Source organism: Cygnus atratus, chromosome 6, assembly GCF_013377495.2.
Source record: "Cygnus atratus isolate AKBS03 ecotype Queensland, Australia chromosome 6, CAtr_DNAZoo_HiC_assembly, whole genome shotgun sequence".
Lineage (NCBI taxonomy): Eukaryota > Metazoa > Chordata > Aves > Anseriformes > Anatidae > Cygnus > Cygnus atratus.
Window position 1 is genome coordinate 28,852,476 of NC_066367.1, and position 118,284 is coordinate 28,970,759.

Here is a 118,284-nt window from a genome sequence, read left to right on the forward strand (position 1 = left end):
ATATCCTTCGTGAAATTAAGAAACAAGCCTCAAAGAGAAGTAGAGGTACAAACAGCCCCAGTTTTGCCACCTGAAAAGTCTCCATAGGAAACTTTGTCTTTGGGGCATCCTAATCCTTATGAAAACCTCAGGGTTTGGTCATTTCTTTTTCTGGCTATTTTAATATGATCACATTTAATTGAGCAGACAATTGCATTTTCTTTCCCTTTGGATTTCTGTACTCTTGCTAGGCCCTGCAGGGTTTCCTCCTGCTGATGGAGGTAAAAATGGTGCAGGCCCAGAGGCCTTCTCCTGAGGAGTGCTCCTCTCGCAAGCCAAGGAAAGCTGCCCAGCACTCCTCCAGCTGCGTCACCTTATGTCAAAACAAGGTGATTCAACACAATCTTACATTTTCGTAGAATTTTACCAGCTTTGCTGAGAACTTTTGTAGTAAAAATGTTATGGTCTATAGTGCTTGGGGTTTTGACAGTACAAGTTTCACTTCCACAATAGCATCATGTAATTAAAATAAGGTAACAGACATTTATAATAAAATGGAAGAGATAAAACAGGAAAATAAAGAAAATAGGAGTTTTGTGTTTGGCAGAATGATATTTTGTATCAGTTCATTGAAACTGAATTTTAACTTTTCATCTCAGTTTGCGTTTAAGGCAAATTTGGAAGGATCAGGCTAGCCCACAAGTAGAAAACTGCTTTCTGTTGTCTCCAAACCATATCCACTCCTGCAACACCTCCATCACCCAGAATTCTTCCAATCCAGACAATAATGGCAGGGGAAGACCCCAGTTTTGGCTTTTCCCCAAACTTCTAGCATTAACAAACAATTCTTATGGATTGAGAAAGTTGCAGTTCCTGCAAAGGGACTTGGAAAATACACACACAGCTCTCTGAGTCTGCTCCTGAGGCCTCTTCACATAATTTACGTCCTTTGGCTTGCAACGAGCCCTTATGCAGATCCCATGCAAAACCCAAATAAGATGATGTTAGTGAAAAGCTTCAGCACCGATGTGGATACAATCAAGTAACAGCACAGGAATCACACCTGAAGGGAGGAAGCCAACAACTCGGTCTAGTTTCAGGCAGAGAAGACTTCACGGCTGTCCCACACAGGCATCAGGAAGCCATTTGTTTATGCATTATTATTATTTATGATAAATGAAGTGTGCTGTAAACCTAAGGCCAGAAGAGGCTGTGCAGATGGAGTAAGATGCTCCTCAGATGGCTGCTCTGGGGAGACTGAAATGTTTTTGCAGAGCTAATTGCCTCATAAATTGGTTTTATTCTCCTGGCTGAGTCTAATGTCTTCTTTTAAAGTTAATAAAAAGAACTCAATTTGCTGATTGTTCTGGACTCAGTACTAGCAAAAAGAGCACTCAGGGACTCTGGAAGGACCCAGACAATTCCTCAAAGCCATTGCAGCCTGGATGCTAAGTGGTGACAAGCAAGGTGTTCCCTGCTGCTCCTTAATCTGCTTTCCAGGGACACTGACACACTGGGCGCCATGGGTATCCCCACAAATGTCTGTAGGGGAGAGATCACAATTGACAGCTTCCTGCAACATACCCCAGGGCTTGGGGATTAAGAGAGCAGAGCACACACGTGTGCCAAAATACTATCAGCAGGCATGAGAGAAACTGGAGTGTCACAGCAGCACTAAAATCCCAGCCTAGCCTCACGCAGCTTGGTGCGCAGCATTGTGGCCTCTTCACACACTTCCATTTCAGTCAGATAACTGGCACCCCAGTGGGCAGCCTGCCCCTCAGATAACTAGCACACCAGTTAGAGATCGATGCCCAAGCAACTCTACAACGATTTGTCAAATGGGGCCCATAGAGTTACGCATACAACCAATGCTCACTGACAGAAACCCACAGGCCGAGGCCAGGAGAATGGAAACACCAGCATCCACTTTGTGGCCCTGGTTGGGGCAAGCTGCACCCAGTGTCTGGTCCATATCCCAACATCTAGAGCGTGAGCCCCTCACAACACAAACTCCCTGCCGTTATAGCCAGAAAGAAAATTAACTCCTTACCCAGTGCATGCCTGAATGCAATTCCCAGTGAGACGACATGATCCAGACTTTAAAATCTGTGAACCTTTCACTTGTTTACAGTATTTCTTCTTTTCTGGTGAACAAACCTATCTCAGCTGGGGGAAAAGAAGCGCCAAAACCCTCTGTCACAGCAATGCTCTGAGCAATAACACGAACTGGTTCAGAGTGGGGTCATCTTCTGAGGGGACACTGGGTCAATTGCCAGCACTGCCAGGGCTTTCCCTCTTGCTTTAGATGCCCAGATTTCACCCAAATGCAAGCGTTGATAGTAGGGAACAGTGACTAACTGTTAAGTTAACCTTAAATTAAATGATTTCGACAGTACATTAACAGCAGGAGGGGTTGGTTAGTGATGGCGCAGAAAAGTTTTCAACAGGCTTCTGTGAGGAGGAAGATTGCCCCCCCCCCAAACATTGGAAGGGTCAGTTCCTCTCCTAGTGCTGAATACAGAGAATTCAGCTCTGACGCTGAGCTTAATTAAATAGAAATATGAAGTAAGAAAGGCTAATTAGATAGAAATGCAGAGTTACAGGATGTGAATGCTGATTAACCTAATAATAGACAATAATGCTGTTAAAGGGAATTAAATGGTTTGTTCAATGGATGGAATGATCTATAATATATAATATATAAAGTACTTAACAGTAAACATTTAATTGCCAACTTCAGTTGCATTTTTCTGTACTGTGCAGAATAGTGTTTCATGTAAGATTACTGGATAGGAACAATTCACAGCCCTGCAAAAAGACAATGCCTGTATCACATGGGAAAGAGCAACAGCATCTGCTTTGCAGAAAGCCTGAGACACAGCTAGCAATACTGGAAGCTGCCAGATAAGGGAGGGAAAAACTAAATAAAATAGCTGTCCTGCTCTGGCACATCACTACCTCTGTGGGCAGGACATGCAGCCTTCCCCACGTGTCTGCCCATAGGAAGGAGGGCTTGGGAGGCAGATGAGCACTTCCACACTTCACAGGATGGCTCCAGGAGCAACTTGCTGAGGCTTTAGGAAGGTGACCACTTGTCACAGAGAGGCGAAGCCAGCCTCTGGTGTGGGTTGTGGGGAAAGCTCTTAGAGGGCTGAAGGCACCTCTGGTTAGTGTGATCCTTCATGTGACCAGTGAGAGAGAAGCTGTGGCCCAGTGGATAAAACACCCTGCCTGCTCCCATCATGGATGCTTTCAGCATGAGATTTTCTCAGATTTCTTAAGAGGGGACAGATATTTTGCATGCTTACAGTGTTCATCAGGTGTCCAGGACGTTTTGTATTGAGGTGGGGGACTCAGATTTAGTGAGCGCCTTTGTGCAGCAGGATTGCTGCATACCTAACCACAGCATCACCTTCAGTGGCAAACACACCATATTCTGCAAAATCAATAGTAAGGACGTTTCTGGCAGCCTCTAATAGAATTGAACAGTAGATGTAAGAGAGGGGGAGTCACACCAGCAGGCCAGCAAATAAACAGTCCTCTTTGATCTCAGAGGCTCACACAGAGCTCTGAACTGGAGATAGGAAAAAAAGACTAGCATAGGATGCAAGGCAACAGGCTTGCACTGCTCCTCTCACTGGCACACAGGCAGCACTGGTCCATCACATTCATTTCACACCTCAGACTGTGTCACATGGAGCATACGATGTGAGCGTGTGCAGTTTAATACCTTGCACTCCTGCTAGAGCTCTTCTTTCCGCCACCACACTGCATGCAGCTGGGAGGAGATCATCTGTACTTGGTGGAGCTCAGCCCCTGCCTGAAAGGGTCACCTGTAGAGGGGATTGATTCACCCCACTTGGATTTCCAAAACCAGTCTTGCTCACACACCCTTGTTACTGCATGGCTTTACCACCCCAGGTGCCTGGCACCTCCTTTTTTGTGTGAATTCATGAGGAAGAGCCCAGGCAAGCAGAGTGCACACAAAGAAACTGCTTAGCCTCGGGAAGCGTGTGTGCTCCCAAATGCAGGCAGGACATGGGATAAAGCCACTGCCAGGGAAAGAGAAGCTGGTACAAGACCATGCCCTGGCCAGAGAGTGATGCAGTAGCTTAGGCTTGGAAAAAAATCACCTCTGACTCCGATTTCTGTGCCCCTGTGGTTGTGACCTTCAGTTTTTCACTGTTTACCACGGCACCATGTTGTTTACCATCTGCTGGGGGCCTTCATGCTGACCACCCTCCTCTCCCCTGCTCAAACATCAGACCTCCAGCTTAAATGCACCTGTAGTCAAGCAACACAGATGGGGATTTCCAAAAACAAACAACGGAGAGAGTTGGGTACCTGGCTTCAATAACTAGCAACCCCCCAACAGATCTATCCCCCTGGATTTGGAGGAAAAAAAAAAAAAAAAAAAGAACTCACAAAATGCCCGTCAGCCACACAGTGAAACAGCTTGCAGATCCTCCCCACTGCTCCCGGCAGCTGGCTGCCTCCCAGCCCAGCGATGAGCGATGCCAACTCCATTACCTGCACCACGGGGCCAAGGGGAGCAGGCCGGCCATTAGCTGCCCGTGATGAGCTAATTAATCATGGGCACTTGCTGAATTCCTGCTCCTGCACCGTTATTAATGGCTCTGTGGATTGGGGCGGGCGGCAGAGTGTCCCCCACCTGCTGAAGCAGCAGTCCTGCTCTGCGAAGGGCACCGCTGCACCCAGCCAGCAAAGAGGAGACGTGGAGAGTGGCCCCAAACTCACATCTCCCCCTTGGGTCAGAGTGGGGCTCCCAGCTCCCCTCCGGAGCACCTGGGCCCAAACACCCTGCCACGGGGTCCTCCTGGGCAGTGTGGAGCATCACAAGGCTGAAGGACGGCCCTGGTGGCAACTGCTCCTCCCTTCACACAGGGACACCATGGAGCAGCTGCATGCTGCGGGTTTGGGCACTGGCACCCCGACCCTTTTCCACGCATTCCCACCCAGGCCTGGCAGCACCCAGGCACCCAGCCTCACCTCCTGCCTCCTCCACCTGTAGAGGCTCCTGGGGCGAAGCCCAGCTCTCCTGCAGGGGGATGAGGGCTCTCAGGGCTGACCGGGGCCTCAGAAGCCGGTTCCTGCCCCAGCACGCTGCCAGGGCTCACACAGCTGCAGCCTGCACGCGGCCACCAGCCGCAGCAGCAGTTTCAGGGGCACAGCCTGCCTCTTCCCTTGTGCCCGCTGCAGGGTTCAGTTCGGATCCATCGGAGTGCCGCAGAGGTGAGAGGCTAAAGGCACTAAAACCCTCCATGCTGTCTGGAAACGAAGGAACCACACAAACACAGTCTGGCCCGCTCCCCATGCTGGCTCCGAGGCTTGTGCTCCTGCATGCTAAAGCAGAGCCTGGCAGTCCATTCATCAAAGCGCTAATTGGCACCGGTGTGCATCAGATCATATTCCAACCTTTGGCCAGCGCTGGCTGTTTACATGCCGTGCCCTGCATGCTGCTGCACCGAGCCTGTCTGGAACAAGGTATCTGAGAGAACAGCCCCAAAACAGTCAGCTCTAAGAGTAAATCCCGCTAATCCCTTCCCTCAGAGGATCCCAAAGCACTCTGGTTGAAGGACGGAATCACCCCCTTTCTACACATGAAGAAACCACCCCAATAAAGAGCAGGCCCTAAAGCAAGCCTGGAAACTAAGAGCTACCCCAACAGTGCCAGCTGGCAGAAGGGAGCTGGGACATGCTTGGCCATATTGGGTAGGACACCCACTTGGTGTCACACTCCCATCAACAAACTTGCCTTAGAGGATGAAAATCACACCACACCAGGGTTAGTAGCTGTTAAAAAGCAAACATCTCCTATCCTTCCCTAAGTTGAACTCATTTGGTGCCTGATCCTTCCAACAGACAAACAGATTGCTGCTGGAGTAGTTTCTTCTGCTGTTGAACTCCTTCAGGGGAGGACCAGCAGCACCCTTTCCATCCCACATGTTTGTACAAACTCCCAGCATCAACAGCACCCGGACAAACCCAGCTCTTTGAGGTTACTCACCTCTTTCAGGAGAAAGAAGTCTTGAATTGTTCTGATTTTTTTCAGGTGGGGAAAATAGAGAGAGAGAAACCGACACAAGACTTAGGATGACACAAATTGTATTTCTGAACATTGCCAAGAAACAAAATGGGACAAATCCATCTAGTACTTGTCACTGGAACTGGGCATCACAGCTCTGAATACAATGGGAATTGTTCAGCGTTGTTTAAACAAAACAAGAATTAAAATAATTAAAAAAAAAAAAAAAAACAACACCCAAAATCCAAACATTTCTCACATCATGGTGGTTAAACCCAGACACTGAATTAACAGAAGGAAAAGAGATTGCCAGCACATTGCCAAAGTCGTTGCAATTTGATTCGGTTAAAGAGAAGCAATAAGCCCAGAACTGCATCTGGCAAGTTTCATGTACGGACCATCTAGGTGAAATGCAGACTAGAGACAGGAACAGCAGAATGCACTGTAAAAAACAAGTGAAGGAATTATAGCCAGAAGACACATCAAAATACAAACTCATACAGATCAGTCTTAACAGCTGTAGTTTCTCCACTTAGTTTCATACATACAGTTTCTGAAATGGCCTTCTAATTCTCAGCCTTCATGTGCCAGCACCTGTGCCAGCTTACAAAGGCTGGTGGCACAGCCCAGCACCCTTCTCTGTCAGGAGTCTGCTACTCAGAAATGTCTAAGAGCATGCAAGCAGAGAGGTGCCTGCACCAGCACCAGCTGTGATGGTACCTATGTGGCATGAAACAGCTTCCTTTGGCAGCCCAGAGAAGAAAAGCTTTTGCTTGTTTTCCTGCTATCAGCATTATCAAGCTGCACTATGCAGGATTTGCTGATGGACACAAGTTTGTGCATCTTCTAGCTTCAAGCTTCAGGCTGGTGGAGGGTGCCCTACATTAACGTCAACCTCAAAGAGCACGGAAGAGGTTGGGAAGCTGTCTGAAAGACACAGAGACTCCTGAAGTCAAGAGGACCTTAGGCACCCCACTATTTGTGGGATTTTTGCTCTCACCTATTTTGTAGTATCTCTGGCAACTGCACCTCAAGGTCAGACTCTGAGTGGGGCCAACAGCCACGCTAAGGGAGCAGAAGATAAATGCCTTGGGCCTTTTCTTTTCAAAAGGCTGATGCAAAACTAAACTGCGCTGACACCCTGATTCCAGGCAGAATGTGAAGCTCTTACAACCTGCTCCAGGCTGTAAAAGACCCCTCTGACTTGGTGCTGTTTGCCTTGGGTATGGTCTTTGGATAGCGCAACAGGACAGGGTCCTGCTACTGCGACCAGGGAACACGGAGCCAGTGGTTCCACGAAGTGTGGCAAACAGACCACAAAGCTGGACTAACTCTGAGCACCTGGAATGAAGCCTGCACGATCCCTTTTGCTCCATGACCTCCACAGCCAAGAAGTGCAGAGGTGGTAAAAGCAGACAGCTGAGGACTGCCCATGGAAAGCAAGGCAGAGCATGAGGGAGTCTGGAACTGCGCGTTCATCTTCACCCTGGGACCTCTTTCCCTGACTGCACCTAGTGAAGATATATTACTGACATTGCTAAGACAGAGATAAAAAGGGAGAAAGAACAATGCCTTATTTCTCTCATCACTTGGGCAAATGATAATTCCTGCTGCACAATGGGATTAGGCTCAAATAGGAGAAGTGTCATACCTACAGCCATAAATCCATGACCAAACTGAGATTGATAACGAATGTCTAAGTCAGGCTAAAAACCAGTCAATAGCAAGGGCTGAGAGATGCTTTTATTGTTCACCCAGTAAAACAATCCAGTAGAATATGGGGAAACAGCAGCTTTGCTGGTTTTAGATACCAGGTAATCCTTGAAATGCGTCCAGTGTACCTGTCAGTGGAGCAAAACCGGGCAACGTGCTTCTTTGGGTTCTCTTCAATGGATAATGGATTCACCAAAAAAATGCAGTTTGGGGTTAACTGAAACTATTCATCGGACTAAGAAAAAAAGGCAAAGCTAAAAAGACTATTAACGATAAAACATTTTCCTTCAGCATTTGCAGAACAGGTTTCACATTTGCGCTTCAAAGCAACTTTTTATAGCCCAAGTCATAATGGTTTTAAAAAAGTGAAAAAGCAACCCTAAAAATGAAATGCTTCAGTTTTGTTTGAAAGTATTGTTTTATGTTTTGATTTTTCCCTTTTTCATTTCACTGACAAAATGAAAAAAAAAATTGTCTCAAGGTCACCCTTACAACTTCAGGTTACCCTTACAACCTTTTTTTCCCCAGGTTTTTCAGTTCAGCCTGCAAACTGAAAAAACAGTGGGCACAGCCTACTTGGGAGTTTACTGCCCCTCTTTCTATTTGAATCAGTCCTAAGCCAAAGAAAATGGGAATTTTATTTCACCAGGTAATACCAACCAGAATCGAGGTATTTAGTAGATGAAAAAATACTGAAAATCAGAGGAGTTGTGCCTGTTATGGGCTGAACATAATCCAGGAGATAAGAGACGTCCTGGCTCCAAAGAACACTGCCATCTACAAGCTTGCTGCCATGCCATCCTACTCTCACATAAGGCAATTTACACAGTGCGGGCCCGATCCTGCGTTTTTAGAATCTGTGATGTGACGTGCACCAATTTGCGAGCCATGCAAAATCTAGGTAACCCAAGCTACCTGCTCTAAGCGAGGGCTCTTGGGGGCTGGGATTTTGGGGTTAGGGGGAAGCAAATGGAGAAAGATGCAACATCGACCCCACTAGCAATATTTGAGCATCAACCATGTGACCTGAAAACAACATCCCTTTTTTGCAGAGCGTTACCACTTCTGCAGGGATAATACAGTACTGGATAGTTGCTTTGCAAGCTCAGTTAAATGAAAAGGCCTTACAAGGATTTCTGTTGGGACAGTCATCTGGTTTAAACACAGCAGAAGACAACATCAACAACAGCAAAAAAAAAAACCAAAAACAATAAATTAGGTATCAGCACAGCTTTCTAAATGTTCTAGAACAATTACTTGCAAGACAAAAAAATCACAGCTCTAGTACTTAGAATCTTGTCTTTTTTTAAAAAACAATAATCCACAGGTTTTGCATAAAAATAAACATTTTAAGCTGACAGCATTATGTTAATTGGATTCAACCCGCTTTTTAATATATATATATTTCTATGTATATTTAAATGCATATTTTTCTATGAATATTCTTTAAAGGAGTAATGGGAGTCACAAACGCATAAAAATAGATATTTTGGAAAGAAAAAGTAATAATAAAGTCAACCCTGGTGAAAAAAAAAAAAAAAAAGCAATCTAACAGGGCAGTATTCTAAAGCAATGGCTCACCATACTATAATGTGCGGAGTCCAGTCCTTCTGTATTGTGAGCAATTACTCCTAAATACTATTGGGGTTTTTAACAGTGATGTACAATACAATTTCCTGCAAGTTTATTTAAAAAAAAAAAAAGTGTGGGGAGAAAGGGGTATACAGGACAGATTTTGACACTTGTTATATTGCTGTAAATAACTAACACAGGTCTTCCAAGATGAAAGCAGGAGGAACTCCAGCACTTCTTGCATTTACAAAAATATACTTTTTGATCAAAATCTGACCCTTCCCTCTGAACTAAAATTAAAAAATAAAAATATTAAAAAAAAAATCCACATTTGCCCTATGGTTTTTTTTTCTGTTGTCATACAAGTAATCAAAGCAGATCAGAAAAGGTGGGATTTCCAGTAGTGTGTGTCAGCATTCCGTGCTTCTTTGACAAAAGCCAGCTCCTAACAGATATAGGAAGATTATTTCCAAGAGTGATCCTGTCCCTTTACAGCAGGAGGTAACCTCACTGTTAAAAATCCCTTCAAGGCAAAAAAAAAGATCATGGGGTAAAGGGTGGGAAGCCATTAAAAAATAATAATAGCCTGACCTGCTTGCCAGCTGCATCAGTATTCAAGTAAAGTTTAAAGTACCTTTGCGGGACTTCACAGAGTCTTGGAGGGTCAGACCGGCTTATTTTAACAACTGTAATACGCACTTTGAAACAGCTTTGTCATCTGCTTGTTTAAACTTTAAAAAAACACAACAACAAAACAAACCAAAAAAAAAAAACAGGAGCAAAGGAAAGGTCTAGGAAAGGTCTCAGCATCAGTATTAGACTGCGCAGTGTCTTCTTGACACTGACACTCTGATATTCTTCCTTCCTCTTCTAATGTATTAAAACATCGAGAAGTCATGCAGCCATTTTAAATGAGTACTTTTAGAGTCCAGTTTTCTTAGAGGTTAACTTGATCACCAGCACAGCACTGGAGAAAGCTGATCTAACAATATCTCACTTACAGAAGTCTTCAAAGGAAAATAACAAATACTATTCCACCAAAAAAAAAAAAGCCAATTAAAAACACAGACAGCAAATTGTTTTTTTCTCAGTGTTTTTTCTTAGACATTCTGTCAGAAGAAAAGTTTTTTTCCCTTGTCTTTCCTTAAAAGCACATTTTCTAACCAGCCAGATTTGAGAGCTATCTTCCATCTACGTGAATCTAAGCTTTTCTGAAACTGCCTACAGGGTTTGGGAGGCAGGGGATTCCCTCTCCTAAATTTCCGAGCCATCTAAAATGGCGTCGGCTAATTTTGTCTTGTTTATTTAATTTGTTCATTCTCCTTAGCATTTTCCAGGCCAATACACTACTGTGAGAACATAGGTGCTTGCATTTGAAAGAACTTTGGACTGAGCACAGCTTCACACATTTCACCTCCATGCCCTTACTGTGTAGTTTCTTCTGTCTTTACTCGTATAAAATCAGTTTGCGTAACATTGTTTTAAAGGAATAAAATAAAATGCACACGCACACACACATACATTGTATTGGTGAACACTATACACTAAATATTTTTTTTCAACAGCATTAACAGAAAGTTTGGCCTACTGTAGGTTGAACACGTGGGGAAGGCTGAATTTTTATGGTTGCCATGCAAGCCACCTTCAAGACAAAACAGATGAACCCACCCAAGAGCAAATGCAGCTTCTACTCTCTTGTTAGACAAATGCTGCCTTTCCAGGGATCAGACTGACATCTCACCAATTCAGTCAATGCAGTATTTACAGAACCACACCGAGTTGCTTCTGTGTCAGTCCTCTGAATCCTAATGCTGTTAAACCAAAGGGGGAAGAAGGTAATTGATTTGCCTTAGTAGTAGTAGTATTCATATATATTGATAATGCTTTGAATTGCAATTTACTTCTGAAACCTTGCCCTTTGAAAAGCACACACTCTTTAAGTTGACAATTTTTTCAGGCTTCTGTTCCGTTAAAATTCTCTTCTTTTCATTTCGCTGCTCTTTTTCAATTCTCTACCAGAAAATTTGCTTTTTCTTCCAGCAGAAATGTGTCCGGTGGGCTTGGGCTTTCACTGCACCCGCTCTGTGAAATTCTCAGGGAAAACCCCTCGGCATTGGTCAAGTTCCTTATGCTGGATCCAGTCAGACTCCTTCACACCCATCAGCCATCCTTCATCCTAGAGGAAAAGACAGAGATCAGACGCTGAGGAATAAACATGAGTGGGGATTTTTCAAAGAGTGCAGGCCAAGGAGATGTCAAGGCACATCAAAGCCATGCTCATAGCTGGCTTGGAGACGATCCAGGTAGAGGATGGGGGAGAAGGAGAAGAATGATTTTGTTTTCTTTAAAAGAGAAAAGGCCGCTTCCCCACCAGAGTCAATACCAAAACTCATCTGACCCAGTGTCTGGAGGCAGTGAAATGTTGTAAACAATCAGAAAGTGCAATAGAAACATGTCATAATTTACACCCAGTAAAGTAGGAGAAGTTCTCTGGGGCAATGGGATGGGAATCACTTGCCCTACTTTTCACTACCTAAATAGAATCATAGAATAGTTTGAACAGGAATGGACCTTAATGATCACCTCATTCCACCCTCCTGCCATGGGCAGGGACACCTCCCACCAGACCGGGTTGCTCAAAGCCCCATCCGGCCTAGCTTTGAACACCTCCAGGGATGGGGCATCCACAGCTTCTCTGGGCAACCTGGTCCAGTGCCTCACCACTGCAGAGTAAAGAATTTCTTTCCAATATCTAATCTAAATCTACCCTCTTTTAGTTGAAAACCATCACCCCTTGTCCTATCCCTACATCCCCTGACAAAGAGTCCCTCCCCAGCTTTCCTCTAGGCCCCCTTTAGGTACTGGAAGGCCACTATAAGGTCTCCCAGGAGCCTTCGCTTCTCCAGGCTGAACAACCCCAGCTCCCTCAGTCTGTCTTCACAGGAGAGGTGCTCCAGCCCCTTGATCATCTTTGTGGCCCTCCTCTGGAATCGTTCTAATACTCCCATATCCTTCTTGTGCTGGGTGGTGGTGGTGGCATTCTCCATCATCAGAAAAGAGATGGGCACCTCCACAGGGCAATTCATCCCAACCATCTTGGACATGGGTCTTTGGAAAGGATGAACTGTTCCCTGGGAGTGCTAAAACCCTTGTTCTGGTGAGGGCACGTGGATATTTATCATTTTATTGAGCTTACACAGCCAAAATGAGTCTTGTATGCTATGCTGAAAGTCTAGTCTAAGAGAAATGGGAGCTGAGGAGCTCAACCCCTTTTCCCCAAACCCAGCAGGCTGTTGGGCTTGACGCACAAGGTGGACAGCAGAACTCTCCAGTCACAAGCGTGCTCCCTAGCCGCTAATCCCCCAGATCCATAAGCAGGGATCAATTTTCACTGAGGCAAAGGGAGCCCTGCCAGGTAGGACCTGCTCAGGAGGAGAGCCAGGACTTCCCACAACCTCCCTGCTCTCTGCAGTGTGCCCAGCACCAAGATTTCCGCTCAGTCTGAAGCACAGGAGGGAGACGAGGTATTCGAGGTAGGAAGGCTGCACTGTTTGCAGCTCAGGTGTGTGGCTGCCCTGTTGTCTGCATGCCTAGGAGCCTGCAGATTCCACAATGCCCCCCCCGCAGCTTGCAAGTGCCCACTCATGTCAGCCTTTTGCAGCAGGGCAGCCTGTGGGGCAGGACTGCAGCACGAGGCAACGGAGCTGCATGGGGGACCACTGCCTCCAAGCTTAACAGCTTGCTCTGCATCTGCTCCTCCGAGCAAAGTACACACCAGACTCATTTAGAGAGACATCAACACATTCAGCTACATAACTTGCCAGGGCAGAAACGCTCAGGCAACCAGACGCTCTAAGCCGTGGAGATACGGGGCATGCATGTGTGCAGCTCAAACAGTTGTTCTCACACTTCTCCTTTCGTGGAACTGGCAGGAGTTACCTGTGAATTTACCCAAGGACAAGCACTGCCTCCCTTGAAACATATTCTTTAAAAACATACCTGCACGGTGCAGGAGTGAAGCAGCCCTCACACCAGGGATGATCCATGGGGCATGTGCATGGCTTTCCACTGCCATTTTATAGCTTCTGCCCTCTTGTCCTGTTTTCTGTGCATTTCACGTGGCAGCAGCTCAGACCAGCCACTGTACTGAGCTCCCTGCTCCATGCAGGCTGCACTGGGTGCCTGAGGCTCAGTCAGCCCTTGCTGCTGCCTCAGAGTTGAGCATTCAGGGGATGGCATGGGAATGGCGTGAGACAGGAGCCCATCTGCAGCAGCCAGTTGCAGGGGCTGCAGAAGGACTGACATGCCATATTTCAGGAAGACAAACAACTAGGTGGCAGGTGCTGGGCGCAAGTGCCTGGAAGGCATCTTCCAGCTAACAGCACAGCAAGCACAAAAGCTCATCCGTTTGCATGTAGCATCTGTGCCATACAGCATGCATCACTCCCACGGCATCCTGCTACCAAGGGTCTCCTCAGCGGGAGGGATCAGGCACCAGGACCCAGACTGACCCCTGCCTATTTTGAACAACAGTCGCTTGAAGTGCCAGCTTAGAAGCACTGCTGCCTTTAACTCCTTCTATCAAGAAGAAATAAATCCAGGCCTGCCTGATGAACACCGACACCTAAGCCGCAAGACAGAGACCCAGATCACAGCCTATTATCCTAAGCTTCCTCCACTCACGTGCACAGTTCATGCACATGTTAACAGCCAACGCTGTCTGGCTGGGTATGGTCAGGGTTAGGGAAATGAGCTGTAGCACACAGTACACTGTAGGAGGGTTAGAGGGCTTCAGTGCAGCTACAGCATCATGTTAGCAACACTCAGAGCTCACCCTCTGCAGCTTGGAGAGTCTCGAGTTCATGGCTGTTGCACCCACATCCAGCTAGAGTGCAAACATAGGGCATTGAAAAACTCCGCTCCACAAATGCCATCTCCTACCGCTGAAGGGGAGCTGCCCCTCATTTCCTAGCCAGAAAGCTTTCTGAGAAGGAAATGCTCACGAATGCTTATGCAGGGCAGTCCCACCCAGTGAAGGAAGTCTCCAGAAGGAATCACTGCTTCTTCCCCATACAACCCTTCCCCCCAGAGCATCAGCTCTGCGGGAACTGGCGGCATATTACAGCTCCCATTTCACAAGCAGCAGCAAGATCTGTCCCCATAGTTCACAAAGGCAACAGCTCAGCCACAGCGGATCCACATGTCCTGTGGCCAGTGAACTACACCTTCCCTTCACACCCCTTGTGGAATCCAGATTTTGTCAGGACTTGGCCAAAACCAAAGAGCTGGTGACTTCTGAATCAATTTGGAGAATTCCCTCCTTTTCCAAACAAAAACCTGGAGACTTGAGAATGAATGTTACACAAACACCACCTCTCTCAGGCAAAATAGTAAAGCTGCAGCAGTCTCTATCAGCTGGAAGCCCTCAAACATAGCAAGTGAGGAGGATTTACTCAAGGCTTTCAGAAATAACTGAGATTAAAGAAAAACACTGCCAGTTAAATCCTCGTTGAAGATGGACAGGGGAAGCGTTCCGTGGAGCTGGGCATCCTGCTCACATCTTTGGCTCTGCTGCCATCTCCTGACCAAACACAATCTTTTAGAAATAGGCATTGCTATGCTGAAGTGTAGCACACCAACCCTAAGCAAGCTTCTTTCTCAGAGCTTCAGCATTTCTTAAAAGGGGAGAAAATCATCACAGGCTGTGGTTGGCTCCGGGCCAATACCACAGTCTGCACTGCAGTGGTCACAGAAAATGTTCATCAAGATTAGGAGCTAGGTATGGGCTCTGTAGGGTTCCTGGTCAAGAAAGCCATTGCCTTGACTCAAATGCCCTTCTAAGGGCAGAAAGCCACAGCTACTTCACATGCTATATGCGGAATAAGGTCTCCACTTTCGATTCACAAGCAGAGTCCTCCTCTGTTGCAGGAAGCAAGGACAAGGACAAGGACAACCGGCTCTCCAGCCAGCTCCCAGCCACAAACTGATGGCTCTGCACCCAGCCAGCAGGCTGTTAGTGGAGGAAGAAGCAGCTCCAGAAATCCCTTTGGCTTATCCCAGCCCAGGCACACGCCATCTTCTCTGCTCACCTGCTCCTCAGGGTTCTCAAATGGAATCACAAGCACCACGTCTCCAGCCTTCAGCTGCAGCTCATCACTGTCGGTGGCTGTGTAATCATGCATGGCCTGGACCTGCAGAGAAAGGAGAGGAGAGCCACGTGCTTGTTAACACAGCCCAGCATACAGTTTGCCACAAAGGCACCCTGGTGACTCACATTCAGCTAGTTAGTTACGCATCAACACTTCTGTGTCTTTTCCTTCGTAGGGTTGTGTTCCCATACCGTGGGCCCTGAAGCCTCACAGAACAGAAAGTCTGTATTCACTCAAATGGTGTCCTGTATTGTTTTTGCAGCTGGACTTCAAGAGTATTAGTGATTATAGCCTCCCAACTCTAAGCAGGGAGAGGAAACATAGGTAAGAGCATCAGTTCAAATCTTCAAGTGATTGTATCTTGTCATGTTTTTTTTTTTGTATTCATCTTATCTCCTATCAACATCTGTATTACAACCTTTCTACTTCAAGCCACAACCCTCCACTTCAACTGCTACAGTCTATAATGCTGCCTGTAACCTCGCTGAATCTGATGAGCCTCCTATTGTTCCGCAAAGTTTTGCGACCCTCCTGCTTTCAGCAGATTCCCCTGAAAAAGCAATACATGGACATAACTAAGCAGAAGAAACGAACTCCTATAGCAGGTTAGGCAAACAAAAAAGGAGAGTGCCATATCTCACGTTCAGGACATGATGCATCTGTGTTGTCTTGCTACCAAGGCCCTTCAATGTGACATAGCCCATGGTGATGCTGAGTGAAAGTACTTAACTTGTTACACGAAAAAAATGTCAGAAACTCAGTGTCCCACCACTCATGCACTCACCTTGAACAGAAATCCTGGGGGCATGTCAGCTCTTTCAGAGGAAGCACCTCCTTCCACGGTGCCATTGACAGTAGCAGGGAAAGTTTCCACAACAACAGCAGGCAGAGAGCTCTGAAAGGCAGCAGCCAGGGAAGGAAAAACATCATTGAGAAAGGAAAATCCCAAATGGCAGCTCCTAGACCCACCCTGGAGGATACACGTCAAAACCATAACCTATTTGGGACTCCCAACATTATCCAAGGATTCAGTGGGTTTTCCCAGCACACTAGGCAGTAACAAAAGCAACCCAAAGGACAGCAAAGGCAGCAGTGAGAAGGCAGGAGAGGTGACCACTGCCCTCCTGTGCTTAAGGCTGAAGAAGGGCAGGGAGGATTCAGAGCATTTTTCTGGGACCACGCTGCCTGCCATTTCCCATTTCCTGCAGTCCTTGTAAAGCCCATGTAGAACTGACAACTCACGCGTGACAGTCTATAGGAACCAAGCAACCACGAGATGGGACCTACTCCAGCCCCTAAGAACGCTGACAGTGTCAGAAGAAAAGAGGAAACCTGGCTAGTCAGGGGTTATAGGCAGAGCCCACAAAAGAAAAAGTAAATGGTGGGCAAGAAGGGGCCAGGCAGAAAACACAAGCTTAGCACAGCACAGGTCATGGGCTGGCTTCGTGGCATGGGTTAAGAGACAGGTTTTTTTTTGGAACTTCCAGCTGAGCTCCTCCCTAAGTATCACACAGGGAAAACACAACGGCTACGTCTGGCCTCTGAATAAGACCACTGTAGCTGCGGCAGTGGCAGGGATGTGTTTTCCCAAGCCATCACACACGTCTTTTGTCAGCTCAACTTCCCGCATGTCTGCTGTACAACAGAAGGACGTGATGGAGAAAAGGGACTGCTTTATCTTGAGGCTTACCGATCCTGAATCAGCTTCAGTTTTAGCTGCTTCAGCTCCAGCTGTGGCTTCAGATCCAGCTGCTTCAGCTCCTGCATGGGCTGCTTCTGCGGGCTGCAATACAAAAGCCATCCAGGTGGAGAGTTACACTCGTTACAGCTACGCGTGTGTGCAGAAAGTACAGCTCACTCTGCCCAAGTGCTCTACACGGTTGACTGCTGCCATCTGCTGACAAATGTGTGAGGACCTTCAGGTTCTCACCGTGTCTGTCTCCTCAGTTCTCTGCAGCCTAGTGCAACCGCAGCAAAGCCTGCATTCCCTCCCTTCAGCCACACAGCAGGCAATACTCCAGAAGAAATCAATGCAACCTGCAAAACCTGTATGCCTCCTCCTTTTCAGGACCTAACTCACAGACCTACTCGCACATGCACAGTACCTATACTACATCTAGGTTTCCACTTGTATGTGAATACATGGGTCTGCTTACATGCCAAGGGACAAGGTCTCTCCATACGCTATTTCCAAGGATCAACAATCAAGGAATATTTCAGCCTTCGCACACTCCCAGTAATAGAAGAGCGTGCTTCCATTTTTAACACGTGAATAAACAAGTTTTGGCATGCCTACACACCTCACACATTTGGTAAACACATGTGCCCCTAAACACAACCGCACAAGGCATTGTCCTGATTTCTTCATGTTGTAATTCTCATAGTCCCAGCCCTACAGAAGCATTTTGGTCTAGGTTCAACTGATCAGCGAAACCCTCAACTTCCACCTCTTTCCCTGGGAACCCAGATAACTTGGTTGAACCTGAGTTCTGCAGATGTTCCAAGCCATCCCACAGTGACCGAAGCCCAGACACGCAGTCTGTGGACTGATCCCGAACATCTCCTTCAACCACGTCTCTTCCCCTGATGAGAACACTGCCCAACAAGACGATGCGCAGATCTACCAGGTTTTAAGCCATGCTCTGCATGAGCACGTTCTTCCTTCATCACATCTTTCTTCCATCATATCTGGGCTGACAGCAAGCCAAGATATGGATCTGTTCCTACACCTGAGCAGACGCAAAGCACCAGTCAGGAACTCCAACACCTCCTGGGTTAACCTGGCCAGGCCAGAGGACACACACTGTGTAAAGCAGCAGCCACAGTAACCCTCAATTCCACACCCGTCTGGCTACTAGCCACACACTGACACAATACTCCAAGTGGTTTTCTAATAACAACAGAAATAAGCCAGAAATAAATACCTTGATTTAACAAAAGGCCATTACATGGCCTTCAGCTGTTCCAACAGTGCCATTTAACACATGCCTTCCTCTCCTGTCACCTCCTTCCTCATGTCCCCCCATCACTGCACCCACAGGCCTATACTGCCAGCAGGTATTATACATAGCAGAGCTGTTCCCATCCTGCAGGTGATTCCCAGAGCAGCTTTGGCAGTACTAAGGTAAACGTATGCATATGAAATGCTACCATGGCTTCTCCTGTTTAATTAGATTTGCTCCCAGGTTGCTTTCTATATGGATTCAGTGAAACTGGAACAGATGCCAGCCCAACTCTATCTGGTCAAGCATGGTTTTTATATGGGCAAGTGAAAAGGAGTTCACATTTAGCCATGGATTTCTTAAAGCAGCTAATTTGCAAAAACAGTATTTAATAACCAGAGAAATGGAACCTCAATTAATTCCCTGGATTTCAAAGGGCATTTCCATGTCAGCTACTTGTTTTTCTATTTTATGTACCCATAGGCATGCCAAAGTCTATAAAAGTATTTACAGTCATGGGGAGATACTACAGGGAGAAGAGGGGCAATTGCTCACTGCTGTTGCCAGGTTTGAAAGCTTTATTTATTCCAACAGCAGCATCATACACACCAGACGCAAGTTTACTGGTCTGCAGAACTAAGCAGGTTCTCCAAGTTTCTACACAGTTGTTAACCCCACAGCATACGGGGCTGTGTACCCAGGCAACAAAATCTCTCATCAACAGCTAGAAACAACATTAGAGCAAAAACACTTCAGAATGCTTGAGGAGCAAAAAGGAGGATTCCCCAGCTATGGGGAGCTCCGCCCTTTAACACTGTATGGGATGTCAAGGTGAGAACTGGAATGGTGAGAGTATCTTGCCTAGTACCATTCCCCAGTTACACTGTCCTTCAGGTTTCCAGAATGGGAGAAATGGCCCCAAACTGGACTGTAAGCACAGTTCAATCACACACAGTCATACCTCACGCACTGCCTGTCCACATGAAAGGCATGATGAGATCTTTCCTTGCTAAAACACAGACTTTTCTTTCTTTCTAAGACAGACTGACAACGCACATAAAATGAAGTGACGGATGTTAAACACTGATGGCTGATAAAGCACACAAGGGCAACATCTTTCAAGGACACGTTGCTTACATCTACACCATGGGTTACAGCCAGCTCAAGTCACAGGCTTGAGTGCCCAGACCAAGTGTTTTCTATCCACACTGCTAGTTGTTTGTGCAGAGAGGCTCAAAAGCAGCTGTGCTTGGTGTTATCTCCACATGGGCTAAACTGCAGCACTCTGAGACCTTCCCAGGCCTGATATATCTAGAGGGCACAAATGAGCGTCCAGCTTACGTTCAAGATGCAGAGCGTGTATAGAGTCTCCCTTGCCAGCAAGCTCCAAAGCTGGGGTTGTGGCAGGTGACAGGCAAGTCTTGGGCCTGCTCGTAACATTTTGCTTAGACACAGGCTGGGCTATTTCACATCAGTCTGACAGTGATGGTCAATGAACAGCGAGCACTGCAGAAAATCCCAAACATGTATGTATACCCAATGGTAGAGGTAGTAGGGACCAGGGGCACCCGAGACATTTATGCATCACATACAAGACCAACAGGACATACAGAGTTTAGGAAACACTGGGGGGATGGAGGGTGAGGATGATGCCACAGTGGGATTAAGTCTGGGGAGAAGGTCACAGCATCATGCCATGGGAAAGATAAGTGAGTTAGCAATGGGGTGGGGTTTGGTGGTGGAGGCATTAAGTTACAGTGCCAGACCTGATTTGCAAACATGGCTGCCCCCAGGGCTTCGCAGAAGGTGCAAAAGTGGGTTCAGCATTACACGGAGCAACTTTGGTTTGGGGGATGCATGGAAGAAAAGCAGTGAGGGAAATGAAACAGATATGCACAAAGAGATGGCACTGGCACATGCACAGTACATGATGAGAGATGAAAGCCATATGAAGTTCTTACCTCCCATAAATCCCAAGGTAAAGACTATGCATGTCAAAGAGCAACAAAAACAAAACATGTTTATACGTGATTATTTCAGTGAGTACAAACATTATAGACACTGATCAGTCTGAAGCAGGCATATGCATTCAACAGCACTTACCTCTGCACGTTTTAAAAATATTTTTTAATGCCTGAATTTATACACTCCTCCCCACAGCATATCTAAATTAAGTCCCCAGGCATTTGAGTGAGGGTTATTCCTACCTTTGGAATGAAAGGAAACAGACAAGCCACAATCAATTAGAAGTGGCAGACCACACAGCCAGAAAAAAATCACGAGTATGTGGTCTATTAGAGCTAAATATGCACCCTTATCTCCCCAGACAACACAGTCAAGAATGATTTCAGATCAAGACTTCAACTGGTGTCTTTGGATCAGCAGTGAAATATTTTAACCTCTCTGCCATACTGTCTGCCCTACAGGAAACAAATTTGACTCCTTTGAAAACTGGGTGGTTTGTGCTAGGTTTTAATACTGTGGCTACCATTACAATTATTAATTTCAGACTCTTTAATGACTTCTGAAGCTAACAATAAATATATTAGAACACCAAATAATCTATTGTTGAGCAGTTTTGAAAATCCTACTCAGTGTAATATTTGTTGCTTGCTGGAAGGGTAACAAATAATACCGTTCTTAAGTCAAATTTATACTAATACCTAATGTCAATATACCTGATTATCCAAGTTATAACTGGTGATTCAGATGAAAAAAAAAAAAATCCCAGTAAAGGAAAAATAAGCTTATTCTGGGGTATGTAGCTTGTTCAGTTAGGCATGCAGTCAGGAAATGCCAATCTGCCCAAAGTTCCAGAAAGTAGCAGTCTGGCACATTGAGGTGTATTAAATTATGATAATAACTAGCATTCTGTAATGTAGTATTTTAATTTAGAAGACTCAATTGCCTAACAGAGATCTTATTGCTACAAAAATTTGTCTCAAACAGCTCTATTTGACATTGTGATAATGGAGAAATATTGTAAACATCCTAATTATGTTATTACAAACTTTAATGGAAATCACGGGAAAAAAATACCCATTTCATACATATGAAGTGGAACGTCTGGGTGAAAGATAACAGCCAAATTCAGATGTCCTTCACAGCCTCCAGCCATTTAGAAAGAAAATGAAGCATGGTCCTCCTGGGACAGTAGCAGGTACAGGCCAGAGCAGAATGAGGCATCTTCCTTTTGAATACTTCGCTGTGTTAACAGTATGTTCAGGGAAGAAGCTAGCACTTTACTATGAACAGAGGCTGTTATACCCAGAAGAAAAAAAAAAAAAAAAAAAAAAAAGCAAGCACTTCATGTTACTTGAGTATCTGTCTACAGCTTTATTCATCTTAAGTAACTGCTATCAATCAAAGAGCCTGCTTATTAAAAACCCCTTTGAGAGCAATTTATAGCAGGCACACAGAGCATAGATTGAATGCCTATCCACAGGGTAATGGTTTAAGTCCATAGAGCACACGGTGGATGCCAATCTACGGATGGATGAGTTGAGTAAGTTGTCAATCAATAGATCCTTAGAGCAAAGCACAGGCACCTAGTGCCAGCCCGTGGCCTAGCTAACAGCCACCTGCCTCTCACTGGACTTACAGATCCAGCACAGAAGATCGAGGTGACCCTTGTCAAGAAGTCAGTTTTGCACTGAGAGGGAATGGTGATATGAACCAACCTGGGAGGCAGGTGTGGGGGTCTTCCCCACAGTGGCATCTGGTTTAATGGGATCAAAATCCAGATCCAACAGGCTGGCTCCCTCCTGGAAGGGCCCAGGGGCATCAAACTTGGCAGCAGTGAGGAAGAAAAGCAGGACGAGCATTAGACACACACATGTGCACAGTAGAGGGTACGCGATATCCAGGAGCTAAGGCTGCAAGCGCAGAGATGTTGTGGGGATGCAGACACCTGACGTGACTCCTGACTGCTTTGTGCCCGTAACCGCGGGCAGGAAGCATGCCTTTGCTATCAACCAAACCTGGGCTTTTTCCACGAGGCTCGCTCATCCTCTCACCCGACCAAACGAGCTCACATGGCGTAAGCACCTGACCTGCTACAGGCAAAAGGATCGCCACCACTGCCAACTCAGGTGGCCTTCTACGTATAGCTGTTCCTCACAGCTCATCCAGCTGCCTTTGTGCGGAAGGCCCAGGACAGACCCCCAGCCACACGCATAGGAGGTGCCATCCACACCACTTATCTCAGGAACAGGGATCTAGGCAGAACAATTAAACTTCTGGAAGACAAGTCTGAGGGACCTGATTGCTCCTAAATCCCTCCAGAAACAGAAATACAGAATATGGCAGCTCACCCTAGCTAAGGGATCTGAATCACTTCCCACTCCAAAATGCCGTTTCCAATGCCTTCCATTTCAGGACATCCCATCAACATGCACACACCAGATTTCTAAAACAGCACACATCTGAGAGGCTTAGCTACTCTCTTCAAAGTCAGCAGAATACCTTTCTTTGATTAATGCACTAGCTGAAGATGATGATGACACATTCACTGATTACCACTAATAAAACAGTCACGAAGGAGTCATTAGTACTCAAAACAACTACCATCACATCTGGTTGTCAGATTTAGCCTAACCACTACAGCCTTCCTATTCAGCTTCAGAGGAAGCTGCAGTCCAGGAGGATTTGACCCCACTTCCACTGATCTTCCAAGCTTGCTTGCCCTACCCCTTCAGCTACCTGTCCAACAACACACCAAGGCTGGCAGGTTGGTCTTCATTTACATCACAGCCCCAACATGGAAGAACTTGTGGAAAGAAGTGAGACACAATATAAGAGAAAGTCCTCTGCAACACGTACCACCATCATCTTCACCTCCTCTAATTTCCTCTTACACCAATGCTCTTTTAGATTTTTCCCTCCCTTATGAACATCCTCTCTCTTTTTAATATCCCCAGTTCCAGGAAGGCAAGGAACCAAGTTCACCCATCTCACAACAGTAAGTATGCCAAAACCAACTGGCGTTCTAGTACATTCCCCCAGCACACTGAGGCCATTGGAAAGGTTCAAACCCTAATCTGTAGCTTTTTTTTTGGTGGTTGGACACCAAAGGGTCCGGTCATGGAAGAATCTTACCTGCCATTCAAGACTTACATGCAAGGCCTAGCACCCTTTGCCTTTACCCAGATCTCCCACAAGAAAGCTCACTGGAGCCAAGCCATCTGACAGGAACAGCCCTGGGCAATGCACTGAACACCAGCGGCCGCTGGGTGCTTCAATGAAGATTGTTCTGGCAACCATAATCCTCCCTCGGAAATCCCATCCAATTGCACGTCACAGCAGATCCCATCCTGGGTCAGGGCACTGATCAGGTGGAGAAGAGTATGTCTGGCTAAAGGCAGGCATTCACATGGAAATATATGATACAAACCACAGGGCAGGTAAAGTTGTCCAGTATGATAAAGGAGAAAGCACAGAGAATGGAAGAGTTGCTCAGCTGCCTGTGGTCCTCTCCCCTTCCAATACTGCAGTCAAATCATCTCTCCGCTCTGCAAACTTAAATCTATTGCAATGCAAAATCTGACATTGACAACCTTCCCTCCCCACTCCACCTTGGCTCCTCACCAGCTGGGTGGAAGGTGGCAAACCAGAGGCAAAGGAGCAGCATGATACAAAGAAAAGTTAGCAAGGGAGTCACAGATGAACACTGATAGAGACATTACTTGTGCTTTACCAAGCATTTAGGAAAAATATACATATTATATACATGTATATATATAAAAAATATAGATGCATGCGTCTCATGATGCAGCCAGAAATCTGGTCAGGCTCCCCTATACATAAGGACCACCATTCTCCTAGATCCAACACAGAATTCCCCATTTAGGCATCCCCTCTTCCAGTGATGTTAATAAAAAGGAAAGTGAAGATGAAAAATACATTGTTTAAAAATGTTGTTCCATTTTTAGGGCTTCAAAAGGTGCCACACGACTGGAAACACGCATTCTGATGGGAACCGCTGGCTGGTGGAGAGTGACAGTGTGTCAGGAGTCCTGAATTCACAGCAGGCACGGTCCTGCCTGTCTGTACTGCATCCACCAATTCCTGTCGGCCTTTCCAGCACAGGTATGGGCTTTAAAAGTCACCACAAAGCCCATATCTAAAGGCACTGAGATGGTACAAAACTGCTTTCTCCCACCAATGGCACAGCTGCCAGTGTCATCCCGTAGGGATGTACAGGGGCAGAAAACACATGCTTCACCCACACCCAGGATCTATGGGCCTGGAAGGCACATATCATGGGATGCGAGGTGAGCCAAGCCATAATCCATGTGCACTGTTGCTGAACACAGTGATAACTTTCTGGTATCTTCACCAGTTGCATTTCTCATGTTTCTCTACGAATTAAAGCTCTCAAAGGGCAACGTGTTGGCCAAAGCTGCCTTCTAGCCACCCTGCCCTCTAAGAAGGCCTCCCATCTATCCCTTTGCCTCCTGAGGTCCCATGCTGAGCTTGTGTTCCTCCTTTGCCTGACCAGGTTTCATGGCTGGACACCTCCAGAGAGAATAAAGATCAGAAGGAAAAGTTCAGAGGCAGACAAGTATAATGCAGGGCATAGCAGCTAACCTGCGAGGGGGTTGTCACACTTATCTCAGGGACAAAATTGTCATCAAACAGACTGATGATGTTCTCTTGCTTGATCTCCTTGGAGGGGGTGACTTTTGGAGGCGGAGGCACCGGAGGCCCTTTCCTCAACTGCATGCAAGTGAGCACACGGCCACAGCACAGACGGCGACACCCAAAAAAACCAGAGACAGGAACCAGGTTAGCCACAAAAACTGAAGGTGGGGGAAATCACAACCACAGGCACAGAGAAAGGTTCTGTCAACTCCATCTGGAGAGAGGGAAGGAGAAGGGCAGAATGAAACGAAATAAAAAAACAACCACACGCCTCCAGAGAAGGTTTGGCATCATTAGTTACACTTCAGCCGTGGGCAAGTTTCCCTCTGCAGAGGAGAAGCGTAACACAATTAATATGCATCGGCAGGACATGCATACATAATTAGAGCATGTGCAACCTTCCAAAGAACCACTGGGAAGGGAGCAGATCAGTTACTGAAAACAGATTCAATAGACCAGGCCAGTTCTGCCACCGTTTGCCATACTTACCGTACCTAATGGAACGAGAACCCAGACTCGGTTTGTCTTATTATGGGATGCCCATGAGGCCAGATGCTGATCTGCCCAGCAATGGGTTATCGGTATACCATATGGAAAGTCAGAAGGAACCCTTCATGGCATCTTACCATATCTCAGTTTGGGGCAAGAACAAGTCCAGCTCCTGAGAAGCCATGACTGCTGTGGGCCCAACTCAGCTCTCAGTTTCACCAACGAGCACTGACACTGATGAAGTCACAAGCGCAGCCCAAATGGAGATCCCAGAGAAGGCTCGATGAAATTTGACCCTGTGACTCTAACCCATCCTAATACCCTCTTATCATGCTGAAAGACTCAGCCTGACACTGCATCCACCCTCAGTGGGAAGCTGTGGTAGACCCTCCCTAGATCAATCAACCCGCACCCTCTTTATATTTTTCTGTGTCCAAGGCTCAATCCTTTTTTTTTCTAGATCAAATAAAACTTTGAGGAGCTGCTTCTGTGGTGGAACAAAGCAGTCATACAAGTTCCCAGCACCACAGCAATGCTCAGGAGTGGTAATGGTTTGGTTTTGTTTTTTTTTAAAACGGTTATTTGATTTTCTCACCATACCTGGGATCTCAAGGCAGAAGATTCAGTGACCTGACAATGGGCACCCAGTATATCAGTGTCAGGCCTAGATTTGAAACAAAGCAGTCCCTGACTCCTAGTTTCATGTTCACACTCCTCCAGCATATAACTGAGCTCTACAATGCATTTATTCAGATTGCTAAGAACATGTCCAGTTCTCTAATGGGTTAACCTACTTGAGACAGTGTAAGTGAGAATGCAAACACGCATTTTCCACTGAATGGCTGGCTAGTGGAAATAATGAAAGTCGTGTGATCACTCCCAGCTTTTCACTGTTTGCAGAACATGATGCATCCATATCACCTAAAAACAATCCCTTACTGAAAACCTGCTTGCCAGGTGCAAGAAGAGACCAGAAGTTTCAGGGAAAAGCTACTCTCAGAACAGAGCCACCACCTGCAGAAATGGGAAGCTCCAATTACAAACCCAAAGCTAAAAAGATCCCGACTCTTCTGTGATTTACTTCTCTAAAATAGTCCATACCCTGCCCTCTTCTATGCATTTGTGTCTTAGAGACCAGCACTTCCACATTGTCCAGCATAACCTCCAAGAGCAGTTTAATACCACTTCTCAAAGACAACAGGACTGCATATTGATGTCAGGTTATACCTGGAACTGCATGAAGCATGAAGAACTACTTTGCTGACTAGAATAAAATAACCCCCCTACAAGCTTCCTGCTGATTTGGATCCCACAGAGCTGGATCTGTTTAAATTCACCACAGCTGTGCTGTTTTCAGCAGTGTCATTAGTGTCTGTCAGTGGTGTAACTGAGAGCAAAAGTCTGACCTTTACAATTTCACAGACCCTTGAAGTCCTGTGTCATCATCAAATTACTCAGTGCGGAGAGTTGTGGCCGCTTCTTCCAAAACACAGAAATTCCAAAACAGCTGTTTTCAAGAATTAAAGGAAAGCGACAGTAAAAGAGCTCCTTTTTGGCACAGGGAATAGTTCAAAATCAAGTCAGTATTTATGTGGTCTCTCCTGTTTTACTGTCTTTTTCTCTATAGCCTCTGCTTATGATTTGCATTAGTTTTTCAGACAGGGAGGAAATGGGTAGAGAACTACACTTGCTTGTTGCTTTTTGCTCTGGCCTCCTGTACAGTAGGAGGCCCCTTGCCTCCCTTGGAGGACCCTAGAGCAAAACACTTACCCGTAGGTCAAAAGTAATGACACCTGTAAAGCTGAATCGGTGTTAAAGTCAAGCACTGTTTACAGACACTTGTGTCTTCCAGCTGGCGGCCAAGCTGACACAGGCTGAGCTTCTAGACCTTGCCATATAGGCACCAGGCTTGGCTCTGAGTACAAAAGCCCTGTCCTTGCCTTCCCTCCCTCTAAAGCAAGCTCCATCTCTCAGCACCTAGTGAGAACATGGAGAGGAGCTCTTGCTCTTCACTGTAGCAAGGCTTAGGAAAATGAATTGAAACATACAGGGGGAAAGAGCGGCCAGACGGTGGCAGCAGAAGCTGCAAACACCATTTTGGTCTTGCCTTTGACCCATCGGAGGTTCCAGCTGGGGCTCTGCTGGAATATTCTGCTTGCTCAACAAGGGGTGCTTCCAGCCCCATTCCTGTGGGCAGGAAGGCAGCAAGTGAATGAGCAAGCACTTGCAGCCTGGCAAAAACAAGGCTTATGTGTGGTATTTAAAGGAAAGGGAAGAAACCAAACTCAGCAAGACAAGTCCACAGGCAGCACAAGTAAAGTCTGCAGTGAACAGTTCATTAGATCTGTACAATTTCTTGTTCCGCATTTCCATTAAGTTGTGGTGATCACTGAAAAAAAAAAAAAAAACAGGAAGGCAGTTCTGGAAAAATATGCACTATCCTCTGTCCTTCTATCCATAGACCCCACCCCAAGGTCCTGACCTGGGGGGTGATGAAGCCACTCTAAGCTGCACAATGCTCAGTAGTGCAGAGACCCTGGAGAAGTCCTGCAAAGACACAGCCAGACATCCTCACTTCTCCAAGGCTGGAAAAGACCTTTTGGCAATGTGAAAATATCCCTTTTTGTCCTGCTGAAAATCAAAAACACAGGGGAAGGAAAAATACTGTGAGAGGTTATTCCAGAAACAGGAGACAACCCTGCTCCGCAGGCCTGGATTTGGCATCTCACTGCTACGTATGATAACAGCAAGGAAATTCTGGATTACTTTCATCATTTTATTTTATTTATTTCTTTTAGCAGCAATAGGTATTTTCTTACCAGTTTGGCCAGAACGCCTCTCAGCTTTAATTCTTCCTGAAAGACTCCTCCTTGGTGTCCCACTTATTGAAATGCAAGAACTGGCACCAGACATGAATCTGGCCTAGTTAGTTTGTCTCCACTAAGCTTTTCCCCTACTCAGCAATAGGGGAAATTGTGGAAAATTTAGGAAAAGCAAATGTTTTATTTTCCTCAACTCCCAAAGTGAAACATAACATATGATATGCTAAGTAGCAGCAGCTACATTTCCTATTTTAAACATGCTGCTGGGTGTCCCCCATGTAAGGGAAGTACTAACAACGGCCACGTGGAAGGTATCAGAAACCACCTAACAGTCTCCTTCCTGCTACGCACCTAATTTCTTCATAGCATAATATAATGCCTTTATTTTTAATCCCAAGGTAAAATACTAAGCTAAAGTAAAACAATGCAAAATAACAGATGCTCTCCTTATCCATATCAATATTAAACTTTTTTCTTTGGACCCTCGTCATTTACAGCAGTTCTTGGAAAGAGGCACGACCATTGAATTCCACAGGTTAATTCAAGCGTAAAGAACAAACTTCCTTGCCTTGCTACACCCTCCCTGGATTTTCTTGGTCGTCCTACTGGACAGCAACATACATTACTGGCCTTCCCCCTGTAGAGGCATTCAGAGACAGCTTTAGTACTTCCCTGTACAATACAAAGAAGATCAATGAACAACTGGCATCCTCAGAAACCTCATTCTTGCCCACACTGATGGAGAACAACCGTCATGTTATGTTCTCTGCGCTCAGTAGCAGGAAGAGGTCCAAAAAAGCAACTGATGGACATCTGACTCACAGAGCATGTGTCGTCAGTGGTCATACAGCAGAGACATGGTCAATGTCATGGGGACGCTACCTGAGATGGTGACTTTGGGATGCTTGCCCCTGGTGCTTCCAAAGTGGACGGTTCCAGCTCATGGTTGACAGTCTTGGTCTCAGGGCTGGTGATGGGAGATCCATCTGGTGGAGGCGAGGGGCTTTTATTTGCTTTCGCTGGGGTGCTGTCACTGAAGGAAGGGGAGAGACGGAGAGAAAAGAGAGAGACAGAAAGAGAGAGAAGAGAAGTCTGAGCCAGGCCTAGGAGAAGTTGTGCTAACCAGCACAGATCATTGGCCTCCTTTACCTCTTTGCTTCACTGCCCTGACATGTGATGAAAATATCTGAAGCCTCTACAAACTTTCTGAGAAGCATCTTTGCTGAGTCACTTCCAGCCCAACACAATGAAGTAGGATTACTGGGCAGCAGGTTCCCAATAAATTCCTACTGCATGAATACATTTGGGGGGAGGGGGGGGAGGGGGAGGAGTGGAACAAAACAAAACAAAAAAAAACACAGGCATCCATAATTCTGATAGATCCTAACTCATTTAATTGTATACATTTTACAGATAAAAATTTCTCTGGGTGGTGTTGTACTGACACCCGCATGGGTTGTGACCAACAGATCCATATGCAGATCTGCAACACCCAAACTAAGGCAGTAATAAAACATTATCATATTACTCTACACAGTACAAACTGGCTGAGCTGGAAGATGGGAAAAGTAGCCCAAAGTTTCACAGATCATTCCAGACAGCAAAGAAACAGTGAGATTTTGGCTACTAATAAACTGTTCCCTACTATGGAAAGTTTCTTCAGCCTGTTTTCTATGATGAACCCCTGCCGTCTTTGTCTTTCCAGCTGGTCCGTGTTCCAGGACTGTTTCTAACACAGTCAAGAGGGACTCTTCGGGGAATTAAGATGCAGGAAGCATATGCCAATGGCATTTGTTGGTTCATAACTTGGACAGATTTGGATTTTTGAAAGGAATGGCAAGAGGCAAATGCCCTTCCCCTAAAGGCATGCCCTGGCTGAATGTCAAATCTGCTTCAACCTGTGGAATCATAAGAGATTCAGCTAAAGGTTGGTTAACAGAGAGTTTCAACAGGGATAAAGCTAAACTCATTTTCCCAGCCTTATTCTCAGGAATAGCTGAAAAAATTTGGCTGAAACTCAGCTCCCTGAAAAGCAACCAATCAGCTTATCTCAAGGCATGCAGAAGCACTCACACTGGTAGAGGATATTTTAGCAGAAGTGGTTACAATTTGGCAAAACTACGCACAGCTGAACACAGAATATTGCAGAATATTTCAAAGGGGCTGGGCAGCCTCATCTAGAGGGAGCAGTATTTGCCTCCACTTACAAAGAAGGGAGAAGGCTGGGAGAAGGCTGAAAGGCACAGATCCTTTCCTCCAGCCTGAGACAATAAATCCTGGCACAGAGCCACAACTGCAGCCATGTGGACCTGATTCTGAGGAACACACAGATTATTTCTTTGCACTGTCCCAAGAGAGCCCAGAGCTCTGGAGATGTACAGTCACTCACACTTGGATGGTGTGGTGGTCATGGGCTAACATGCATAGTGGCCTCATTCCTAAACACTCACAAGTAAGGGGACAGCAAGGGGAGGAAGGGACAGCAAGACATTTCAAAAAACCTCCCCTCCCAAGCAAGCATCTCCCCCTGCTCAGCATTCCAGCTTTCAAGCTTCCCACCCCATTCCCTCTTCATTCACTTTGCCCTCACCCATTCCCCCACCTTTCTCCCCATATCCACACACCCCACACCTTTTCCCACCAAGCGCTTGCTCTCGGGTCCACATGCAGGTCCGATGTTTCTGATGACACTGACGCCAGCAGCGCACCGACATGATGCAACAAACCCAGTGATGTTTTGTGCAAGCAGCTCTCAATCAGGGGCACACACACCAAAGGTTGAGAGGAAGAGGGAAAGGGGAAGAGGAAGGACTAAGGAACACATACATTGACCTTTGCAGCTCTCCGGGGTGACTGCACATGCCTAGTGTCCTTCCTAAGATGTCCCCCAAGTCACTTCAACACAGAGGGCTGCAGGAAGGATTCTGTGACATTGCCAAGCCTGTGCTACAGACTAAAGGTAGTAACGGTTGGAGTGAAGGTAAGGAAGTCTTGCTCTAAATGAGAGTTACCAGGGAACAGCAGGCTCCACGTAACATGTTCACAGCATTGAAACCTCAAAATGATTTCAGGAGAAACATTATCTTGGTACTATCTCCATGGCAACACCATTTACAGCACCATCAGAGGCTGACAGGATGACCTTGCTGAGCCCAGCCTCGCTGAAGACACAGATCTTGCACCCCAGTGCTTCGCCTCTGAGATCTCAAAGGGGGTCCTACAACACCTCATGCCAATGAGGGTTGCTGCAGAAGGATGAGAATGATAGCGATGAATTGCCTAGGACTGCCTAGGACTGCAAAATGATCAGCCCAGAGAGGTGTCCCAAGGCATGGGCAAGTGCATGTGAAAGGCTTCAAACGTGGCGAACAAAATCAAGGCACTAAACCGGGGAAAACTCAGGAAGAGGTGAGGCAAGATGTTCCTCAATCTAACTGTTTTGCTTGTGAAGATGTAAAGAAAATACCTCCTGGTGCTAGAGTTGAGGAAAGAAAAAGTGTTACTTTCCCTAGAGTCACTGTGGAGGAGGTGGAGAGGACAGAGACCTGCGGCCGGACGGCCAGGACTTCTCAAATGCCTGGACAGACTGGGGAGTCCTGGCTACCAGCTGGGCTACCAGCACTAGGGTACGTTTCTCCGACTAAGCACCTGAAAAGGACTTTTCTCCTGGCAAGAAAGGACTTCACGTTCATTTTCTAGAAGCCGTGAAAGAACTTTTTGGTGATTTATTTGTGGTGTCTGGCAGTGGCTTGATTTTGAGCCGTATTGCTGAAAGACTCCCACGTGAAAGGCAGACTCGTTTCTTCCCCTCATCCTAGAAGGGCTGAGAGGGCCCCACACTAAAGCCCTCATTAAGTCACTGCTATTTACAGCTTGTTTGATGTGTTGGCTGATCCTCCTAGGAAAATGCCAGTGCTAATTTTGACTGAGCCTCTACCAGCCCCCCAAGCAGCACCTTCATTCCTGCACTTGCTGCTCTGCACGCATTCAGCAACTTGGTGACCGGCACCAGGTCAGCCCCTCACCAGGATCCTGGGGCCTCCACAGGTCCTAGGCGAGCACACGCTGTGTGTCCTGCACAGAGCGAAATCCTGTTTCCAAACAGACCGCTTTTCCCTATGTTCCTGGAGCAACCAAGTGTGGGGACTGACCAAATGCGAGTATCGCAGAAAATCGTCAAAACAACGCCTTTTTTTCTTCTTCTTTTTATAAGCAACTGGAAAGGGGAAGGGGAAGGGAAAGAAGGGGAATGGGAAAACCACTCTGCTCTTTGAGAGCTAAGAGCAAGGTCTAATGCAGTTACAACAACTGAAGGAAAACTGCAAATCGACCAGCCTCTCCTAGTGCTGCTAAGCTTCCAGACCCGTCACCGGGCTGCCTCATCTATTCTGGGAGAGACGACTAAAATCTGCAGATGGGGTTCCTATATGCTAGTAACAATCCTGCATTAGAGGATGGAACCAAATTTCCAATATGGTAAAAACAGACAAGTCACCTCCTGCCAAGTTCTCAAGTTAAAAAGAAAAAAAAGGTTGGCATCTCTGCTAAGGCTCAGATAGCATTTAGGTTGGTTTTTTGTGGCGTTTGTTTGTTTTTAACATCAAAGCTGTCTGAACACTAGAATTATTTCCACTCCCCAGAAAAGAAGGGGCAGAAAAAGAAAAAAAAAACCACCTCCATACCCAGGCATCCAGTGGCACAAATGTACATTTTTGCTGCAGATCAAAGAGCAACCAAGTCCCTGACCCTCTTTCCCTGCACCAGGGTTTGCATATTTCTCTGCTCCCCCTGCAGCCGCTCTGACAGCAGAAACCCCCAGCAGAGCCTGGGTCAAGCACCTTAACCCCTGGGCCAGCAGGACCTTGTCTGGAGGATGTTGTGGTTAGAGCTCATCCAGATGAGATTTCCTAGGCTCTCCCTCTGCTGTAGCATCCACAAAGGCTACGACGACCGCAAATGCTACACCTCCTGGTGCAGTCGCAGCAACACTGCCCAGCCAAGGTCAGACACAGACATCCAGAGGAATACTCCTGTGAATCCTCCTTTTTCACATCACATTCACTCACTACTTTTCATTTGAGGAAATAGTTAAGATTTGCCCATCAGTTTCCCTGTGAAATTACCATTCTCTTCCCTCCAGCTTCCCATTTTACACAGGATGCCCAACAGAGACAAAGAGAAAGGTTGTACAATTTGCCCTGGTCAGTGGGAAGCCAGGATCAGAAAGCAAGAATCCCAATTCACCAGCACTTGCTTTTACTGCTGGCAGAACATCTTGAGATTTAAAAGGATATTTTTTTGTTCCTATAATGACCCCATGGAAGGAATATCAACACAAAGACTGAGAAAAACAAGAGTTAGGGGAAGTTTCTATGCCGTTATGCAGCAATCCCCACTTTGCCCCAGAGCACATTCTTGTCGGAGTCCTTGACCTTGGCTATGGGAACTCTGAGCACTGTAGCAATCCGGTTATTCAATGCCACGACTGTCTTGAAAGGCAAGCTGCTGCTGTTAGTCTTTGTACAGGATAACAGGCTTCCCTTTCCTTCAGCTCTGCACAAATCTTAAACGAATGGAGCATAACAGTGAGGATCTCAAGAAGAGAACAAGTAAAGAGCAAAGCCCTAGAAGTGTCCTTCTCCCACATCAACGTCCTCCCACCACACCAGGTAGATAGGACAGGGCTACATATGAAATTGGTCCTCCCGGGCCAGGCAGGGAATGAGAATGCAGCATTTCAGAGCTGTTCAAAAGGGCAAGCCTCACTAGGTAAGACTGGATCTTGTTAATCGCCAAAATAGCCCGTATATCCCTGTACAACCCAGCACCGCGCTTTTAGTCACCACAAAAACAACCGAGCAGACAATGCCTGAGCTTTCCCAGTGCCTTCTTAGGTAGGAAAGGAAGCAAGGATTCAAACCAGACACACAAGCAGTTAATGGGATTATCCAGACACAGGAGACCTCAGCAGGACCCAGCAGGCCATGAACACACGGTATCATGCACAGGACCCCTCTCCCATCACAGGGTTAACACGTGCCAGGCTGTTAGAGTCCAGCAACAGCCTCTCCAGTTTTAGGAACTAAATCAAACACGGATCGAAATGCTGCTCTCCGTACCGGTACCTGCTCATCTTTTTCCTCAGCCTGGCGAACAGTTTAGTTTTCTTTCTGTTGAGGACGGCACGCAAATCGATTCCGTTACAGGATGGCACAGTCAAACCAGCGAGGAAAAGTTAAGCCTCCGAGCGTTCGTTCACTTGGTGCCACGAAACTCACAGCAATCCAGATGACACGCACTCCTGTCTTACTCTCAGAAATACACACACACAAAAACACACAAACACACTCTTCCCTTGCTTCCTACAAAGCTTTGGCCTTTGGAGAGGGTGGGAGAGGACTTTTTGTGCCTGTCAAAGATTTGCAGATATGTTAACAAACTAGATTTGTCCCTGTTCCTTGGAATATGGGACTAGGGTGCACATGGATAAGAATAAAAAGGAAACTGCACAGATCAGCAGAGAACTTTGTGACACTGATCCTTTTTTTTTTCCCCCACAGGTAACTGCAGCTCCTCACTCGCCCTTGTAAATGCTGGTACACAAGAAGCAAGCTCCCCATTCTCCTTTGTGCCATCTGTGCACCACTCTTAACGTGGAACCTAATCAGCAGTTTTCCTCTTATGTTTTCTTCCAATTTGTCCAATTATAGTAGGATAATACTACAGACCTCCTAGGTTTTCTAGGTATCTGACAACCCTGAACGTTCAAACTCCTTCAGAAACAAAATCCAAACATCTCTGAAGTTTCCCGAAATGCATCAGCTGCTCTGTGCTACGCAGCCAGCATCAGGTTTGTCAGCCATAGTGATGTGTGAGGATAATTGCATCTCTTCTCACACCTCCTCATTCATTTCCTGCCATTGTACCCATCTCCGATCCTCTGCCCAGCAGAGAAGGACGAGGGAAGCATCTGCTCCTACCCCGGGCCGCAACGGGCAGTCGGATCAGTGAGGGGTATTTCCTCCTGCATGTTCTGCCCCAGCCCTGAACCCCAGTGAGAGGCCAGATGTGGAGGAGAGACACAAGTGCCTCATGGCATTTCCTGATCCCTGCAAAACACTTACAGTCCTGGCAGACCTTGGACACATTCTCCTACAATATCCTGTTCCACTTCACTCAGGGGTATCGCAGTTGTTTTGGGGCAGGTCCGTCCTCTCAGCTGAGGTTTGAGCAGGTGATGCAGCAGCACTCAGATTGCTACCTGCACAGGATCCTCTGTGTAGGCACTTGGGTTTTTGTTCTTTTTTTTTTTAGGGCCAACTAGTCTCTTCGCCAAGCAAAGAGCACAGAACTGCAACTGAGACACCCATTACCTCCCCAGATGAGACTAGCAGTCTGTGGGGCAGAAGTCATGAGAAAATGTAATTAACTCATTGGAAACTCTTTCAGGCCAGAAACTTCATGCCAGAGCAGTATGTCTGGGCCCAGCTGTCACTACAGCCTGCCATCACTTACTTGAGCAAGAAAGGCAGGATGAGAAAGGAGCAGGCAAAGCAATGGCTCTGGCCTTCATCTGTCCTGTTAACTCATCCTCTTCCAAGTGCCCCACTGGATGCTGCCATCAGAGACAACGTGGGGCACGGCACAAGAGGATTGGCACCGTGGCCTCCTGCATAAAGCTTCAGTCTTGTTGGTGGTGATCAACAGGCACCGTGTGCTGACTTAGGAAGAAGACACTTTCTTCACAAGATGCATTGCTACTAGCATCTTGGGAATTTGGTATTAGCAACCCAAAATTCAGGGGCCAAATTTGATTCAAATTTCCTCTTTCTTTAAAGTTGGCAAACACCACGCGCATTGCCAGAATGAGACAAAAAAAAAAAAAGTTGCCTGTGCTTGAATGTAACAAGAGGTTAAACTGGGAGGAGAGACGAGGGAGCACAGAGGTGTCAACAGCTCATCTAGCCCTTCCAAACCAGTGCACTCAGACCGCAGCTTGCCCTTACTTCACGCTGACTTCACCTCCTCCCTCCATCAATACACCAGTTGAGGACCTGGGTTGTGCTCCTGCTCACCCGGCATGTGGGATTAGTGGCAGCTGGAAGCCAGAGCCCTACATTGTTTCATCACTCACACATTTGGATGGGAGCCAGCTGCAGCCTCATCCACAGCCTGACCTCTCCCTCCCCTCTCCGTGCTGGAGAATGTGCAGCTTTGCAGTTAACCTAAATGGACCGGACCCAGCTGAGCAAAGAAAACTAAAGGACTGGAGGACACACACTCCTTGCATACACACAGATTGGAAGTGCTCTGAGATCAGAAAGCCTCGTATTAATGAGGCTGCAACTACATCCATAACAGACACGGACACAGGCAACACACCCTAATTTGGTGCACAGGAGGGACATGGGGCTTTAGTGAACAAGTTTGGAGGAGGTTGGAAAACAAATGGCCTCTTGGGTCCTCTAGCTCACAAGCTACAGGGGGAAGCTTTTGAAGGAAAGAACAGGACGGGTGCAGGGCAACCAGGCTCAGAAGGGAAGGGAGCTCAGTGTTACAGCATTGGTTTATGGAATTTGACTTTAAAAACAGCAGAGGTGAGTCGGTTGCCTAAATATCAGCAAATAGTGGAAGTTGAGGCCTCCAGCTGCTACCCTACAAAGGTAGGAGGTATTGCATCGTGTCTCCCAGCCCCAAGTGGAATCTTGGATATCCTCTAGGGATTCTCAAGGCTGGCTATATGCAGACAATCAAATCACTCTTCAGGTGACACCACGCAGATTTCAATACCCCAGCAGAGACCCCCCTGTCCCTCCTCCCCTGCTGAGGGGAAGACGTTGCTCCCACAGTTACTCACCTGGGCTGTGCTTTAATGGGAAAGGCATTGCCTGAATACTGCTTATCTAGACCCAGCAGGACATCATGGAGGTTTTGATTCAACTGCAAAATACAAAAACAAAAGAGAGAAAAAGAATGAGAAAAGAGCCCCAACTGCCAGAAGAGAGCCTGCACTGGCCTGCGCAGGCTGACCAAGCACCGACTTGTGCAGTCAGCTGTCCCATGAGAAAACAGCCCTACATCTGTTTCCACTCCTCCATGGGGTAAAGAACCCTACATTCAGACTACCGAAGAGCTGCTGACACCTCATGGGAATGCTCTGTCTTCCTATGACACCATCCTCTTTGCTTCTGTGCCTCCTGCCCCAACCTGTGTGCTGCCAGGTACTACTGCAGTAGCAGGCCGAGCGTTCACCTGAGGGTCTTCTGTTTACTGGGACTGAAGCTCCACTCTAGATTTGTAGCCAAAGTTGCTCCTTATACCTCCTTATGAACCTGGGATATCAACATTTAAAACGCAGAACTACAGGCAACTACAGAACTACCAAGTCAACAGCAAGCCTTCACCTTGTAGGCTGCCTGGGCCATCCAGGTTTAGGCAGGACCTGGATCTCTTGGAAGAAATGCAGTATTAGGGGTTAAACTTTTCCCAATACCAAAGGCTGAAACATTCACCCTGGACACTCCTATTCTGAAACAGCCAATTCACAAACAAGATGAGATGCCAGATTTATCATCGGCAGGAGGAGGGATCCAATGCAATCAATGTCAGAGGCATTGTGCCGACAACACCAGCAGTTAATTGGATGCTAGTGCAGTAATAAGAAACAGATGGCTTTCATGGAACAAAGCTGAAGGCCTGCTCTCACACAAAAGTCACAGGAAAAGAAAAATCCAGGACATGATACAAGAGCAGAATTCCTTTCTAGCAGGCATCCTTCCCATGTTTTGCTGAATGTAACTTAACAGCAGACTGATAATTATAATAATCCTCCCTACTCTTAACGATAAGTTCATTCCCCAGCGGAGAAGTGCAGGCCATTAACTGGAAAGGTCCCCATGAAGTGTCAGCAGGGCTCCAAACTGATGCATTACACCAAGGCAGTGGGCCCCTGACTGCTGGGAATCGAATGACTATAAAGTTGCTGGTTGCTTAGCGGCTGTCTTGTTGTTAGGATGACATTGGGGAGGGAGGAATACAAGAGTTTTCCAGATGGACTCTCAGTTGCTCGCTCAGATTTACAGAAAGCATGCATGCCTTAGGAGCAGCGTACAGACCTAAGGAACACATGACTTACTGAGCTTTTAGGAGAAGTAACTAACGATGGAAACGTACCTCTAAAGGAAAGTGGCAATGGGAGGATTTCCCACAGCGTATTTCTGAGGTCTCTGCTGGGTGCTGGCACACCACCCAAGTCCAGCCTGCCACCAGGTTATGACGCTGCTTACTGCCCTGATTCCCAGCCCATGACCACCAGGCAGTCCATGCAAGGGCCATGCTAAGCATTCAAATGCCTTCTTTTGCAAACAGATGCCAGGCTGAGATGGCTTGGTTATAGGTTACAGATCCAGATTCTGGAGGAACTAGAAAAGGCAGCAAGACAGGCCTGAAAGTGGCTTTCCTCCCCTCTGTGGATCTTCAAAGGAGCCAAGTGACACAAACTCCCTGCAGCATGCAGTGGTACTCTACCCTCTCTCCCTTTACTCCATCCCTTCACATTATTAACTCAACAGACCCTCCCCCGTGTTGCTTGGAAAAGTCTGAGGGTTAACATTTTGCTCTAACACGGGGTAAATGCTTTCTTCTCCAGCCATATCATTTAGGTTTTTCAAATAGCAGTGATGAGAGAACAGGGTGTGTTAGTAGGACAAGCTGTTAATTGTCTTACCTTGCTCATTTCTTTATGGAAGTTTTCTTCTAGGCCTGCTATACTCTGGAATGTGTTGACGTAGAAACCAACACGACTGCCAAATGAAAAACAAGAGGAAGAAGAACTTAATGGACACCATGCTCTCCCAAAAGCTTTCAGCTCTGCCTCGCCTGCTATCTCCTACCCACCATTCCCACTTGAGCTCAACTCTGTCAGGCCTGGCACATGCTGGAAGAGAATGGCAGCAAAGAAGTGTGGAAGGGGTGGTGGAGCAAAGGCCAGAAGGAGGAGGCCAGGTAGGGTAGGATCTGAATTTGTGTTTCGTGCCGGCAAAAGGGATAGGGAGGTGCGAGGGGTGGGGCGGAGCACACACTAGTGGTAGGGTGATGGAAAGCAAAATGATGGAAGTTGTGATGGAGTGCGGGGAAAGCTGAGGGAACTGGCAGGACAGAAATTAAGTCATTCCGAAGTCCCTCGGCACCAGGGGAAGAACAAAAGTGTGAGCTCTTTGCTCCTAAGGGCAGAAGAGTAAGGAAGCACAGGATATGCACAGAGAGCAACAGGAATGCAAAAGGATCAGCTGGACAGCAGGAGCCTGTGAACAACCTGTGGCACTTCAAAATCCCCGCAGCCGCCTGCCTCCTTGCTTCCTCTATGCAGCCTGCCAGCTGCCAGCAGATCCCAGTGCCCAGCTGGAGGAGCAACAGCAGGAGCGAGACACACTCTTCCCTCAAAGGCCAGCGGCATCACCATTCTGCACATGTAGCCACCCAAATGCCTGCATCCCTCCCAACTGCTTCCTCAGCGGGCCTGAATGCTGCTGCGTGCAAACAGCCCAGGCTGGGAGGAAAAGGGGGTGAGGGCAGAAATCAGCACTTTGCTGCCCACTCTGCTACTGCCCACTCTCTTCATTTCCGCCAGACTAGCACTGCCAACCCAGATATGGTCATTGCATTTAAAAATAAGGAACTGAGATGAGGATTTGGCTTGCCTTCCCTATACATCAGCTCCTAGTGACCTCCAGTTCATCCTCCAAGCTACCTGTTAGTTAGTCTGCTTCTTCTCTCCCCTTTTATCGTCATAATCACTGGTGTGGCAAAACCCTGATCTATCACGTCTTCCATCTGTTTTCAACCCAAGCTATGTTTTGTTAAATAGAGCACCACAGGAGGTCAGTTGTAACCACTAGTTCCTCACTAGGTCCTGTGTCACACAGCCAGGAGCACATTTTACGGGCTAGAGAAGGCAGTCAACACCAGGATCCTTTCCCTTGGCTTTGTTCACCCAGCTGCCCTAACCTGAAAGCAGCATTCACAGACGACATCTAACCTGCCCTCTCACCTTCCCTGTTGTTTAAAACCTGCTGCTTCACTGAGTGCTCATAAGCTTACATGGCGAGACACAAGTGAGCAAGGCACCACCTCCTAGCCCCCTCCAACCACTGTCACTATACAAATCTCTCAGGCTCTTCATCAGTCAGCTGACATACCCGGCCTGCTCTGTCTGATGTCCACAGCAGAAGCTAGGGCAATGCTCAGGAGAACCGGACAGAGTTGGTGGGGAAACACCACTTCTCTTTGTGGTAAAAGAGTTTGTCATTAGGATCCTGAACCAAAGTGAAGAAAGTCCAAGGTGAACCCAGCTGGGGGGAATCTCAGGACAGACTCTGAGATGATTCAGAAAGCAAGGACAGACTCTCTGAGATGATTCAGAAACCCAGCCCAAGCTGAGAACAGTGATACAGGAAGGTCCGTGGAACACTGGAAGGTCTTTGCGTCCTTCCAACCAGCCCTTGGGAAAACCTCCAGCACTCACCTATTCCACAGCGAAGGCAGCTCCTCCTGCAGATCAACGTTCATCTCTTCAAACACCTTCTGAGCCTTTACTAACTCTTCTTCAGCCTTAATAACAGAGAAGGAAGAGAGTAAGCTCCAGCACATACAAGTACCCTAAAGGGCTGAGCTAAGTGTAACTCTTGACTTTGCTGGGAGAACAAGCAAAATTCTGGCACGGGGTAGTCCCCATTCCAAACGAGTCTCCCAGGAGCCAGGGTTGCATCACAAGTGAGCTGATGCCCCTTCAGCTTGCCTGCACTGCCCTCAGGGTTTCTCTCAACAGATTTCCCTGCCTGGATACTCAGAAGAGAATTCAAACATCCACTAGTATATTTTAAGTCCTACAAATTTCCCTGGCTCCCAAAACTGAGCGGAGCTGGTCAGGCAGTTCAGCCTCCAGTTTGGACACAGATGAAGATTGAGAGGCCCCTGCCCCTTGCTGGATCTCTGAAAGAGTTGAAACCTATCCCAAATGGCACTGAAGAAGAGACCTCCCTCGTGAGGGAGGTAAGATCATGCCGAAGCGCTGCCTCTTCTTGGGAAGGGAAGAGGTCTGCCTCCTTCACCGATACATCTCTCTCACAAAGCAAAGCAGAGAAAGCAAGGAGGGATACACAAAGCATAAGTTGTGCCAGCAGGAGGCTAGGCTGGAGCAGCAGGTCTTGGTCTCAGCAGCCTCACATACTCTTATTGGTGAAGACCTAATACAAGAGAAACCCCTGGCTGGCTGCTGACTACCAACAACAAAGGAAATATCCCTCATACAGAACCTCTTACTTTCAAAGAGCTTAAATTTGATCTGATCCATTTGACGCAGACACTGACAGACCCCAACAACGATGCATGAATTCTGGTGCATTTCAGAGACAGAAATGATGAACTTCTGATGAATTTCTGTTGCTGACAGCAAGCACCAGCAACATGCACGTTCCCCTTCCCGTATCAGTCCTGGATGGCCCCTTCCCTGTTTTCAGTGCCCTGACTTAAAACTGCAAGCTTGCTAAATAAAATGTTTATATTCTCTAGTTTGCAACAGCACAGCACTCCGCTGCAGCTGGATGCAGGACAGCAAACTCCTGCATGTCCACTTGGTGATGCTTCTTAACTGGAAACTCAGTACCAGTGCCTACCTTCAAGTGTGACAACAGCAGGAATGTCACAACACGCTCCGAGGAGCCAGCAAGCCACTAGGGACCAGGTCTCTCTTCGCACCTCCAGTTAGATTCTCACCCCTTCTATGAAATGAAATTTTACCTTCTTCGCGCCACTTAACTAAAGAAATCCACAACTTGCTGCTCCTTAATGCCAGGTCTGTGTAAAGACAGGACTGGTAGGAGAAAGGACTTGAAAATATCGTGGAGTTCAGAGTCCTGTTCCTCACAGTGCTGTGTAGGATCCTTAAATTCTCCATCTCCCGTCTGACTTAGGAGCCAGCCACAGAAGCTCCCAATTTCCAGCTAGCTTCACCTTTCAGAGGGTCACTCATCGCTGCCAAAGGCTCTTTGTACTCAAGATCAGAAGAGACTCTTTCCCCCAGAAAAAGACACCACAACTGGGTATTCAAAACAACTGGTATTCAAAATTTAAGCAGTCCCTGTAAGGAACAGGTACGGGGAGAAGAGATCAGGATGTTTCCATCCAGAAATCCCTGTATTTTGCTGCTACACTTGTTGCAAAACCCAACACTGAAAGAGTTTGCACCAAACAAACAAAAAGTCCATTTAAACGGAGACACAGTTTATGCTGGATCAGAGCTGATAATCACAAAGGCTCATTCTGCCTTAAAATCCCTCCACGACCAAATGTTTCCAATGCAGCCATTTTAAAGGAAGAGAAAAAAAAATCCCATTCCAACCTTCGGCTTTATCTTATACTAGCTTCCACTATAGACTGGAACCACAACCAACCCAGCAGATGGGATAGCTGGGACATGAAGCACCACTGAATGGTGTCAGTTTTTCAGATACGTTGAACATTAGTAAGTCTTTCCCTCTCTTGTTTACCTGTTCAGAAGGCCAAAGAACCTAGAAAGCAACGTGTCAATATTGTGACATCCTGAGGCAAAGGCGAAGTCAGCAAGAGGCAACGTTCACTCTAGAGCAGCTGTAGGAACCAGCAATCCACGAGGCAGGGGTAAGGACAGCTGGGCACCCCACGCCAGCCCCATCAGTCCCAGCCAGTGCTGCCTCTCCGCTCAAAGGGATCACAGCCCCGGGCCCAGCTCGCCGGCTCTCCCCTATAGACAGAGACACTGCTCCGTTGTCACTAGAGCGCCAAGGATATGGCTTTCTGGTCCGAAGTCAGCATTTCAGGGATGCCTAGCAAAAAGTCAGGAATCTGCCGTTCTAAGCTATTTCCCCCTTCGTTGCAAAAAGCACAGTCACCAGAATTTGTAAGTGAGAGCTTGCAACAGCAAACCTCCCAGGAGACTACAGGAACACCCCTGTATTTTTTGTTGTTGTTGCTAGTGTCTGCGAAAGGCCCAAAAAGCCAGCAGTCTAAACACTGGAGGGAGGGACTTCTTTTTTTTGGGGGGGGGCATTAAAAATAAGTCTTGCCAACCCCGTTTTTGCTTGAAGGTTATGTAGTAATAGCAATTATCAGACAAGAGACAGCAACACAGCTGCTGGTACATAGAAGGCAATTTTGTTAGGCGTAATATTCTGAAGCTCTCCAATAAATGCAGTGTCATCAGCCCTCCTGCTTTTCCCATGAGCTTAATGAGATTTAGGGCTGCCATTAACACCTTCAGTCTCACAGTCATGTGAATACAAAGACTGAAGCTTTCTTTTTTTAAACCCTCTGCCTGCTGGTGTTTGAGAAGAGAAGCTGGGAAACCCACAGGTTCAGAACACAAACTGATCTTCCTCCTTAGATTTTTAGGTTAGTCCAAATCAAAATTAAAAAAAAAAAAAAGCCTCACACAATTAGAAACGAAAACTTGAGGTTAGCAATAGTATTATTTAAGGAATACAAGAGGAAAAACTTAAAGGAGGACTTAAATTGATTTTACAGGGTGACTGAAAATACTAATGCCACTTAGCAGGAGATTAAAGCCCCCACAAGACAGCTGCTAGAAAGATTACATACATCCTTGTTACCTGCTTTAGGGCAAAGTCACCCAGTAGAGAGAAATTATCAGCTGAACTCCTAGTACCCTCAGATCACAACGCAATGGATGAGGGAGCCCTCGTACGTACTGCTTCTGCAGGTAGTGTGTGGGAGGTGGTATTTCCCCCAGTCACTCTGGCCAGTTTCAAAAGATAAAGAATGACCAAGGCCTGATTTATTTATCTGTGGCTTGAGAAACATCCTGTACCTGCTTTCTAGTCCTCCAAAATGACCACCAGGCAAACAGATCAGTCAAGATCCACAACCAAACAGATCATTTCCAGCACGGTCATGGCACAGGAAAAGCCTCGGGAAGCCTGTCAAATGTCCTTCTCCCTTCAGTCAAGAATGAATACTTATTTCCTCACTTTGCTATGCATCCTAAGCAGGGCTGCTCACACCTATTCGTTCCCAGGCTTTATTTATGTGGTAATGCAGTATTTTCCCAGACCTTCCATCATAAACTGACTGTGAAAATCCCAGGTGCTTTGTAAGGTGAGACCAATCACGTTTCCAAATTGCAGTGCACTCACTGATAAAGAACGTAAAGAAGTACAAGCTTTTGTACAAGCTTCCATGGCACAACCATGACCTCAACCCGGAGCTGTTCACATCTCGAACGAGGGGTGCGAATTTCCTGCTCTGGTCCCTCCTCTTCCACGCAGACCGAACGTCTGCGTACCTGGAAAGGGCTCTTTTAGGCCAGCAGAGCCAGGCCAGTGACAATTTCAGAAACTTGTATTTCACCACAGGTGTGGCAAGGAGTAGCTGGCAGAACTACGCTACCTCCCCTCTGCCTTGGCATTACTCCACAGCCTTTCTTCATCCCCATTTCACTTTATGGGGAGAAAACAACAGCCTAGCACTACCACACCTGGTTAGAAATCAATAGGGCAGGCGCAGCTTCAGCCCTGGGTCAGCGATTTCAGCGTGTCCGCTGCGGCTCAGGAGTACCAAGGACACGCTAACAGAAGGGACTAGAGTGAACGTTGCCTACAGATTAGTTGCACAGTACAGTCTAGAGCCCGAAATAGCGCATGCAGGGTTAGAGGCGGTAGATCAGCAGTCACCTGATTTCGGAGCAGATTAGTTTGCGCAACGAGGTGAGCTTGGAGCTTCCCTTGACACCACTGAGGCGCAGCTTTCTCAAGCAGCGAAACAGGCTGGGGGGAGGGAGCATGTTTGAGTGAAAAGAGAAAAAAATAAAGAGAGAACAAGAGAGACAAACATATACATATATATATTTTTTTTAGGATAAAAAAAAATAAAATCACAACAGAGACTGTATTTAGAAGCTGGACCAAACCAGTGTCACCAAGGCAAGAGAAAAAAAAATATCCTGGGACTGATTGGTTATGAATCCTTTGACGCATGCCAAGTTTAGCAGTAATTAATGCTCCAGTGTGGGCTGGGATACTGTAGGCCAGCCGGACAGCTGCAAAGAGCAACAGATAATAGTTGTTAGTGACCTAGCACACAGACAACCCTACTCCGAGTCATGACTGTGAAGTGGGAGCTCCTTGGAGAGAGGTCAGGATTAATTAACCATTGTAATTATTTGCATGCAACAGCTGAATGTCCACAGCACTTTAATTTAATGGCAGGTTGTGAGTTTAGCAGTAAGTGGCGGGAGTCCTGGGTGGGAAAAGAACATTGTAAGTTAGAAGAGAAAAAGAGACTGCGTAACCCCAAAAAGTATTCCCAATGCTGTTTGTATTACTATAATACCGTGAACCATCATTCAAGTCAGTTCGCGATTGTATGCTGTGTCACAAACAAGATTTCTCTTTCCTCAGAGCCTGTCGTCACATTTCAAGTGCCTTACACTTACACCTTACCCACTTCACAGGTCACACAAGCAGACCTGCGGTGACGGGAACGGAGAGGTGAACTCCCTACATGAGTGCAGTGCATGGCATGACTGCAACTGTGGGTCTGAGAGGCTGGGCGGTGAAAGCTGCCTATTTGGGAAGAGCGCACACACGCAACTTTTGGGGACTCTCAGTGATCCCATCGCAGGATCAGGCTACTGTGATGTACCACAGATTACCCGTGCACAAGCTTATGGCCTACAGCACAGAGCAGGGGAAACATCTGATGCAGTGCCTGTTTTGGCTAACAAGAAGGGTCCAACCAAGTACTAAGAGGCATTTGCACAGACTGAATCAGAAACAGAGCACCATCTACATCTCAACACTTCACACTCCAAACCATAGTTAATGCATGAAGAAAATAGTAAAGAGCAACAACAAAACACCCCCTGACAAAAACACATCTTATGTGAGCATTTGGGGCAACATGAGTGAGCGCAGCGATGACAAGGGCCAGCCTCTTGGGTGCGGATCACCAGCTACCAACCTAAGCAAATGAATTCTTACAAACACCAGTGCCACTGCAGCAAAGATCCCAGGGGCACACACCAACAATGATATCACATCCTATGGAAATTCTGCTCTTACCCCTGAACACACTGAAGTATGGCTTTCAACAGACAACATCAAGTCTGTTGTGGGCCTCATGCCTTGAATACAGAACCACGAAGACACAAATAATGCAATGACACCTGAGCCATCAATCTTTCCTCTCTTTGTTTGCCAGGGTTAATCACAGTGCATGCACCAGGAGAGGAGATGACTGATGACCGGCAGCTTAAAAATAAAATTACTGTCAGTTGGCTAGTAAATGCAGATTTTTTTTGCTTGCGGAAAGAGAAGCATGCTTATTCCTTCCATGCCGGAGACATACTATTGTCTCCAACATAGCCTAAATCCTTCCTACCTGAAATAATTGCAAAGCAAAGGATGACAATCCTTCTCAGCCTCGTTAAAAGATTAAAGAGGCTCAGGCTCTTTTTCCCCCTGCACTCCTCTATCCCCAAGAGTCCTGATGTGCCACGGTCTACATTAAAGAGAAATGAAAGGTGTCTCCCGACCACTAGACTTGTCATGCCAAGATCTGTCCTGTGGTGTGGAGCATGTGGGTTCAAATCCACTCAGGGTAAAGGAGTAATCCGCGGCTCATTTTCTGGGCTATCCTAAAACCACAAGCTTCCTCTAGAACAAGGTTAGCATTACCACCTTTCTTCAGCTACAATTAAAAGACAACCTAAATTCTACTTCTAATGAAATTTACTTTAATTAAAAATAAAATTCCACACTTGTGTGTTGGGCATGCTCCAGAATTAACACTGGATCATTTTGCTCACTAGAATGAAAGAAGCCGTGCCTTAGCAAGACAAAATTCCTGTTTTCCTGCTTTCAGCCTTATTTATTTTCCACTAATTGTGGTCAGCAGATGACAGAACAGAGTCATCAAGCGCACGTCGGGTGCATTTGCACCAATAAACTTGAAACTCACTCTCCTAAAGGCCTCTATCCCAGCATATTAGAAAGCTTCACAAATACCACCAACCTCAAGCAATGCTCAAACACTTACTATCACTGCTGATCTAAGATGGGGAGACAGAGAGTCCCAAAAAGCAGACAAACTGGAAAATTTTGCTGTGGCACTACAAGGCTTGGCTTCCCCAGAGCCACACAGGCTTTTCTGACAGAGGTTACTAGCCCTGCAGCATCTGAGGAAAAACATGCCTAGGCCTTGGCTGCTGACAGATGCTGGCTGATGATGGTAGGTGTGAACTAAGACACCAGAACACATCCCGCCTTCTCGGAAAATTAAACAGGTGAGAAGAAAATAGCTAGCCAAACCCCACCAGTTCACAACATCTCTCTGAACAAAGCACACCCAGCAGAGAGGTACAGGTGTGCTTTACACCTGCTCGCTAAGCAAAAGCAGACCTCCCAAAATGAAAGGAGAGTTGCACATCCTCTGTTGCTTGCTTTACCTTTGCGATTTTAGTTTCGTCCTTCTTCTTTGCAGTTTGCAGGGCTTCAAAGTGGTGTCTGGCGCTGTCGTAATCCACAAGCTTCCTTCCTCGCTTCGCTATACGAGACTACAAAAGATGGAGAAGAGTCATGACAATCTTCCCTGGCAGCCAAAACCACAAAGACCATCAGGAACACCCCCGCCTCAGCTCCACCCAAGTCGTACAGCACTGCATGCTCTGCCTGCACAGGGACACCCACTGGATGCCCCACACAAGCTGCCCAGAGAGGATTTTTCCCATTTTTCATTTAGCCTCACCTAAGCCTCTGCTTTTTCTTTTTCCTGAGGGTTGCAGCCAGTCTCTAGCCAACCAGCTCGCAGCCCTAGTTCATGCAGAAACTCAAAAGATGAAGTTGAACACAAGAAAGCATCTCTGTTGCCAGCACAGCAGAAGCACTCCTCCACATGCTCAGGATATGCCTAGGACAGCATTTCAGACCCTGCAACTGGCGATCCAGACAGAAGCACTGTGTTTATCAGCTGATGTGACCACAGTCACAGCCAGTGGCCCATTACAACTAGCTGTTATGCAAGAGAAGTGTGAAGAAGAAGTTGTAGCACTGGATCACAAATATACAACATCCACCATTTGTCCCAAGCTGTGACAAAGGCAAGGAAGGAGCCAGCTGCGTACCAGGCTCACGCTCAGGAAAAGCATCCTGACAAGTCCGTGGGTGAAAATCCAGACCTCAGAGCATCACGGCTGCGGCCTGTTACTCTGTGATCTCTCTGTCACCCCCCCTCTCCTGAGGTGCCCTCAGGCCCTCTCGCCCACCAGTTTCACCTCATTGAGGCTCAGACCCACTGGGCAGCCTTGTTTTAAGAACCACCAATCCCCCTGAGACCCTTGCTCCCTGTGCTTTCTACAGACACCCCGGACGACCTGGGTTGGAGCACAGGTCTTCCCAGCGTAACCCAGCTCAGAGAGCCTGGTCCAGTGTCAGTGACCTGCAGCCTAGAGACAGACTGGAGAACTTCAACAAAAATGACACAGAAAGGAGCCAGAAGGGTTTCTAATTAACCACACAACTCAGAGAAACTGAAGAATCAGCACTGGGATTTACTTGCAAAAGCAACCCCCCCCAACCCCTCCTCGCACTTGGCAAGGAGAGGTGGTCTCCCCTCCCGAGGCTCCTGCAGATAAAGCTGCAAAACCACGCTCGGGGCTGATCTTTCTGCCAGAGCAGCTGGGACCAGTTTGCACGTCTCCCACACACGCTCCTCTGCGCTTTCAGCAAACGCTGGTGCAGCTCCCTGTGAGTCACCGAGGATCTGCAGGATCTCAGCCGCACGCACGCCCAGCCCGATTTCAGAGTGCTCAGCTCGCTCCAGGAGAAGAAATCACGAAGAAGCCGAGCCACTCCTCAACCAGGGGCTGTAGAAGACACCTCCCAATACCGTGGTGGCAGCCTGCCCTCCTGGGAAACGCTGCCAGCTGGGCACGGAGACAGGTGTAGGAGGGGGCTTCCTGCAGCATTAAAGTCTCTGAGATGTGAGCTAATGCATCTTCCACACACTCCAGATCTGGGATCTAAGGGAATGAATATTTCCCTTACGTCAGGCTGGCAGAGACAGCAGGAGTTTAGAGGGCTTTTGCCCGTCTCTGTCACAAGGCAAACAGCCACTTGTATGTAGTTCCCTTCTATGACTCCAGGAGAGCTGCTCTCCATCTCCAGGAGATGCTCTCCAGGAGAGCTGCGGCTGCCCACCACCACCTAATGGCAAAAGCTGAACTCAAAGACGTGTTTTATTCCTTTGCAATATATTCCTCTTAATTTGAACCTCCATTTAAAATAAACAAATAAATAAATCCTTACCGATACTTGGTTTCAAGCCTAGTAGAAACAGAGCATCATTTTCAGGGCAAAATAAAAATTTGCCAATTCCACAGCTACTCAGAACTCAGGTTAGGGTTCACCTTCCCTGGGCTCACTGCAGAGACCTGTACCCTCATGGTGTGCTCTGCAACCCCAATCAAAAATTCATTCTGAAATATTTATTGATTATACAAGAGTCCTATTCCAGGAAGCTATAGATACTGACCCACAAAGAAAGGATAAAGTCCTTTTTGTATTCCCATTCCTCAAGTTAGAAAAGACGGAGAGGATTTGTTCACTCCCCCCTGCCAAACTTGAAAAATGTTTCCCTTTAAACTTAAATTCTTTACTAAAGGAATACTATGTTTTCACATTCCTGCTGTGGATCCTGTTGGAGGTCCAAAAAATTCAAGGGAACTTTTCCAGCCCTCTTCGACAAAAGAAGATTCAGAATGTGTTAGAATTTAACAAACAAACAACACATGCGTGATCTAACTTGTCACACATTTGAATTACTGGGCCATTAACAAAAATCAGGCTCTCACATAATTCAATTAAAATCATTTTCTCTCCATAAATCAATTTTTCTCGTCATCTTAATACCAGAATTCCAGGGAAAGCAGAAAGTTTGTTTTTGCAGAAAACACAAACCAGAAAACTATTACCACAACAACAAAAAAACACCAAAGTATTCTATTAATTACATATGACTGTTTTTTCTTTCTTGCATGCCACCCTCAAGAACTTTAGTTCCTTACTTGAAGCCAAACTACACTTTTGTACAACTGTACAAACTTGTTGAAGTTTGGCTTCAACTTTCAACAAGTCTTACAGTTGTTTCTACCAGTCAAAGAAACCAAACTGGATCTGAGCACTTCTCACTGCTCTGTGATAAGGAGAACGACACATCCATCTGAACTACCAAAAACCATCTTGACCTTTTCAAATTCATACCAATGAAAAAATTAAACGGCCAACTCAGTGAAATATATCCATATCTTACTGTAGGAACCAACAGAAACCCAAATTCTCACTCATTTTAGGAGGAAAGGTATAGGTGAGCAGTGCTCTCTTTAAAGCATTTTTTTCAGTTGTGCACAGAAGTGCTTTAACTTCCCATTTTCTAGAGTATCACCTGAAGACTGAGAACATGATATCAGCAATAAGCACGGAAGAAATGTGACACTGAGGTTACCTAGTGCACAGCCACAAAACGCTGATAAAAAACTATTTAGTCAGAAGCAGTGCAGAAGTCTGAGTCTACAGAAAGCCTGAAACAAAACCTTCTGCTAAAGAAGCAGTGCACAAGCCTCTGCACAGGCTCACTCTATGGGCTGTGATCAGCACTACAGCCTTCAGCAGGTTGAAACCATCAGCAAGCCTCTTCACCCTTCCCCACCTCGGATTTCCAGGAACAGAGGAGGCTGGAAAAATGAAGCAAAACCAAGGAGCCCCAGGAGGCAATGACACTGCTGTTCAGGGCTTATTTTCAAGCCTGCGACCTGCCCCGCTTTGATACAGCACAAGCCTCCTGGAGCAACAAATATTGACAAACGTTTTAAGAGCCATGTGGTGGGGAAAGGGTTGTTTTCACTGGGAAGAAGCCAAGCTGACACTTCCCATATGGTGATATCATTATTAGCACTTCCATATGGCGAAGACATTTCCTGCATAACCTTCTCAAAGCGAATGGAGAGATGACAACAGCGGAAGGGGAACCTACAGGACATCATTCAAACCCAGGTCCTTGGATACGACCTCTCTCCAAAAGACATACATTCAGTATTCCCCCCTTCCTGGCAAAGAGCTGATAATATGTGCAGCAGCACTTCAGGGAACACAGAAATCTGCCTTCCACACCAGCCTCTACCTATAAAGCACATTTGCCACTAATTGCTTCCTCGACACATTGTACTTACAGGGAAGTTTAAAAAAAAAAAAAAAAAAGCCACAACAAAGGATTGAAAAGAGAAACTGAGAGCTTGTGAGCTGGTGCTGACACTACCCTCCTGCATTGTGACGCAGCGGGATTTTGTATGGATCCTCTGGTTTTGTGCTGATGTTTTTTCTTCAGCGTCTTTCCCCTGGATTCTTCACTCTGTCGCTTCAAGCCCAAAGGAGAACATGGCATTTTCACATGAACCAGGGCTCCAAAGATCTTGGCTGCTCTAAAAGCAAAGCGTGCAACAGCACAGCACGCACATCCCCATAAAGAACATGGGGATGCAAGGAACTGATTCTTATGAGTTTTCATCTGCTGTGACTCTAGATCAAAAGGCTTAATGAGAATCTTACTTTAATATCTGGGAATTGGCCAAGGTAAGTATCCATGGTCAGAAGCGCCTGATCCACCAGCTTCTGATGGAAATCCGTCCAGAGGAGGTCATTGTTCTGAAAAACAAAAGTAATGAGCAAAGTGTTAAAAGCACAGAGCTCTGCATTCATGCCTGTCTCAGTGAGTGCTACAGACAACAATTTCAGTCCCCAGAGCTCTTAAGAAATAGTCATTTCTTAGGAAAAACTAAGGAGCAGAAAAGTTAATTGAAAACTGAGGTCATGGCAGAAATGTAGATACAGAAAAGAAAGCCTGATGCTGCTAATTCAGGCAACCTCTCCACGGACACAGCACCCTTCCTGAGCCTTCCTTTGAGGGCTTGTCCGTTCCTCTACTGTGCTAGTCCAAGTCCATAAGGCAGAATGGAAGATGAACGTCAGGCTCCCTTCACCTCCTCCTCCAAGACCCCTTCCTCCAGCAGCCACAAAAATGGGACATCTGACACCACTGGGCACCATTCTCTCCTTCACTCTAACATAGCTTTCTGAAAGATAACGAATAGCAGAAAGCTATTGTAGCGCTCTTCAGCCCTCACACCACCTGGCCCCATGGAGGTTGTGTTCAAGGCTTGCACCTCACCCTGTGCATACTTCATCCTTCGTCTTTTCTCAGCCACGCTAACTTCCCATCAACACCCTGGATTAGGTGGAAATTGTCACTCCCTCCTGTTTTTCCACTTGGTCAAAAAGTTTTGACTACACTATTCAAGAAAAAGAAGTCCTCTTTATGGTGGAATTTCAGGGTGGTTTTTGGTTGGTTGGTTGGTTTGGTTTGGTTTTTTTTTGCCAGGAATAGCACTCATCTCCCACTTCTCTTTTCCCAAACGACCGAAAGGCATTAAATGGGGAGATGGAGGCTGGAAATATTCCTGCAGCCCCTCAGAATGGCTGCAGGCACTTGTCAGGACTCATGCTTCTCTTGACTTCTCTGGCTCAAGTTTGTTGATGGGACAGTCTCCCAGGAAGCAACACAGCAGCTCAGAAAGAAACAAGGCCAACAAAGACTGTGAAGCCAAACCAACTGAATTACAACTTCGTTATTTACTGCAAGACCACTTCATAATGGAAAGTTTCCATGTTAATGCAAGAATTGACCTGGAAACGTTCAGGCTTTGTTTGATTTATCTGCTTTGAAGTCAGTATTTCCTGGGTAAGACGTAAATGTTATTTCATGTGAGAATTCTGCAGGGAAAGCAGAGGAAAGGGAAGAATCCTTCTCCTGCTTTTCTCCCTGTGCCTTCCCCACTGCTCCAACACCATGAACAGCTGCAGATAAGCCCTGTCCTGCAGCCTCACGGCAGATGGATCCACAGAGCTGAAGTGCCACAGCTGCTGCTCAGCTGAACAGCTGAGCAAGAGAGCAGAGGGTGTCTGCTTCCAGCTGGACCCACCGCGCACACAAGCCAAGGGGCATCCAAGAGTCAAATGACAGGCTGTGCCCTAAGCTCCACAGAAAACACCTGGGCAAGTTGGACAGGCATCACCTCACCGAGGGATGAGAACAGCAGGTTGGGGTGAAATATGGCTCAGACAAACAAGATGGCAAGCAAAATATGGCAGCTGGCTATACTGATGTGAGTAGGAGGGCGACTGCAGCTACACAATGGCTGGCTGGTCTGACCATGCTTTGGGCATAGATTTTAGGTTTCCATTCCTTTTGCATGAAGCATGAACAATATATCCAGTTGATTCTATTACAGACTCTCTTTGGCATCCCCTGGCCCTTTTTAGCCACTGTTGAGAGAACAAAGTTGCTTGTGGACGTAAGTTCAGGGCTCTTTGCACCACTCAAGCACCTGGGAACAGTGCCCCACACGGACAAAAACACAGGCCACATCCCTTCAGCTTTCCCTTATTCCCAGCACTGAGTTTCTCTCTCTGATTACTGCTGCAAAGCTGTGTGCCTGAAGGAATTTAGCTCACAGACACAGCTTCCAAAGCCCACCTCCTCTGACAGACCAAGCCTGGTAAGCCCACATCCTGGGCTGAGTCTTACCTCTGCTATTTTATTTGTGTCATCTCTCCCAGGCCAATCCGGCTCATAAACTTCCTGCAAACACTCCGTCAGCTTCTTGGAGGCCTCATGCATAGCTAGGAAAGAAGAGGTAACTGCCTCAGAAACAGGGCAACACTTCATCCCTTATCCTGAGGAACAGGGACACAGGAGATGTTGAATGGGTTACAACAAATGCTAAGCTGTTCCTTATGGAATGTCTGCCCCTGGATAACACAGAAAAGGAAGGTAACCAGAGGGAGAAAGGATGCAGTCACATCAAATCCTCTGTGTTCACACCAGCCTGGCGTTAAAGCACAACCCCATCCCACCTCAGCAAATCCTGAAGGATTCTGAGAGATCCCCCACCCAGACAAAGCGGGCCTTCCCTTAAAACTCTTGCCTTGGGATAGGAAGCACCAGAAAGGGGAAGGCTGCAAAAACCTCACTGCACAGGTAAGCCTTGAGCAGAAACAGTTTTCTGCATATACTGATCTTACCTTTTACGGAAGCCAAGTAAGTTCGGAGATCCTTCTGCAGCCTCGTGCCTTCCGACTGTGAAAGTAAGAAAACCACCAGTTATCCTTCCATACAAAGACAGTGTAAGAGGGAGGAGTCCAACATTTCTAAATAAAGAAAAATCATCTTGCAGATAGGCTAAACATCAGCACTCTAACCAGCCTAAACGAATATTAACAGGGCAACCACACGGCCCTCCAACCTTCTTCGCAGGTCCACAGCTGGTGACCTGCATGCATGTTTGGCCAACAATATCACCAAACTACTGAGCAATTTGATGTGGGTAAAGTGTGATTTGCTCTTCACAGCAGAGCCAGCTTTAATGTTTTAATTTCATGCTGGCAACTAGACAGGGTTCAAAAGACAATTAGTTTGTCAGCCAAGGGCTAGTAGGTCTATGCAACAAATGTAACTGAAGGGTGTCTGTAGGATAGGGGTGATAAATGTAATTGTCTTATTTTGAACTGGCTTGGGAGCAGTTTAGCTCACCACTTTTTCCTACAACACTGCAAACCAAAAGCCCAGTGCAAAGTAGGTACAAGAGGCCTCTGACCTGCTCAAACATCCTGTTTAAGCTTCAGGGCTTGCAAATACAGGATCAATCTTTTCTTTAGCCACACTGTGGAGGTGGTCTGCCAGCAGCGGACCTCACTCGCTATGAAACAGAGGCTTAAAACCAGAAGCTAGGCTGAGTTTTGACTGTTTGAGCCTTGAGGCAACACAGAGGGGTACAGCACAAGCACCCAGATTGAACAGGTCACGGAACTTCTTACAGCAAAGCTGGCTCAGACGCACAACCATGCGTGCCCTCCCCATCCGACCACTCTCCCACTGCAGGATGAGCACTGCCAGGTCCGTGTCCCTTCTACCCTGCAATGACATTGACAGTGGTGCAAGCCAGACAGGGAAACATTCCCAAATCCAGACAGTGACGTTATACGATCAGAAATGAAAGAGAACAACAGAAAGGCCTGAGAATTCGACCGACACCACCACAGAGAATGTCAAAGCATGGGAAGGACACGGAGGACACCTATACAGACACAACTGCTGGGGTGTTCAAGGAGTACAGAAAAGTTTGAAAGGCAGAGATCTCTGTTATAAAAGGACTTCCCTTTCCCTGTGGGATCTCACTGGATCCTCACCATCTCCCAAAGTAGCCGTAAAAACAAGGACACAGGAAAGCAACAGCCACATCTCACCCTTTCCTCACAGCCTGCTGCCATGCTTCGTTTTCCTTCCCAGTTTGTCCCATGGGGGGGCCCCCAGCACAACTAATTTTGACAGCTGAAGACAACTCCGGAGACAGGGAGCTCACAGGACTTCTCTGACAGCTGCCTCAGAGCTAATAGCTTTACAGGCAGATGTTTCCCATCAGCCTTCCCCACCACTCCGCCACCTCTTCCCTCATCCGAGCTCGTGCCCCAATCCTTTGGGCTCTCGGTGCAGCTGTGCTCCCTAAGCAGAGACTAAATCTGCCCAGCTGTTGAGGTGGCAGTGCTAGCATATCTTTGTGGAGAAATCCATCTGCTTCCAAACACCACACCTGATTTAAGTTCCTTGCCTCAAAAGTTTGGATGAATTCACATTTGTTCTCTTCCTACTGACATCGACAAAGGAAATGAGGGATGGCAAAGAGCTGACCGCCTTTACAAAAGGAAGCCATACTCCTAGTTGGATGGAGAAGCATTGGAAAGTGACCCAAATAGAGTACAAAAGGAAAGGAATAGTGACCATATCTGCTGCAAAAGTCCTAGGAGGCCTTAGAATACAAAGCAATCAAACGTAGAGCTCTACTGGCTTAAGATGAATGGGGAAACCTGGGCAGATGAAACTTCCTCGTGGTGCAATCAGAAACCACCAGGGATGAGATGCCAGTAATCAAATACACAGAGGACCATCAGGGAGGCTGAGCTGACAAGCAGTAGTATGAGTTTGTTTGTGGGCAAAAACAGCAAGCAAGAAGGGCTTAGAGAAAAGCAGCGATGTCTTTGCCTAGAATGGGTCCATGCTTGAAATCACAGACTGGAATTGGCAAGGTCAGTTGTCACATCAGGAGAAGAAATGGCACAGAAGAAACTATCATGCAAAACCCCTCCGTTGCATACTTTTTCACCCTGCAGCTACGTTGTTTTTTAAGAATCACTAAATTCAAACACGCAACTTTGAGGTTATCAAAAACTCAGAGGCAGGGAAGGTCTGCTGCAGAACCTGCCTGCCACACTCTTGGGTACCACAGCATCTTAAACTGTGACTGAAAACTATAGCACCCGAAATCAGAAACCACCTTTAAAATTGTGCCCATACATCCTTGAGTCCTGCCACAGCAGCACGTGAGAGAACCCCGACGCCCTGGGACTCTTCAAGACTCAACACCAGACCCGAAATAAGGGTAACAAAAGGATCTCTGAGAGGTCCACTGGCACCGCAGTTGAACATCAAATCAACAAGGACAGATTTTTAGATAGGTCACCTGAAAAAAAAAAACCTGCAAGTCAGGGCCCAAATACTGGAGTGTGCAATTACAGCCATGCCCAGGTAGCCTTGTCAAAGCACACGCCTCAGCCAGGCAATGTGCCACCGCGGTGTGCCACCAGCCCGTATGCAACCTGCACCCTGCAACCACAGGAGTCTTTTCAGTCAGCCCTTGCTGAAGGCTCTCCAAGGCTATGGGGTTTACTTTCAAAGTACTTAGCCCGCTAAAGACACTGAATAGTCTTCATAGCCTGTAAGGTCTGTAAGCAGAACGACTCAGAGGCCCAACTATCAGTTTGTCCAAGAGCCCCAGCTCTCCTAGGCACCTGGGTGGCTTGTACCCGGAGTTCCCCTCCAAGTCTCTTTTTGGCATTTCCATTGTTTTATTTCTCGCCATCGATGCAGCAGCTCCCTCCCTCGCCACCACAAGGGTTTCTCTTCATTGTTTTAAACGTTAATGCCTTCCCAAGAAACTCTGGCAAATGCTTTCTCTCCGTGCGTGCAGCACCTGCTTCCTTCAGGCAGGCTAAAGCAGGCTGTCACGTACAGCCACGATTCTGCATAAACAGCTCTCACAAAGCAGTCAGACACTGTCAAATGCTGTACAGAACAGCAGCTTTCTGTAGCCTTGAGTGCACATACAGAAGATGCTTCCTACACTCAGAAGTAAAAGTAGACAAGAGAGTGAAACTGGAATCTGAAAAATGAATATAGCTCCCGGTTATCAAAGAACAGGAGGTCTAAGGGTCTGCAGGGGAAGTTACAGAGTATGGTTGGCCCTAAAGATGTTCGGGAAAGAAATGTCATACTGCCATGCTTGCAATCACAGTGTAACGCAACCCTGTGAGCCTGTAACAAACACAACCAGGTATAATACGAAGGGCTGCATGTGCAGGAAGGTGCATATTTAAACACAGGAAGAGCTATACCGGGGCAGCTGGAAGAGCTCTCTTCAAAGCCCAAATGAATTACGTATTACTTATAACTCTGTGAAAGAAAAACACAAAAGTATTTTGAGGACTTCTTGTTTTATTGGGGGAGCGTGTGTGTGTGTTTAATTTATAACACCTTTCACCCAGCACTATTTATGTGTGTAAGTCTCAGTACAGCTGTTTCTTGGTAGAAGACAAGTTTCCAAAAACATTCTCCCCCAACTTCTAAAGAAGAGATTTCGTGCCAATTATTTTTACAACAGCAGACAACTGTTCAAGACGATACTTCTCACCCCTCGCTCTCTTAAACAAGGAGGCAAGCACAGAGGGCCCAGCAGACTGCCACGGCTCCTTATCGCAGGGCAGAAGAGGAGAGCGTCCCAGCTTTCCCAATGCTGAGAGTCAGATCTTGATAGCTCTGCACATGAATTAGCAGTTCTGGGCATTGTGCCAGATGTCCTGTAACCCTGCAATAAAGTATGGCCATCTCTGCAACAGGCCACAGGCTTTGCACTGAATTTGCACGGCCTCAGAACTGAGGCATCGACCTCGCTCTGTCTGAACTTTTCTTGGCCAGCCTTTAACTCTGTTTTGCTTGGTTTAGCTGTGACAGCAATTTTTCCAGTTGACTTGGTATTTATGGCTGCTTTGCTTTACTTTTCGTTACCTTTGTGTGGTACAGATATAAGCGTTCCTTGTTTTTTTTTTCTTTTTTTCTTGGTGTATTTTTTTACAGACAGCAGTAACAAGCGGTTAATCTACGTTGCATGAGTTATGAGTCTTGTAACAAGACTCAAATGAGAGGAACACAGGTCTCTAAGGAGAGCAGAGGACTTGAGAAATTAAGACATAGGATATGGCTCAAAGGCACATTGGAAAACATACAAAAATGTCGCCAATCAGATCCTAGAAAGAGAATGATGAAACTGTCAAAATGAGCATTACACTGCTGACAGCGCAGGACTTCAGATGCTGACGGCTCACTCCAGCACCCCACCACCGCCAGAACAAACACTGACCTTTGGACCCAGAGGAGCAGTGGAAGGGCGAGCGCGACGCCAGGAAGATGTGTAGAAGTGAAGCATGTAGCAGTTTGAACTGCATTCTTTTTCTCTAACAATTCGGTTTGGACTAAATAATGATTTCAATTTTACAAACCATACATTGCTGGATTTACTTGCGTACGTGGCGTGCTTCCTCTCTGCCCACAAACAAGGCTTTAGGTGGAGCACCCACAGCCAAACCTACATTGCGAGAGCAAAGATGAAACCCGGCACCCCGCGGGGACGCCCAGAGCTGCGCTGCCTGCCCCGAGGCTGAGCCGAGCACTGCGAAGCGCGGGCAGCGATGGTGCAGCCCGTGCCAGCAGCAGCTTGTCTCTCGGGCGCCCGTTGTGAAACGCTGTAAACCAACCCAGATCTGCCACGCGAGCGGCGGCTCCCGAAGGTATCAAACCCAGCGGCTGTGCCAGGTGTAAGGGCTGCCACCAGCCTCCCCCTCGCTCGCTCCCTCCCGGGAGCATTTCAAACGCAGGGGAAGAGAAGCCAGTGCCTGGCACACCTCGGGTGCCGCAGCTTCGCGGCAGGTCTCTTGCTCCCAGGTCTCCGAGGACAATTTCCCTTTGTGCTGGTGCCTGGGCACAAGTGACACCGGGACAGGGAAGGAGAGGAGCCTTCCAAGGACCTAGCCGGGAGGCTAACTGCCGGAGATAACCTGTCGTGAGGGAGTAACACGGGGGCCAACTGTGCTGTTTGGTGGGCCTTCAAGAGACACAGGGGAGCCCTGTAGCAGCATTGTTACGCCCAGCTCATTCGTCATGTAGCAAATCCATCTGACAGCTAAAAAGCTCCCACTATTCTGAGACCTCAGAGTGCTGATCTCACATGAACCTGAATGGAGAACACTCTGGAAAATGCAATGGCTTCCCTCACGTCCACTCATCCACCGTTTGGGAGAACCACGAGATGCCTTAGTTGAAATAATAAACTATTTTTAGACCTGCTCCCCATTCATTGACAGTCCTCCCCCCGGGAACGTGTGTCAGCGTGGCCCAGAGCAGTCATTAGAGTCAGAGGAGCCTCCAGCCAACTGAGCAAACAAGGCCACCGCCACCGGGATATTTTTCAAAGCTCCCCTCCTGTTTCAATAACCCTCTGGTTGCACCCCAGCCAGTGCCCCAGGAGATCTATTCTGTTACAGGCCTGCAGCAAAAGCTCACCTTTCCTCCAGACTTAACGCTTCCAACTGGAGCACACTTTGTACGGAAAGGGCGCAGAGTTCTCACGCGCAGCCATACCATACACACGCATTGCATACATGCAAATGGAAGCAAGTGGGTTTATATGCACATACAGCTAACGTTTTCTCCCCGGTCTCTTTAGCACCATAACTCCTGGTCCCTAGATAAGAATCCAGCTAACTCACTTTTATGTAGATGCCCTGCAGAACAGGCATTGCCTGCATTTATTTTACTGATAGGGAAACCGAGGGCCAAAGCAAAACCAAGAGACCACAAGCAGCAAATGCACAGCAGCCTCTGGCTCCTTCAACAAATTGTTTGGAGAGTTTAGCTCATGGCCTGTCCCTGCAAGACGGCAAAAGAAATTGAGCTGTAAGGGGTACAGAGGCGGTGCTTCTTTAATAGGCTTCTCAATGCACCATGGGGACTGATGGCTTTGGAAACTGAAAAGCCATTCTGGACAGCCAGATCAAGGTTTGAATCTGAGTTTTTCTTCTTAAAAAGGAGATTTCCTAATTGCTGATAGTTGGTCTCAACAGTGATATGGAAAAGTCACAACCGGTAATGTCATGTCCCCAGAAAGAAGACAAACTGTATTCCTCTGTGTACTAGAGAATACCATCGGTAGACAAGCTACAGAGACATTGCACGTACTTCTGAAGCAACAGTTACTATTGCTGCCAAAAGAATGATCATTAGTCTCCAGGAATCCATAGTCAGCCTTGGTTAGACACAAGTCCAAGTCAGACTGAAAGATTTTCATTATATTCAGCTGTGGCAAATCCCGGCTCGGCCGATTTTGGGACGCAGAATCACATCTGCTGAGTCCTAACAGACATGATGCAGCTGCCACTAACAGCTCCAGGAAAAAAAAAAAAAAAAGGCTTTAGATATGTCAGGAAACAAATGGTCTAAAGGTTTTCTTTAGCACCACCTGTGCTTTGGTGTTGCATGCACTTCCTGCCATGAAACAGAAGCAACGCTTCCCCTAACACCAAGCACCTCTGTGCTTCAGCCAGCCCTGTAAATTCCTCTCATCTGGGTGGCTGAAAGTTCCAGTTATAAAAACACACCCAGGTCAAGACATAATCCTACTGCTGTCCATGGCAGGGGGAATTGCTACACTATTAAAATATTTGTGTGCTACAACAGAAGCAAGAAGCAGACACTTAAAAGAATGATGACTCGGGTTTGACACAGGGATTGTGCAAAGATGGAGAGGAAGTTAGATTTAGATCTTACCCATTGAAGGACGTTCCCTTTTCACCATTTGCTTTGTTTGCCTCCCTTTTGCTCTTCAGAAACTGAATCTACCCTTTTTCCATTTTGTTTTTCTTTTTTCAATCTGTTTCCTCTCCTAACCATTTTTCAGAGAGGCAATGTTGCTCTTATGCCTGTTTCCAGCCCAGCAGGAAAAAACTACACTGCACAGCAGATGTTAACTGAAGAAAATGTTCTGGTTGAAGTATTTTTTTCCCCCAAACTTGGGTCCAGAACAAGAATTAGTTTTTAGCATACACTCACTCACTCCACGATAGCAGAATTGGAAGATACAGTGTGAATTCTTGTAAGCAAACAGTTAAGAGTTGTGGGTCACTTCAATATGACTATGGCATCATTTAATTTCATGTGCTTTAATTGCATATTGTAGGAGATGATTAGAAACTAATGCTGAAACCCAGGGTGTAATTACATATCTCCAATTGTCTTACCAGCTGTTTGTTGAAGTTCTGCACACACTGCTCAAACTGCTCATCTTTTGTTTCATCTGCTTTCCCAAGCTTCTGAAGGACCTGCAGAAAGAGAGAAAAAAGATGGGAGACTTCAAACACAGATATAACAAAGCACGCTTGCAAGTTCTTGCTCATGAGGCTGAAAGAAGAAAGGTTAAAAAAAGTCTCCCTTATTCTTTTACTCAGAAATTCTGGAGTATTTCTCTGCACAGTCACAATCTGAAAAAGGACTTGCAGATGAATCAGAATGCACAGATCTCTAATACTCTGCTGTACGGAAGAGCACAACTGAAGTTTGCTCTTCACGTGTCTAACGCTTTTTGCAAACAAGGCAACAGCGACCCAGTTATCAATCTCCTGGACCAACCAGAAACAAACCGCATCCCTCATATACCTCATGTTCTGTGGTTATGCTCATGCTGGTTTAACATGAGACTAGTCAGACAGGCTACGATTTTTGCTCCTGGAACAGCTGGAGCGTGCTGCCCTCAAACACATAAAGCTGTGCAGAGACATCCTAAGAAAGAGAATATGGATGGAGCAGTGAAAGTCCACCTTCTTTCCTCCTTTTCTCACTATGCACATGCTTAGCAGGAGCTGGCTGCTGAGAGTAATTGGGGACCTCGCACGGTGAGTCTATGGGACACTCTGTGTCACATCCGAGTGTCAGCAGCCAGCCCTGTTCCTCTCACCACCTCTCAGCACAGCGCAGCTCCCCACAGCCTGCAAAAAATCCTTATCAGACTACTTCCCTTATCACATTTCTCTTTTAATAATCTCTGTGCAGTTAAGTGGGTCGCTCCAGGGCTTTGGACAAAGCACTTCGTGGGCAGGAGGGCAGGTCCCATCACAACAGGGCCAGACAAACTGCAGCTGCGGGGAAGGGCAGCAGTTACTTGCTGCGCCCCAAGCAACTCTAGCAGCAGGAAAACGAGAGGACGCACTACAGCTGGTTAAGCTTGATTAAAACACATTCGTTAATCAAAAATAAAACCTGATCATGCCCAAAAGAAAGCCTGGTCTTGCGGAACCAATAAAAATGCAGAAAAGCCTACCCAGTCCTCAGTCAGAGGAGACTCTGGGGAGCCAAAGGTGGGCGAGAAAGGGTGTTGCAGGAACACTTGGACAAGAAAGGGAGTGCTGTCTGGTGAGAGCGTGACTGCCAGAGAGGCAGAAAGCACTGGAAAGCAGAAGTCTCTCTTGCTCTGCTGAACACAGCAGGCCTTTATCCATAGATCTCAACTGCCATGTTCAGAGGACCCAGGTGAAGGAGCAGGTGCAGGTTGTTGCCATCAGGTCTACAGGGAGGCCACTAGTAAGCGTCCCCAGCCCAGCCGCTCTGAGGGGCTGACTGCCAGGCAGCTGTGACAGCCACCTAAACCAGCTTCTTCCAACTTCTTTTGCAACCTGTGGATCCTTTCAGAGAACATAAGGAGGGTTATCTTCCTGCAGAGCAGGGATCAGACTTGTACTATCGATCCCCAAAATGGCACTGAGTAGGCCCATGAAACGGGATGCACCATTCACCTACTGGCCCACTCTCACCTTAATGCACAGGCAGGGTGGAGGACGTTTGTGTTATGTCTCTGAGGCTAATCTCAATTCCCCTCTCTCTCGTATAAACACATTCCCCAGCTTACCCTTGTCTGCAGTAACTGCCTCTAAAGCTGCGCACGGTAAATCAGCATAGCCATTCAGCTCATAACTCCCCTTATTTAGGCTGGGATTGAACGTCCAGGAGAGAATCAATGATTTTCATTCTCCCCCTGTTCAGTGGCCTCTCTTCAAATCCAGGAGTCTTTGAGGTATTCATGGGGCAGTGAAGGATGAGGGGGAGACGCATGCGCATGAGGACTGCCCTGCTTGTGACTGAGGACTGAACCGAGAACCTCCAGCTAGAAGCACAGCTCTCTACAGCTCAAGTGACAGCAGCAAAAGCGCTGCAGCTATGAATGACTAACGCGCTTGGTGAACTGTCTGCACAGCAGGATGCAGAGCATAAGTATTCGCATCTTCCTCTCAAGCCCCTGGCACACGCGAGCTTGTTGGAGACTGGAAGAAAAGCAGCACAAGGTGGAGAGGCAGAGTCCTATACATCAGCTACTGGTGCCTCCTTTGCTCATGTGCATGCCACAGGAACACCGCTCAGGCTACACATTTCTCTGCCATTCCACCAAGCGAGAAGGGTTCAATATGGCTTCATGTTCCCCAAGCGGCGTGGTGAGCCTCTTCTACTAAGGATGTTGCTCCAAGGCCCCGTGGTCAGCTGTACTCCCCTGGGCTACCAGATCCATTATGGAGCAAGAGTTTCCCACCCGCTGGGTGAATTTCTATATGTCTGGCACATGAAGAGAGCCATCACCCCAGAAGTGCCCAGCAAGAACACAAGCTGCAAATTGCAAAGCAAAATGAAGTTCCCAATGTGAAGATCAAGAGAACTGATGTGGATATAAAGGAGCTTTTTTATGGGGCAATACATCTGTCTGGCTAATCAGGAGATGTGATGTTTTCAGGCCTGCAGGGAAGGAGACTGTTTAACTCAGAGGAATCTGGAGTATGTTGCCAGGGGTCAAAGGTTTAGAGCAGCCTCTGTGCATCTATACCCACAGACCATTCATTGAGATGGCCTGCACTCCTGCTTCCCACATGTCCAAGAAGTTAATCTGCAGTTCCACTGCTCCCTAGGGGCCAGGCACACTGAGTGCAGGGTCAGCTGGGAAGCTCTTGTACCACTGTGCTGAGGGGCTCTGCACTTGTCCTGCAAAACACTCGGCACTGGAATGGGCTCTTAACTCACAGGCCGGCTCTGCGGAAAAAGCTTCTGCTGCAACAGTGATGCTCAGCTGAGGAGCAGCTCTGAATGGGGGAAAAGGCAGCCTCATGCAGCCTGCTGTTTGCCTCATTACTTGCTATGATATAGCAGAGACAACATTTCTGCACTGCTCCGTGGCACGGATTATGTTCTCCCACCACCCCCTCTCAAAAACAGATCTGCCTTGTACAACCAGCCCAGAAGTCAAATGTAAAAGTCACCTGAGCAGTATAAAATGATGGCTCCACAAAGCCGGTCATCAAACCTGATCCCAGCTCTCCCAACAGCGCCACACCGGCAAGCTGCGCTAACGGATCCCTCTGGACCCCCTGAACCAGACAGGGATGGAGCAGATGGCCCCGGGTGTGCTGCTGACTGCAGGCATGCCTATTCTCTCTGCTAATAACCCGTGAGCTCACAGGACAACTCCCGTCCCCAGGCTGGTACGTGCCGTCATAGGTCAGGCTATTCCGGGTGAGCCACGGCTGCTCCCTCCCTTCCCCTGTGACGGTCTCTAATCCTCCAGCTCGTTGCAAAGCCAGATAAAGTTCGGATGGAAACTTCAGGCTCTTTGATAGCTATTAATGGAGCAGATTTACCAGGGTAGGAGTCAGAACCCCGCCGTGGCTCCCAAATCTCAGGGCGGATCAGGGATGGTGTGATCTGTCAGCTGCTGTCTGGAGGCAAACCGCACTGGGCAGCGACATGGATCTGGCATTTAAAAGATTAAGCAGCAACCACGCCTCGGCTCCTTGATCTGCCCTTGACCTGAGAAATCCTGACCCTGCATAAGGAAAGCGACCATTTCAAAAAGGTGGAAGATGAAAGCTCAGATGAAGGAGGGAATGCTTTGTATGAATGAGGTGGTTTAACAACACGCATATAACAACAACACACCAATAAATCCAACTTGTGGATACCAAACGGAGATAAATCTCCATCTGAAACACCTGAATTTAGGCTGGTCTAGCCCTGATGAAGGGGGAGTCGCTAAGCCCACAACCAGAGAGGTTGAGCCCTGCACGACCACATCTTACTCCACACTGTACCAGAGACGGGGTTGTGGTCACATCTTATGGACACGGCCCCTCTGCTCCTAAATCCCTCCAGCTCCTGACCTCTCCTTCCCTCACAAATGCCTCTGACTTCTGCTGTATCTGCCAAGCCCAGCACATTATCTTCAACTACCTACCAACGAGGCAAAGAGCCAGTAATACTGTGACTAATTTTGAATTCCAACAAGTTGGGATGTGCCAATGGGCCAACCAGCAACAGAACAAATAGATCTTCAACCTCAGGCCGCAGCCTGTTCTTCCATGGAAGACACACAGAAAGCAGGGCAGAGGAAAACAGGATCCAAGTCAAAATGGAAAGAGCAAAGCCCCACAACTTCATAAGATACAAAGGGAATTGCACAAGCTTTTTAAGCCTGGTTTGTCCCTTGCCCCAGTGAGATGTGAGTTGCTCAGCGAAGGACTTGGGTTTTGTGCTCGGGGAGAGGAGCAGAAGCCCCCCGCCTGCCCCCCAGAGCAGGCCGCGCTGCTGCCTCAGCGCCTGCCTCTAGGCCCGGCGGGGGACAGCCCGGCCTCCTCGTCCCAGCCTGGCACAATCGAGTCTTTCTTTGGGACAATCGGACAAAGGAAGATGGGGTGGACAGGAAGAAACTCCAAAGGTCTTAGCACTGCATTTTAAATTGAGAGAATTATTCCCGGGGCTGAGCAATCAGCAAGATCACTGGAAAATGGGAAAGGGCAGCGTCACCCTTAGTGCAGACAGAGCAGCTCTTGTTTGCCTCTATTCGCTGGCAAAATTCAACAGATCCTGCAAAGACAGGACGTTGGGAAATCAGGGTTCAATACAGTGTTTTGTTAGCGACTTCCTGTATAACCTGGGAAATCCACGTCCAATGTCACTTCCATCCAGCTGAAAAGGGGAGCATTTGTTCAGCGGGGCACAGAGTGACCACAGTTATCCCCGGCATCCCCAGCTGGCAAATGGGAAGCAGAGGTACAGAGAGGTGGGGTGACCAGGGTTTTCAGTGCTCTTAGGAGTTCACAGGTGTCCCTCTCACTAAATCCTATAAGAACTTGCATTTATTTGACATATTCTAAACCAAAATACAGCTATATATATTTTTTAAAAAAATAATAATAATAAAATATAACAACAATAATTTTCTGGTCACACTGGATGTTCCGAGACTTCAACAACAGCAATATAAAAAATTTGCTAACAGTGACGAACTTAAAGCATTCAAATAGACTGGACTGAATGGAGATTCTTCGCTAATGGCAGACTTCCAAAAAAATTAGACGACCGTCTAAGGTGTGATTTAAGCAGGTCTGCATCCACTGTGAACAGGGGAAGGATCTTGTAAGGCCCTTTCAGAGGTAGTTTCCAAATCCTGAAGATGACAGCAACAGAAGGTTAATCGCCTGGTCTCTGAATATCCACTCCAAGACCTCACTCCTTCTTCCCTATCACAGTCAGAAATACGAAATATATCCAAGCGTGACTAAATAATAATGGCAAATATGGCTAATCATCAAAGAAATCTAAGTCTCTGTCACCTGCCCTAAATGGCACTACACTGCGAAATATCCCATAGGAGCAAGAGTCACACTGCACTGCTTTCAAGGCTCATCTCAAATATCTGCCTCTGACAGCTACTAAGGAGCAGTCTCACCATGACCTGCACCTTCAGGACACACCTCTCGAGTTTAACGTGACTCACTCTAGTTTAAACTCAAGTTTAATGTGACTCATGTCATATTGGGTTGCCTTACAAGGTTCATCCTCTTTGCTCACTCTACAGCCATTAAGAAAAAAATCCAGGAACTCCACTTTCTCGTTCTGAATTATTTCCTGGAGAAACCTGCTACCCTAGAACAGGCTCAGAGATAGTTCAAGGCAACAACTTTCACCAGACTGAAGTTAGCATCTTCTTAGCAAGATGAAGTTAGCATATATAGTATATAAGGATATAACCGTGTTTCTGCTCTCTGCATGCCAGGTGTAAAGCGAGATGTAGAAATACACACAGCAGGTATAGGACTTTTTTTGAAGTCTCGTGGCTGGAAATGATGGTCCGCTTATCCTTAAGGCTGAGTCATAGGTAGTGAGTAACATCCCCAAGAAAGGGGTACACAAAGGACCTGCCCTACTTTTGTGGCTGCACATTGCACCATCCTGATGTAAGAACACCTGCTTTATTTCAGCATTTTCCTTTCAATACTCTGCTGAAAACTTTATTTTTTTCTTTTGGTGAACCATAAGAAGGGGATTGTTTGGCTGCAGCAATTTTTTCTAATGCAGCTGCAAACCTCCATCCAAACTCAGAGGCTTTAACTGAAGGAACTGCAGGGCACAAGCCTGTAGTGATAGCCCTCTGAGGATAAGCTATTCCTAACTGCATCACGCACTTCACCCAAGACCTCAAACAAATCAAAATTACTCTGCTCAGCTTCTCCCTATGGGATGAGGCAGCTAGTACCCATCGGAAAAGGATGCAAAGGCTCAGCTAGTTGCTGCACTGGAACATCTCACAATGCTTATAAACAAAAGCAGAAAGATGTAGAAACTTGTTAATCAACAGTACTACAGGGAGGATATTATGTTTTCTTACAGTAACAGCACCACAAGAGATGTTTTGTATTTCATTCTCTGTTCTGTAAAGGTCCTTACACTACTTCACAGTATTTGTTATGAAGACTAATTAGAGCAAGCTCATGAAACCTGTCACTCTTAAGACACTTCCTCCAATGCTTAGCTCCCTTTGGGGGCTGCGGATGCTTTTCTCAAGTTACATGATAGTGATGTGAATCCCTTGGTCAGTCATAGCACTCATTGTTCACATCATTATCAAGCGTCCTAAGACTGCAGGTAAACTCAACGAGAACTGGGCCAAATCCTCAGACCTGTTCAGCCCAAGCACAGGACAGCTAGCCAATCTAGCAGATCTCAGCTCTTCCTGCACTTGGAGCTCAAGAAGCTGTCTCACACACTGCGTCAGGAGAATTGCTGTCTCACTCTCTAAGTCAAAATTGCCATGTGAATGGGCAGAGCTGTAAGCACAAGGTAAAAGTCTTCCTAGACCTGTGGCCAGAACCTCTAACTCATCTTCTGCACAGGGAAAAGAGGCAGGAGGATTTTCATTACCCAGGTTACCCAATCCTCTATTTTTTTTTACTCTTTCAGCATCTGCAATTATACTGCTTGCCACATTCCCCATCCCAGCAAGACAAGCATCTCTGAAGAGCAGCATAAATGGTTTCTTTGTTTTTGAAGCCTGCAGCACATTCCCCCAGCCCCACTGCTGCCACACTTATAGTACTCAACTCTTTCTGAAGAAGGTAGTAAGTACTCTACTTTCAATTCCAACCTGTGATCAAATCACTTTTCTAAATCGGGCTTTGACATTTCCCTGCCTTAATGTCACTCACTCTGGAAAGCCTTGGTTACCAGGATCTACTAACGTCTCCAGCTATTATATCGTCAACATACAAATTAATGGAAGAAAGTAGGAAGGAAGAAAAAGGAGCAGCACAACAGGATAGGCTAAAAGCCCCACACTTGGCTGGCACAAACTTCCTTGCAAAAGCCCTGCCTCTTAGAGGAAGATGTCTGTTGAGGACCACAATCTCCTGCCACAGCATTTTCCTCCAGAAGCTGACATTTCCATTTTCAGAGAGCAAGTATGGTGAATCCAGCAGACAGAAGCAACATTCACCAGCCTCATTCTGCTTCCTGCTCCCCCAAATCAGGAGAACAATTCCAGAAACGCTGATCTTGGATATTTATCCAGGCTGCAAGCTTCTCCTCCACCACGAAAAATAATGATATTCTGCCCAAGTAGCCTTTCCACATTTCCTACAAGACAGGCAGTACCTTTTTGCAAGGTCAAGTCATGTTATTCAAGCTGTAAAGCGCAACTGCTCCCAACATCACAGGTGAGACCTGAGGTTCTGTATGAAGGGACTCTCCCTCTAAGATAAAAATCTGTGTGCTGTAAAAGTTCATCACTATAAGGGTGCCCGTGTTGCTCAAGTATTCTGAATACACATATATTCACATACATATATTTCTGTATAACTCACACTTTAGGCACCTAACCCTTCTGAACCACTGTAGGTAGCTACTTAAAGATGATGCTGGAGAAGAAGCAGTTCAGAGAGCTGCTGCACGTATGAGTTTAGTAAGCCCACAGACTGTATTTGCTGCACTGAAGAAGGCATTTATTAGCGTGAACCTGAGAAAGGCAAAGCCATCAATATTCCAGCTTGCTATGCAGAATAATGCCGACTTAACATTCAGAGCATGTTTACATGTTTATTTTATCCAGACGGTCTGCAGATTTCAGAAAGACAAATCCCTCCAAAAGATTGCAGAACCTGGCAAATCCTCATGATCTAGGAATGAGCAGTCATATACTGCAAACATGAATTTCAGAGCCCTCTAAGAAGTCTGAAATCTCTCATCTCCTAATATCTAACAAGTTTATTCTCCCCCTTTCTTTGCATGCAACTATGGGCTGCTGCTTTGGGGAATCCTAAGAGCCCACCTGCCAAGAGGTCCGAGCACTGGAAATCAGTTAGTTGTCTGTGGTTCGTGCACTTAAAATATAAACCAAGACACGCCTGCAACTGGCATTTTTAGCTATAACCCACTAGAGAGCTGTTTTTTTGTTTTGTTTTTTTTTTTTGTCAAGAAGCAGGGTGTTTCCAAAATAGCTGTCTGCTGACTGATTTCCATGATCCTTCTCTCTAGGCGTAGGCTGGAGTACCTCTTTGTTTCTTTAATCTACCACACCGCCTGGAGCAACAAGCCAACAGCTTCTCTCTCATCTTTCTCTGAAAGCTTCGTGCTTAATGCTGCAGTATCTCTCAGGCTACTACAGCATAGTCCTTTTTATCCTCCCATCTTTGACCATACAAGTACAGCATAGCCATTGCTATTTGGCAAGCGTTACACAAGTAGGGAAGAAGCCAAGGTTAAAGCTATCAGCTACACGTCCTGCCTCCAGTGGCCAAGCACTCCCTGCAACGCTTCAGTTTCCTACAGCCACTCGGTGAACAAGCTTGCGTTACACGTTAGAAGCATCTGATCAGTGAAAACATGCACAGAGACTTCTGAAATTTTGCTTTTGTTACAATAAATATGGGTTAAAGGAGCAGTGTAGCATTCAGAATTACAGAGGTATTTTTTGCTTTGAAGCAGAAGGTCGTTACTGATCTAGTCCTCTTCTTATCCTCAGGAACCTGAACTAACAATCTGTTTATTCTGCCCCTCTTCTATCGGTTCTCACATGCTGGCATCCAGATCGCTTGATGAGAGCAGTGCAGATACCCAGCCGGCACACCACCAATTCCCACAACACTGGGCTACAACGTCTAACCCCCGGCAAGTTTGATGGATTGATTCTCAGCTTTCCGCAGACCAGCGGTGGGACTCCTTCTCCAAGGCACGGAATCAGTTCTGAAACCAAAAGGCACAGGAAATACCGCGCGGTTAATCTGTGCTAATTCCAGACTCATACAGACTCATTAGAGAAAGAGATAAAGATGACATTCATCTGTAAGCAAAGCCCAGGGGCTCAGTCAATTTCTGTGGCATCTGCTCTGGCAAAAAGCCTGTAAATAACAAGGTCTTTGAAGAAACGGGCGAGTTCTATAGGCACTCCCTTGCTTTTATTAGGGAAAAATGTTGTTCATAGTACTTTTGAGTGGATCTAGCTACATTTTTAAGCAAAACCAAAACAAGCAAACAAAAAAACAGAGCCCAAAACACAAACCCTCACATCCTCCCAAGACCACTGGGATATATTTAAAAACTACACCACAAACATATTTTTCACCTAAAATGCTACGTGACTTTCAAAAAAAATTACTTTATGAATAGAATTGCTCCCCTAACAGTAGGACATCCTATATATATATATATATATATATATATGTATGTATTTTTTTTTTTTAATAACTGTCCTAGGAAAGGTCTGAAATCCTTGCAAGGAATGTTAAAATTGATAACGCAGAAGCTTTCTTTTATGAGAGACCTGCAGTGACACTCTATCGGTGGTTAACTGTGAAACGACGTTTCTCAGAAATCAGGTTCTGCTGATCAACAGGCCTGACTTCAGGTACGCTACAAACGAGGTGCTACTTGATGGTGGAAGTGGGGAGAGTTGAGCCCCCTCACACCTCCCCGGCCTGCCTGCATCAGGCACGGATTTACAGGCAGTGTGAAAGAGGAAGCTCTGCCCTTGCTTCCAGCCACGTACGTGCACCCGCAGCAGGTGATGACAGCGGAGTTCAGCTGCTCCCTTTTCCCAGCTGGCCACAGCTACGCCTCAAGTGCCTTTTTCACATGGGGCAGAAGGTATGAAGGCCAAGCTGGAGAGCCCGGCTCAGCTCCTTTGATTGTGGGGAGGCCCCAGCTGACAATGTTACCTCAGAAAGGGTGCTGTGCAGCAGCTCTGCCACGCTTGCACTAAGCAATAGGGTTTGCTGAACACCTGTATCTGTGAGTCTGGCACACGAAGACATTTTAGCATTAAAAAGGCAACTCAGAGTGTTTTGTTTTGTTTTTAAGAGGAGCAGAAAAGTGAGAGTTCCTTCACATGCTAGAGCAGCGCGAAGTTTGCAGAATCCTTACGCAGGGCACAGGACACAGCAATCCAACGAAAGCAGGTTGCCTTGCTCGTCCTCCCCTCTCAAACCTTCACATCAAGACCTCCCAACCAAGTCAAAACATTAAGTGCTCCTAACTATCAGCCCAGTCGCTTCTGTCCTTCATGCAGTTTCCAGTTCTCAGATAACCAGATCTGATTTGAGCTCAGCAGCTTTTATTTTTGACAGCGGTCTCAGAGCTCAGTTACCAGCCCTGGACAAGCAGCCTCTCTGCTCAGCTCTGGGCTGGAAAGGTGTCGACAGCCGCTGAATATATTACACACAAGTGGACATGAGCTGTCACTCCCAAAGGAGAAGGAAAAGGCAGACTGAGGAAACTTTTTCACTGTAAATCAATTGGGGGGCTGTCTGTTAAAAGAACTTCAGACCACTTTTGTTCCTGCGGCGCACCATACATTCATCAGCTTTAAAATAGGGCCAGGAAACAATATGGAGCGATTGTTTAAAACTGCTGCACAAGATCTCCAGGAGAGCATAAACAAGGTGTGCTGCTACCCGCAAACGGCTCCAAGAATCTCTCTTTATTCTGATGGGGAATGAAAAGAAAGCTTCGCGTCCCGTCTTCCTCCTAGACAGGTGGTACCAATCTACCGCTCGTGTCTTCACAGGTGTCACAGAACGGCTAGAGATTTCAGCACTACTCCATGATTAGCTATTGAAATAATAAGATACTTCAGGTCGGCAGAGATCTGCATCTTTCGTGTCTCCCTCTCACCCCCACCTATGTATCACGACCCAGAAAATCCCGAATCCAGGCAGCAAGTGGCTGATTGCAGCATCAGTGCAGCTGCAGGCTTGGTCTGCCTGCAGCGTTACTCATCGTATGCAGCCTCATGGCAGGAGGCCCTTCTTGTTCCCGAGGTTTGATTGCAGTGGGATCCTGACCTGGCATCGAACCCCTCTGCGTAAGTCGCTGTTAGTGCTGTCCGAAGTCACAGGTGAAGTCTCCAGGGTCACTGCTGAAACATTCACAATATTCACAGGGTATTAAGATCCACCAGCCTCCAGAGTCCACTTTTCGTCATAATCCCAAGGGAATATAACGTGCAAATCCTTCATGCATCTAACGGGTGAATATAGCATCTAGCCAACAAGGATAAGCCTAAAACGCAGTTATTTCTGTTTGGGTTGTATGACCTCCTGCCACATCAGGCCTTGGAGAAGACAGCATCAGAAGTCACGCCCCTAAAAGAAGGAAGGCTCACCCAGGGTCTGTGATAGGAAACAAAACCGTTCCCTTCCAGAACATTCATCTGAAATAGGCTTTTAACCAACAGTGACTGAACGCTCTGCCCCCTCAGCCACCATTCAACAGCATAAAGCAACAGAGAAGCTCAGGACACCTCTTGCTCAGCCATCACTGGATGAGGATCTGACCTCTCATCTGCACAGACCTTCAGCACTGGCAGCCTGAACTGGACAGGTTTCCCCGACAGTGCTCGTCCCTCAAGGCCGGGCTGAGGAGCGCCTTGCTGGCTCTGTTCTGGGCTTGTCTGCTGCAAGGGAAGGGAAGGAGGAGGGCTTGGGCTTGGTTTTTGCTGGCAGCGGGTTGGAGTTTTTCCTTCCTCTCTGAGGAGAGGTTCGCTAAGAGGAGAGGCTTTTGAAGGAATAAGATGGATGCATGGAAAGGCACGAAGTCTCAGCAGTCAGCTAAGATCAGATGCTATTTTCAGATGACTTATGGACATACACCCACAATACATGTCATTAGCTGGGCACAGCTGGGGCTGAGGCTACCAGCCAGCTCCAAGTGCAGCTTGCCCCCCAAAAATAGAGAACACTCTATCCGAGAGCCCTATAGTTATGAATATTTACCACATATTTCACGACAGCAAAACAAAAGAAGTGTCCAAGTAGGTAATAACCCCCCAACACCTGGGTATCTTGAACAAGGATCCACAGCGACCAGACCAGGAAAACCCATGCAAGTTGAACGCCTCCTCCTTTCAGATCCTAGCCACGGTTTGAAATTCCTGCTTCCTTTTTATTTGCAGAGGTCCCTCTCCTGCTTTATCATCTTATTAAACACACGCATGCAGACAAACACAGAAATCACCATCTAAACTTAGACTGGAGAAGTCAGCTCCGCTGTAAATGTCACCAGGTTTAAGCCATGGCTGGGAGGAGAGCAAGTTTGTGTCACTGTCAGTCAAAAGTCACGCAGAGACATATTGCTGTATCAAACACCATTGTCAGCTGTCTCCTCCAAAGCAAATGCAGAGTCTATTCTCAGAGCCCGTGAGTCCTTGCTGTGGCCATTAATAACCAGGGGGGGGCTGTCAGCAGCCTGCAACCCTCCCCAGACCACCACTTCACGTTACAGCCTCGCTCAGAAAGACTGAAAACTGTGCGTGGACTTGCATCGCTCCGGGAAAATGAAAACATTTTCTGCGTGAATCGATGCACCTGCCTCTGGGCTGCAGAACGCTACACCCAGGAGCGGACGGAGCCGAGCCTGAACTCAGCTTCCTGGCTTCACTCGCTCAGACGTGTACCACAGAGAACTGACATTTGATTTTCACCTCCTCCCCACAAACCGCATCCTATTACAGAGTGGGAGAGAAGCAGGCCTGCACCTGCAGCCTTTAATCTCTCAAAAGGGCTCTCAGAGAATATCTGACACGTTCGGAAGCAGACAGATTCGCAGTGACCTGGGAGCAAACTCCATCGCTTTTGGCTAAACGATTCCACGTTCACGTGTGCTTGCAGACAAAACCCGGCCCCCTCACTTTCGTTTGCATTGCAAACACGCAAGGTGCAGAGAAGGGGAAGTCTTGTTATACGCGGAGGAGCTCAGATTTCCAATACAGACCTTTTAAAGCAGAGCAGAAATGGCTCATGGAGAAGAAGCTGGGTAACTGAAAAGCAGATGTGATTTTGGCCTTCTGCAAAGGTGAGCAGTAGCTAACGGAGGGGAGGTAAATCCCTCACCCTTTTCTCTACGTGTGTGCATCACAAACTACAGCCATCAGCACCTGAGCACTCCTTGCCCACCCCATTAATCATCTTTCTGCGTAGCCAGCATTTGAAAATCACCCACTAAAAAGCACCCCCGTGTCTACAGATGGCACAGTCACTCCTGCAATCCTTCCGTCATCGCGTACGGCTGATACACGTATCAGGCAGAGTCGTGAAGGTTGTTATGACACCCACAGGCTCGAGTGATGCCACCCAGCTCCTCTCTCCCGGCCTCTCTGGCTCTGATCTCTCTGTTCCCCACCCTCACACACTTCTATTACACCCGAGTCCCGCCACGTGTTACAACCAGCGCAGAGAGAAGCGATCCCAGCTCCTGCAAAGGAAGCGAGCACGCACTTCTCACCCTGCCGCCACGGATGACTTAGCGCTTCGTGTGCTTTCAGACGAGGTTCAAGGAGGTTTTTGGAAATTTGGGGTAAACAAGCATCTGGGCTTCTTCACCTTCTCCTGCAGCAGTCGTGCAAATTAACTCTCCTTTAAACCTCTTGAGCTGTTACGAAGCAGACCCATAAACTTACCACAGCCAGATAATAAACAAGAGGGGAGAAATTAAGAGTTGCAGGGAGGCTATGCTGCCTTGCCAGAAATTATTAACTCCAGCCACATTCTCATTAACAAGCCAGGATCTCCACTTTCAAAATGCAACTCCCCTTCCCATGCTCTCACACTACTTGGTAAGATAAAGCCTCCTGGTATTTATTTACACAGGTTACTGTTTCTCATTAAACAAAAAATGGGGAATAACTTTGCTTCAGCACAGGGAAAGTTCCAGAACATTTTCAAGACGACAAGACATTGATATTTGCAGGGTGGCTGTCATGTTTTTTTGTTTTGTTTTGTTTTTTTTTTGTTTTGTTTTGTTTCGTTTGGTTTGGTTTGGTTTGGTTTTTGTTAAGTGTGCCAGTTGCCTTGTTTACAGGAAGCTTGGAATGGAAATAAAGGTGGTGTTCTACGGCTGCATCCCAGTCTGTGCCTACAACGGGAACAAACTGCTGTGCACACCACACTTGTAGCATAATCACGGAGGTAATTAACAGAAAGGGGAACGTCTGTGCTGCAACACACACTCCTTTAGCACGGATTTCTTTTATTGCGGGGATTCACCTACTTATTAATACTATAAAACATTAAGTCTTCGTGTTGGAACAATCATGAGCTCAATCAGTCATTGCAACTGGTAAGTACGTGAGTGAAAACAGCCCCAAGGGTCAGAAAGGAATTTGCCTTCCAGAAGAAAACCTGGTGCACCTTGTCGCTTCAGCAGTGCCCTCCGTTTCACCCTCGCACCTGAAGCTCAGGGCACAGGGCTTTGCACAACCACCTCGGGGTTCATCGCAGAGCCGAGGAGAAAGCATTGCTTTCGCTCCCACCAAAAACTTCAGCAACCAAGTCCTTCTCACGGTTTCTTTATGAGAATTTTCAGCTTGATTAAAAAAAAAAAAAAAAAGAAGAAGAAGAAAGAAAAAACACACAATGAAACAACCTTCCAAAGCTTTGTTTTCATTGAAGTTGAGAGTTGAGTGACAAAAGCAGCGTTTGCTGTAGGAAGACCTGATTTTGTCAAAGTTTTCAGCCACGCTGTCATAATAACGAAGGTGCTTTCGTACCAACCCAGTTAACACCACATTAAAGACCACCTGACTTGTTCTGAGTCATTTGGTGCTAACCTTGTTACACAGGCCAGCAAGAAAGTCAAAAATGTCTGTCCAGAGCCTAGAGGCCTGGCTGACCTTCTGCGGTTAAGGCACGCCCGTGTCCATGGCCAGCAGCCCCCACGGGAAGGAGAAGGCCCCAGCTGCAGCCGGTTGCTTTCATCCCCTCTTGCCCCAGAGCTTGTTTGCAAGGGTAACCAGCAAGCAGCCAAGCGCAGGCCCAGGTAAAACTCAGGCCCACTGCTGGACCACAGCAGGACACGTTAAGTCTGAGGTTACGCAGGCTGCAAACCCTCTTCACTCTGCGTTCAGGAAGAGCAGGGTGTTCTCACACCTACAGACCTTCGTGATCGGCTTGGTGCTACGAAGCTGCCCCACGGCAGATGAACCGACTTGTCCCAGTACCCAACGAGTGCCCTACGAGCTCGCTGCCTGCCCAGGACCCAGGTGCCAGGAGCTGCCCCCCTAAAACATCACTTAAAACTCTCAGGCACACAACCAGCACCTGAACCAGCGAATCCCACCCCACGGCTAAGAACATTCACAGCCATTTCAATTTCTTTTCCCGTTCCAGGTGTTCAAAGGGACACACAAGAGGCTCCTTGCACTACACTGGATGACCAAGAAGGACGCAGGTAAGCATGGGACCTACTTCAGAAGTCAGACCAAGGGACCTGCCCATAACAGTCTCCGGTCCTGGCCTCAGCCTGCAGCAATACGGACAGCCCTGTCTCGGCCACCCCCAGAGCCGTGTTAGCTCTACTGGGAAGCTGGACAGACTCCTCCTTTCTTTTTTTTTTCAGTGCTGCCACAAGACACGATGGTGCTGTAGGAAACACGAGGGCCTGGCTATGTGCGTGGGAACAGGAGCAAACCTGGCGGGCTGGACTCTTCACCTCGTACTTGATTTGACGTTACAAGCACAACCACTAACTGGTCAGGCTACGCCTGGAGAAGCTGAGCTACATTCTGCACCGCCGGCGAAAAGCCAGTGCACCACCACAGTGACAAAGGCACCAGGCTGTGATCTCGAGGTAGATTCACTAGTGGAGCTTTCAAAACGCCTGTACGCCGTTCAGCTAGCTCCACTGTCGCTCTGGGAGGCGCACACCGTCACTGTCACAAAGCTGTGTGTGAAATCCAACCAGCAAGAAAGGAACACTCGAGCTTCTGTGCTGTTGTTGTACGGGCTGCATTTAATATACCTTTTTAAAAGCTACCAGCACGGGTAATCTATTCTAAAACCTGCGTAATTTAAACATCAACTGTCTGCAGACAGCCAAGTACAACTTCGGGTAACAATCGTTGTCCCAAACAGCTTCTGGAAAAGCTTCTGCCTCTGGAATGGGGAAAAACATGTTTGAAAATTCACAAGTCACCGTTTTAAATGCACATTATTCCAGATTATTATGTGCAAGTCAGTTTGTCCTTTCTCGTCCCACAAGTTAAATACAGCAGGGTGGTTTTTTTCCCACTTGCCCAGTTCCCTGCAGCAGATTCGGTCCGTTGTTAAGGTTAGATCTCCTTTTTGCTTTGACATAACCAGCCTTATCCTGGTGGTTCCCCATTCAGCGCCTGTTCTTGCTGCTGCTGAAGTCAGGATAAAGGCAGAACCAGCAAAAGAAGGGAACCCAGATTTCAGTGACAGGAGTGATTTAAGGTTTTGTTCAGCTACTCAGAAAACTAAGCTCCCAGACAACAAGCCCCACAGAGCCGAGTCCAGATCTGTGCTGAAGGGGAGCAGGGAGGGCAGCGACGAACAGATCAAACGGGGCACAAACAGCGACAGATGATCTGGCTTTCCAGGGAGCAGACAAAGTTGCTACAGCTGACACACAGGAATCACAGAATCGCTAGGGTTGGAAAAGACCTCCTAGATCATCTGGTCCAACCATCCCCCTACTACCAACGTCACCCACTAAGCCATGCCCCTAAGCACCAGGTCCAACCTTTCCTTGAACACCCCCAGGGACAGTGACTCCACCACCTCCCTGGGCAACCCGTCCCAATACCTGACCGCTCCTTCTGAGAAGAAATGTCTCCTCGTTTCCAGCCTACACCTCCCCTTGGTGAACGTCCTTCTTGGCAGCGACAAGGAGAGGAACGAGGGGAGCAGCCGGTGCACAGAAATCTCACGGCTCTGGCACCCACATCACAGCAGGCACTTCAGCTTTACCCGTGTTTGAATGGGACAGTGACAAACCCTCACCACCACACTGGGCTTCTAGTGGCTCTGCACTGCCTGGTTCGGGGTCACCAGATTTTAAGCAAGGGGGAGGGTGCAGGTAGTAAGCCAAGTACGTCCAAGAGTACAGAGGACACGTGAAAGGCACATTGTCAGCATTCATCTAACACCTTCAGAGGGGAAAGAGCCCCAGAGAGGTTCCAGACCATCACTACCAACAGATCTGCTGCATCAGGTGGTGAGCACCACAGAACTGGGCCCAGAGGACTCCGGATGCAGGAGGCAGCGCTAGGAGCCACGTTTGAGTCTGAGCTCGCTCTGCAACAACCCTACTAGGTTTTGGGGCGGGGGTTCAACCCTTCTCAGTTTGCAACCCTTAAAAACATTTCCCCGTGAGGGCACAAACCCTCCACAAGCTTCCCATACAGCTATTTGTCGGGCAAAGAAAAGCCCAACCTGAGCAACATTTCACAAATCCCTTGAAAAAAAATAATCAACCATCCAACAGCAGGAACTGCAAACTGCAGCCTCTCCATCCCTTGGTGTCTCTGCTACGCCGCCAGCAAGCGTGCAGGAGGGATGAACTCGGCTGGTGCACAGGGATAACCCCCTCAGACACAAAACGTGTTAGCTCGCATTCTTCACACGCCCAGGGAAGCAGGATTCCCCTTCTGTTGGGTTTCCATGGGTAGTAAGAGGAGGGAGGAAAACACATGGATAGTGAGCTAACGTTAAAGTTACGAGACGCATTACAAGAGAGAGGAACCCAGGAAAGCGCTCTCCCACTCTCCAGCACTCCTCTACCATAGGGGAGTTTTTCCAAAGCACGCGGAGCTCCTTAACCTTCACCTGGCATCAACACGGAGCGAGAAGTACAGGAATGGTCTGGGAGAAACAATCCTTCCCCATCCGTGCTGCAGAAGGCACCAAGTGCTACGAGAGCAGGCCTGACAAGGCCTGGAGAATCACCCAGTAATGCCCGAGGAAGGGAGGCCTCCACTAACTCCTACCCAGAGGGTAAAGGGAGCTTTCCAGGGCATACTCGCTTAGTATCTAAAAGGGCAGAAAGCACAGGGAGCTAACCAGGCGGTAAGGCCAGAAGATCACGGGCTGAAATTACGGATTTGATAATTAAGGTAGGAGAACACTGCACGACTTTCAGTGTGCGGCCTGCAGACTCCAAGGCCCACAAAGAAGAACCATGGAAAGCAAGCTGCATGTCTGACATTTAATGAGAAGACCAAACCTCTGGAAAAGAAAATTAAGGGCCCCACAATTCAAGACAAAGTTTGAAACCCTGCTCTAGTCCATCTCTCAGGGGCAGGTATGAGACATTTTCACGAAGCACATTCCTCTTTATTTTAAAAGGCAAGGAGGGAGGGAACGCAAAGAACCGCAGCGGTAGGAAGCTTTATTTCCACAAGCCTTCCAGAAGTCCGTTTTCTTACCATTCCTGGGAAAAAGTCGGGGGGAAAACGAGCAACCTCCCTTCCTCGATCCCCCAACACAGCTACTCGAGGTGTCTGAACACGGCCCAGCCTGGTTACGCGCCCTGCAGCCAGCGCTGACCTGCAGGCACTGTGGCCATGAGCGGGCGAAGACGTCCCTCCCTCGGCACGCGGGGCGTCACCAGCAGGATGCGTGCTGGCCCACGCAGATGTCTTCCCAGCACAGTCACATCAGCCTCCTGGGCACCTCCTGTATGCTAATTTTGGCCTGGCGTGACTTTAATAAAAATGAATCATGACAGCAACCAGCAAGAGCTCCACGGCTGCTGCTATCCACACTGGTAAATCACAAAAACGAACGCCGCACGTACACACTGCTCTGTGCCTTCGCTCCCGCGAGGCAAGTGCCATCACCTAAATATTTCTACTGTCACCTGTGAGAAGGAGGTGCAGGCACTGAGGCTACCGCCAACAGCAGCTGCCTGGTTCCCCAGCCACGCTGGATGATGCTGCAGGTATCTGCTTGGCGTGCAAGACAGCCTTTCACAGATTAAACAGAAGCTTTTGATATCTCGTTACCAAGAGATGTGCTCTGCCACCTCCCTTCCCCAGGGAGCCAGCCACGGACACGGCATAAACCCTCCCTGATGGACCTGCCGCAGGTCTCACTTCCCCCTCCTCAAACAGCCCCGTGACTGCAACCAAGCAAGGAGAGGAACCAGAGAGCTCCCACCAAGGAGAACAGAAAACCAAGCAGGGAGGAGAGTTTTTTGTACCAGTTGGGTGTTCCTCAGCTTGTGCCCCTGCTCCCGAGCTGCTGCTCAACCTCTTCCCCCCCCCAGCAACCACTGCACGTGGGTATTAGTGCTGCATGGCAGTATTACTGCTGCACACCCTGCAAAAGCATTCAATGCTAGGACTGCTTGAACAAAGACAAGGCTTAGCGGAAAAAGAAAAAAAAAAAAAAAAAGATTTAGCTGTATAAAGCATCTTTGACAGTGATGATAGAAGAGATCAGAGAACAAAGGTTGCCCAGAGAAGCTGTGGCTGCCCCGGAAGTGTCCAAGGCCAGGCTGGATGGGGCTTTGAGCAACCTGGTCTAGTGGGAGGTGTCCCTGCCCATGGCAGGGGGTTGGAATTGGACGATCTTTAAGGTCCCTTCTAACCCAAACCGTTCTGTGGAAGTCCCTTAGTCCCTACCCACTCACGGCTTGTTATCTGCCCCTAACAGTTTGTTATCTGCACCTGCCGATAGAGGGTCACATTCACGCAATATTTAGATTCCTCTTGTGCAAACCTTTTTTCTCTTTCCTCTCCCAGAACAGGGTGATCGGAAACACCCCCGGCTGGGGCAGCAACCCCGAGCTGAGGGCCACGGACCCCGAGAGGCAGCGCTATCACTGCGTGATACCCCGGGGAAGAGGCAAGTGCCGAGACGCACGTCCACATGCGGGGCTGCAGCTCCCAACAAAAGGAGCCTTTGTCCACGGGTGGCTTTCAGCACAGCCGCGCCAGAGTCAACAGGGACCCATTCCAGCAGCGCTAGGAGACAGGATGGGGGCAGGAAAGAAGAGACCGGGCTGCTCCCAACCTCTGGGCATCGCCGCCTCGCACAGACAGGGGCTGCACGCTGAGGGACCCAGACTCTGAAGAAGGGTACCACATATCCTATGATATAGGATGTGAGCCTTCAGGCACTGGCTCGAAGATGCAGAAGTCACCTTCTGTAGTGGGCTTGTACACACAAAGCATTCAAAACTCCTGCCACCTAATTGCTCCCTGGGGAGAGGGCTGATGGCTGCAGCTTCCTGTAAGAAACAACAGGACCCCCCTTAGAAGCACGTCCTCCAGCTGAGATGGACAGAGCATCTCCTCCACCCTCACTTCCAGAATGGAGCCGTGCTGCTCAGGGATGAAAGGAAGCTTTGCCTGGGGCTGGAGAACCAGAGCATGGAGGAGACTTTGCAGAGGCCACAGTTTCGTGCATACTTCAAGCTTTCCCAACGTGGCCACTGAAACAGTCACATTTCCCACTCCCTTTCCTGCCTCTGCATCACTGTCACCCCTTGTGCTAACCCAAGCACTTGAGTGGCCACGTGCTGAACAGGATTGAGAAACAAACCTCAATTAAAAATAGCAATACCAATCTGGGTTTGAAGAAACCGATGGTTTCTGATTTCCCAATCTGGCTCACAAGCGGTGGAAGTGATTTTCCCAACAGCAAGTGCCTGCCTATGCACTCTTGCAAGGCGTTGGGCTGTCGCTTTCACTAAGTCACACTGACTGAGGATGGATCTTCGGCTAAAGGGCTGGATTCAGGGTCCGGGCAGTTTGAACAGAAGGTGTCCTGTCTCTGTGCGTGAAGTCCCTGGAAAACACCAAGATTTAGTATGCCAAACTTGCCAAACTTGTATTTCAGCAGAGCTAAAAATTCATTCCCGTTTCTAAAGAGGAAGAAACGCAGCCAAATCTTTTTATATTCAAAGACAAGCTGATGAATTTTGGTCTCGGTATTTAAATTTAAAAAAAAAGAAAGAAAGAAACACAACAAAAAAAACACCCCGTTATGCAAGGAAGATGGAAATAAATCAGCCAGCCACATTTTCAGGAAAACTCACTCAACCTGAAAGTGTTTCAGGAACTAGCTTATTTACTGAAAACTTTGGCTTCACTCGCCAAGAGTTTTTGCCAAACCTCAGTTTCTGCACGCTTTCTATAATGCCTCAAAGGTTTCGCTGAGACTCAAGTGAGTTAGAAAAAGTGGGAATCTCCTGTTCTAAGCCACATACAGTATGATCCAAAATTATGCAGATAAATCTGTAATGGCAAAATTCCAAAGTAATTTTTTTGTGCCTAGCTTCCATCTAGCTGCCCCACAGAAAAAATAAATGCCAATCCATGACAGACACAACTGGTTGGATCATCTAACCAGAAGGCAGATACTGCCAGAAAGAAGGTTCTTAAGGGAAGACGAAACTCAGAATCCAGAGACTTTACAGGCATTATAAACTCAGTGTCGTTATCTAGCACACACCTTTCTCTTGGTTATAGCAAGTATGAACAGACACAGGCATTACTGAGCATGAAGCGTGCTCCTTAACAACGTGGAACAGGAAGACAAGGCAGTGAGGAACAAACCTATTAACATCCCCAGTCCTCTTCGGGGTCTCAACCCCCCACAACACACAGAAGGGTTTGTCACAAAGTAGGCAATGGTTATTGGCGGTGATACGGGCTCATCATCACAGAATGGCCGAGGTCAGGAGGGACCTCTGGAGGCCACCTGGTCCAACCCCCCTGCTCAAGCAGGGCCACCCAGAGCAGGTTGCTCGGGGATGTGTCCAAGCGGTTTTGAGTATCTCCAATGATGGAGACTCCACAATCCCTCAGCTTGGCGTCCACCAAGACTCTCAGGTCCTTTTGTGCAGAGCTGCTTTCCAGACGGTCGGTCCCCAGCACGCACTGGTGCGTGGGGTTGTTCTCTCCCAGGCGCAGGACTCTGTACTTCCCCTCGTTGAACGGCACGAGGTTCCTTCCAGACCATCGAGGTCCCTCTGGACGGCAGAATGAACTTCTGGCATATCAGCCACTCCTCCCAGTTGTGTGTCAGAGCAACGTTGCTGAAGATACATTAACGAAGACATTAAGCAGAACCGTGCCTAGTATGGACCGCTGTGGTACGGCGCTAGGCTCCATGTATCGTTACCGGATAATCACTGGTTTCCAATGACATCAACGCAGGAAAAACACCTCCGACAAATCCATCACCACACAAGGGCTTGTGGACACACAGAGGGGCAGAGGAGCCACCTCTTCACATGGCATCGCACTGCCGGTCACTAACGTGCTCACCACTTACTCCTGCTGCATTTTCTTCCCACGGACCACTTGATGCCACTACGGTCCTGGTGTTCACCCAGGCCTTACAAAGATACCAGCTCTGCAGAGAGCTGGTCCGGCCAAGGAGCATTTTGACATTTGCTCTGTGTTGGCTTTGTCAGAGGACTGCCAAGTGGAAGCAACCAAATGAGCAGGAACAAGACAAGGAGGAAAAACCCAAATTAATTCCCAGAAGTGCCTGGTCTCGTCATTTAAAGGATCATACCAGCTGAGACACCCAAGTATCCACGGTCCCTAATTCTATACGACCGTTCCAGCGCACAGAGACTATACTGCCCCAACCTCTAATTAAAGTTCTGAATGAGAGAAGAGCCAATGCAGCTCGATGTGTGATCTCCTCACTCACAACCAGAGCCCTATTACTAAATGCCGGCTGGATCACAGAGGCAGCGTCACTGGATTCTGGCCTGGCTGCAGAGCTGCCGCAGGCAAAGGTTAAAAATGATGTGAAGAGAGAAAAAAAACACAGCAAGAAGGACCTAAAATAACCACTAAATAAAACATCACCGTGGAACAACAAGGATGCTGAGAAATAAGGACTAGCTTGGAAGAGGTCGGGTTGTGTGTGTTTTGGCTGGTCTGGAATGAGAGGAAAGAAAATCCGAAGAGTGAATTGTTGGAGGTGACAGCAGGAAAATAAGGTCAAAGCAGGGGCGCTTTTTCCTACAACAACAGGGAGCTGGGAGCACAGCAGCACGAACAGGCTCCTTGGGGCTCCCCGGATCTCACCGGGGGAAGCCCTGCTCCTTGCAGGCTGCCCGATGAGGGCATCCAGGCCCGTAAGCGCTTGGCTTCCTACCAAGTCCTGGGGATTACGGAGTGGAAGAAGCGACTGAGAGGAGGAACTCGCACGACGTGCGGACGGTGCTATCAAGAAGCGCCCAGGTGCTTTGCTAAGCAGATGGAGGGGGAGAAACACGTGCAGGATGAGCGCTGATCACCAACACCCCGTGAAGGACAAGTTCCCAGCCGCAGCTGTTTTTCCCCCCATCGGTGCCCACCCACTGGTGCACGGGAAGTAAAAGATGCCTTCCTCCCAAACAAGCACAGACCTTTCCTCCGCATCGGACGAAACAATGCGCCACACAAAGCACTGGTGCTGCCCAACGCACTGCCAGCACAAAACGAAAACGCTTGCTTTCTCATCCCAGGCTCCAGAGCAGGGGCATAAACAAGCCAAAGACGCTCGCTGAAGGCAGGCAGCCCGCCTCTGCCGACCTTCAGCACCACACACACACCACAGGCATAAACCAATTTCTGCTGCAGAGAGCAGGACAGCCTGATCTGCGTTGTAGCAGGGCTGCAGAGAGCCTGATCGGTCTGATCTGCGTTGTAGCAGGGCTGCAGAGAGCCTGATCGGTCTGATCTGCGTTGTAGCAGGGCTGCCAGGAGAGCAGGCAGCGTGCGATGGCTCGGTGCACTGGGCAGCGTGCACATAGTTGAACATCTTTCCACTCCAGCACAGAATCACTTCCTCTTCTCCGTTCGCAGATGTCAGAATGAGATCTCTCGAGAACAAATGACCCGCCTGTGGCTGTACAACAGCGTACAGCAGGAGTAAGAAGCAAACTTAAATTGTATGTAGGTCAACACATTAAACATTACAGAAGGAATGGAGAAACTGTCACAGTTCCCCTTAAAACCAGGAAAAGCTGCACTGAAAACGTGCCTCTGTCCCAGACGCTGTTTGGGTTCGTACAGATCACGGTGCCTCTCCGTATCAATACCTTTCCTTTCTATCACAACAGGGCTAGCATTTTCACCAAGCCCCTGAGGAGGCATGATAAAAACCAAGTGCACGATTCCACAGCTCCTGAACGCTGTTCCTGACCACTGCCGAGACCGCTGCGTTATCACAACACGCTCGCAAGATAAGATTTCTGACACAGGCGAGCCCAGCTATTGCTGGAGGAAACAAAGACGTTGATTGTGTTCCTGGCTCCCTTTCAGCCTCCCAGGCTCCAAGAGCTGGGTGACGGCAGGGTGAAAAAATACAGCTTACTCTTCTAACCTCGAGTCAGCTTTGCATAGGCTGAATCTCAGCCACACGGCGTCTTTTCCTTCCAGAAAGCAAGGACACGAGATGTGCAGCGAAAGCCGGTCTGCAGGGTTCACAGACATCCCCAGGTGGTAGTGCCCAAAGCGAGACTTACTGCTTGAGAGACAGGACTGAGGCATACGGGATGCGTAGGTATTAGTCCCAAGATATGCTAACGCAGGTAAATACACGGCAATTTCCCCAAGCCTCTCATTTGGTTGCTGTTCGTGTGTTGCTGGCCACAGCTAGTTCCAAAGCCCCAAGAAACCAGCTGCATCGGCCCAGCGCGCTTCCCTGCCAAACCAAAGGCCAGGGGAACTGGCCGGTCTCACGGCAGCTCCTCCTCTTCCTCCTGCAAGACCCTTCCAGGGCAGCTACAGCTGAATTCAACAGACGATATCCTGACTTGCACCTTTTCCAAAAAAAAAAAAAAAAACCAGCTGATTTTAACCCAAGCCATCCCTGACTGACAGCTAGAAGAAACACCAGGGAGCACGACAGCAACAAACAGAAAGCAGATCAAGGGATTTGAGTGAAGCAGCAGCAGAGCCAGGCTGTGAAAGCACCAGAAAGCATTATACATTAATTTCCATCTCTCAGCCCGTTGCCATGAAAGCAGATGCTGCTTTCATACATCTTCCTCAAGTTTCCAGCCACTTGGTAATGTCCCTGCTTAGCCTGGCCACAGCTTCAGGATAACACATTAAAAACCTATTGAGGTTGGTACGTGCTCAGCGTTCGTAGAAAGCCTACCATTACCAGTGGGGATAACAGCCTCTGGTTAAAAATCGTCTTCAGAAGGTTACTACAGTCAGAAAATTAAAGAAGGTTGTTAAAGAAGAAATTAAAGGGGGGACGAAATGAAGGAAGAATTTGTCTCATCACACACACCCTCTTCCATTTTTTAATCTTCTCATCCACTGACCTCTTACAGGTGAGAGCTCAAGTAGGGCACAAAAGCCCACAGCTCTTTCAGAGCCCAGGTTTGCCCTTCCTGCATCTCCCCCAGCTGCTTCACCGCAGAAAAGACTTTATCTCAAAAGTGGGAAGAAACAGAAAGGGCTTAGATACACGCTCCCAGTCCAGCTCTGCTAAGCAACCCTACAATAACAAACCAGAGGAATTGAACAATACACTCTTCCTGGACAGGGTTCATCTCACTCCAATTTTTTATTTATTTTTTTTTAGGGTGAGGGACATCAGTCAAGTCTTTAAGTTTAGAGGGTGCAAGGGAGCTGAGGTTTACACTAAGACGATGTCAGAGTGCCACAGACCCAGCAATAACTCAAAGGAGGATGGAGAAGGAAGCTGGGGAGGCAGCAGATACTGAGCATGACAAATGCACCTCCAAAACCAAGCACTTGTTTCTTCTGATAAGGAGGAAAAAATGTTTTGCTTTCTGTTCTCCGCACCACAGAACAAGGAATTAATAATTCCTTGACAAGGAATTCCTTGGTCCTCAGCATGATGGAACTGAAAAGACAAGAACCGCTAGGTTTTTCTCTGGCCCCTTCAACCCTTGTCCCTACTCATTCTGTCCAAAAATATCCCTCTCTGCTTTTGATACCCTTCTGCGTCCTCGCCATGCCTGGCTTCGGAGCCGTGCCATCCCCGGGGCCTGAGGAACGTGCCGCAGGGCGCCTGTCCCGGCCGGGCCACCAGCTGTCCCTCCGCCTCGGGCTGCCCATCAGGGCGGCTGGCAGGCAGCTCCTGCAGGCTCTCGAGCGGCATTTTGTTTCCAAGGCCTGCCGCTCCTCTCCAGCCCCCTCGGCAGCCCCGTCCCCATTCACCACGGCGAACTCTCACTCCCCCGAGCAAGCAGCTCGTGGTACCGCTCCCGTGCGGGGCCAGGGGCACGGGTGTTTGTGTCCCAGGGCTGGGTGGGCGGACGCAGCGAGCATTGCACACGCAGCCCCTGCCTGCCTCGGGGGTGGTGTTAAGAGCCCGTGCAAGGGCAGGGCTCGGTCCCCGTGAACACGTGCTCCCAGGTACGTCCAGCACCACCACGGTTCACTTCGGAAAACGCAACGATGCGGCTTCCCGCGTGGACCTTGCTGCCCGCCTCCCCCAGCCCCACGAGGCCGGAGGGTCCCAGCAGCCCAGCTCCCTCGCCTCGCTCCTGCGCAAGCGGCCAGCGCTGCTCCGCGTAACGAGGCTGCCGACTCAACTTCACCTCAGGAGCACCCCTCCCTTCCCCCAGCTGCCATTAATCCTCCTCCCAGAGAATCGGGGTAATGCTCTTTACGCACATAACTGTGGCAGGGCAGAGCCGCTCCGGCTGCAGCCTGTGCTAGAGGGCACGGCGACCCCGCAGGTGATGGAATTGGGAATATCACGCTCCAGAGCCTCCACATAGCCCGTTTAGGGAGTCAGCTCCGCAGAGCAGAGCTGGAGCACAGCAGAAAGGGCACTTTTGCTGGAAGAGTGTCCTGGCATACCCTGGGACACCTGGCTGGGTGAGCACCTTACCGCGGTCCTGCATCGACACGTTCCCTCCCCTCCTCCACCCACTCTGTGCATCTTCTCGCCTAATTTAAGAGTGATTTTGGATGGAACATTTATTTATCCCTGCGTGGAAAAATCATCCCGAGAAGACCTAGCAGCGTCATTTTTCCCCGCCTTCCTGGCAAGTTGTTCACACGTCACTGGCATCCATACTGCACCGCAGGTGTCGAAGCTGGTGCTTGGGACACTGGAAGAGAAGCCGGGACTTCTTCCCGTCACGACAGCCTGCATTCCTGAAGGTTAACCACTCCCAGCAACGTTCACTTTCGAGCACGAACTGAAAAGGAGGGTTTGGGGAGAGGGGGCGGGCTTTGGCACCCATCGCAGGAGAAACCACCCCGGTGCAACACGAACTAACAGAAAAGATGCTGCTAGCACCCAAACACCGTACAATCAAGGTGGCAAGGAACTGCAGTATCATTTCGCTTTCCCTTCGATCCCAGAAGGAGGATCGGTTAAATTTCACTAATCTGCGCAGCTGTGGGCTCACTCCCCATTCTCCCTTACGTGCATTAAGCCCCAGTCAGCTCACTACGGGCACGACAGCGCTGGGTGAGGTTGTGCCAGGTGCAACCCGCCAGCCTGACCCCGAGGCTCACTGGGAATTCAGCCTGGTAATCAAGGACAAAGACACCACTTTTTCGTTTGAGAGTAACAACTTATTTTTGCTGCCACTTACGTTACAAGTGAAATAAAACCCGTAAGGAAATGGGGGTGATGAGAGAGCTTTACCTGTTAAGACAGGAGACTGACATTAAGGATGTGGTTTCTTAACTACAGCTAAAAAACCCTCGAGTGACTTAACAAAATGACCAAGATGTAGCAAGAACCCCTTTGAAACTGCTCTCACAACAACATATGGGACGGTAAGAGTGAAAGGCTGGTGCAAAAGCACATCAAAAAAAGCCAGTCATGGAAATAAGTCAGTACTAGCCAGTCAGTCTAAACTGAAATCGGAGTATAAGCAAAGATTAACTTAAAAATCTGTATCTTAATACATATGTTACATATTAAATACATATATTGTGTATTATAATATGTTGTTGCAAGAGAAAATTAACCCACCTTCGATATTTCTAATATTAGCCTTCAGAAGAACTGTTTCCCACATGAAAACAGCCGTACTGGCGGTTAAGGAAAACACACAGCACACCTCCGGTATGCACGAGCTATTTTCCTCAAGGCAATTCTGCAGCTTGTTCACGAGAACACAAATAAATCGCCAAATCTCAGGATGTTGTGCAAGCATTACCTCTCCCCGCTTCTGTGCGGGGCATACCAGTGGAGCAGAAGTTCTCTTCGGTACGTAACCACAGGCCCCAGCCAACCTCTTCCCCCAGAGGGCGTTAAGAGGGACAGCTCTCGAGCATGCACACAGTACTGTGTTCATTCTTAAGTTCAAAGAATTTGCACGTGTAGATTTCTGACCCCCGTGACCATTTTCGACATTTCGAAGTGTTTCTCCTTTTACCCACGGTTTTTGCAGTTGAGCTTCTCGCACCTTTCAAGCCTAGGTTAAGTGATGACGCGGCAGGGCTGGCGCTGTGACGGCAGGGGAAGGCCGTTTCTCCTCTCGCCGGCACGACGGCGTGGCTGGGTCACGCCGCGCTGCTACCTACACTCACCGAATTGCAGCTGGTTGTCCATGCCTAAGCCGTTCGAACACCTCCAAGGCCAGGTTCCTTTTAAACGCTCCTGCTACATTAGCTGAGATTTAGATATCAAATCAGAGACCAAAAAAGCAGACAACTACGGAGCTGGGTTGTAGCCGCATCGAAGCTGGGCAGCTAACAAGGCCAAATGGCAGCACTTCATTCAGCTGGCATCAGCGGGGCATTCCAGGCAACAGGACTTGAGCAACATCCACGTCTATTACTTGGGTACGCATTTAACATCGCTTAATTAAACCCTATCTATAGCCGACAGTAACACTAGTAAGAGGAACAGATAACAGAAATAGTGCTGTTTGCACAAATCCCCCTTCTCATGTCCTCCGCCTCCTCCCCTGCAACACTCACTTTAAACGCCGATACATTTGCGAGAAGTATTTTTATTTTTATGCAGGCACTGATGCAAAATGAAGTAACCAAATCAGGACAAAACACAAAAGGCACTTGGGGCCATGCTGAGCTGAAGAAAGAGATAAAGGAGCAGGTGTGTGCTGGAGGAGAGGGGGCAGAGGAGCTCTTATAAGGCAGGGCCACGAGCAAAGGGACTCCAGAAGCCACAGCCTAGACGCAGGACCCTTAAGAGGCTAGGAAAGCTCCTGTAGGGTTGCTGACTGCCTTGCTGAACGGGGATGGGAATTCCTGAAATGCAGGACAGATCTGGAACATGTAACACACAGCTGGGCAGAGGGAAAAGGCACAGACATCTGGATCAGCAGCTGGATCTCCCTGAGTCAGAAGGAGACAGCAGCAAAGGATCAGACGCAGGAGAAAGGTTTAGGAACGCTGCCCTCCACGGCCACGCTGGGATACAGGATGTGGCTTGTCCCAGCAAAGTGGGAACACGTGGAACAACGCAGATGATCATCTCTTGTTGCTTCTTCCAAAGCCAGTCACATGTTATCCTCTAGTGAAAAAAATTTGGAGTCACAGACTGTAAAAAGTCAGAAGGGAGCAGCTTTTGAACAGCTCTTCTTTTCCCCCTGAGAGGACTGCCTTCAGAGGAGTTGAAGGAGTAACAGTAAATTTGAGAACTTGGCCTGATGGGCAAAGTCCTCCTTCTGTAAACGGGTCTAAGCCCACTGGCTTCCTTGCCCATATATACTTGCTGAGAATTTGCCCATATTGTCGTTGGAAAGGAAAAGGCCTCCTCAAAAAGTCAGGCCTGAGCTGGAGGTACGGGATGGGCTGCTTCCAAGACACCCCAGTTAAATCCTCCCACCCCAGCTCTAAGGAGCTTTCACCCAGCCGAGCAGCCCAGCTCTTTCCACCTACTAATACCCACAGCCACACCGTAATGTCATCCAGCCCTGGTAATGCTCACTTCCTTCCGCAATTATTTACGTTCGCTGAGGGTCAGGGAATGAAGAGCAAAAGCCTCCAGCTTGGCAAAAAGTTCTAAGCCGAGCAGTTGACTCCAGCACCCATCTGCAGACAAGCCCTAGTCTATAAGCAGTCCGGACGCAGTGCGCCGATGCAGCATCCGCAATCGGCTCATCACATCACCCCCAACTTTCTCTGACCTTGCCCTTCCTACCATGGTCAGCCTCCTAATTCTCCCCTCTCAGCCCCTGCACGTGCAGCTGCTCTTCCTCTCCAAAGAAAGCCAGTCTCTCTTTCCAATTGCTGCGGCCTATGCATCCTCATGAATCTTCCCATGTTCAAAAATAGCCCTGCACCCTTGCCTACAAAACCATCCTTACTGAACGTCTGCAAAAATTATCAAAAAAGCAACTTTCAGTGCAGGAATACGCAATTCTGCTGAAATAAAACAGAAGCATCTCAACTAACCGAGGCCGTCCAGTATTTACATTGGAACAGTTTCCGGACGGGGAACGTCCATTTTCAGCAACGCGTGACGCGATCGCACTGCTGGTACTAACAAGCAGCCACGCCGGCTGCACGGCACGAGGACAAACGTTATCAGCACGGGTGCTTTCTTGCAGTGGCTGACGTTCACTAACGCACAGCGAGGCTCTGCCTTTTGCAATGGCTACTCAGCTTAAGGAGGCAAAAGAAAAAAGTCCCCAGTCACGCCGGCTCAGTGTACAAAGTAGGTCGTTCAGTCCTCCACTGAGGAGCCTATACCCCAAGGAGCGTTTCTGTGCAGACCCCAAATACACTTCTACATCTGAACGAACTTGACCTTTTCCTGAGCATTGTTTCCCTAACAGAGCTTGGCATCGTTCTCACCAATTTTCTTCCAAAATCTGTTTCCAAAGTAACCCTCGAAACACGCTGTCCCCTGCCACAACAACCCTGGTCTTGTGTCAGAAGCAGTATTTGGACCAGATGGGCCATGTTCCACCACCCAAAGCCGATGGGATGAAAGAATCTCCCTTGGACACCAGCCTACTGCATGACAGCTCAAAAGTCACGCACTAAGCATGCAAATTACCGAAAATGAATTCCCTGCATTTCTTTTTTCATATACTATTTTTTTCCCCTCAAGTTTTTGCTCCTTTTATCCCTCATAATGGCTGAGGAAGGAGGGATGGAAATAAGTTCGGTCCTTCTACACTCGGCCTCCTGGAGCTCGCACTGCCACAAGACTTACCGCAATTCCCAGGAATGTGTCACATGCAAGGGTACCAGAGAGCTACACCATCAGCATTTCTGTTAAGGAAGAAGATGCAGAGATCTACATCATCTTCATATCCCAGCCTTTATACTTCAAAAACTGTGTGTGTTCTGCGTACGCGCACATCCATCAGTGGCACCATTGCCAAGGAACCCAAGGGGATACGATCACTTACTCACTCTGCAGATACCGACCAACTTAGGGTTGAGTTGGTTAAGTCACGCGTTATTGTTTCTGGCCTTATCAAACGGGCGATCATGCCAAATGGCTTGAAGACCAAAACAAAACAAAACAACACAACATAAACACTTTTAGCTCTGTTTTCGAACACTCCAGTCACTGTCAGATTGAAGTTCCCTTTCCCTTCCTGCTGGCAAGCAACTATTGTGCTTCTGGCTAATCCAGTTTCAAAGCAAAGCGCTGGGAAATGCCCCGTGAGACGTGTTTGTACTTCAGCTATCCCAGCCCCTCATCTCCCTCCTGGAAAGGTAACTTAGAAGAGGACTGGAAACTAGCACGGCTCCTAGGCAATTCTAACAAAAAGTTCTAAACCTCCTTAAAAAGCACAAAACCAACACGATCAACAAAGAACTGGCTAAAAATAAAATCACTTCCAAACAGGTTACCAGCTTTCTGAACCTGCACGTCAAATCTTTGCAGCGAGGCCAGGCTGGGATATCTGCGTATCACCAAGAGATTAAATGCAGCCCGTGGTTTTACAGCAGGGTTAGATGCTGTTAAGCGCTGCTTTCCTCCCCGGCGGAAAAGTTTGCGCTCTCCATCCTGCCCGGCAGCCTATATTAAGAAACTGCCACCCAGACTTCTCCTTTCTACTGAGGAAAGGGGCAAAAAGAAAGGCAGCCCTGTCTAGCTTTCGTGACTCTCTTAACTGCCTCTCAATTAACGCGCCCCTCTAGAAGTGCCTAATCAAAAGCTTTAACCTACCAGCCCCAGGGCTGAGCAGGCTTACTCCAGCACATGCTAAATAGTTAAAAAAAAAAATCTGTTACACACGTGTACTTGTGTAGGCTTTTGCAAACATACGACCTGTTCCTCAGTTCTTAAAGCTTGCCACGGCTGCTTCGTAATGACTGAGAGACCTGTCTAGGTCTGCGTAACGCCCTGAGCCCTGGCTTCCAAGAGTCCTTCAAGACATAACCGGTGCGCAAAACCCTCCTGAGTGCTCCCAGCAGTCAAGGAGGAACTTGGGAGGGAGAGGGGTGGGGGAAGAGAGAATTAAACAACTGTGAAAACTGTTCAGGTTGGGCTGCTCCTATTTGCATTTACCAGGACAGTTCCTCCAGAGCACAGAAGCGCAAATAAAAGATGTGCTTTCTGAGCAGCAGCTAAGAAACTACACAGACGAGCTGGTATAATAAAACTGCAACCTAAATCAAAAAAGATCCATTAACCCTATTTTCTGCTAATAACCGCATTTCCATTTTTTTTCTTCGGAATGAGGGACTGGACCCGTCCTGCAGCACTTGCCAGCTTTGTGAAGATGAAGCAGCTCCAGAGGCAGCAAAGCTCGGAGGTGTTCCAGGGGACACCTGAACTGTCCGAGACCCATCAGTCACTCGCATGCACCTGCTGAAAAACCACCTGCCAAGATTTATCCATCCCCTGCACCACTGCCAACAGTCCAAGCGCTTCTGCAGAGGTCCCTCGCTCCTGTCCTGGCCACGTTAAGTACTCAACTAATAGCGTGTTTAAAATAGATTTTAACTAGCAGGACGATGCAAGTGACTCTCTTCTCTCTTCCAGTCCCTTCCTCTGAGAACCGACCCCTTTCAGCATGAGTACGAACACCAGAAGGGTATTGCTTGCACTCGCACATTCGGTACTGCAGGCGTCAAAGAAAAGCAAACACAGAGTCCCTCAAGAGAAAAGAAAGCACAGGCTGACGTCAAAACGGACCTTGGTCACTACTCCACCTGCCAGCAGCTCTCCTCGGAAGCTTTACTCATACTTCAGCACCTGTCCCCGTCTCATTACTTGCAGGTGGACAACGCGGACTCCTGGCCAAACCCAGCGCAGAGCAAGGCAGCCTGATCCCAAAGCAGGTCTGCGCCCCCTGGCTTTGCCAGCCCGCTGAGGAAGCCCCACGTGCTTCCTAAGAAGCAGGAGACTGGGTTGCAAGAGCCTGTTCTGCCTGGGCAAAGCGAGTGCACCTCCACGATACCGTCACGCTGCCAGCGCACACTCGTGGGGAGGAGGCCGGGCCCCGGCACGCGCAGGTAGGCAGCCAGGACTGTAAGCTGAGCCCTGCGAAGGGCAGGACTCACACGGTCCGCGGCTCAGGTGTCCCGTCACCATCACAGAGGGGAAAAAACAGCCTCGCCGATAGCTGTCAGCCTCGGTCACCTTCCTGTTTCTCTGAAAGTTTCTGGAAGAGGAGCTTTACGCCACGTTTGGGGCCCGAACAACAGGATCTTGTCACTGTCCAAAGGGTCAAGAATTAAAGAAAATCGGCATTATTTGTTACTACTGCCTTCCGCCCCAAAACCCCAGTCCTGCAAGCCAGCAAACACCTCAGGCTGCTTTCCTGAATGGTTTGGCCAGCTACGTGCCAAGAGCACTTGTGACGTTGCAAAAAAAAAAAAAAAAAAAAAAAAACATTTGTGGCTGGAAAAATCAGCATGCACGAGGGATGGAGAGGACAGACAGGTTTGAAGGCACCTACCTGACTGATGAGCTCTGCAGCACTAATTCTAGGCTGCCTAGAGCCTCACCAAACCTCTTCATTGGAAAAGGGATCTCACAGCCACTTTGCGAACCTGACCTCACAAGAACTGTACCGAAGAGGACTGGCTGTCAGATCAGAGCTCACGGGGCTGAGAGCGGGCAGGAACACGTCTGGGCCTTTTCCAACCAAAAAAATTCATCCATCCATGAGATTCTGCTTAAAAGACACCTGCTGCCAACGCCACAGACAGCGGGGCACCTTCAGCAGGGCAATGTCAATGCCCTGCCAGTCAAACCATTCCATGGCAAGGAAACATGTGGAGCCCGGTTTCCAATTTCACCTCCTCCCTGCCCCATGCAGATTACCCGATACCCAGTAATGCAGTCTGAGCTCATACTGGAATCATCTGTACGTGAGGGGCATGAATTCAGATCTCTCTCCAGTGCCCGTCTTCCAGCAACCTCTAGACACAAAGTACCTTTGAGATGCTACCTGTCACGTTAGCCTTACCTTCTCGACAAACCAAGCCAACACGAAGCTGCCCTTTCCTAGGGAGTTCTCCAGGAGTAAAAGGAAAAAAAAAAAAAAGTTTCATGCCAGATCGTCAAGAGAACAACTCCTGTAGCTTGTCAGGCTGTCTCACGTTTTGTACTTCCCTGATTCAACAAGGTCAATTGCTGCCAAACCATCCTATCCTATGCAAAGCCAAGTGAAAACTGCAGAAGCTTTGAAGCTTTTTGCCGAAGGATAAATCAGTATGGGACTCCCCTCCGCCCAGCCAGGTAGACGTGGCGCTGGCTTCTCAAGAAGACAGCCTTCTGCATCTACCACGTTCAGCTTAAAACCTCCTTTGTGCAGAACTTGCCTGCAGAGGTTCCACGCAGCAGGCAGCCTCCTGACAGCAGGATCCTGCAAACATCTGCGTTTACATGTGGTTTAAGGTTCTCGGTTGCTGCTCCTTGATATAGATTCCCACCTCTTTCAACAGGGAAAAGATTTCAAGCCAGGTGTTCTCACCTGTCATGCTCCAGCTTCTGGTGGGTTTTAAGAAAAAGATTTTAAAAAAAAAAAAAAAAGAAAAAAAAGTGTGTCTTCTAAGAGCAAGCTTAAAATGCAAACCATGCCTCCTGCAAAGTGTGTTCCACTCAACTCGCAACCTTCTCAGCCTTCTCATGTTCACAGCAAGGGGATATCAAGGGAAGAGAAACAAAGCCTAAGATCCTGAGAAAGGAAAAGATCCTTTCTGGACATTCCCCGCGCTACTAAAATTGTTACATGAGAAAAATTAATTTAAAAAAGAATTGGGAAACCAGGCCCCATCAGCCTGCCAAAAGCACTCCTCTGCCTTCCTTCTCGAGGCTAATGTCCTTGGTTATTTCTCATTGCTGGGCTGCAAATACTTTAGTGAAACCTTTGGTTTACTGGCATACGTATGCTTTTTTGCTCTGTAGCAGACAACCAGCTCCAACCAGCTACGCTCACAGCAGCCCTGCGAGGCCAGGAGCACAGCCCAGCTCCTCGGGCTGTGCAGCCAGAACCATGCTCTGACGGAAGGTTTAATTAGGGAAACTCTGCAAAGATGCACAAGGGTAAACACCGCTGGGATAAAGTGAGCCAGGAACAGAAAGCAGAAGTGACATCTCACGGTAACACAGCAAGGCGGCGAGTGGCAGGGTCTACAACCTCGGCGGCACCCCCGACACACGGGGGTTTGGACGGCTGAACTTCACCAGGTCCTGGGCCCAATCCTTCCCCTTCGGTGAGGGACATCGAGGGAGAAAAGGGGATGCGCTGGCGTGTTGGTACAGAGTGAAAGAACGAAAAAAATACGACAGTCTATTACCACGGTAAAAAAAACAACCCCACAGAAACCTGGTTTCAGATCTCTAACTTGGCCCAAATGAAAACAGCAAGCGACCACAGCCCCTGCGGGACACACCGACTGCGGGAAGCTGTGACGTCTAGCAAGGGAAACACAGCTCATCCCGTTCTGCTCCTCTCCACACACACACACACAAAAAGCTCCAGAGGAAAATCCAACGTCAACTTCACAATTTGTCTCCTCAGAAACGTCTATGAATCTCCGGGCAATTCAAATCCCTGAACCCGCCTCCCCGCAGTCAACACCCTTTTTCCGCTCTGAATCCCCGCTGAACCTGCTGGGGGAAAGCAAGGAGCTCGATCCTGGGACGGGGGCTCCCGCTGCCAGCCGAGCAGCAACAGCCCAGTCCATTTGCTTCGTGAACTCAAGCCACTCCCGGACTCTCCCAGAGGGAGTACCTGACACCAGGACTGCACCAAGCCACCGAGATGTGACTTTATTTTGTTTAAAATAGAAATGTTTGTGCACGTGCAGATTCACACATCCAAGAATGGGACACTCTTCAAACAGAATGACAATTGCGTAAATACGGGGGATTTTTAACATTATCCAAAATATAAGATAAACACTGACTACGGAGAAACCTAAATTTTAATTGAGATTACAGACATAAAGGACAAAAACTTTCAAATCCTTGATGTCAAATACTCATTGGCAAAGTTTAAAGAGCATGTAAAGACTAGGCTCTCCAAGATACCACGACACTGGAGGCATTAAAATTTTTCTCCATTTTAAGAAGTTGAGAACCTATGAAAGGCTCAGAGCTCAAAGTCCAGGTCTGAAAATGCTTCAGATAACCATAGGATGAACAAAGTCCAACTCACAGCCCAAATCTCCTAGCTGTTGAGAAGGACGATGTACAAGTTCACAATGGTTGCATGAGTTCTTTCGGCCAGGTACATCTCAACAGATGCATCAACTTATTTGATACGTTTCACTGGACAACAGGCAAATTTTGGCCAAGTATTACAACTTGAGGCTACATTTAAATAAAGAGAGGGGTTAAAAGGGTGCACCACCCATTTGCAAACAGCACAGTCAACCATTCTGCCCCATATTTCCTGTTGAATCAAGAAAGTGCCTTCCAAAAATAGCTTATAGTTTTGCTGAAAGGCTCAAAACAAACTGCACTTCTGAACGAATATCTTACATGCTTTACATAATAGCCATCTCAGAAGGGAAAAAAGGATGTGTACAGCGTTTCAGTGTGAATTCTGCATTGAACAAAAAGACATCATTCTTTGCTTAACACAAGGCTTAAATTCACCATGAAGGAAATTGCCGAAGTCAAAGCTTTAGGGCCGAAGTTGGGAGGGAGATAGCACTCTGAAGGAAAGAATTTTTATCCTAAATTCGGACTGAAAGAGGCTACGTAAAAGGAACACTGTCAGCTTGTTTAAGCCTCAATTTATACTTACCTCAAAAAGGAAAGTTCAAACTCATTTAGCTTCCCTTCAGAAAAATCCAATACTTTTTCAAGCGCTTAGTCTGCTGTGCACCCAGACATACCTCTACAGGTTTCTGCTTAGCCTTTTCTCTTTCTTGAAGACCTGGTTCTTATCTCTAGACACGTGGTTTAACCTTCCTGTTAAACAGCCGCACATATCTACAGTTTCAGAAGAAATGCCACAATACTAATACCAGCATCATGCCACAACCACTGACGTCTTCACTCCATATTCTACTGTGCCTTTCCTCACAAGTTGCGAGTTTGCATTCGCGTGCTTGTCTTGGTGAAAGCCTGTCCCTTCAAGACAAATGTAAAATACCAAACACTCCATAAAAGAGGATTCGTTGGAGATGAAGTGCCAGCAGTATGAAGGAGCCAGTCAGATAAACCACGCAATGCCTTTTTTCTTCTTCTTTTTTTTGAAGAACCCAGAGAGCAAAGTTGCATCGTTTGTATTCGGATGACAACAGCCAAAGGGCCTAGAATTTGCGGTGGCTTATTAGGCAAGTGCTTTGGGTTCTGTTTTCTTTTACTCCTTAGAGGGAAACTAGCTGCGCTTTCGCCGCGTGAAGCGACAAACAACCGATTCCACGTCATGTGAGTCCCCTACAACACGCAGCAAAGCTCCTAATTGCTATCGTCCCCGTATCCCCAGTCACAGGGAACGAGCAAGGAAACACGATGGACTTCCAGCTGGGAGGACTTTGGGGAAAACTCTTCCCTTGGGCAAAGAACCTGCGTGTGTTCAGACAGGAGGCAGGGGAAGGGCCTGCCAGCCGCATCGATAAACGCGGCAAGTTCAGCAGCAGGCCAGGAGCCCAGCCTTCACCACCTACCTTAAAATTAACTAAAAATATGGTTGCCATCTGGTGGCTAGCGCACATCAGCAGCCGTGAGGAGCTCGGGGCGCACCGGCTGGCCACCGGGAGCCAGCTCTGCTGTCCTGTCACCCCCTGGAGCTGCAGCCAGGGGAAAAGCCGCGGACCTGGCTGCTGGAGCAGGGCAGGCAGGACGCAGCCGCCGGAGCAGCTCTTCGCCCCGTGTGTTTCAGAGCAGCCAGGGGCGTTCAGAGCACAGCTCTAGCCCCAGCAAACGAGCCCAAGCCCCTGGAAGCAGCAGCACAGCGTTAGGCCCGGGAGGCTGAGCTCGCCCTTCACCATTTGGAGACCCAAGCCCTGCGGGGCGGCCAACACAAAATCCCCCCGGCTGTCGACACGGCGTGGGGCTGGAGGACAGCGAAGGGCTCCGGGAATCCCAAATGACCCACCCCATACCACCACCATCGCCGGGCCTCCCCCCATCACCTTCTCCTGCGCCCGGGTCAGCTTCTTCTGCACGTTGCTGGCGATCTTGCCGGCCGTCACCCCCTTGCTGCCCAGCTCGGCCATCTTGTGCTCCTCTCCCGGGCGGCTGCGAGCGCCGAGCCGGCGGCGAAGGGGGGCAAAAACCCGGCGGGCGACAATGGCCACGGCCGCCGCCGCCGCCGCCTTTTAAAGGGACCGAGCGCGGCCGCTCCGCGCCGCCTCAGCCCGGCCGCCCCGCCCCGGCACCGGTCCCGAGCGGCCCCCGCAAGGCCGCAGCCGGGCGTGGCGGGGGCCCCGGGTCCCCACCGTGAGGGGAGAACCCTCGGCAAACCCCCAGCCCGAAAGGAGGGACCCTGAGGGGGCTGCAGCTGTGCCCGGTGGTGCGCGTCGGTCAGATTCGGTCTGACATCCCCCGTGAGGGACGGTGCACGGACGTGGTGGCTCACGGCCACGCTGGGCTTCTTTAGTAGCCACGGGTACAGCGCCGTGTGGCAACCAGCAATTCGTCTTACGTAGCCAACAGTGGGATGCTGCTTTCATCCCGCAGCAAAATGGCCTTCTCGTTTTATGAGATCTGCACCGCTAATTGCAGCCACTGATTGCCCGTGCTCATCAATTTGTGATGCTACGCAGCTGCTTTTCAAATTGTACCTTTGAAAAACGCAACGTGAAAAATTGATATTTCTGGGGACAGGGGTTTGAGTGAACCAACCCCCCACCCCACCCCCCCATGTAGAAAGCGAGCTGAAATTCCAGATTTCATCCTGTAATTTTAACTGTGCCTCACGTGACAGCTTACTGTGGGCCCCAGGTAAATGCATCACCTCAGCCTCGTCTCTTTGAAAACTGCAAATAATCAGTTGACCAGCTCGTTCACAGGAACATTAGGGTGGATAATTACTTTGCACAGAACATCCAATGTGCTGCAGTCGCAGCGTTATGCTCATTTTTGGTTTTGTACAACCAACTGGATCCAACGTGGCTGCAGGTGACGGCTGCTCCCACTCGGGAGTCGCCACGCTGCTGGAGCGAAGCAGCACTGCAGAAGACATGGCAGTGACAGGGCACCTACCAGGAGAAATCCAGCCATGACTGCCCAGAGCACTTCACTCACCTGGGTTCCCCCGAATTCCTGGGACCTCAGCCTGTGTGGTGTTTTTCTTCAGCTGGGACTAAACTGCTCGCCATTCCCCAGCCCAGGTGTGTACACATCCTGCCTCTTACCTGCAGTGAGCCCGCGCTTCCTGGCCATGTGCGCTGCAACTGGTCCTGCCAGAGGGGCTTCAGTCTTCTCTCTCCTATACCCACCGTGCAAATACTTTCATGAAACACTGTTCCGTTACAAGATACGACAAAGTTCTGTTTCCTGGAGCATAGGAAGCCACCTCAGCGCTCTTACTCAAATCCTCACACTCAGCACCAAAGCTTCCTGCAGTTCCACATGCTGCAGCTTGGTCAGGCAGTGGGGAAGCTCCCTTCCTCGTCTGCTTCTGAATGCTTATTTAATTTTGCCTGAGATGGCATCTGCTCTGTGCACACCCAATTACCAGTACAGCATCAACCAAAGCAACGCTCTAGAGACAATTTAGGTATCTAAGGAATTTGCATTTGTCCTTAAGATGGAGACTTGCATCTCTTACACCTATTCAAGTTGAAAGATGGTAGTAAAACCTACCTGTATTCCAAGCTGATTTCACAGTCTTAATTTTGCCAGATGAAAAAAGTTATGTCTGGAGTTTCATATACACAGGGAATAGTGTAGCGGTCACTACTGCAATCTAAAGCAACAGAAAAATGTTGGCAGTGATTGCTTGAGAGCTAGACCAGATTTTTCATCTTACATTTCATTTATTGTTTCCCCTTTCTGCTCCAGTGCTATTTCTGTTCATTGAGAACTTGAAATAAAAACAAATGTCTTGCCAGAGCCCTTAGAAACTGTGAGCAGAGAACCTGTCAACACCTCTTTGTGAGGCTTCATGATATAATGCCTCTGCATTTCTTATCTCTTGTGACAATGGCATTTAAAAACAAAAAGTGAAAAAAAAAAAAAAGCTCTAATTCAGAAACTTGCTTAAATCCATGCTGTACCTCAATTGTGTTAGTAGGCATACTATTCCTATTTAATAAAATACTTAGGCATGTGTTTCAGCTGTATATGCAAATAATGCAGTGATACAAGCCATATTCAGACTCAAGTGCGTGCACACCTGTGATACCATGCAGCATTGCAAACTACAATTTTATTAAGTTCCTTTCTGGCTTTGCATTTAATGTCCATAATTGAGTCTGTTTTTCTGTAGATAGGCAATTGTGTATTTGGCCCAAATGCACCTTGTTTTGCCCACAATTTCAGCCTTACTATGTATCTTCATATTACTTTTCTTGTTTACTATTATCTATAGTTTTGCAGCATCTCACTGCACAGTATAATCTGGAAAAATAATTAATATGTGGTTTTCTTCATTTCTTACTTCACACACATCCCCATCTCTTCCTCCTCCTCAACCAAACTTTTAAGAGAGAAAGATACATATGCGGTTAAATATTTGTGACATCAAGAATAAAAGAGCAGATGTTTCAGGGTCAGAACAGCATTCCTTTGCATCCTACCTCATACATTTGCTTCTCCTGCCTAGGTCTTTTCTTCAGCAAAACTGGTTTTGAAGGGATTTTTGTCTGATTACGTCTTTCAAGTGAAAAGAGAATGAGATTGCAGCACATGAGCTGAAAAGAAAGTCCATGGCAAACATCAGAAAACTGTAAAACAAAGGAGACCAGACACCCATATTCACCATAATGAAAAATGATGACAAACTGTGTACTTTTTAAAAGCTAAGATTATCAGCAAGCATCCACCATGAGTCATTTCCCAGTTGTTTCTGTGCTTGATTGGATCAGCACCAAAGCTGCAAAGCATTTGCCAGGCTCCAGGTGTGGCACAAAAGGCATTCCCCTAGCATGACCCAGTGAACATCACATACCATGACGGGCCAAACATTTGAATGAATTCCTCATAAACCGTTTTAACCAGCTGATAGATGCTGAATGCTATTCCTCTGCGGACAGGAGAGGTTTCAGTCTCACATCTATCCACACTGTTCTGATCTCAATTTTACTAATACTATTGCGGGTTTTTTTATGCATACTTACAAATGTTAATAATTTCACATATCAAGAGGCTGCATATAAAAATAAACATACTGATTAGCAACTTAATGCTTTTATTCGCATGAGCTTGTCACCATGAGGCACAGCAGTCTAACTTTTTAGAAGCCACTTTTAGTGGCCAATTGAATTTCTCAGTGACAGATTCTGCACAAACTGAGTTAAAAAAATTAGAACTTGATACGTCAGACTCCTGCAATGAGGCTCATTGGGTTCAAGCACACATCATTACCCAATTTATTGTATTATGGTCATTATGACACAATTTCACCTACTTGTAACCGGCTAAACATGCCTAGTCTAAACTAAACTGAGGTCACATAGGCTTCCTCTACAGTCAAAAGAAGTGAGTACCTGCAAAGCATGAGTCAACAGATAAAACAGCTTCTAGGAAAGTCTCCCCTCCTCCTTAACTACAGAGGGAGATGAGATTAATACCTTAGCTGAAGTTATGAAATCCGCCTGTAGTCCATCTCCCTGGTGACAGTATGATTCGTTTGCACAGGTCATAAGCAAGAAACAAGTATGTCAAACACAACAGCCCAAATGCACATATTTACAGGGTATACCTAACATTGCTTTTTTATTACGTTCTAAATTGATTAATACTCCAGTCATTAATGCTTATGTTATGTCTAAACCTCATAAGTGCATTTCACTTCAGTCACCTCATTAAAGACAGATGAACTGCTCACCTGTTTACAATTAAGCATACGCTTAAACGCTTGGTGGTTTGGAGTCTATTATTTCATGGTTTAGATAAAATTTATTCCCTTCATTGTACAAATTGTTACATCTCTCTCTCTTTTTATTCCTGTTTTTGCCAAATTTGTCCATCTGGGAGCAGGATGTTTTTGTCAGGACTACTAATTTAAATTGGTATAAAATTTTAGTTTTAAAAGAGTGATTTCAGTGATATATCTTTATATTCTCTGACTTGAACCTTTTAATTGCAGCTTGTGCATTTAGAGCTGCAAGCTGTGACAACCAAAATATGTCTGTTTTTCTGCTGCTGGTGGCAAAGTCTTCAATGTATGATACAGTTCGTTTATATAAATGAATTTTTAAATGGCAATGGTACTGGCCTCTAACATTCATGCAACTAACGTATACACTCCCTGTTTCAGTTAATCCAAAGAAGAGTAAAACCCAGTAAAATTGGGAGAAACTTTTGTTTCTCTACATCAAGTTCCGATTTTAAGTTCATAATTGTTGTGGTTTTGAAATGTTTAGTAGAGCTTGGTTAAGTAAAAAAGTTTGAATTCTTAAAATTGCTATATTCATGCTAAATAATATTATTCGCAATAAACTATTCGACAACTCTAAAACCCTACTCTCTAAGTAATAATATAACACAAGACAAGTCTATTATAAATCGCGATTCCTTGTTTGTATTCAAAACCAAGGCTTGCATTTTTAAACTACCTGAGAGATTCTGGCTGCTTGGAGCCATAGGCTCGTCTCTAACTAACTCTAGCCATAACACTAAAAGTCAGAAGGCCTAACTCATTGCCAGCACCGCTCCCTTGCTTTATGATGCCAGCTGAGGGATTAATTCAAGACATCAAGTCCAACACCTTGAAAAGAACAATTAGCACAAAATATATTATTTAGCAACATCTAATCACATTAACACAACCTTGCTTGCTCTAAACGGTGTCTTCACTTTTTAATTTCCATTTCCAGTCATGCATTCTTCTGTGACAACATTCGGAAGGAACCAGCCAAGGGGACTTCTATCTTACCCTAAACAAATATTCTTATCAAGTTAAATGGAAATTCAGACATCAACTTCACCATTATCTAGTTTGCCTTAGCATTCCTTTCTGACTATATTCTCATGCAAACTCTTCCTTTGTTCTCTCATAGAAAGGTGCTGGGAAGGATAAGGAATTTCTGCCATAATAATTTGAGATAAGACATTACTGATTATGTGTTCTGCCCCTTAAAACAAAAACAAGATGAAAGTATTTTGATTTTAAAATGGTGTCTAGAAGCTGTTCTCTCTCCCACATAAATTCACAACTTCTGTTGTGCGTTTCTCCACTGTCGTGAGGATGAGAAACAGAAGATGATATATAAATGACTCTTTTTGTATCCAAAACACAAAAAAAATCTACTACTACAGCATAGGGAAGGCTCCAAACTCTGCTCAGCTTTGCCAGTCTAGTTCAGACAATCCCACTCCCCTCAGAGAGGGTGGGAGGCAGGAAGTAAAACAACACCAAAACTTTGTCTCATAGCTCACTGAAGCCTGTCCCTTGATTACAAGCTTGCTAGAATTCTTGAGAATTGTGTGTTCATGATATACCTTGGACCTCAAAACTACAGCAGATTTTTCAGTGAATTTCAAAATTTAAAAGTTTCTTCCATCCATGTGCCATTTTGGATGCTTGATTCAGCTGCAGGTAGATATTTTCTGCTTAGTGTCTACGTGCATTTGGCCACCACAAAGTCAGTTTTGGCCCTGATTAACCTCCCCTTCCTCACAAATGAGTAAAGAGTGGAAATGATTAGTAAGCTTTGCATAAATATACTTCCAAGAAGCTTACCAAAATTTCTATGTGCTCCACCTTGTTTATGAAATATGTATTTTTAGTTTTTCACTATCACCAAACAACAAGGGAGTAGGTAAGCAAATCACGTGCTTGCTTTGGAAATTATTCTGAGAATTCTGGAAGCCTTCTACTATTTAATAAAATATCTAAAAAATTAAAATTAATTGTAAATCATCCCACCTATTAGTCTGTATCTCAGTCTACAGCTGCAGGAGAACACATGGACCACCTGATGGAATCACACAAAGGATATTATATCACCAGCACAAAATCAGTGAAATTGAGAAATATTGTATACAGAACATACCACCTTGGGCTCTCACATTGGTTACAGCCATACCATGTAAAATTATGAAATGGTAACAGATGCCCCAGTTGCAATGTCTTTCTCCCTGCTTCCATTTACTGACAGCCTCATTTCATTTTCCTTGGCAACAAAACTGAGTGACTCGTTCGCTACGAGTAACTTATAAGAGCTATCTCACCTTCATTCATTATAGACTCACTATCCCTTCAGATCTGCTCAGTTTTCAAATTATCCAACACTTCTGTAGGCATTTGGGATTTGATTTTTCAGCAAATGAGGATGGCCACTTTCTGCTTTGGACATGAACAGTATTCTGCACGTATTCAATACACCGTTACTCTACACTCTAATTAATAATTACTGAAATGTAAAATAGTGTTTTCCCAGTCCTGGACTAAGACTGAACTGCACAGACAAATGCAAAAAATGATACTTACCCATAACATCTCAGCCATCTCCACCAGTTGGCTTTGTCAACTCTGTAAGATTTTCATAAAGATTCAGGGAAAAACAGAGAAGACCTCAAAAGGGATAAAAAGCCACAGTAAGTAACTTAAAAGCTAACTGCTCCAAAAAAACACTGCTCAGAGTCTCTAGTTTTTATTAAAGGTATATCAGTACAACTTATTGGGTTTCTAATAAAAAAAAAAAACTGATAAAAACAATGCTTCTGGGTATTATATGGACTCCAAGGAATTTTTCAAACTGTGCACATGCCTTTAATCTTGAAACCATTATTCAGTGCACACCCAAGAGTTAATTTCTAGTAGAAACAAAAGAACAGGCTGAAGAGAATTAAAGTAGATGTTTACTGCTTGTAAGCTTCCATGCACTGAAATCAGTTATATTACCAAGCTGCCTCTGCACCACTGAAATATCCCATCTGAAAAATAATGCAGGTCCCAGGCATTGTGAGAGCATATGCCTAGAAAACCAAGAGTGGAGCATCAGCATTTCTAAGGGAAAACAGCAGATGATCCCATCAAAATGGCTTTTAATGTGAATAGCTCTTTGCTATTCCAGCCTGGATTTTAACCTGAATTCTAAACACTGTACTCAATTACTGCAGTTTGCTGCAACTGATCCAACTCTTCCCAACGTGGGTAAATCAGTAGTTTTCTTTTATTCGTAGACAAATATTTGATCCATGATTGACAGTGAAATGCTATGGAGATTTAGATGTAAAATTAAGGGTCATGTGGATGTATTTCTCTTCACAAACAGATTATCTGGCATTCTTACATGTCATTGAATTCTCTGACATCTTGAAGTGTCCCTGCCAAATTTAACAGACAATATTTAGAGTCTTAAAGTAAGCATCCTTGACGGTTTAATGAGTCACAGCCTTGTGTATACAGATATCAGGGTCATCACCATGCTAGAAGGAACAAACATAAATGTCAAGCTACATTTCTGCTTTGTTTCCAAACTCTATTTTGAAACAAGGCAACTCTATCAGATAAACCAACCAAGCATCTTAAATTGTGAAACTTTTTCCTAACGTGTCACAGTGTAAATGACAGCAATGTGTGCTATTTCTTCTTTTCTATCCTGAAAACCAAAGAACAAGTCTGGAAACGTTGCAGCACCTCAACATTCTTACCTGGAATTTTGCAATGCAGGATATTCTCTCAAAACCACACCGTCTGGAATCACATTCGTATGTTTCAAGACAGGAAGAAAACTTCAAAATCTGGATCAAAAAAAGTCAAAAGCAAAAAAGGGCAGGTGGAATTAAGCCATCATTTCAATGTTTTCGTTTATTTTAAGGCATTTGTTGCGCTTTCTTTCCCAGCATACTTGGATGATAGTGACATCGAGACCTAAGCTAAAGGAAGACACAAGACACGATACTTTTCTATTTGGAGGTGAAGAGCAATTTGCTCTCTATACTGCAAAGATATGCTGCTTGGAAAACTACCAGAGAACCTCCTGTTCTTCTCCCCACTGCTCCTACTGTGTTAAACAGGAACAACCTCTCCTTCCATCACTTGCACATGCAAGTCACTGGTCCTTTTACTGCGTGAAATCCTTAAATGATCCCATTTTATATCCTCTCACAGACTGCTTATAGCTATTGCAGGTAGAGGCCTGACAGTTGAAAGGGGATCTCTTTCCTACCTAAGAGTGTCAGAGGGGTGTGGTCACAATCAGCATCACCTGTCTTGATGTTTTTGGCAAAAACATCCCACAAAACCACACAGTGATGAGAAAGGCAAGGAAGAGCAGCACAAAATGAGGAGGCGGCCTTACAGCTCCACATCCAGGCAGATGTTCCACAAAACTGAAGTTATCTGGTCCAAAATGATTGCCCAAATAACTTCGTTTAACGTCCTAATTCAGATAAATCAGATCAAATTGTCTTGTGCATAGCCCTGGGCTGAGTGTGTGATTTGAACTTGGAAGCGTCTATGTTAGAAGTTTCAACCTCAAACACTAGCCAAAAGGAGAGAATTTGACTAGTCAGAAGTTTGCTGAGCTTCTCAAAGACCATTCTTTACAAAAAAAAAGAGAAAGTTTTATGAGTTTCAGTGCTCACATACACATCTCAGTCTAAATAACAAGCAAACAACAAGACCAAAATAGAAGAACACTTCATGCCCTAAGGGAAAGGCTTTGTTATTTCCATTCCCTGTCACCATCTGATGATACCTTTGAAGAAACAAAGGAACTTGCAAGAAAATACATGTGAAATAAATTCTTGCTTTCAATGGGAACCTTAAACACTGAAAACAAACTGTAGACTAATTTCCAGCTACTGTTAATGTTCTCCTCCTTTTTCTCAAAAGGAGGTTTTCCCACCCAATAATTCTATCTTATATGCAAAGGGAGGAATGAAAGAGAAACTGCTCATTGCAAATATTTTATTTCAAACAAGCATCCACAAAATGTCTCTGGTTAAAATGAGCAAAATCATAAATTCATCTAATTTTCCCTACCGTCTGCACAGCTTTTGCATTTACATTTTTCCCCAGATGCCATTTAGACCAGTGTTGTGATTTTAGAAATTTTGAATGTCTCATTTAAAACAATCAAACAAAAAAATTATCATAAAAAATATCATGATCTGATACTTTCAAATACAAAGAATTTATTTCTTCTTTATTCTATTTCTGGGGATTTGGAAGAGACTGTTTCTCATGTGCTCCTGTTTCACTGAGGCGTTTAGTAGACTTGACATTTCTTTTATTGGAAGCAGTAGATGGCTTGCTTCTACCTCTCATATTGTTGTCACACTATCATAAGCAGCAGTAGGCTTCATACCCACAAATAGATATGAGAAAACAAGCCACTACAGACTGTAGCTACTCCTAATTAGCTTCCAGAAACGTAAAAAACAGAAACCAGAAAGGCAACTATTATAAAAGAACAATATTTTTGGCCTACAAAACACCAGTCAGTTCTACCACAGGAAGACAAAGCAAACTGCTTTGGAGAGGAATAATCTTGCGCAGTATTATCCTCTGGATGTATATATGTTGTCAGATCTTCTGAGGTCATAGATTAATTTAAAAAATATCCATCCTGAGAATGCCAATACATTCCAGATTTACCAAGACTTACAACGGTAAACATTTTGCTTATCGCTCTCTATAGGTACCTTAAAGGAGGCTGTAGCGAGGTAGGGTTGGTCTATTCTCCCACATGCCTGGTGACAGGACGAGGGGGAATGGGCTACAGTTGCGCCAGGGGAAGTTTAGGTTGGATATTAGGAAGGACTTCTTTACTGAAAGGGTTGTTAGGCATTGGAATGGGCTGCCCAGGGAAGTGGTTGAGTCACCATCCCTGGAGGTCTTTAAGAGACGTTTAGATGTTGAACTTAGTGATATGGTTTTGTGGGGGACTTGTTAGTGTTAGGTCAGAGGTTGGACTCGGTGATCTTGGAGGTCTCTTCCAACCTAGACGATTCTGTGATTCAGCAAGGCAAGCAATCCTACATTCCCTAGATAGCGCTACAAATAGGTAGGAGTCAGTTGCAACTCCTATCAATACGATGGCTATTCATAGCCTTGTAGGGATGTGGTAATCCTAGAAGCCACACAATTTTCTCGTACTGAAATTTTGTATTCCTATTCTATATAGCAAGGTTGTTTGTTCTGGTTTTGCCTTTTTTTTTTTTTCAAATAGAGGAAAGCAAAAAGGTTGACCATGCCATTAATGCAGTATTTCCTAGGAAGTATTTAATTAATTATCCTACGTACAAAATTCACGGCAAGCAAATCTTCATCTTCTTATATAAATAACAAGATATATATATATATAAAATTATATAAATATCAAAGAAAGATAAATATACACACACACACACACATAATTTTTGTTTTTATACCATGTGGGATAGAACTTTGCCCTAAGCCTGTTTTGATGAAGCTATATTAGTTCAGCTATGCTTTTTTTTAATATTTATTTTACATTCTCATTGATGTGGAAGGGTGGAGAGAGTTCTCTGGAAACAAGTAGTAGTCCCTTATTCTCTTGCCACTAGAGGTTCCTACCCATTCCATAGGAATGTCCTACTGATCATGAAGAATATACTGAATTATTTCTGTCTTTGGTATTTGTTTCATTTGGTTGCAAGAACACCAGTCAGAATCACAGAAACCAACAAAGGAAGATATCTTCTAGCTAGCAGTTCTTACCCTTTTTTGATTTGCCGTCCTTTTAATAAGTGCTTTATAAAAACATTTAAGCAAGCACAATAGGCTTCCTTGTCTTAGTACCCCGAGGCTAAAAATCACTCTTCCAGTCAACTTGTCCAACATCAGATTTCCAAACTTTAGATGTAAAGGACACGTTGATAATCTGAAATTTGGAGGTTAGCTTCAGTTGTTGCATTATCTTAAAGACATCTAAAATTAATGAACTTTTTTCTTCTACCTTTTTACTAACACTATGCAGTTACAAACACTAATCATAAAAGTAAATTGGCCTAGGAAAAATTTTCTCCACTGAGATGTAGCCAAAACAGTGGAAAAGCCTTGGGACCCTGACCTAACCTATCATCTGGAAAACATAACATTACTCCTCACCATACATTATTCTGTAATTTAATTCATCTTGATTTTACCTGAATCTAGCAACAGACATCTTATTACTTCTCATGGAAGAAACTCATTAGCAGACCATTATTTTCTGTGCCAGTAGAATGAGCATAGTGTGCTATCTTTTCTTCTAGCCAGATAGTTGCATAAAGTTTCATTTGTTCTCTCCTTCTCACATTGTATTAGGTGGTAAAATGCCAACATCAGGTGTAAAAATAATTATAAATGTACTTCATACCAAATCAGACATCGATATAATTGCAGTAATTACAGGTACTACTCTTGCATTCGTCTGTGGCCCCGTGTCATAATAGATATAAAAAATTAATCTCTTCTGTACATGCTCCAACAATGACTTATTAGTCAAGATGAACCAATATCAGAAGATGCAGAAAGTGCAGTTCAAAATGCTGAATGTTCACCGGGCATGTAAAATCCACAGTCTTACAAACGTACAAACATTAAGATATTTGCTTTCTAAGAGTAGGATGGCTGACACAGATCTTTCCTGTTTCAACTTAATCTCACATCACAAATTAATGGACAAACATAGCCATTCCCTGCAGTCTCAGCTGGTGAGAAGTTTATGAATCTGCTGCATAATAATATGAATTAGAAAGCTTTGCCAACTGAGATTAGTGTCTTAAATCTGCATCCGCTGGGATTTTTTGTGGGATAGAACTGAGACAAATGGCTGCCTGCTGTTTCTGTCACTGATAACCTATCTACACTGCAAAACCAAGCTGACTAGCAACTTGTAAATGAGTCACCGTCCCTAGGGGTGTTTAAAGAAAGGTTGGATGTGGTACTTAGGGACATGGTTTAGTGGGTAATATTGGTGGCAGGGGGATGGTTGGACCAGATGATCTTGGAAGTCTTTTCCAACCTTAATGATTCTATGATTATTTCTTAGACAAATTTGGTGCCCACATTCTGTGCAAAAAGAATGTTATGTTATACAGCTTCATCTGAAAAGAACTGGTGTTTGATAGAGTTGTCATGATTATCATGCATTTTAGTATCTGTGAATTTGTGTGATAACATAAAAGCATCTATAAATGTCATAGTGAAGCATTGATTGCCTTTTCAGCAGTATCTTAGATGAAGATTTTTTAACCAAGCCCTTCCAGATATGTATAACCAATTCCCCACTTACCTTTTCTATTCTCTCATCATCTAGAGTTAATGCTTCTTTTCTCCATCTGGGATGAGTCTACTTTTGCAGTATTTTGGAATCTTCATGCAAATACAAGTGGTTGCCCTTATCTGCATTAAGGAGATAAAGGCCATTGAGCTACTGAGAGTAAATGAAACTTATTTAAATGAGATTAAAAAAAAAATAAATCTCTTTGTCTATACCTGCAATTGTAAACCAAGGTAAGCACTAATTCAGTTAGAAAAACAAAGAGCTGACAACCACTTGCCAAAAGGAATCTAGCTGCTAAAGTAATCATGACTGAAATCTTACCATACGACTTCAGAACTTACTTCATGAAAGTTCCTAAGCATCCTTTCTTATCTGTTTCCCTTAAATCCAGGTCAAAGATTTCCCTAGCATAAATTAGTATTTTTAATGAACATTATACATGTTCCACTTAATTTTATAACCTAGATTTTCCATGTTACAATTTCTTTCACTCTAAATAAACCTTTTTTTGTTGGTGTATTTAGGACTCGATTACTGTAATTGAGGATGTCTCAATGTTGATGTATTATACATTTCTCCATCAATAATTCCTTTAGCATGTTAGTCACGTTCTCTGTCTACAGTTCTTTGACATTTCCCATAAACATTTCAAAAAATGGCCTATGTATTTTGGCATGCTTTCTAATTTTAAGACCATCAATACTCGCTATTGGGAAAGAAAACACATGATGTTATTTTTCAGACCAATTGTAGCAGTAGCTTGCTTTTATATGTGTTTTTTTTTTTTCATGTCCTGTATGAAATACTTCCATAAGAGTGTTGCTTTATCTCATATTACTATACCTTTTCAAATCTATGTTCCAGTCTACACTTTAAGCTACAAATTTCCTATAAATGCTAATATTCAGACAAATAATTAAGATAATGCACATCAAGTCAGTTTGCTACGTGCACATTCCTGGATCATGATGATGTACCTTTTATTTTGGGTTACTTGGTTTGCTTTTCATATGACGGAGTCTAAGAGCCCCCACAAACGTCCTGAAGATCAACTGACAAGCAGCAACCTGAATGCAAACCCTTTATCTGCATTTTGCAGATAAAGAATTTTATCTTTCATTAAATATATCCCCAAAATGCTACTATTACTCACTGGTTCTTGAAGAGCATGGGCTGAGCAAGTTGCTTTTTGGACAAATAATGGTTAACCTGAACAAAGCTAGGCAATTCTGTAGCTCATGTCCTGCATACACGAAAGTACACAAGGTTTTGCCTTTATGAAAAATGTTCCATTCATATTTTCAAACTTTTCATTTGTTACTCTCAAAAAATATAGAAGAAATGCAATGTGAACAAGGTGATCATACCTGTCAGCCTCTAATTTAGACACAAATTCTGTATTTGGCAGATTTGAAACATTAAAACGTTAAAAGTAGATCTTATCCTGAAACTCCACTGCAGCAAATATTCTCTTGGAATTGCTTAGCCCTTAGACACTTCCTTCCAAAATCCCTGATTCCAGCCTTCCTTTTATCTGAGCAGAGTGGGCTGATTGTGTGAGTTTGCACGTCAATTTAACTGTTTCCCAACTAGATAAACACTTGGCAGCAAACGTTTGGTTTCAAACATTGCACAGATTGGTACAATACCCTTTAAATGGTGTCAAAAGACCCACTGTTTACTGCAATGCAGGACTGAAATTTACAATGGAGCCCAAAATAATGCAAAGTATCCCCCTTAATTATTTCCTGTCCTCTACTCTTATCTCATCTAGACTGTAAACTCTTCAAAGCAGGGCCTGTCTTTAATTCAAATTTTGCATGGTAACAGGTAGATTGTCAAAAATTAATCATTAGCAAACTCTGTTAAAGAAAAACCTCAACAGAAAGCATACAGGACTGCAAAGGCTGGGATTTCTCTGAGGAGGCCTTCATGAACCTGTGAATATATCATCCTATTAGTTGTTTGTAAACTACTATTTTAAGCAAGTATATGCAAAAATGAACACAAATTGAGCACACGTACACATTTACATATAGAATGGCTGGGAGTCCCTGTCAAACAGGTTCTTGAACATAGAGGAATTTTGTTACACTTACATATACTAAGTACATAGCTTTTAGTTATTTCTATTATTATTTTTTCTTAAATATACAATCACTGACTTTTACTAAAGAACACTAGAAAGGCAGCACCATCTAGTGGTACTAAAACCACAGCGTAGGATTTTTCAGTGCTTTCTTTGAGGAAAATTACACTTCAGAGAATATAGGGGAAACTCTCAGATGAAATTAGATGAAATTCTTTTTAAAATAGCTGTCTGACATACATGTGTAGGCTGTTTTTTTTCTCATCGTTGCCGTTGTAGTTTTTTTTTTTTTAATTCAGAATAAACATCAATAAACCATGGGAAATAATCAGACATCTGCACATCTGCAAGTTCTGTTAGTAAGTACTACTTGTAAGAGCAAAAGTTACAACTGTGTGCAATAATCACAGAGGATAAAAAATATTTTGTGTGTGTATGCATACATACATATATATGTATATCTGGTTTTAAAATATCTAACGCTCACACCTTCCATCTAACTTTATTTACTATACTTGGTGTAAAATAGTAAACACACACATCAGGTGTCCAAACTGCTCTCTTGCCTTGTTTCCTTTCTCTCAACCTCCCCCATCATACAAACAGTCCCCAGCTGACCTCTACAGTTCCTTGGCTTTGATCTCATATACACTTCCACAGATTATCTGCTTGGTACGGTCCCAAAGCTTGCGCTCTGTTTGGTCCTCCTACTCCCCTTCCCAATCCTGTGCACAGCAGCACAACTCTCCTGCCTAGCTCCCAACACACCCCCAGTGCCTACTTCTCCATGCTCACAGCTGCCAGGCTTGCTACTCTCCATCTTCACAGCCACATCAACGCTGGGTACTTAAGGAGCTCTTAAATTTCATTCACCACTGGAATACAATTTTGCTGTAGTTGTGACTACTTCGACATAGATTCTCTGCAGACCTATGTACCTACAACAGAGTAATAACAAAACAGAATAGACTGACTGAATACAGCAATTCTAGTTTTGAATGTACAGATTAGCATTAAGAAAAAAAGAGGAACTCCTAAAAAGCACATACATTTATTTAAAAAGGGAATTTTATGTTTCTTAACTTCCAATTGCAATGCTTTCATGAACCCTTAAACTTTTCTTGACTGTGTACATACACCAAAGCCTTTGCTTTCCCTCCTTCACTCCAAAGTACCCAAAGAACAAGATACTTCTAATTACAGCTTGAATCTTTAGTATCTGAATTTTGATGTTTTTGCGTGAGTTCTTCTCAAATTCTGTAACTGCTGGTATACGGCTGTGTGGCTATGTTCTTCAAAATACTTATAGTCACTACTGCTTTGTAAACTAGTACAATTTGCATTGATTTAAAAAACTTTAAAAATATGCAACCGCAATCATTATTCAAGCAGAAGGTCACAACAGAAAACAAGATAGAAGAGTTGACCAGAGTTCTTTACACAAGATTTATAACCAAAGAATCACTTTATATAATTCTTTTCACCATGTTCCATCTTTAATTTCATTTCTTCCCCCATATCATTTCTCACAGTAAATTTATTCTAGCCTCTCATTCTCCTGATAGCTTGAAACCTTCTACATCAGTTTACTCGTTACTACCTGGTGATGCTTGTTTTGGGCAGCACTGTCCTCTACCTTAAGGAGTAAACACCTTAACTTGAACATATCTGAAGAGAACATTTATCTCCTCTCTCAACATTCACCTTTCTAGATTGACCACATGAATATTTTGTTGAGGATACATTTAGTCTCTTGTAGACATCCATTTACCTTTACCTCCTACCTAATCTAACCGGCAAGTGTGTAATTAAGCCATGTGTCCACAGCCTTGTGTCCACAGAAGCAAGTTCTGCTAAGCCCGTGGTGACATAGCTTTCAGATGTGTCAGTGCTGGATCTGCAAGCTTCTGGTCTGCTTAAGTCACAGGCAGGCAGAGTAAAAGGCATTGCAGATATAAACCCTTTCTCCACTCATAGAAACGTTCTATATTGACCTGACGATCTTAGTAGCTGCCTCACCTGTTCAAATCAAACTCCATTCCTGAACACATAACCAAACTGTACATAGCACTACAGATGCGGTCTCACCTCTTCTTCCCTAATCTCTACCAGATATGGTCATCGGATACATTCTAGGCTGTAATTTTCATTATTCCAACACACTTGCAATTTACAGTCATGTAGGTCTTCCTCTATACATTTCATTTTCAACTAGTGAGCTCCCCAAAATAAGTTATTTTCATTCCCTAAATAGATTTTTTATTAGATTCCATCCTATCTTTATTACTACATTCAAGGTTCTGTTTTTCATTTTTCCCCTACACTTTCTGACTTTAATCTTTATATCATTTATACTCTCCTATGTATTAAGCAATTATCATTAATCAAAACATGACGTTAGAATCAGTCCCAGAGTGTTTAGGTAACTTTGCCAGCAACTTTCCTCCATGATGACAGTACTCTTAATGATATTTTCTCTCCTTCAACTGGGTCACTGCACACCTTTAATTCTTGTATTAATCCCCATCTTTTCTAGCCGAGCAAGTAATTTCCCATGCAGTAATGAACCTTCCAGTTCTATCCAACAAGTCAGAAACTTTAAGACACGGAAGAAAAATACAATTATAAATAGCAATTAAAATGAGAAACAGGACTTGTAAATTCTGTATAAATACTTTATTATGTATGTGTAAAAGACAACTTACATGTCCTATTAAAACAAAATTCTATTAAAACAAAACACAGGTTTGCTGTTTTCATGAAAAGGTTCAAATCCTTTAAAGAGCATTTAAGAACGTCTCTTCCCTCTTCCACAGTGATCTATTAGTTAGGAACTGGCATCAAGTAGAAAATGTACTGCAACATAGCAATGGCTGGGGCTTCTAAAGATGCTGTGACAATGCGAAAAGAAGGCCCTCTAAAGAATCAATATTTGGATTTAGGGCTTGGGCCTTTGGTCCTAAGGTCAACAAAAACTGGCAGAGTTGTTTAGTCAAATACTCAATCCACAGACTTGAACAGACCTCTGGAAAAAAAAAAAAAACTCCTATTTTTTGTCAGCTTGCTCCAGCAGATACAACTCTGTTCATTCTACTTAAGATTGAAAATAACAGTGGGACAGAAAATAAATGGGTATAATGTGAATCCCTGGAAAACAGCATCAGAAGGCCAGCTCATTCAAGAAAAAACCCTCCACAGATTACCTGCTTTTCCTATAGTACAAGTATATGCTCAGTACAGGACTAACATTTTAAAGTCATGTAA

General features: G+C 46.4%; 1 protein-coding gene across 3 annotated transcripts; it reads right to left on the reverse strand.

Annotated features, from left to right (window-relative positions):
• Nucleotides 1-6,091: 6,091 nt before the first annotated feature.
• Nucleotides 6,092-100,958, reverse strand: BIN1 (bridging integrator 1). 3 transcript variants are annotated; one of them, XM_035569158.2, is made up of 17 exons: nucleotides 100,713-100,916; nucleotides 61,918-61,998; nucleotides 54,541-54,595; nucleotides 54,044-54,138; nucleotides 52,009-52,104; nucleotides 47,856-47,963; nucleotides 40,881-40,966; nucleotides 39,084-39,159; nucleotides 37,215-37,297; nucleotides 29,240-29,390; nucleotides 24,993-25,121; nucleotides 22,085-22,192; nucleotides 20,366-20,389; nucleotides 17,153-17,245; nucleotides 16,247-16,357; nucleotides 15,403-15,504; nucleotides 6,092-11,489 (listed from the first exon to the last, which is right to left on the reverse strand). In XM_035569158.2, exons 1-17 carry the CDS (start codon nucleotides 100,794-100,796, stop codon nucleotides 11,382-11,384), a joined length of 1,590 nt encoding a protein of 529 aa, XP_035425051.1. In that variant the 5' UTR covers nucleotides 100,797-100,916; the 3' UTR covers nucleotides 6,092-11,381. The 3 variants fall into 3 exon arrangements, with proteins under 3 accessions (XP_035425051.1, XP_035425059.1, XP_035425067.1); XM_035569166.1 differs by lacking the exons at nucleotides 20,366-20,389; nucleotides 22,085-22,192 and having other exon boundaries at nucleotides 100,713-100,958; XM_035569174.2 differs by lacking the exons at nucleotides 20,366-20,389; nucleotides 22,085-22,192; nucleotides 24,993-25,121.
• Nucleotides 100,959-118,284: the final 17,326 nt, after the last annotated feature.

Bases quoted from the DNA above. Each gene is read 5' to 3' on its own strand.
- BIN1 (XM_035569158.2), bottom strand. From the start codon at position 100,796: ATGGCCGAGCTGGGCAGCAAGGGGGTGACGGCCGGCAAGATCGCCAGC. The intron at 54,139-54,540 runs GTAAGATCAGTA...CTTCTTTCCTAG, and splicing joins TTACTTGGCTTCCGTAAAAG to CTATGCATGAGGCCTCCAAG. The intron at 40,967-47,855 runs GTAAAGCAAGCA...TCTGTTATTAAG, and splicing joins ACGAAACTAAAATCGCAAAG to GCTGAAGAAGAGTTAGTAAA.